This window comes from Poecilia reticulata, chromosome 11, assembly GCF_904066995.2.
Source record: "Poecilia reticulata chromosome 11, P_reticulata-male-v2, whole genome shotgun sequence".
Taxonomy (NCBI): Eukaryota; Metazoa; Chordata; class Actinopteri; order Cyprinodontiformes; family Poeciliidae; genus Poecilia; species Poecilia reticulata.
The window spans coordinates 11962212-12081000 of record NC_088840.1 but is presented as its reverse complement, the minus strand read 5'-3'; the positions used below and the strand labels follow the sequence as shown (position 1 = coordinate 12081000).

Sequence of the window (118789 nt, the reverse complement as noted above, 5' to 3'; positions counted from 1 at the left end):
CGTACGAGGCTTGCATTGAAAACTATGTACACACACTGAGAGTTGTATGAACATGGGCCTGTGTCTGACAGCGACAGCTAAACACGCACATGTCTCACTCAGTCAGAGGTTGTATTTGGTGACGAATCCATTGTGTCCCTTAAACACAAACTTTCAGCTAAGTAACTCCCATATCTCAATAAATCATGACGCATAAAATAATAAAGTCGCATTGCTGATATTATGATGATGATAATAATGTCACACTGGATTTGTTTAATTCCACATTGTTACATGCCAGTGGAAAGAACAAAACCTGACATTCCCAAGGTCAAACAAAGTAGCAGCTTACTGTCAAAATGACACTCTTGGAGAAGAGGCAAGAACAAACATCATCTCAGTACTGTGCATTGTTAATTCCGTGCAAAAGCAGAGTCTGTGGCTTAGTTTTTGTGTGATCGTTTACTTTCATGTTGTGTGAAGACAGCACTTTTATGCAGAAGGGTGACAGGAGCTCAAAGAATATGATGCAATTCTTTTTTTTTGTTTTTTTGCTGGGCCATTTTCCCCCCCCACACACACACACGTGTTGTGCACAAAAATCAAGTGACACCAGAGAACAAAAAATAAAAAAACAAAAAACGGAAAGCAAGAATATTTTAGGGGCTGTCAGACAATCTTTTCGGATCGCTTCAGTCTCGGTGGTCTACACACAGTATAGCTTACATTCTTCCCCTCAAGATTTTAGAGTGGATGCACACATGTGTGCATGTGTGCGTGTGTGTGTGTGTGTGTGTGTGCGCGCGCGCGCGTGTGTGTGTGTGTGCGTGTGTGTGTGTGTCTGTGTGTGTGTGTTATTAACACATCTCGTCTTTGTCTTCGTTTTCTTCAGGCCTCTCCAGCTGCTTTGGCTAAGAGTGTTTTGGCCGAGGTTCCCAACCAAGTGGTGGATTACTACAACGCGAAAGGGATCAAGCCTAAGTGTATATCGGACTACGAGTCCTCAAGAACCTTCAGCCCCTGACGATGTACAACATGCACATGTGTATACGTAACACTTTCATATACATATATAAGTTACAGGGGTGTAACAAAACATCCATTTAATGACACAAGACCACGCAAAGCAATGCAAAAATAACGGGTTCTTAAAAAGGAAGCTTAATCCTTTTTTAGCAGTAGCTTGGGGAAGTCTAGGAATTTTTTTTGCTTTAACAATCTGCCTTCCACAAGTCAGTAAGTAATTAATTTAAAATAATTCAGTCCGGCTATGACCAGTCCATATAATGAGGTTATTATGCTTATCAAATGACCGCTGGAAATAGGCAGCAGCCTCTCCACAACCCTGCAATGATAAGTGGGGTCCAGACAAAGCATGGATGCTTGTTCATTTTTTCGGAGGGTGGAGGGGGGGTTTTAATTTCACTAAAGCAATAAATTTGTTCCTTTTTGTGCTTTTATAATGAAATAATAGTATAATTAATCCAAATTGAATACTTAAAGTATTTTAGCTTTTAAGCTGGAGATTCTAAACTGAGGTCTGTAATTCCTAAAAACTTTGAATAGTCATGCGGTTTCTTACCTTGCTGTGCATGTTGCCATGCTGGATCGCATGCGGGTCTAAAAGGTGAGGAAATTAAGCTAATTTTGTGGAACATTTGTCTCGTTATGCTTCCGAAGTGTGTTGCTTTTGATCGGCGTCTGTTTTGAATAGAGCGTGTATACTGGGATCAAGACTATGGAATTCACATTGTCCATCTGTAATAACAAGTTCTCTGTTACTTTTGAAATAACATCATTGTATAGCTGAAGCATCCTTCAGCTGATCTGAATGAATTTTCCGGTGCAGAATAAGTGCCCTTAGGTGACCAGAAAAAAACAAATTGCCAAATAAATCAGATAGTAGTGCTGCAGGAGATTTATTAGTATTATTCTTGGGATTTTGCACTGGTTGTCTGGTTAGAATGTCTCCTGGATGCCTCTATGGGGAAATGTTCCAGGTCTGTCTTACCGGGTGGAGACCTAGAGGAAGACCCAGGACACGCTGGAGGTACTATGTTTTCTGGGCTGTCCTGGAAAGCCTTAGGATTCCCACGAAGAAGCTGCCCCAAGTGGCTGTGGAGAGGGAAGTCTGGACCTCTCTGCTTTACCCTGCCCTTGGATTAAGCAGAAGATGAAGGGATGGATGGGTTGCAGCAATATACAGTATGTGTAGCAGTGAAGTGCTGCTTATGTGGCACACTTGGCATGTGGCTCCTGCAGCACCCATGCTGCTGAGTTTTTTGACATCTTTAGAAAAATCTGTGCCTGCCTGGTTTACCTGGAAATCAAATTACGTATTCTACGGAGTAAAATGCAAGAGGGAGTATTATTTACCTTAGGCAGTGCATCTTCAGGGGCCATTGAACTTTAGGGCAGTTAAGCAGTAGTGTGACTGGGGTGTTAACTTTATCTCTATGATGAACCTGTGAAACAAACCCCAACTTTGCCATCAGCTCTGGCACACAGTTAGCCTAATATGCTCACGATGCTTCAGGAAATTGTTCAGATCTCATGTCTCACTGTTCCTGTGTTCTTTTGAGTACCTGAACGCTTTGTGATAAATAATTTAAAAAGCTATAGATGCTTTTTCGTTGGTTTTGTAACCAGTGTCGCCGGCAAGCCTGACAAACGGTCTCCGTGATTGTTCACCGCATCAGTTCATCTCAAAAACGACTTACTTTCCTACTTTAAAGTTGCAGTCTCAAGCATAAATAGCAGCTCTTGGTCAATGTACAGGGCCCATGACAATAGCTCGGTTTTTCTTGACAAGACAAAAGTCACAAAATGATACAAACTGGATAGCACTTTCCATCCCTGGCTTCACTTCTGTGTGAAATATGTCATGTTTCGGTTTTGCTGGGGTCCCAGATGCAAAGACGAGGACAGATGGAGTTTAGTAAATAAAGGATTTTGATAACACAACTCAGGAGACAAGAACAGACTGCCTGCAGCAAGCTGAAGACAGTAGAAGATCTGACAATGGACCAAATTAAACCAAGGAGTATTTGTGGCACAGGGGTGAAACCACTGAACACAAGAACTACAGATATAAACATACGTAAATGACTAAAAACACTCTTGCATCAACCATAATTACTAAGCTAAAGTCAAAGTCTGACTGATTGTGAAAGTAAAGTGTTTTAATCCTGTGGGATTTCATAACCAGATCTTGTTACACCCCTGATAAGTTATATAAAATACATCCAAATATTGTACAATATATACATGTCTGAAAGCACAAGGAGACATAAGCAAATACATATACACATCAATACAACATACAGTAGTCTAGCTGAGAGAATTAGCTTGTTATGGTAAAGCAATTTGAACTACTCCATTGATGACTATTGCATGTTTGGCCACAATGGCATCACTTGGGAAATTATTGCTATATACTGTATATTGAAAATGTATTTGTAGAAATATTAACAGTCTTCGGAACCGGCATGCATAGTCTGACCATATCCCACTGAAATAAATGACACTTCTACCTTATTTAGATAACTAGCAAGTACACAATGCTAAAAGTTCCCCAATATTTGAGGGGGGAAAGCCTGAACATGAGTCTGCAAACTCCCTCCCCTCTCCGCAAATGCCTAGAATTAGCATTGCAAATGTTATTTGTGGGACTGGTGGCATTCGATTTAGTGTACTGCATGAATGCATGCATAATTCAGCTCCTACTAATATCCAATCTCGAGTAGCCGCTTGCTAGTTATGAAATAAAGTATCTCTGTCATTTGTGTGAAGCAGTGGGGTAATCTCGGGCATTTGGGGTTCTTTTTTTTACAGATTTGCTTGTGATTTTGCTAAATGGAAAATGAATAACTAATGGATAATTGTAACAATTTCTTAATAACCTTCTTACATTGTAAAGCGTTTCAGGATGGTAGAAAAGCGTGTGTGGTAGAGTCTAATTTGTAAGCTGGAAATTGTTTCTTTTTTCTGTATCCTGCATGTTGATAATAATAAAGATGATTTGGGTTTCTCACTTTACGTTATCTTTTTTTGTTAGTGTGTCTGTTTGTATAAGATAGAGAGAGAGAAAGGATTTGTTACTATGATAGAAATCTAAATCTTTTTAGAGAGTCGCACATATTTGTTTTCTTGATACCCCTGGAAAATCTAGTGCAACAGACTGACTTCAGAAATTACCAAATTGGTAAATAAATTCAGTCCTTGTCTAATTTATTTTGATTATATTACAGCTGTTCTGTGAAAACCTTCGAAACGTATTCAAGAAATTGTCGAACGTAACAGCACATTAAGGACCAAGACCACAGACAGATCAGGGACAAACGTGTTGTGACATTAGAATGGATTTAGGTTAAAAAACAGTATCCTAATCTTTGATCGTCACTCGAGCAATATTCATCCCAAAATAAAAGTGTGATAGAAGTGTCGCACAACCATAATCATACCGAGACATGACCGTCCACCTAAACTGGCAGGTCGGCCAGGGGGAAAATTGATCAGAGAAACAGTCAAGAGGCTCATGGTTACTCAGAGGCAACAGTGGGAGAATCTGCTGAGAGGCCAAATATTATTTGTGCGTTCCACAAATCTAACTTTTATTGAAGAGTGCTGAGAAAAAAAAAAAACTTCTGTTCAATGCAAGCCATATGAAGTCTAGCTTGCTCCAAATTACGTTGGGTATAAAGTACGTACTCAGATTTCTACTTGTGAAAATGTACTTGTGTAGTTGATTTTGGTTTGTGTTTATTCAATTGCCCAAATCAGTAATTGTATAAGCTCAAGGACAGAGCTGTAGGTTAAACCTCACATCTGAGGTATGTGTGCTTTGTTATAAAAGTAAATGCTGATAAAACCTTTTGCAATAAATTATTAAGCATTTCACTGTAAAAAAAAATAAAAAATCTCAAGGCATTGTGATGTGTCAACACAAAACAAACTGTAAAAAATGCTTGGTTCTAAAAACAATTTATGTACAATGACTTCTTAGTAAATAATCTGGAACTTTGAGAGTGATGTGAGTGTCAATCAACATTGACACTCACATCTACACTTTGTACACATTTCCTTTGCTATAATTAACACTGCCAACACAACTGACACCTTTCCAGACGACATATTCATTCACTAGCTCCCACGCAGATAATACATATGCAAGAATAAATTATTGCACCAATCTCCACACAGATAATTAGGGGGAACTAAACTTAGTCTGTCATTTGGGTACACTCTATGAATGTCTCATTCTGTGAAAAGGCCAATTAGTATTCAACAGAAGACCACTCGACATCTATTTCTTATTCAGAGAATAGCCTGGAAACAGTAATGATGACCTAAGAGCGTATAAGTTAATCTATTTCAAACCAGTTGCAAATGGTCAATTCTATTTTTCAACTTTTATTTGACTTTAACACTAGTGTCAACATAGGATTATTGAAAATAACACAAAAGAAAGAAGAATACCTATATCCAAAGTACAACATAATAACGAGATGTAAAAATAAAATTATGTGAAACTAAAGCTGCATATTGTTAGCATCAATGTTTATTATATTTTTGGATTCAGAAGTAAGCGATAAAGATTTAAACCGCTGTTGTGCATTTCTAATGTGATACGGAACCTTTTGCATTGACCGCAGTGCCGCGGAACTATTTTGCTAACGTACCGGAAATGCTAGGGGTGACATTAGGTTAGTGGACGAAGACGAAAGCATGTGTTTTCATGTTTAAACCGATAGCATAACTTAATTTACTTTTACTGGTGTCAGATTTATGAATGAATGCGAAGAATGAAGATGCTGGCAAAGTTGGGCTGTCGGCTTCTTCTCCAGCGGGGAGCACAGCTAATTTCTCCTCGGGCAGCTGCTGAAAGGTAAAGATGCTAACTGGCTAATTGTGCTAAGAACTCATCCCTGATTGCTTTGAAGGCGAGTCTATTTATGGTGAAAACACAGAAAATTTTTTACATTAACATTTAATATAGTATTGGGATTGTAAGATATGTCAATGTTTGGGGCTGGGATACTGAAATATGTTTTCAGCCATATCGCCAGTTATTGTAACATAAAACTGAACACTTATTCTGTCAGAAATTACTAGCTATAACATACAGCTATAATAGCAGAGCTATAAACACTCATTAGTCCTATGATGCCGTTGATTTAAGAACTATATAATTAAAAATGAAATAAATATTAAATAATTAATCACATAAATATACTCACTCATGAAATAAAAACAAACGAAATTAATGTTTAATTATTTCGTGGGGGTTATTTATTTGATAGGGGAATTTATTAATAACAGTATTTAAGCTGCTGCCCCAGTTTCCAGAAGAATTAATAATGTATTTTGAAATTAATCCCTCTGCTTAATTCCGGACGGATTTGAACCATAAAATATAACCATAATTCAACCAAAAGGAGTGCTGTGAGCAGTTTTTACATTTAAGAATCCAACTTCCAGGGCTATGTTCGGGTTTTACATGCCTTGATTTAGTTCCCAAGCACATTAAAAGCCTCAAACAGCACATCTCTGTAATCAGATTGAAGGACTTGCCTCCAGATTTTTAGACGGATAATCTAAAAAGTCTTTATATTATGGAAAGCCTTTGCTTGAAAAATGTTTCTGATGTCAATGTTTGCACAGTTGTTTTATTACTGAATATAAACAATTTTTCCCCAACAACATTGTTGTTGGGGAAAAATATCTGTGTGCACAGTTATTGGGCAAGCACTATTATGTAGACTTATTCTGAATTAGATAATAATGAACATACAACTCAAACTGTACAAATAAACATTTCTGCTATTTCAAAAAGAGTCAGTGACCAATTTTGATGCTTTTCTTTTCAACACCCAACCTGAGCTGTTCATTCCCGGAGTCTGTTAGTTTTCTGATTAGCTTATGATCAGCTTGTAGAGTAACTATGGCCACCAGTTTGCACAGCAAACTGTTTTCCTTCACTGTAAATATCATGTTTAAGAAAAATCTCAGGTTCTCAATGGGGTTAGGAGACAACGAAGTGGTATAAAATGACAAAAAACTAACTTCAGAGGAAGTCAGGTTGGCATTTGGAAAGATAAAACTAACCCGTTTAATACAGTAAAAATTGAAAAAAGGCAGGTGATTTTGAAAAAGAAAAAAAGTACAATCATTTTTACTATTAATTTTTATATAAATTTTACTAAAAAGGAAAGGAGTAACATAGTACCAGTTTTGGACTTAAATATATGTATAAAGTGCCAAAAATAAAGCTCTTACTTAAAAAAAAATGGCAATAGACAAAAGCAATCTGTTAAAATATAGGTGTGTGTTTTGTATAAATCTGACTCCGGCCACACAGTTAGCGGAGAGGACTCAAATAGCTCAGCAGTAATGACTCATGTCATTAATGTCATTAAAGTTCATCTTTTTGGTGACAAACTGTGCTGACACACTTACTCACACTAAACTCTGAAAAGCTAAACCTGTTTTGCAATCCATCTTGGATGCTTGTATTTGTGTAATGAGCTCAGAAAGACTGCATATACATTTTTTTTTGTGCCCATGACTTATTCATACGGTTTAGTGAGATAAAATTGCTTCTAATGCAGCTTTCTGATCAGCATTTTTAAAAGCCTTCTTATAGAAAACCAGCCCGAAAAAGCTGTGAAAGACTTCTATAATGCTACTCTCCTCCCACCTCCCCACTATTTGTTGCTAATCAGCGGATAAATGGCAACAGAAATTGTGTTTACATAATTCTCCCCTAATGAAGTCAAAGAAAATGTGAATAGCGAGATACAAAAACAAATCAACACTGTAATCAGTTATAAACTTATTATTCAGTAGAAATCTTTCTCTACTCACCTCCTCTGCATATTGAATGTTGCACCTAAGGGCTTTCTGATTCTTTGTCTTTTTTTTGGGGGGGGGGTGTTTCTTTTCTTTTCAAGACTTGCTTTAAGACACCCTCGGGTTGAATTACCTCGCTGAAATCACTGCGCATGTAAAAGCAGGTTAAAAGCAAATGTGGTCCTGGAGGACCGGTGTTTCAGATACTTTAGAAGTTTCTCTCCAAATTGAAATGAATGGGCCATTATCAGGCTCCTGCAGAAGTTTATGACAAAAATGAGGAGATAATTCAGCCAGTTCAATTAGTTGTGCCGCAGAAGGGACACCTACCCAGCCCAGAGCCCTGGAACTGTCCACCTCCAGTCGTCTAATGAGATTTGTTGCTTTAAATGTTTTTTTTTTTTCCAAGCGTCTCGAAAATGCTCAGACACTAAAGACGTGTTGGGATGAGAAAACCGTCCTAAGACTTAATGAGTTAGGGCTGTACTCAGAAGATATCAGTTGTTTTTTGTTTTCATTTACTGGCTTTACTTGAGCAAAGAATGTTTTCGATCTGAAGCAATGTAAGTTGTATGTTTAAATATGAGGGAAGTTTGGATGGTACTTGTGTAACTTAATGGCATAATCTATAGTTTTCTGGATAATCAATTTGTCTGTGATATTAGGTCATCCTCACAAGCTTTTAATAGATATTTTAACTGGTCTCTCCACCAATTAAATCACAATGACAGCTGGAAATTAGTTGCTAGAAGTTAGTCTCCCGGTGGTGGTTATCTTCTATGATGTGTTCCTGTTTCTATGGCAGCAAAATTCCAGGAATCTTCTAAGTTAGAAAATGAACAGGCATTTACAGGGATAAACCTGGAGTTTGAAATGTTGAACATTGGCTCAACTTTAAATTGGTTACAAATAGTACAGCGTTTTTTTGGCAGAACTACCAGATTTCATGGAAGTATGCACATAGCACACCGCTTCCCACAGGGGTACTGAGGCCACACCCTCCAGATGCACTGTGTATCCTTCCATTACATGCACAGATGATTTCTAGTACCTTGGGGTATTGAGGCTGCTTTTATTACGGAGGATGTTGATGAGGCCCAGGAAGAGGTTGGTGTCTGAAAGTGTCTGGCAAAAATGTAGAAAGCAATCTTGAGAGGTCTGAAGAATGATTGTTGTTTGGTTTGTGTGTCAAATTGAACGTTTTTTTTTTTTTTTTTAAAGGGAGCAGCGAGATTTTTTTCATTTCAAACCCTGATTTAAATGTATGAGTCTGGTTTGGAATATTTTACTCAATATCTACGTTTCTGTTCTTGGGGCAAATTTTAATATTCAATTAAATTTTTAAAGTTCTGTCATTTCAAATCTGTTTTTTTTTATTTCATTAATTTTGCTTGGATGTCTACCAGTGATCATTTTGTATTTTAAAAATAAAATGGTATAATCTTCATTAGGGATGCTTTAGGACAGTGTTTCCCAGTGGTACACTGCCTTGTATGTTTTAGATTCGCTCATGCTTCAGCACGCCTGATTTTAGTCAATGACTGATTTGTTGAGCTGTAATAATCTGAAATGGAAGCAGTGATTTATTATTATTTATTTCAGTATATTGCAACTTGCCTCTTGTTAGGGGCAGCTTAAATCCCTACAGACCCCACACATCCTGGACACTAACTGTTTAGACTACTTCTCCCCACAGTCTCTCTCTGATGGACACAACAAACACCAGGAAGCCACTTTAATCATCTACTCAGCTCTAAAACAAGAAAAGTGTATTTGCACTATTTTTCACAAGATATTTGGCGTGCATATTGATGTATATTCGTTTTTATCTTCCAACTCCTCGAAAGTTCATATATTTATGTTCATTGTCAGGTATCATGTGAAATTCCTTGTTTATGCACAAAATCTTGTGAATTAAAGCAGATTCAGAATCTTTCTTTTCTTTCCTTCAGCCCCGTCCAGCTGTTGGGTTGCGTCAGGACTTTAAAGAAAACGACGTGGTTTGAAGAGCACCTCACAGAGGACAACCAGACGTACTTGAGAAACCTCATGGCAGAGGAATACAGAAAACAGACAGCCGCAAAGCTCAACCCTCTCAGAGACGAGCCCTGGCCGCGACAGGACTGGACAGAAGGTAGGAGCCGTGATCGGTCAGCGCTCCGTTTATCAGGACCGCCGTTCCCATCGGCTGTCCTCACCAGCTTTTCATCTGTCCTCTCCGCAGGAAGTCGCCGAGTTGGGTTAGTCGCTGTCAAGTTGGGGATGGCTCCTATCTGGACTACTACAGGAGAAAGACATGTAGTCACGCTGTTGCAGGTAGTTAAAAAACACCCCACTTTTTATGTCTGCTTTGCATCAAAATAAGCGTGAATTCTTGTCATCTAAAGGGAAATGAGCAACGGTGGGAAAAAAAAAAGAAACAAAACCAATTTTCTTTGAAAGAATGACTGGCTTTACTGACACTAAAAACGGAAAATATAACAATGAAAGCATCTCTTCATGCTCTGTTTGATTGTTCCACAGTCTGCCTTTGTGAAAGGTGTTTCTGATAATGTTTAAACGGCAGCGCAGGCAGCCTGCTCATTGGGCACACCGTGTTCCACCAGCACTTATTAAAGTAGATTGGAAAGATCGTATCAGGATCGTCCTGCTCAACTTTAAAAGCATTGAAATGTTAGAGTTTACAAAGCGGCTTAAACATGTACAGCATGTTAGGTTGCAGTGGGTAGTAACATATAGAATATGTGCATGTATAGGCTTACCGTACAGTAAGTACATATGTATTTTATATAAGGCGTACGTACAGTACACTTCAAGTATAATACTGAGAAAATACCTTAAAATATGATTGCAAAGTGGACAAATTAAATAAGCAAGATATGAATATTTTATCTTGGTGAATTCAAAATCTACCTATTTTTTCGTCTTTTGTTCCAGTTGAAAGAAAATGCCCATTCAGTTTGTACAAGTAATTCACTTTCCCGCTGCAACATTTGGGGTTTATGTAAAATACGTTACAATTTTTAGTTTGTGTTCGTGATTTGAAAGTATCGCCACATGTTTTTTTTATCAGGGCGTTAAAAAAATGCCTCTCTTTAAATCTGTTTATTGAAGCGCTTCAAGATTTTTCTTGAAAGATGCTATATAATTAGCTGTACCTACATACTCGCTTTGCTTACTTAATTACATATTTTGGATTAGAGGCTCATTTTAACTTGTTAAAAAAAAAAAAATCTGTTTTTATTGCATCATGTAACGCATTGCATACGGAGGCACATGTGTGTCGTGATTTGATGTCGTCCGTTTAGATTAAACCAATTGCTGGGAGAGCAAATTAACCCTGTGGATGAATATTAACGCTTTACAACAGGGACTTCTGTCTAATTGCTCAGCTATTTATGTCCACTGCTCACAAGGACCAGGCTGAGCAGCAGTGCAAACTGCAATCAGGCAGGTGTTTAATCAGACGCTTTGCTGACATTGTCTTCCTGAGTTTTCTTGCAATATTGTCTCCCAGGTGCAAGATTGCCACGTAATAAAGTGTCTCCCCAAAGAAGAGTTTGATGGACACAGTGCTGCTCTTGTAGTAGGAGGGAAGAACGTGTCACCGTTCCATGTAAGTGTTGAAATTGTCAGAATCGCAGCATTTTATGTGCTGCTTAGAGAATTGTGTGCAAAATGGAATGGAGTACTTTTATTGAGGCTTTCTTTTGGTTCTGTTCATAAGACATTTGTTGTTGCTCTTGTTCTTGGCAACACACTGATGTGATATATTTGTTTATTTTTTCTCTTCAAAAAGACACAACAGCACGTTTTTGAAATCCAGCAGCTTATTCATCTGTCTCCTGAAATTCTCTAAAGGACTCGGTTTGCAACGCGATAACGAATGCGACTCCTGGAATTCCTGAATTACCATACTTTTGTTTAAGGCTTCTTCTCGTCGCTTCTGTTTAATCCCCGCTTTACGCATCTTTATTAGTCTTTCCCCACAGAGCTGATTTGGCGCCATCCCAAAATAAAAGACGAGCTTCTGCTTCGCAATCTGCCCGTTTTAGTTTCCCTCCGGAGTCGCTGCTCCTTCGTGAAGGCATCTCAGCAACACCAGATATTCTGCTGGTGACTGCAAAACCACAGAATTCCTGAGGCGCTCCTGGCCTCTGAGCGAATGAAGACGCAGGAAATTATTGTTGCATTCGACCTTAGCGTAGTGTACATCTATCGACCGTTTTATGAGGTATATTGGTGTAATTGCTTGTTACCACAAAGTTAATCTGTCAGTCACATGGACGGAGCGCAATAGCTTTAGGCATCTGGACCTGATGAAGATGACAAGTTGAAGTATTAGTAAGGTGTACCTAATAAAGTGGCCAGTGAGTGGATCTTAACTTTCATTCTCTTAACTATGTCAAGCTTCAATTTTCATTTAAGCCTGTTTAAAGTCAATCTAGTCGCTGATTATAACTAACTTCATGTTAAACTTGTTGGAGTCCAATTACTTCTGTCCCAGTTAAAATAAAAAAGTTGCTTTAGTACTGAAATATTTTTAATTTCAATTCCAAGAATTCCTTAAAAAAAGCATTTCAAAACCAGATAACCTGAATGACTGAATACTGTTTTTTGGTACCATTTTTCTCACATTGCAAACATACACAGCATATCCATCCTCTGTCCCGTGCACGAATGGAGGACGTGTTAAAAAATTAGTTTTTCATAGCCAATGTGTGTGTACGGTAAGAAATTAATTGTTGGGAGATGGAAATACAGCGGTACAAGTTTGAATAAACGAAGGTGCAATTTATTCATTGCGGCTCGACGGATGCCTGATGGATCAGTGTCAGGGCTTCAGTGGGGAGGCTTTCAAACCCTCCTCACAGCAGAAATCACTCCTCAGTCAGCGTCAGCTGGAGGGAGCAGCTTTGGCAGACTGATTTCCAGTTAACAGAAGGGAAGAGGGAGAGTTCTGGAGTGATTGGAGGCGCTGAGTTTGAGAGCGAGGGGAGCGAAAGCAAATGTCAGAGAGACTCTCGCTGCCAAGACTGCTTGCGTCTGCATGCAAGCGTGTCTCTTTGGCTCCCATACAGACGTAACAGGATGATGGTATATTTTAAAAGTCCAACTGTTGCTGCTCACTGCTTCCTACTTCTCCTGCCGCTTTCCATCAATCTCGATTTTTTTTTCTTCTTCCCATCACAATGATCGGCAGAGGTCAGAGGAACAAATGGAGATGTTCAGGAATGCAGGAGTTCCCCCTAAGCAGAAAGTCACCATCTTTAAAGTGTCTGACAATGCGATCATTAAACCAGGTATGGGTAGGAATTTGCTCCTGCTTTTATACACTCAGCTGGAATTCTGGATATTAACTCCTTTATTTTGTCTCGTTCGTGTAAAGGCACTCCTCTGTATGCAGCACATTTCCGTCCGGGCCAATATGTAGACGTCACAGCTAAATCGTGAGTTTGGTTTTTGTTTTTTGTTGGGGGTTTTTGTTGCTCTCTTTCCCAGTTCTTGCCAATTAATTTGTTTAAGCAAATTTCACTTTACATACAAATTTAAATCTGTTGTCTAATTAGCGTTCTTCACTGAACCAACTAATCTACTTAAATCCTTTGGAATGCCTTGAAAGAGTATGCATACCTAACAAGATGTGTGTGTAATTTGGAGAGAAAAGAGAATAATGAAAATCTGAAGGGTGCGGTGTGCATTTATATCCAACCCCTGTGATTTAGTTGTTTTTAGAAAACCTCTCTGTTGCAATTACAGCTATCAGTTTTTTGTCTATTCTTTGAGGAGTTGCTGAAGCTCAGTCAGACTGGATGGAGAGTTTTAATTTTCTATTTGGATTTAGGTCTGGACTTTGACTAGGCCATTCTAACATGGATAGGCTTTCCTAAGGCACTGTAACTGCGGTTCCATATTGTGTGTGTATTGGTTAATTTCTTGTGTATTTTGGTAGCATCGGTAAAGGTTTCCAAGGTGTGATGAAGCGATGGGGATTCAAAGGTCAGCCAGCCAGCCACGGTCAAACCAAAACTCACCGCAGACCAGGAGCTTCCGGACCAGGAGGGGTAAGATATGAACTCACACGCACACAGACACACACACACACACAAAGGCACAAGCGGTTTGCTTCTCTTTATCTGTTACTTTAAGCATTTGTGTTATTCATCTGCGTCTAGGATCCAGCCAAAGTTTTCAAAGGGAAGAAGATGCCTGGCAGGATGGGCAACACGTACATCACGGCGCACGGACTGAAGGTGAGCGCCAATCCAAGCGCGGGAGATTTCTGCCTTCAGCCTGTTTGTTCTTCACTCCTTAATTAATCCAATCTTGTCCAATCTGCTTTTTTTCACATTCCCACCTTCCAGGTTTGGAGGGTGAATACCAAGTATAACGTGCTGTACGTTCACGGCACCGTCCCCGGTCACCGGAACTGCGTCCTGAAGGTAAAACAAAACAATATCTCACACACACACCCACACACGCATGCACACAAAGTGGAGTGTGAAGTCAGCGGTCAGCTCCAGCATGTTTAGAAATTTGACTGCGACGGGTGACCTTGCACCTGTGAAACACCGTCACATCTGCAAGATGGTGCGATTTATCTTCATTGACAGTGTGCCGGGTCAGCAGCATGCATGCGTGTGTGTGCATGTGTGTGTGTTGGTGCACGCGTATTTATTTCTCATGGGACAGGAAATGGAAGCGTGTAGCCTAACGATGTTAGTAATACCCTCAGCATCCATCTCCCTACCCTGCGTGTTGTGCTCGCCTCATCAGTGTGGGAGTGTTGCATTTACCTGGACTCTTGTTTGATCTGGAGACAAGTAATAATGAATACAAATGCTCTTTGAATTTTACACACACACACAGTTGTGTTTTCATCACTTGTGGGGACTTCACATTGACTTCCATTAATTTCTGCAGCCTAACCCTTACCGTAATCCTAACTATCACATACATGAACCTTACCTTAACCTTTACCCTAAACCTAACCATCACAGACCTAACCACTAACACAAAAACAACAATTTCCCTCATGGGGACCAAGACAATGTCCCCACAAGGAGCAATGGTCCCCGAAATCCCACATTGTAGACAGAAATAGGTTCCCGTAAAGACATGAAAACCTGGTATACACACACACACACACCCACCCTTTAGATTGCAACACCCCAAAGGCTACAGGTTAATAATAAATACATGTTAGTTGTTTTTGTGTTGTTCTTATGAACCTTAATGCCCAAATGCAAATGAGGATTATGTCTGAGTTATTGATTGCGTTTAGCACTACAGCTAACTGCTAAGATTTTTTTTTCTGCATCCTTATTATTTGAACATCTAATTAGCAACTCACTTAAGCCGGTAGTTTCTACACTTTGTCAGGGTCTCTTTGATGTGTAGCCAAGGGAAAATTAAAGTGATTTATGTGGGAAAACTAAAGGTTTATCCATCACATCTGGATATGATGGATGAGCATTTAGGCACTTTAAAGGAAGGTTTTCCATTGCAGTCCCCCTCCTGCACTACCCCCTTTCCCCCACCCCACACACACTTGTTTCCTAGTTTATCATGCAGATCACCATCTAATGGTTATTTGCATTGTTATTGCATGAATTTAAAGCAGTGTGCAGACACTGCAATGTGATCCCGGGTCCTTGAGCTGCTTCGTGTGTTTGGAATACAATAAATTGCACAGAATATCCAGTGGAAGCTTTAAAATTAGCCTCAATCGGTGGCAGTTTCTCCATCATTGTCATTAACTAAGGTTTCATTCATGGCCTCGCGCGTTACGTGACTGGGCACTATCTCCCCACTCGAACAGAACGGCTTCAAGCGCAGGTCCTCCTCCTTCCTCTGTGCTCATTCATTTTCCACGTCCCCTCGCTGGCAGGCGGAGTGTTTGTCATTGTTAGAATCCACTAAACAATGTAGCCTGAGGAGCAGCAGCCGCAGAAATTCACAATAATGCCCCTCCTTTCTGTTATTGTCACATTCAGCTATTTTTTTTTTCTTTCTTCAATTTAAAACTTGACAGATTACATAAGAAAAAAAAACTACTTTTGTTGCTTGAAAAATGCAGAGGATTTCTAATTGAATCAAGAAACGGGACTGTGTTTCACTTAGCTCTCGACGTGCAGAGAATAAAAGTTAAAGTAAGAGAGACGAAAATATATAATTGCAAAAGTAAAATTGTTTTTTTCTAAATCGCATTTTCCAAGTAACAAGTTGCTGCTCCTTCGTTCGCTCGTCTCACATCCCGATCCGTATAAAATCGGAGTTATCTGATCTGCTGGGAGCATTTTGCTGAGTGTTAGTCGGTAGCTCCGACTTCTCTGTGTTTTTGTTTTTTAATGGTATTTAGTCATTGAGTTGTGGAGCATCTACAGTTCATGTCATGCTTAGGGCAGAAAGCTTCCCTTCTTAGATACAAATTTCATTTACACCAAACTTTGAGATTCAGCTCAAGATAAACACCAGTGTGTGTGTGGCTGTGACTCTTGCTGCACTTCTCAGCACTGATTTTGTCAGTTTGTCAGTGCATCTTTAAATATCGACTTGTGATGCTGAATCTCTTTGGCTTGTTAAAACTGAAATTTTCTGTTGCATTTTAACCTCTTATGCCAAGCTATGGTGAGTTTATATGGAGTAGATGAATAATACAATAAGATTGACGCTATTAGTTTGTATACCTGGGACTACAGGAACATTTCAGTCATTTTGGTGTTGTTTTTTTTTTTTTTTAAATCTTTCTAACTTTGTCCACACACTTACATTAAACTCCAAATGGAAGCACAAAGAGCTGCTTAAGTGGAAAGGAAAACAAGAGCTGCCACTGTTTAGTCCAGCCTTTTGGATTTGGATGTCGTTAACGTCAATCATATCACCCCCTACTGTTACACCATATGTATTACAGTCCGTTTTTGACTGGAAGCAAACAGACTGGTTGCAGAATGTTTCCTCTCCAAAAAAAACTGATGGAAAAAATTTTGATTTATAAAATAAATATATGACATAGTAGCCAGTGCTTTAAAAGCTGAGATGTGTGTCGGCGCATCTCAGCTTTACAAGCCTTTCACTTGATAACAAGCAATTATTTTGAAGACATTTACAATTCAAAGCACGTTTTGCATTTCCACGGCTTCCATTATGGATACAGCAGATGGTACATCAGCAGTCGTGCGAAGTTGAGTTTTTGTCTAAGACTCTTAATACTAATCATTTAAAAATGCCCGAGTGGAATCTTGAGATTGGTTTGGGACTTCCCCAGTTTATTTATTGTGAACAGAAAAAAAAGAATAGCTTGTCATCTTTTCTTACTTCAGCACTTCTTAGCGAGCCTTTCGGCAAATTTTTAATGAATTTGTTTGAGTATGATGCCTGCCTCGACCTTTTTATGCCATTATGATGCAAATGTGCTTCTCTGAGTAATAAACTCCTGTTAATTTGAAATTTTATTTTCTGCCGCTCAGTATGTTTCCATTAGATTTTTGTTCTTCTAGTTAAGTGTGTGCGTTTGCGTTGCAGGTGAGAGACACTGTACTCCCAACTAGACGCTCTACTCTGCTCAACCCGCCTTTCCCTACCTACTTTGCCGAAGAGGAAGTCGACCTGGACGAAGATCTGTACGATGACAACCTGTTCGTTCACACGGAGCCGTCCGTAACACTGACCTGACCTGTTTGTAACTGTGTGTTTTAATGCTTTAATAAAGAATCACCCCTGGATCTGCCTCGTTGTTTCTGGGCGAGCGTAAAAAAAAAAAACAAAAGAAAACAAAAGAAGAAAGTAACGGCGGCAAAGCCGGTGTGTTTGATCAAAAAATGATTTTTAGTGTCCCTCTCCACCCTGAAACCATGGTAACTGTAGGAGTGATGATGTCACTAGAGGATCCCCAAGCAGAGAGAGAGAGAAAGAAGGGAAAGACAATGAAGCAAAACAAAGAGGGAGCCGGATGTGTTGGAGAAATGTGTAATATCTATGCGCGGTGGAGAGGAGAGGAGAGGGCAGGGGAGCAGCTGAGCCGAACACAATAAGAGGAAAAAGTGAGTGGAGTGCAGACAAGAAGAAGGACGAGCTGTCATGGAAGAGGAGGGCAGTGGACGGGGTGTAAGGGATGGGAAGCAAACACAAAGGAAGAGGGGAGAGCTGGAGAAGGTGTGGAGGGCAGCAGAGGGAGAGGCAGAGTTGAGGGCTGACAAAGGTTGACATTTGTGCATAAGAGGATAAATGAGAACATTAAAGTTGCAGGAGAAACCGCTGTGCGCTTAAGTGTGCGTTTGTGTGTTCATGTTCAGCAGTTTACAGATGAGGGAGATTAATTTTGGGATATATATATATATCACTACCACACACACACCATATGTGTGTGTGGTAGTGATGAAAGTTTTTCTGTGGTGGGTTGGATAAATAATCACATAATCGCCTCCTCTGAACTGTTTAGTGCCGTTTAGCAGCTCTATCCTCAGCCGCCTGCATATAAACCAGCTGCCCCTCTGCTCTGGATATCTGCCGTGTAATTGACAGCCGCAGTAACAAGGCCCCCCTTTTGTTTGAAACCGCTGTCGAGCGGCAGCGACGCCTCACAGGAAACCCCTGCAACGTCGGCAGACGGCCTCTGCATCCACGCCTGCTCCCTAATTGAAACGGCACACAGCAGCTCGCTCTTTGAAACCGGGGGGGGGGGGACAACCACGGGGTTAACTATCATTTAGGCAACAAAGGAGCGCGAGTGACGAGGCGGTTTGTGGCATCCTGCTCTGTGTAACATGCCACAGCTTGTAGGTATGCGAGGAAGCAGCGGGCGCTTTGAAATGGAAATAATATCGTTTGAAAGTCCTGCTCTGCAGAGCCTGCACATCGTCAGGCTCCTGGTTGGAGGGTGGGTTGGGAAGGTCGGCGTCTTTTAAAGCAGCAGAGCAGAAAACCAAACTCGTCCTTGATTTGGGACCTGAGAGTTGAGTTCATATAGCTGAACAACTTTGACAAAAACAAAGTACGCCAATGAATGCCTCACCTTCTGGTTATTGTGCTTTGGTTGGTTGTTGTGGAAACGGCATCAACTAACGGATCAAAACTCATTTAAGCTTTGAGCACTTTCAAGGTTGGAAATGAGATGTGTATGGCACTATTTATTTATGTTTAACAGGAAAAAAACCTAGGTTGGTATATTGGCACTAGTTGAAGAAATGTGTCACAATTCTTCAACTGCAGTGTTCTTTTTTCTTCTTTGTTTATGCAGAATAACACGTAGAAAGTCAAAAATTCATTGTTTACAAGTAATTCCTTATTCATCAAAGCTTGTGGGCACCCCTAAAAGTCTTTAGATCTAAATGTCTCCAAACCTTTCATCAACAATCAATATGTTTCTGTTTCCCTCTTCTGACAAGTCTGGAGGAAGTCTCATAATTATCTTTCCCCACGAATGGTAACAACAGTTGTAAGGAAAGTCATAATAAATCTTCAAACCTCGGTGTTAAAAACTGCAGCAAAGAGTGGCGACTTGAAATGGACAAGTCTTCCTAACAACAATTAGACCCCGTCTCCATGACCACCATATCCAACATCAATAAAATTGATTTTAAGGTGTTTTTTTTAAATACATCTTTACCAGGATAAATCAATTTTAACCAAAAATTGCAGAATTGTATTATATTTAGCATAGCTTCTGAGTGAATATTTTACTAAAGCAGCAAAAACATAACGTATAAACGGCCTATTCTTACACAATTGTACACACACGCACACATAATGTGATAATGTCACAGATTGACCTACTCCTCAAGAGTCACATACAAAGCAAAAAACACTTCTCAGTCCCTCCTCCAGCTTCATCTTCCACTTGTCATTCTTCTTCTCATTCTCTCCTGCTTCTTCTCCTTTTGCCATTGTTTTCCTTTTCACCTGCAGCACTAAACCCCCTGCTCCCCCAGCTCTCCTCCACCTCTTTCTTTACCCCCACCCACCCTCACTCAGCCCTTCTCCCTCTGCTTCCATATTGATTTACTCGACATCCCGCGGTCACATTCTTGTGGCGAAGGTTTCCGGCTGAACCCCCCCCCTGACATTTACCTCGCAGTCACAACATGGCTCATTTAAACTTCGCAAAACGGGATGATTTTACATGTCAGCTGCCCCCCTCTCCGCCCCACAAGAAGTAATGGGCAACTGCAAATATTTCTAACAAGGTAATGGAGCGATTTAATGTTTTTTGGGGTTTTTTTTCCGTAGGGTAAATCAAGGACTGGAGTGTCTTTAATAAGCATCAACATTCGTGTGCTCCTCGTTCATGGATTTTCCCTCCTTCTTGACTCCTCTTATGCCTCAGATCTTAAGTGGGGTTCAACTGAGTGGGAATTAGTGAGACAGGGCTTTTGTAAGGTCATGTAAGACACACATGCAGATTAATAGACCAAACATCTGAAGGCAGGATGGGGACGCCTACCGAGAGGAAAGTGGGGACCCAAAGGCTGCACCCTGCTCTCACCCAGCGGTGCTGCAAGGAAGGAACCCAAATTTACCAACGTGGGTGGGAGGCAAACACACACACACACACACACACACACACACACACACACACACACACACACACACACACACGGGAGACGCAGGTGTGAGCAAGTGGGAAGGGCTTGCCACAGCAGGATCTCCGGCAGCTCAGCTTAAAGGGAAACGTGGTGCCGGCTGTGAACAAGAGGCTATACTTTCTGTCCTCGATCTGGATTTAGTGCCGCTGGCTACAGGTTCGTCTCAGCAAACGAGATTATTATTGAAAACTTATTTATTTCAGCCGTCGTTTAAATGAACTGAATTTCAGATTCCTTAGTGCTGTGTTGCATGTCTATGTGTTTCTGTTCATTTTACAGCCAACAGAAACACAAAATCCGGTTTCACTAAAAAAATGCGTATTACAAAAATGTTAAGCTCTAGTAAGTGCACGCCATATGCATTCAATACTCGCCGTGTGCCATGTGGTTCTGCTGAGGTGTTGAGGAATCCCAGGTTGCTTCAATAGTGGCCTTCAGGTTGTGCATTGCATCATTGTCTCTGACGTGTTTCTTCTTTGCTTAGGTCAGGACAGTTTGCAGGCTAATCAATAAGAATGACATCTCCGCGTGAAAAGCAGATATCTGCACTTTTATTTGTACTTTTGGTAGAGCAGGCAGGTGGCAAGTCCAGCTGACAAATCAACCAGCATCTCTGAAAAGATTGACAACAGAGGGAAGTATGAAGTGATTCAAATAAATAAATAAATAAATAAAAATGAAAAATTCTCATCAGTTTTTTCTTCCTCTCAACTTTCCATCAGTGTGCTCCAGCACGGCACTCCAATCAACCAACATCTTTGGCAATAAAGTACATTTTCTGGGCCCCCCCTATGGATTAGAAATGGCGGGAAGGGGGGGTGGATAGACTTTTTTGGGGGCAAAATGAATGTACGTAGCTGAGCATAAACAACAACATCAGTAGCCAACAGGCTACTTGTTAAGTTTAAGGTTGTTGTATTGATATTAGCTAGCTAGTCATCTTTTATCTAACTTTACCTGCATCCAACAGCTTTACTCAACTCAGTGGGTTAGTTTGGGGGGGAAACTGAAAAGTTCTTTGCGTTTTGCTGGTTTGCTGCCATGATTCTAACACACTTGCGTAGCAGCAGCAGGTCTCCTTCACTGGGTCTAAACCCAGTGCGAACGCCGTAGCCACTATTAATGTCTATGGTCGTAGCGCTCATGTTGCGTTTAAAGGCGGCTCGGAAAAACAGGTCACCACATGTTAACAACGGATTAAATAGTTTTAACTGCTGATAAAAGTGACAGAGGACACAGATATGGGAAGTGTGGAAGCCCCTACTGTATCAAATTGACATAGGAATAACAGAGAGTTGATCATTCTAAGGTAAAAACCCAGCGTTCATGGTTTGTTTTTGTTTTTTTCATCCGTCCCCACAGTTTGGAAACTTCTGGTGTAGTGTCGCTTACTTTTTACGAGGCAGCTTTCAAGTCAGAAGTCTTCCCCATAATTGTTTAGGCCATAAAATAGCAATACTGTCAAACAACAATCTATTTTTAATGCTCTAAATCCAAACCCTCCGAGAAACATGTTTCGTGTTTTCACAGGCTGTAGTAACGTATCTGCTTCATGAAGCACCAAAACAGACACAATTTTCACGATGTTGCACTTGATTTGAGGAAAAATAGCCCTTCTGGATTACATTTGTCTCAACAGTCCAATAATTTCGGCAACTCTCTATCATGGAACAAGAAAATTGTGCCATGATGAAGAGGAGTCATGGTGCTACGCATGAAGCAGAGCTTTCGTAGCGGGTAATCAATTCACAATCGACTCCACTCTATTTACGGACAGCAAATAAAGACGGGCTCATACAACGAATTTCATCGTCGGTTGCTGCTGCAAAAAAAAAAAGAAAAAAAAAAGAATTTATCTCAGTTTCTCGGATTAATTGACTCGAGTGCTTACACAAATACTTTGTGGCGCAATTGCTTAATGATACAAGTCTGAGTGAAATTAGCTCGGCGTCTTCTTCTTTTTCGCCGTCACTGTATGACCGGCTGCATGACTGAGGCAGTTCATGTGCTCAAGAGCCAGCTGTCCCTCAAATAACACACTCAATAATTCATGCTGCAAGACACACGCGTACACTAATGTTTGTGTGCGCAATGTGTGTGTAGATGCGGGTCGTTCTCATCAGCTCACCGACTCTTGTATAAACCCAGAAGGAAGGTTGCAACCGTCAAGTGTAAGTGCTGACAAGCCCCTGGACAAGAGAATCTGGAGGTAAATAAATGAATAATTAATTAAATCTCTGATTTAGAGATAGTCACAATTAAGATAGAGTGCGACAGTAAGATAGAGAGTGTGCGCGCGCTGCAATTGGAGGGGGGGGGATGAGATGTGTGCGTCCTCTTTACTAATTGAAATCAGATCTCTCATGTGTTGAGCCAGCAGAAGTGGAGCAGTAGATCCATCATGTCGGAACAGGGCCGAAATCTCAGGCCGACCTTCTCTCTCAAACACTCCCAAGTAATTTCCCCGCCCCGAGAACGCTTAGAATCAGCTGAAACTTGGAGAGCACTTCAATTAGGGAGAAGAGACCGCGTGACGAGTTAAGGCCTCAGACAAAACTAAAAGACAAGAACTGAGGAGATGAGAGAGTCAGACATGTTTGCTTATTCTTTGGCGGAAGAATAACAAAAGGGGGGGAAAACGGATTTAATAAAACGGGAGAAAAAAAAAACCCCGAGGTAGTTTTGAATTCGGTTTTTCACAGCGACTCAAACAAACTGATTCAGGCAGCACTTGGATAGCAATTTTGGTTTGCTGTGAGGTTAAATGACTGTTTTTGTCGAGGGGGAGTCATGGTGGCTTTGAAGAGGGAAATGGCAGCCCCGTCGGAAAAGGTCGGAGCAGAAATGTTTTACTCAGACCGATGTTGTTTCTTTGACCCGATCACAGGGGCAGCACGACTGTCAGTTCCTCAGTCTGCTTCTGTCATCCTAAAGTATCTTAGTTACTGTGTCCACATCCAGTTCGCTGGAAACATTGAAAGAGCTGGATAGCAGTCAGTGTTTGGAGTGATATTAATAGAAACTTTTGAAATGATAAAAACAGTAGAAATGTGTCTCTTAAATGTCCTTATAGCTCCACTCAACAGCCCAAAAGCATCTTAAACTCAGTTACAGGTGTCACTGGTGATCCTTTGGTTGCCGTTAGTAACACTCTGTATAAAATCTAATATTAATTGTTTGCAGGATGGCCAATGTAGATCTACAAAGCATCTATAGACAAGCTTATTGACCAAAGGAGAAATGGCAGAGGAGAAAATGTTCAGAAATTCCCAAAATGAATTGCATGTTGGAAAACTAGTGGGATTTGCTCATTTTAGTGTTCAATCACTAGGGAGACCATGTTTTAGCTGTGTTGCATAACATCTATTGCTCTATATTTTGAAGCATTTGATGAAATAAAAATGAAGTGCCTACCGCTGACTTCCATATGCAAGGCAGCCATATTGGATTTTGAGATCAACGTTGGTGACAAACTTTTGACTTTTCCCATTCAGAACTCCAACTTTAAGGCTCCTTTCATTCAACTTTTCCAACAACAAACTTGGAAAGTAACAGTTAAAAAAAAAAATAAAATAAATAAATAAAAGTACATTCTTCAAGCAGTCGAGTGGTGCAAATGCATTAAGCTTGGATTTTTTTTGTTTTGTTTTGTTTTATTGCTTGATATAGAACAGAGCAACCTGAAAAAGTCCTCATCCACATCAGTTTTTTTTTAGTTTTTTTTAATTGACTGTATGTTTTGGATCATTATCCTCCCGAAAGACCCAACAAATGCCAATTCTCAGAGTAAGGTATTCCCAGGGAGGAATGAGAAAAATATGGATTTATCGCAAGCGATACCGTCATTGTAATATTTAATAATACTGACATTGAAAAAAAAAATCCAATATCATATATGTAGCTCTGCTGCTATGATTTTAAAAAAATATTTATATTTTTATCTATAAAATTTACATAATGAGACAAATATACATACTAAACCACAATGCATTCTGTATATTTAACTAGAAATGTAAAAAGTTGCATGACCATGCATGCAAGCATTTTGTATTCTGACTCTCATAACCCTGCTGTTCTCTTTTATATCGAACCTTCCTGCGTCATCATGTCAAAATCCAGACTTTTTTAAAGCCTTTGACGTAAAAAAAAAAAAAAAAAAAAAAAAAAAGGTTCTGTATGCCCACGAGTCTGGCATGAAATTAAAAAAATATATATATCTTCAACATGAAATGAGTCACTACTGTAAAGAAACTCGGCTACAACTGACACTTGTTTTAGTTCTGCCCGCTTCTGTAGAAATTCAGCCCTGGAGGACAGCGTTTGATTTAAAACCGAATAGCAAAAACCACAATTAATTGCAAATGTAATATAAAAGTCTGGGCATTTCTAGAAGCTGTCAGAGTTTGGTGTTTGCAGTCAGATAGAGATAGTAACCCTTTAACCTGCATCAGGAATGCACCGTGAAAAAGTCTTTGCTGTCCAAAAAAAAAAAAAAGAAAAGAAAAAAAAAAACACCTCTTAGAGAAAACCTAGATTTTTTTTCTCCAGTGATTTCACAGGTAAAAAGAACGCCTGAAGAAATATTGTGCTCCAGTCAGAAAAATCAAAGACAGACCTGTCCTTGGCATTTTAGAAAATCCTACATATAGGGTCTCAGTAAGACAAAAACAATAAAATCAAGCAAGTTTGTGAAAGAAAACCCTAAAATAAACTTCATTTTTGCATGTAATACTATAAGAAACATGGACAATTTTTTGCACGTCTCCAAAGATTTCAGCCACTTTTTTTCTGTTGAGGAATAATACAAACAAAAAGTCCATTTCAAAATCATACATTGTTTCTCAAACAACTGTAGTCTGTTCAGCCATCTGTCTGTCACCTACCTGATCCAAGCAAAATGGAAGCTTTTCTTACTTCTCAACATTCAGGCATTGAATTAGTACATTCAGAAAGTTAACAGTAGATAGTGTGTGTGTGTGTTTAAATGAAATGATATGATACTTTGTACGCCCACTAATGAAGCCGAAGTGACAGCTCCTGAACAGCAAGCCATTCAACCTGATTCAGAGAAACTGGAGGGCACAAAGGAGACAACATCAAAAGAGAAGAAGAAGAAAGACTGAGGAGGAGGTCTGGTATTATGTTGGAGGCTAAAAAGAATTGTTTTACAACTTGAAAATAGTTGTTAAAACATTACAACCACAAATTTTTATGTGTTTTGTTGGGATTTTATATGATAGACAAACAAAGTGGTGTCATTGTGAAGTGAAGCAACATAAAGATCTGAAAAGTGTGGCATGCACCAACAGTTACTCCCCTTTTCTCTTATGTGCAATGGTAGTTTTGTAATTGGGTCATATGGGCAGTTACCCACGGCGACATTAGAAAGGGAGTGAATGCGAACCAGATGAAAACAAAATAACTTTTGCCTTTGCCCATTCGTGCAAGAACATCCACTTTTGACACCCCTAAATAAAACTTTAAATACTACATAAAATTTGCCGTCAGTAATCCTCATATATCAAAAGTTTATTTGTACTAGAAGTGTTATTTATGCGGTTGAAAGTCGCACTACAAAACACCCTGAAGACATCATAACCAAGGCGAAAGATGGTAATGGCAGCATCATGCTGTGGGGGACACTTCTATTAGGCAGGAAGAGGGAAAGTGTAAGATTCAGAGGATGAATGGAGCTTAATACAAGGCACTTTAGAGAAAAAAAAAGCATGTAAAGGGGTGAAAAGGACTTGAAAAAGGGGAAGGAAAAACAACTTTAAACACAGCCAGAGCTAAATCAAACTGAGGCTCTTTGAAAGCATCTTAAAAGCTGTCATTCACGGAAGCCCTCTATCCATTTTGACTTAATTTCAGATAGTTTGCACAGAAAAATGCGTAAACGTCTGAGTCTCAAGATGTGCAAAGCTTGTGAAGACAATATGCCAACAACACGGAGCTGTTATTGCAGCAAATGGTTGGTGGAAAGTATTGACTCATGGGGGCCGAATACAAATTATACACCGCTCTGCTCTGTTACATAAAATCATTGAAGTTTTTTTTTTTGGTGAGAAAGTGACAAAAGGCTAAAAAGTTCAAAGGGGTATGAGATTAGACACACAAAAAAAGCTTCATGAAAAAAACCCCCAAACAAACAAAGGCTTAAAATGTTTGAGAAACACAGTCAGTCCTCCGCTCTGTGTGTTTTCCACTAATTATAAGAATATTCATCTGCCATGAAGGCGTCTCAGGGGACGGGAGCGTGCCTCTGTTTGCGTGTGTGTGTGTGTGTGTGTGTGCGTGCATTGGATGAGCTACAGACAGAAGGGTGGGCGGAGTGGGCGCAAAGCTGAAAAAAAAATTACATCTGTTTTGGGTCAGGAAAAATACTTTACAGCCTGTCAGAAGGCGGTGACGACGTCTCTAAAAGGCAGCACGCTTGAGCGGATCACACGTAGGAAAATACACAATCATCTGTTCAGCTTGCAGACATATCATCTGTTCAGCCCTGCTTGGATTGGAGTATGCACGCACGCACACGCACGCACACACACACACACACACACACACACACACACAATCACAGATCTTTAAACACACCGGGGGATCATCAGAGATCGCCCAGATATCTATATGATAACGAAATCTATTATCACTGCATCATGTTGAATCAGCACACGTTGCCTCAGTCCGCACAGAGGGAATGCTAATGAGGATGCAGATCAGTGGTTTCAAAGTGCCTGAGGGTTATGTTATATTCTTCCACCGAAAGGAGCGCGAGCTCAGGCTGTGGAGCAACACCGCCGCTGAGAGGATCCTGCAAAAGCTGCACAGGCGGAGCGGGAGGGGGCCGGGGGGGTCGAGCGAGGTAAAATCACACAGGACTAAAGGCTGTATGGAAACGGTGTGAGGTCCTGTATTCGTTAAGCTAATGATTCATTTGGAGGTAATCTTTAGAATAACTAAACTCTTGAGTGATTTCGCTACAAAAATCAACCGATGGATCTGCGAACTGAGAGGATCTATTTCATCAGACGTTTTATTTAGGGGTTTTTTTTGTAAACAGTCATGGTCCAAGCATGCTGTAACGCAGTGGATGGTAACAGCTGATTTAAAACTCACTAAAGAGTGCTCAAGATCTCTCCTTAGCTGCACTGTAATGAGGCTCTGCAGAGAAACACCGGACTGACCTCCAAATGCACATCAGGCAGATTGGACACTTGAAATGGGGCATTCCTCTGAGGAGTTGGCTGCAAAATTTCTCAAAGTGTTTACATTTGCATGAAATAATTTTATTTTTTTTGCTTTGCTTTCCTTGCATCTTTTTTTTTTCTTTACTTGAACATGTCCTCTTGTATTTTCACCTCTGTTGTCTAATTCTGAGTGGGAAAATTGCAAAGCCTCTTGAGATCAACAAAACAAGCCATGAGTCCCCCCCCCCCTCAACTTGTTGTTTTGTATGAAAGATTATGTGCACTATCAGAAGGCCCTACTCAGACTTTAACTCAAATCACTTGTTTCAAAGGTCAGAGTGCAAATCATTACACCGTAGAACCCATTCAGGCCAGTAATAACTTACCCTTCACCATTAGATCTGCAAATAGTCTTGAACACTTTACAGAAGCCCTGACATTGTAATCCACTTGTACTGTCTGTTTAATCTATTGTGTTTCATTTTTATGTGTTCTTATCTGTGGTTTTAAGGATACCGTGCAGCACTTTGGTGCACTTAATAGCTGGTTTTGAAGTGCTTTATAAATAATTTGACATTGACATTGACATGACAAAGTGATTGAAGATTTGAAGCAGCCTTGATTTAAAAATAGCTTTCAAGCATAATTATAGCAATGGTAAAGACATGCAAAACGCTCTGCCGGTGTGTTTTGACATCTAATTAATTAGCTTCTAATGTGGCCTTGCATTGCCAGACTAAATGCACAGAGCTGCATTCTGAAAGAGTGTAGCTTTGACCACCAGGGGGAGGTCAAAGCCTACTTTATAGAGAGTTTGTGAACTTCAGAGTATTTTATATGACTGTCCTTCTGTCAGGCCAATAAAGACCAACTTTTATATGGCTTCTGGAAGATTAAAAGAAAAAAAGAAGTTCAGAATGTTTTACCAGTGACTGTCACTGCAAACATTTTGTTGTTGTTGATAAAATACTGCAGTTAATTGTTAGGTCATAGCCAGTGGTGGAGAAAGTACTCAAAAAATTTACTTAAGTAAAAGTACAAATACACAGTCAAAAATGTACTTAAGTAAAAGTCAAAGTACCACATTAACATTTTACTTAAGTAAAAGTAAAAAAGTACTGGCTTTTAAAAATACTTAAGTATTAAAAGTAAAAGTACTTGCTGAATGCATTGCCTAATCACTAATATCATTAAGTGTACCAATCATATTTAATTTTAATACATCAGTAATGTGCCATTTTAATGAACAATGCCACAGATAAAGCATGTTTTTATTGAGTTTACTCTGTAACATAGTTTAGACTTAGATATGTGATTCTATGCATCATAATTTCAGAGATGGAAACATCTCCTGTCCTAACAGTATGAACTTCACTTTTTTTCCCACACATTTATTTTGAAAGAAATCCAACTGGCAGAGGAGGACCTGGAACCAAGGAGCCACATAGCAGAGTTGTAGTCTAGACCACTGAACCCAAGACCAAATCAAAACCAGCACCCCATGCTACATGACAATAAAATTAAGTGCACCTATCAAAATTGCTTCTCAAATTGATCTGAAAGATTCACTTTCCCATAAAAACACCTAGATATTAAACACTTAGAGCTGAAATAAATTATCCAGTGACAATTCAAACTCTTCTTCATTCTGTTTTGCTTTCATCTCTGTGCCACAATACACAGATCTCCTGCCATCCCTAAAAAAAATAACACCCTGGGTGGTTGCCCATATTGCCAATGTCAGAAATAATAATTGTCTGCACCATTAAACATAGCAATTAACAACGCTCAACTATGAACACTGTCCAAGGCCCAATAAGCAACAAGTAACCAAGCAGGAGGAGCACCGTGACTGTTCTCATCCTCCCTCCTGCTGCAACGTCTGCCACCATGACAGGTGACGAAAACAAAGAGCAATGAGCATGCTCTGTGTTCTTACGTTCTTGTTTTATTTATTCGCCAATTAAATATAAAGATATTTTAATGAAATAAAATAGCTACTGCAGTGTACGCAGAGCATTACAAGAACAAAGAACGGCTCTCAGTGAGGCTTCAGCACTATAGGACTTGGTCAAGATCCGTCCAGAAGAATCGGATCGTCCATGAATGTCATATTACTATATTGCACTTTGGTCACAGTGTTGTCCCATATATGCAACACCTCAGCCAACACCTCCACACAATAATTTAGCGCATGAGTGACAACTTTTTTTCATGCAGATGCAACATGTGTCTCAGTCAATACAGCTAGCTTTGCTAGCATCACGTCCACGGAGCTTACCTTTCTTTAAGCTTTCCTTCCAAGTGATGTTAAAAATTGGACGAAGTCCAACCATCTGTGAAAGCGAAGCGCTGCTGATTGTACATGTCGCCATATCTTATGATTTATGCAGCGCTATTATATTACTGACGCTCAGAGGAAACCACTGCGCATGTCTGGAGCTCCGCGTGCGAGTCAAGGTGGAGCCGATGGGTGACAACAGACACTAAGTCACGTTATTGCTCGGATTTTACGGCGCCACCTTAAATCCCTGAACTTCACATTTTAACGGAAAAAAAGCTCAACGCGACTTGGATGTAACGAGTAACGCGACACTTTGTAGAAATGTAGTGAAGTAGAAAGTACAGATACTTACTGTAAAATGTAGTGGAGTAAAAGTAGAAAGTACCCATTATTAAATCTACTTAAGTAAAGTACAGATACACGAAAATTGTACTTAAGTACAGTAACGAAGTACTTGTACTTCGTTACTTCCCACCACTGGTCATAGCGCATAAAAAGTGATAGCTGCTGTAATTCCTCCAGTATTGTGTGAGGAAAATGGCACAATTAACATTGTTTGTCCTTGCAAATGTTGTTTACCACCATCTGGTAGGCTGGCACATCAGCTGATAGAATAGAAGATTTTAAATCATTTTTGTGCTATTGCCCTTTTGTGGTCTTTTAATCTCTATGTTTTCTGACCCCTCTTCTCAATATGTTTGTTTGTCTCGTCTTGTTTAACCGTCTCAGTGTCGATGTGATCTTTATTCATGTCAGATGTGGTCAAGTCCAGTTTGCTTCCGGATCTCTAATTATGCTGACTTTAGCAAAGTGTCCAATTCACTCTGTCCATCCTGCTTCCAGGGATCCAGTCCTTATGCAATAAAACATCCTCGTCTGTTCTACTCAGTCTTTTTTTGTCACTGAAAGTGCTTTTTGAATTGTGAATGTGCGTGAATATGTCAGAAATAGAGTTTCACCTCTTTCATTAAATTACTGAAATGTAACATTTTCAACGAGATTCTAATGCAGCAAAATCAAACCGTCTTTGTGTTTTTAAAATAAACGCTAACAAAAGATTTACCTGATGGAAAGGCACTAAGGCACAACAGAATTACTAAGCCTTTTGTCGCAATGCCTACATTGTCCACAAGGTGGAAGCAGAGGTCTTCATACTGTCAGCTCTGACCTTTCTCTTGCCTGAACAAAACAACACAACGGGCCGTTGTTCTCTCTTTATTATTTATTTAGGATTAGAAACATGAAAACAAAAAAATTTTTTAGCAAAAGATTCATATAAAACAATGATAACAGTATTACGTTTTTCTGAGCTACGTCCTCCTCAGTTTCTGCTGACGTTGGCACCGCGCTATGGGGGTTGTGTCTGAGGTGTCTTGAACCTGAGTTTAGAAAGCTTGTTATTCACATCAAAGATAATATCTGAGGCTGCAGCGACAACAGAATGATTTGCCTTTTGTAGTTTTGTGCATCCATGTTGAATTCTAGCACTTCCAGCTCCAGTCCGTTGAACCTTGTGCGGTCCGTTTTCCTCTGAGTAATAAATGTGTGGGTTGAGAGCGCACAGATGGGTAGTTTGGTCAAATATCTACAAAAACTGGTACAAAACTGGACCACACAGATGGGACAAAGACATATTTTTGTGTGTTTGAATGTGCAAGTTGTTGGGGGATAGACAGGAAACATTTGGTCAGGAGAGAGGCGGCAGAGAGCGGGTGCTGACCGCGCTGCACTTTGCTCTGGATGGCGATGGAGGCAGCTGGGTGAGATGAGGCGAAGAGGGAGATGAGTGAATGGGTCCGCTCTGGTGGTCTCTCCACCTCGCAGAACTGGGAGCTCCGCCTCGGGGGCTTCGCTGCTGAGGAGGGGTGGAGGAGAGGCCGGGAAGACATTTCTGTTGGGAGGAAGCGTGGGGGGAATTAGGGTGACACCCAGGTGCTGGGTGACGACTGGGTGATGGGTGGCGACCAGATAAGGAGTGACGGCTGGGTGAGGAGTGCCTCCCAGACGCGGCACCCATGGTGAGTTTAGGTGATTTGGGCGATTTGGGAACGGGTTGAGAGACGGAGTTAGAGGGAGCTCCTTGGCTGTGAGAGGTGGAGTCTCCATTGTTGGCAACTTTGTAGAGGAAGACATCGTACTGAAGTGGTGGACTGACCTCCTGGTGCAGCTTGGCCTCTTTGGGCAGTAGCACTTCCAGGCCAATGGTGACTCCATCCTGATGAGGAAATATGGTAAGGAAAAAAAAAATGGGATGCAACAATGTAGGGAAAGTAAAACAAAATGATAAAATAAGGACTAAAACAGAAAAAAAACAGGGGTGGGTTGATCATGTGATAACAGTTTCTTGGTGCAGAAAAGGTGAAAGAATGATTGTGATTGTGTAATTTTAAATTAATAAAGTTTGGCTGAGAAGAACCAGAACTCCATAAAGTGCAGGAGTGATGCCAGGGAAAAGCTAAGTTTTATTTCTAAAAACTTTGTGAGGTGAACGGCGACAGCCTCCTGGCACACCATCAGCTTTAAGTGATGTTTCCCTTCAAAATTTCATTGGCGAAATTTTGCAAGCAACACTTAATATTTCTTTAGGCAAAACATTTAGTAAATGGGAATTTGGAAGGTGTGTATCTCCATAAATAAATCCAGGAGTTCGAACTGCAAACATTACTTAAGCACACCACCAGAAGGCAACGTGGATGAATCGAGGGGATTATTACCTGGAAACAAACACCATCTCCTAGGCTGGGAAGTACATACACAGAATGATTCAAGAATAGAATTAACATTATTTCTGTCACTAATACCATGCTTTGAAATATGGCAAAATAAAATATGGTAATTTGAAGTTTATTCCTTTATTTCCTTGGGCTTTTATAAAATAAAGAAAACCTTCTTACCAATGCTAGAAAATAATGTTTACAATCACATTTTATAATGTTTCCAACATTAGATGGGTTTTTGCACCTTCCAGTAAATTCTATTAATCCAGAACGGACTTATCAAAATGAGGTGGAAATGCTGCTGCAGATAAATAGCCTGGATTTCACAGAGGAGGTTGTTTTGTGCTTAAGCAGGACACCCATTATGTAATATTGGAAGTTTACTAAAGAACAAGACAAACCATTAGACCTTCTGGTGACTCAAATCAAGCTCTCTCTATTTAGCATTAAGAAAGCAGACAAAGGAGCACACATTCGCACATTTTGTAGCACATTTTGATTGAAATGTGCTTACAGTGGGTTAAATAAACATATGCAGTTCTGGTCAGAAGTTTACATGAAAGCCATTTTAAATCTTTTTTTTTAGGAAGTAATTATACAACAAACAGCTTCAATGATTCTTAAGATCAACAATTGTTGTCCAGAGTGTTATCTCTTCTGCCATCACCTGTTGGGGCAGCAGCATCGGCGCTAAAAAGGTCCAGTAATCTGATGAAGAAGGCTGGTTCTGTTCTGAGGACGACTGTGGAACCTCTGGAGATGATGATGAGGATGATGATGCAAAGAAGGCTTTTATATAAATTCAAGAAAATGATTGGCAACCTTGGCCATCCTCTTTATGACACTGTCATACAAAGACAGTGTCTTTAATCAGAGACTTTGCTGTAACACAGACCGCTACAGGAGATCATTCCTGTCCACGGAATCGGCAACGCCTCTTCAAATAACCTTGAATAATCTGAGCTACAACTTTTATTGTCCTTTGGGATTGGCAAAGTATTTTCGCATTTGAATGTGTGTTTGGTATCGGCTATTTTTTGGCTTAAATACCCAACTGAGTCCATGTCTCTGCTATCTAACCATTCATTTCAGATGAAGTTGAATAGTTTGGATTTGGTCTTTAATTATTACACTCACTTTGTGCAATGTGTGAATAACACCATCCCACCCATACCATAATACTGCACCGCCACACATTACTGTACTGTGTTTTATGCTATAAAAGCTTTACATTGGCCCAAATATCTCACTCTTTGTCTTTGTGCTTTCTCAAAAAAATAAAGTTTCAGTCAAACCTGAAAGTGCAGATTTTTGGAAAAAGGGGTTCTTACTTGGTTTGCTCTCTGATTGTTACTTTGCTGTGGACTAATATAGAACACCTGGAATAGTTAATTGGGCAGGCTTTACTTAAAAACCCAACCTGCTGCCAATTCTGCAAATGGAACATCTGGAGCTTATCGTGCAAAGAGAAAATATTGATAAAATTACAGACGACCCCTAGAAATCTCCTTCATTAAGCCGTTATACAAAAACACGTTGTCTTCAGTCAGAGTCTTCAGTCAGAACCGCTGTAACGTGGACCTCTGCAGGTCAAAACAAAACACCGAAGCTGTTTGTTGTGGGATCATTCAGCTTTTGGAAAAAGTATTCAGATGCATCACTACCGGCCCCGAATTGACTAAACATTTATGCCCATTATGAAAGCATGCAAACCTCTGACTGAAACTGCAGTTTATAGTTAGGAATGCATAGAAAGAAGAGGAAAGGTTTTCATGGGAGTTCCTAATGCAGTCACACTCTAGGAGCTGTCCGCGGTTCTGAATAGGTTCACACTCACTATTGTGTTTCTGCTGCGTAATCTGTGAGGAGCAGCCCTACTGCAGCACAAAAGTAGGGTCAGCCATGCATTCAGTTATTATTTGGTTGGGCAGTACTAAGCTTCATTGTGTGCAGACAAGCAGAAAAAGAAAAAAAGAGAAAAGAGCAAAAGAGGAAGGCGGCGTCTGGGGGTATGGGGGCAGGGGAGGTGGAGCTCATAGCAACACACGGGTACAAGCTGGGTAAAATGAAAAAGATTTATTCCAACAACTGTGAACTGTAACCCTCCATGAATAGCCAAAAAGGTAGAAAAGAATATCAAGTACATTAAAGATAGCAAAACACATTGAAAACCAAGACACAGCGCTTGTAATATATGCATATAGACTCAAATATCAACTCTAAGCAATTACTTTATCCTCAGGTAATCTAGACATATCAACGTATTTTAGCAATGCTGCACATTAATAGTTTGCAAATACAGATTCACTTTATTTCCACATATTTTCTTCTTCTTTTTTTTTTCAAATTGTACGCTTTTTTCAGACACATTTTCGCTGATAACACCAATGCATGCGGGCAGAGAGACACGGTTAGGTTGGGGGGAAAGGCTGAGAGAGAGAGAGAGAGAGAGAGAGAGAGGGGAAGCTCAGGGAAACAGGAGAAAAGACAATGCAGAAGTTCATTGGTCAAAAGACCAAGGCAGAGCATCAGTAGAGAGAACAGTCAGTCAGTAGTTGGTCCGAGCCAGAGATTTTAGTCCAGCATTAAAGGCAGATAGAAGGAGAAAAAGGAGGCAGCGGCGCCACTGGGTGATCTACGTGAGCAGCATGGCAGCCTCGTAAACAGAACTATTGTGCTTCTCGCGTTGGAACTATAAATATGTGTTGTGCTCACTTTTAACTTTAGATGTTGTTAGTTCCTTTTAGAAAATCTTACTTAGCAAGGTGTAAACTTGTATTTTTTATCTTTTTTTTTCTTCCTAAAACCTCTGTGTGTGTGTGCGCGCGCACCGTAAAATATTTTGGTCTGATTCAACCGCCGCACACTCAATCGTGTGCCGACGTTACACCAGGTTGTTCTGGAGCATGTTTACCTCTGCGTTTTCCTCCGTGTTGTTGGGGGTGTGGCCATGGACGACGGAGGCAGGGCGGTTGTTCTCGTGCTTGGGAGAGTGGGAGTTCAGGATGTTCATGGACCCCTCCTCTTTAGGCAGGGGGGATTTGGCTTGGTTCTCCTTCTTCTGTGGCTCGTCCTGCGGAGAGAGAGAGTCAGTTCCCATTCAGCTGCGGATGAGACGTGGCAAGTGAAACGACGCTTAATTCAACAGACAAATGCTTTCTCAGGTGAAACAAGAGACGTCCGTGTGTAACGAAACACGCACGTCTCACCGAGACCAAAAGGAGCAATTTGCAGGGGTATAGCCTGGGTCTTGTTTACTTTGCAGAATGAGTTTATCTACTAGAAATTAATGAAAAGTGACTGCTTCTAACTAAACTAAAAGTAAAAGTTGACAAAAACAGTCTAGTAATGTCTATAGAAATGGAAATGGAGACTAGAAAACTAGTGGCGCAGTTGGTAGAGCTGTCGCCTTGCAGCAAGAAGGTTCTGGGTTCGATTCCCGGCCCCGGTCTTTCTGCATGGAGTTTACATGTTCTCCCTGTGTATGCATGGGTTCTCTCCGGGTACTCCGGTTTCCTCCCACAGTCCAAAAACATGACTGTCAGGTTAATTGGTCTGTCTAAATTGTCCCTAGGTGTGAGTGTGTGTGTGCATGATTGTTTGTCCTGTGTGTCTCTGTGTTGCCCTGCGACAGACTGGCGACCTGTCCAGGGTGTATCTCGCCTGGAACGTTAGCTGGAGATGGGCACCAGCAACCCTCCCAACCCCACCAAGGGACAAGGGTGTCAAGAAAATGGATGGATGGACTAGAAAACAAGTTCCCATAACATGTGCAGATTTTAATGTCTCCACAATCTGGTGATTTCAGAATCAATGTTAAATTGCTTTTATTGGTCTTTAAAACTATTGATATTTTCATTTTAAACAGTTTTTCTTTTATTCTATACCACACAGGTGCTCAATACCAATACTTTCTGGAAATGACCAGGAAGTGAAAACCATTGGGGTTATGCAGCAGAACAACACCAGCTCAAGAGACAGAATTGATTAGGTCTGGCCTAATCAAAGAATGGACTTAAATCTAAGATGCTGCAGCTTGACTATATGACAATTCGGAGAAAAAAAAAAAGAGTGTGTCAAAATTCCCCCAGAATGATGTAAAAGACTGGAACTTATTGCAAATGCCTCATTTCAGCTTTTCATTATGTGAAAACAGTTTTTTTGCATTTTCTCTCTGATTTTATTTTGTGTGTGTGTGACAGAAGATATGTTTGATGATCTGAAACATTTAAGTGTGGCTTTAAAAACTTGTTTTTATGGTAGGCTTTCAGCAAGCGCCAGTATTTGGATAGGAGAATGTGTTGATTTTTAGGTTCAAGATAAGTTTCATGACCATGTCAACAAGCGACGGAGGAGAGGCTTGAGGAAAGGAACAGTCGCAAGCAATTATGAAGAGTTGTTGGACTGAGTAAATATAATTACTGGCAACTTATCTTCTGCATTTACATCGGATGAAAAAAAATGTTTCATGAAGAGTGAGAGATCAAAAGAGGTTCCTATGTTATCTTGAAAAGTTATCATGTAGGCTGACATGGTACCTTCTTATGTAATGCCCCTGGCTTATAAAAACTACCTATTAGTTTTATGACATTTCCGAAAATGCAGTCCAGGCTATGAGCTCGCTGTGGCTTTTTAGCCTCTAGCCCTGACATTTGGAGCATCCGGTAGCCACGGAAACTCATCTATAATCGCCGTAGGGAAGCGTTAACAGAGCTGAAAGCACTGACTAAGATTGGAAAAAAAGAAAACCCACAATTGTTTGCTTAGGTTTTTTCACTGCAGGTGCAGGACTTATTGGAAAAAAAATAAAACAAATAAATTCATCAGTGTTTAAATTCCAACATTTGAATTAAACAGACTTTATAATCAGTCAAAGAGACGTGTCTGTGTTGTTTGGGTGTTTATGCATTTGTTTATGTGTCCGTGTGTAAATGTTCAAGCATGTCATTTATCGGAGTGTCATGGACGTTTGAAGGTCAACGTCACAGCAGGCAGTAAATAGGGCACCATTGATCGGGTCACGCTTAGCTGCTACTGGACACAACTCACCAAGTACGCCTCAGCATGACAGATGAAAGGTTTTAAAAGTTGAAAGCTACATTTCTACTCTACTCAATGGTCTTTGCTGGTATCTGTAGACTGAGTGAAACCATCTTAATCAAACCCAACTCCACTGTTTTGCAGGAACAACAAATGCCTATTAAGACAGTAATTAATGGGCTGTCATTTGCACTTATTTATGTGCTGCTACTGAGCAGTTTGGTACATAACATAATAGCAAGCCCTAAATGCGTTTCAGAAAAGATATAGAGAAGAGCTGCACAAGGAGCTAAAATGGCTGCATGCGCTGTGCTGAGGGAAATGGAGGCGCTCTTGCCTCGCCGAGCACCTCGGGAAGCTGCAGGGACGCGGGTGAGAAAGGAAACAAATGAGGCAGCCTAGTGTTTAATCATACTGCAGAGGCTACCGCAGAACACATGTGAACAAGTGCCTGACTCGCAAGAGCTCGGCCATTTGTCATTTCACCCGGAGCGTGCATCGGACTGGGTTCAGGAGAGAAAATGTTGGAAGTAAGGTTTCCAGCAAAATTGACAGCTAGTAGTAATTGCACAGTAGGTGGGCTTCCAACAAAGACAGGGAGGGGAGAGGAGGCAACGCAGACTTCTCCACTGGGCTTACCTGGAGGTGGTTATAAGGCTTTCTGTGGCTATACTCCCAGGGATTGCTGGTTGCTGATGACCTCTGAGAGGTGGGTGGTGAGTGTGAAAATGGTTAAACACAAGCATGCTGCACAAACTATCTGCAAGTGAACATCCTAATGACAGTCTTCTGATTTAGCTGATGGTTTGGAGTCAAACTGACAGATGGCAAAGTTTCTCTCTCTCTCACACACACACGGCAGCAGAACAAGACAGATTCATAGAATACAGCAGATCACTGTTTAAGCTGGCTTTGGGGGGCATAGGAGAGAACATAATAAGGAAGAAGCGAGAACAAAAGGTAAAGCTGAAGAGAGACAGACTGAAAATACTGAAAACAGAGGGACAGGAGCAAAACAGGAGGAGAGTGGAGGCATACCTGACAGATAATGTTGTCATAGTACGCCAGGTTGTGAGTATGAGCTTGGGGGGCAGGCGGAGGGGTGTCACACAGTTTCCTTACATTTGGCTGCGACCCGTCAGCTGTCGTCGAAACCGAGAGGCCATCCGTCTGCGGCTCGCTGCTCTGGGGGCGGTACTTACTGCGGGAACGCAATGAGGAACACAAGGCGCGATATAAATATTTACAGAAGCGTCTTTTTGTTTCTCCCTTCGCTGCAATATGAGTCACAGTAAAAAAAAATAACAATAAAAAATTGAACAACACTGTGGAATGCAAAGGGGGATCGAGCACACACACACACACACACACACACACACACACACGCACACACCTGCGTTTGCGAAGGCGCATGTTCTCGTTTTTGAGGCGGTACAGGCTCTTGGCGAAGAACACGATGATCATGAAGAGCAGGAGGAAGACGAAGCAGGCCACGGCCACCACAACGCACAACACCTGGAACTCTGTGACGGCCCATTCACAGCGCAGGCCTTTATTCCAGATGTAGTCCTGTACGTTACACCTGGACACAAAGGAATGGAGGGAAGAACAAATATGATACACAAAGCAGACGATAAGCTTACGGTGTTTCTGTCAACATTTTTTTCACCAAAACTGTGAATCTCTGCAGCTCCTCTGGAGTCACCAAGAGCGACTATACGCTACATGTCAAATTAACTTTGCATTTGTACTTGAATTTTTGTTAACATTCAGAGCTTCTTCACAACTTTACTCCTAACTTGTTTGCCATTTGGCACTGGTGTTTGACCTTTCTTAGGTCTCCAACAGACCTCTGAGGCCTTCGCTCATCTGCTAGATTCATAATGGAATAGAAGTGGACCAAAATCAAGAGGTTGCACTGATCAAGAGGATCAACAGATCCTAAAGAAACAGATCCCAAAGAGTGAAGAGCGTCTGACATATCAAATGAAATCCTCATAAAATACATTCAATTTTGACGCTGCAATGTGATAAAATCTGGAAGAACTCAAGTGGTACAGATACTTCTGCAAGGTAGACTGCAAGATGCGCAACATTTTTCAAACAGGAGTGCAATAGTACTTGCATGTTATGTGGTGCAACCTGGAGGCTGTCCAACAAGCAGCCTTGCTTCTAATAAGATCAAAGGATCAGAGCATTTGCATGCATACATGCTTGTATTTTAGCCTTGACCTGTTCTACCTGTGCAACTGACAGCACATATCTTAATATGGTCCAAGTGTATGTATGTATGTATTTGTGCATATGCTTCAGATCGTGCATAGGACAGGATGAGCAACAGTTTGTCACCAAGCTGACGGTCAAACTGCAGATGGGGCAGATGGTTGCAACATGATGCGTCCAGTCTTCGTTGTGTGTTGGTATTGTGCATGCGAGGATACTGTGTGTGTGTGTGTGTGTGTGTGTGTGCGTGTGTGTGTGTGTGTGCGTGCGTGTGCGTGCGTGTGTGTGTGTGTGTGTGTGTGTGTGCGTGTGTGCGTGCGTGCGTGCGCGCGTGCTCGCTCGCGTGTGTGTGCATTTCTCTGTTGTCATTTTCCTCACACTTCTTTGAGCAGGCGACTGCCATGTGCTCTCTACATCTCTTACCTCAAAAAACAGAGCTAATCCATTGGGGACCCTGCTGTGATCTTGACAAACCCACATGACACATTAAGCCAGCCTTCTGTCTTTGTCCATGCGCGCGCGTGTGTGTGTGTGCGTGCTTGCATGTATTTCCCTTAATCTTTCCTTTTGTGTCAGAGGACAAAACATTTGGGAATGATTGCAATAAACCAAATTAATAAGGAGAATGTTTTTGATCCAAATCAGAGCGGTTAGTTATCAGCCTCGTGACAATGCTGTGTTTGCAATACGCTAAACACGCATAAAAGCGACAAAATGAAGTTGACCTGAAGCCTTATCACGACTCTCACCTGCAGAAGGCACCCATTCCTGCCACCACAGTGCACATCCCTCCGTTGAAGCAAAAGTTTGGCTCAATGTCACACTGAGAAACACAAACTCCTGGTCCGGACAGCACAAAGCCCAGCCTGCAGCCATCTGCACCCACAGCCCCACCTACACCCATTCCGTTGTTGTTGTCTGGTCCCTGCATAGGAGGAGCTGGCAAAGATGACCCACCACTGGTGTTTGGCCTTGAGTTTTTGCGGATCACCGGAGAACCTGCCAGGAGCGGATTCTCATCCTCCATGTCTGGTGGAGGCGAAGGGGTCGGATCAGGTTCTGGGGTCGTGTCTACTGCTGAGACGTCGTTGTCAGAGGACAGGTAGTCGTAGTACTCAGTCAGAGAGTATTTATTAGGTTCTCCACCTCTCTGCTTTTGAGCTTTGGGAGTTTTTGCCCAATCCAGAGTGACGTCGGCGGGCACAACATCTGGCGCTGGACTGTGAAACGCCACCGTGATGACGTCATCGGATAACGGGTTCCCAGGATGGTCTGGCCCCGCCCCTCCGGCTGTAAGCTCCTCCCCGTGTTGGTCCTCCTCTACAAAATCCAAGTAGTGGCGTTTGTGAGAGTGGTGATGCCTGTTGGAGCTGAGTGGGAGCCTGGCACCGACTCCTGCTCCAATCAGGTGCTCTCTCTCTGCTGAGTCGTCACTGAGAACCATCCTGGTGTCCAAGGCCTCCTTGTGGACGGACGAGTGGTTGTGGTGAGGATGACGTCTGGCCAGCGAATGTCGCCCTGTCAATCAGAAACAGCAAGAAATATTTTTTAACCGCAAAGATCATTTGTATTGTGATTCCTTATTCTTGCACAAGCAAAACAAAACTCTGAGCTCTTGGTAAGTCATGATAGTTTATATCTGCCTTAGGCTTGACAATGCAAGAAGGTTGTATTGTCAAGGGTGACCCGATGAAGGCTGTTATCTTGCAGAAACTCCCAAAGACAAAACATTTTGTGTTTTGGTCAGGAGCCGCTGAATTTGTATTGGAATTCTTCTGGTATTTCAAAGACTTTATGAAATTTTCCACATAGGGGATAGATTCTACACCATTTGTAACAATGGTGATGAAGAGCTTTTTCACATCTTGTTTCTTTCTTTCACGTTATACCTACCTGAAGTGGTTGTTGCTTCAAAGGTCAATTCTTGCCTGGCCAGATATCAAAGCCTCAAGCACACATGTCCAGTTAAAACCCCAGTAGCATTTTGAAAACTTAGCCAACTCGCCTCATTCACATTAGTGAGAGTAGGGCAAGTCATAGCTTCTACTAGTTGCCATGGAGACTTAGTCTCCTCAAAATCTTATTCTGGTGGTAAGACAAGCCCAGTTCTTTCCTAGTCTTATTTATCACAGTTGCCACAGTTTTTTTTCTTGATCAAAAATAATGGGGTGTATAAAAAGTAGCTATTTTTAACATAGACCACAAATCTACTAGAATTGAATGCTTCCTTGTCTCTTATATTTTTTATTATTGGCTTAGAGATCAAGCATATTAATACCTAATGATAGCTGGGCAGAAACCACTCCCTTGTTCTACGCTTTGCAAGAGAATTGAATGGAATTATGCAGGAAGGCAATGGCCAGGCAAATCCGATGGTAACAGTGAAAGTCCATCATGAATCAAAAATGTTGTATGAAATAACACATATTTATTTTCAAGGAATTGTTTGGGTGTGCTAATAAGAGTTATTCTTACATTTATGCTTAAAAACTCTAACTTATTAGCTTCTGAACTTGGCATTTCTAAAAGGTGGATTATTTTTCAGCGTCGACTCTTTGTGCTACTCCTTTTAACTCACTTTACGCCAGGGGTGGCAGGTACTGCGTCCGCATTATGACAAGATCACGTACACAACCCGACACGCAAGCTGACAATTCAGAATAAAATCAGTTGTGACTGAGTTTAACAGCCGCTGTCAGCATGACTGTGAGAGGGAATGCTTGAGTTATGCAGTCGTTATCTTGCATCTTACCTAAAGGCAAGGCTGAGAATTCCCAAGTTTCCGACTCTGCTTTGTGCATAAGTAACATTAGTGTCTCTTTACAGCACTCAGAGGAAATGTCAGAAAGTTTTCCCGGGCTCGTTTCCCAGCAGGATACACCACTATCACACCGTCACCTTTGTTAAACGTGTTGTTTTCTTAATGAGAGATGCGTACTAAAAAAAACTGGAAATATCTCATAGGAATCAAATAAGATTTTTCTAGAAATAAAAGCAAAAGTTGAAGATGGAAGTGTGCAGTCTGCATGTCCTACGCAGGATTTGTTACAGTAAGTGACTAACCAATGTTCTCGGGTGACTGAGACTTGTTGAGGATTAAATCAGGATTTAGAGCTGTGGGTTAAGAGACTGACTGGTCAGGCTCGTCTGCACTTTGCAATCTGGGGAGAAGGACTCAGACAACAAGGGTGGAAATACACAACGAAGTAAAAGTTCTTGATATTACACGGTAACTGCACTCAAATTACATTTAAGTGTAAAAAATCTACAAAACATTTCTAAGAGACATCTACTGATGTAGTAGAATATTTTCAAATGTTGTCTCATCACCTCTTGGCTAGGTCTTCCTCAAGGGGTTATAATTTCTGGTATAAGTAAACCAGAAACTTTAGTCAAGTTGTGTATAATTGTGACGTTTTGAATGTTTTATCAATACTGTATAGAATCACCTTTCACTGGGATCACAGCTATCACAGCTAGTCTTTTGTATATGTCCATACACCTACAGATTGGATTTTATTTTTATTTTTTTAATTTTGAAGTATTTTTTTAGGGGGAAAAAAAGTCAACTCCTAGTTTAATTGGTTGGAAAGATTCAAAACATCAGCTTCCAATTTTGCTACACATTCTCCATGCATTTTAACACATACATATAATTTGACATAAACCACCCCACAGTAGCTCTGGCTATTTGTTTAAGGTTATGATCCAGGTTAAAAATTAAACTCCATACCTCTATCAAGTCTTCGGCACCCTTTATAACACCCTCCTATCCTAGCATGATGCTACCTTAAGTGCAGGGGTATGAGTTCTTAGTGGATCTGCATGTGAAAGGATAGTTTGGTTAATATTCTAACTCCTTCCATCCAACATCAGGATAGTGCAATCATTAAAATGAAGAACTTTCAGTTCCATATTATGGGTTACTTAATATGTAACCCAGTATTCCTTTCCTGGGTTACTTGGTACCCAGTAAGGGAATACAATAGTATAATATTATTAAACACTAATGCTGACTCTTATCCTATTGAAATTCCTGCTTGAAGCTAGATGAAAAGACAGAGGGCAGCTATGACTTGGGTAGATGTGTAGTATTCTCCCAATAGGCAGATTGTCCATAGCTTCATGTCACACTATACTTAGACAGTATAGTGTCAATCTGCAAATTGGTGTGTACAAGCGTGTGTAGATAGGTGAAAGTGGCTTGTTGTGTAAAGAAAAAGCCATATAAGTGGCCTTCAAAGCTAGAAAAGTGGTTTTTAAGTACCAGCCATTAAGGTCTTTATCTTCTGGGAATACTTTTGTATGTTCCCACAGTTGTCTGTCATTTCTTTCCACTTTTCTTTTGGCCTATAGCTACAGATACAGCTAAGCCTAGCCAAAAGGTTTGCTGGATGGCTGGTCTTCCATTGCCACCCTCAAATTCCTCGGTTCAAAAAGAGGTGCCACCTTTCAATACACGGCTCTTCATTCAGACCTCAAACAAAAACCGTCCGAACGTGCCTCGAGTCACGAAGACCAGTGGCGGCTGAGAAGCCATGAGATTCACCTCACTCGCACACACTCGTGGAGCGCAGTTGCCATGGTGAGATGTAAAGAGGTGCTGTGTTGAAAGGAGGAGCAGGGCAAGGGAATTGCAGTGGAAACAGAGCATCTAGTGTTAGTACTCTTTCTCTTCCCTGATTTTCAATCAACTGCCCGGCCAGTCGGTAGGTGCTGGATGCCAGCTCCATCTCTGGGAAAAGAAGGATTTGAAATGAATCTGAAGGCCTATGGTTTTTTTTTCTCTTCTCTTTTGTAGGAAGAGACATTCCCCGCCGACTCAAACCGACTGCAGCTGATTCAGCTCTCACTTAAGGGCTCAATCTGCCAATTTGCTCTGTTGAGACTTAGGCGAAGCTGCATCCTGTTAGCAGCTGGAAGTCTTTGTAGAGAGTCCAAGAGTAAAAGGGGAACATGAGGAGATTACAAGATGCTCAAACTGAACGCACAACTCTCTGCTTTTGCTGTGTGACATCCGTCTTTTGCAGGCTGTGATTTGTGCTTTTAACTGACAGTTGGCTTGCAAACCTCTGGCACTGCATTGAGCGAGTCACCATGGTAACAAGTTCTACCTGAGGTCATTTTAATTGTTTCGGGGGAGAGACTTGAAGGAGTTGCACCAATTTTAAACAAGGGGGGTGGGGGCGTGGTGGGAAAGAGACAGCTGCAAAGTTGCAAACTAAAAACGGCAAAAATATTCAAGGAGGGCTAAAAGACTAAAATTAAAAATTGAGAATGCAATCATAATTTATTCATAATTTTTGTTTCAGGCATTTTAAAATGACTCTATCCATCATATCTTGTGGATCTCTTGCTGCTTGTTAAGCTATAAATACCATCCTGACATCACCTCCTTCAGTGTGTTTTGGTGTGAAAGTTGGAGACAAGCTGATCTATTCTGACATATCATGAGCTTTCTTAGGCTGCAGGGCAGATGGACCTCACAGTATGTAGTCTCTGAGTTAGTACACACACGTTCGCATGACAGTGCACCCAAGAGTCTGGAATCAGTCCATGTCATTTTCCATGACTGCATCAAGAAAAACCAATTGCTATGCACTTAAGGATTTATTAGCCTTTTACCCGATTAGTTCTTTGAAAAAATGTTGATTAATTCCTCACAGAAAAATTTCCAGAGGTGCAATTGCAATCATAGAAGCTTAAGCAGTTAATTAATTAGGTAAATAGTTCATAGATAGATAGATAGATAGATAGATAGATAGATAGATAGATAGATAGATAGATAGATAGATAGACAGACAGACAGACAGACAGACAGACAGACAGACAGACAGACAGACAGAGAGAGAGAGAGAGAGATAGATAGATAGATAGATAGATAGATAGATAGATAGATAGATAGATAGATAGATAGATAGATAGATAGATAGATAGATAGATAGATAGATAGATAGATAGATAGATAGATAGATAGATAGATAGATAGATAGATAGATAGATAGATAGATAGATAGATAGATAGATTGATTGATTGATTGATTGATTTATATTATAGGAATTTTACCAATAGATAAAACTGTTCCACCAGGCCAATTTGTAGCTCATGGTCCTAATTGATCACATTCCCCTTCCCTCGTGGTCGCTGTAGTCTAAATCACAAGAGGGAGGTTGCCAGACCTGCGTGCCTATTTCCTGGTCAATATGTCACAGCATTAACGCCTGGTTACACATTGAGGCCGAGGGATGCGACGAGGAATGGGAGGCGCGGGGTTCAGTCTGCGCGCCCCCGCGTGAACCCCAGCGACCCCACGTATGTGCACGAGCCGCACTGTTGCTGGGCAGCGGCGGCGCTCGTTTTTCTTTCTTTTTTCTTTTTCTTTTTTTACACCCGAAAGATTTTTCTTCCTTTATTTCCGATAGTCTACTGGGATTTTTCTTTTACATGTTGGAAACGAAAAAACGAAATTAAAAGAAGGAGGGGGGTGGGGGGGCGATTGGGTTTGTCCTGTAACCCCCACCCGTCCACCCCCTCTAATGTCTGGAGGAATTTACTGCATTTTGTGGCACAATGGGCTTCATGTAGACCGACCACAGAGCACCTAATCCGGCCTTTGTCTGGGGATGAACCGCGTCAACTCTTACCATCTATAAGCATATCTCACTTATAAAGATAGAATGCATTAATTTAATCTATTGCTATTTAAACGAGGATTTTGGATCAGAAAAAGAATATAATGGCATATATATTATACTACAATGTATGTTTTCCTTGTTACATACTCGAACAGTGACAATTGTATATATAGCAATGTAGCTAAAACCTATCATTAAGAACCTATAGTATTCCTAACCTATAATTAAGAATACTATAGGGTAAAAAAATAGCCAATGAAATAGATATGTTTCATTGTATATAATTAGGAGGAGGACACCTGCATGTCCTCCTCCTAATTATACACATCCCTCTTACTACCTTTACCGAATTAATGAAATATAATACCGGTACTGCACTATTACAACATGTTGGCAATAGTAAATCAATGCAAAGCCTGTGTCCATGTGGTTGACGAGAAATAAATATTTAGCTGAACGTTGCATCTCTATCTGGACATTTTCCACGTTTTATTAAATCCTCGTCCAAGTGCAGGTGTGATTTGATCCACGCACGTGCGCGCTGTCTTGCACAAATGACCGAACTACATTGCCGCGCACACGCGCAGGGTGGGTCTCCGGTGGAGCGGTGGTCTTACCGTTATGTGCACACAGAGGGATGATGAACATGGAGATGGTCAGCAGCACCTGCCAGGTCCCCAGTCGAATGTCTCCACGAGCCATAGTGTGGGTTAGCTATTCCCTTGACACGCTAATAATAATAATAATAATAATAATCTGATCTGATCTGATCTGATCTGATCTTGTCCCCTTCTTCACACCGGTCAGATGCGGCCGCAATTAATCCAGATCAAAGCGGATCCTGTCAAAGTTCAGATCTGCTCCGTTTTGGTCATGCCGCCTTCTGCTTGGCTTAACAGCGAGGGGACGGTCCCATTGTCCCCAAGCGGCTGGCCTGTCCCTCTCGCACCTTTTTGCGCGCGCGTTTCTCGTGCTTCTCGGTGCGCCGTTGGGGTTCTGTCGACAGACAGCAGCAGCGCCGCCAGGAGTTGTAGTTGTAGCGTAATGACGCGCGCAGCCAACGGAGGGGTCCGTAGACGAGATTTTAATGGCACGAGTCTCTCGCGCTTGCTTGCTCGCCTGTCTGCCTGTCTGAACGGAGCAGCGCGCGCAGAGGGCGTTCGGGTGTCAAAGTGCCGGCACACACGTCGACACACACCCACACGGTAAAGGCTCCTCTCTGAGTCCAGCTTCAGCATGTGCGGTTCGTGTGGAATGGGAGTGAACGTGGGGATTTACGCGACGTCTGTTGTCAATTGCACGTCAATATGCTCCATTTTACACCCCAGCTCGGATGCATGAGAGCGCATTATGTGGCCCCCCACTTTGGGTGGCGTTTATGTGTCAGTAGGTTATTGGGTGCATGCTGCCTATAACTGCCAGCAGAAATTGGTGTGTACACGCACAGGACTGGATAATCCTCTTTATGTTATGCTATCGACTAGAGACAATGGCATCTGCTCCATAATCACTTTGTCATGCAGGACAAGGGCTGAGGTAAAAGCGAACTTGACGTCTGCTTAGGGCTCCCTGAATAGCAGGACTCTACTGCACACAGCATAATGACCAATATACCAGTCATTGGCTGTTTTTGATTTTGGGAATACGGCTCTCTTCCCAGAGTGTTAAAGGAAAATAAGAAAATGTTGTCAATTGCACACCAAAATAATATGCATTGTGTATGCACATGTCAATCAGTGGGATATCCACCTCTGTGCACTGTTAGTGCAAGAAAATATTGCACCGCCACTGGTGGCTGACAATACTGAATCTGGTGACTGATTCCCAGTTTATGATTGGGCGAGTTGGAGGCTTTACTAAGCATGATATTTGAACAGCACATGACCATTTCCAGTACAAAATCAGTTGTATTTAGACTGGTCAAAGCTAAACTGGCTTATTTTTTACACTGAAAAGAGATCCTCTTGTGTGTGCTCAAAAAAATGAAAAGTTTTGTCTGTCGGTTTGTATGTGGGAGTGTGTGTGTGTGTGTCTATGGGTATGTGTGGGGCAACAGAACGAAGAAAGAGGGGCATCATGCATGCAAGAACTACTAATTTACAAATACCAAGTAAAACAGCGAAGGACAAAAAAAAAAGCATGTGTCTTTTTATGTATGCAACCTTTTGCTCTATATCGATGACAGCTTATATATATTTTACTCAATCACATTTCCTTATCTGTTCCTTTTATCACCCTAATGATCACAGTTCGCTGGCACTAATCCAGCAAACAGGAATAGCCTGTAGAGGGCTGTCATCCCATTCCCCTCCTAAATTGGATTATGTAAGAGACATTATGAAATAATTAGGATTGAATGCATTGATTTCAGTGAATTAGTTGCTCTACCATTTTCATCGGTAATTGAATCTGGAATTGAATTGAGACAAACCGCTGCTATACAGAGATTTTTGTGTGTGTCCTTGGTAAAGATGTGTAACAAAGCCTACAGATAGATATGTTATTTCTGCTGTATAATCTCACTTAATATATTTTTTTAGAGGAAGCATGCTTTCAGTTTAATACATTCTTCTAGAAGAAAGGAAATTTCATGTTAAGAAATAATTGCATTTTATAGACTCCCCGGAAGCACAATTATTAGGTCACGCAACGTCTGCTTTAGTTTAGATCTAGTTTTAGCAGTTTTATTTTAGTGTTGTGTGCCTCGGCCAGACAAGACTGTCATGTTTGGCAAAAGTTTATGAGTCAATTATATAAAACACTTAGAGACTCTAATGGCAATTTAAACGGTTTACTGCCACAAGACGGAAATAACGAGTCATGATTTTTCACAAGCAAAAGAGGTCAATTCTTGTTTGGAAGCGGGAAGGAAGTATTAGTGGCACTCAAGTGGTAAATGAAAAGAATAATTTAATTGTTTGCCTTATTTTCTTGTTGTCGGTGCTCAGGCGGCAGAGGGCGGCTGGAAATGTCAAAATGGCTGAAGGAGGAAGTAGTAAGAAGTAAGAGTCGTTTTGTTTCTTTTTAGTTGTTGGTTGGTGGTTCGACTTACAATGTGAGGATTGTGGGTGGACAGGCAGATAGGTGTTGGTAAAATATTGGTTTGTTTTCTCCCTAACCTGTGACAGCAGGTACTTCAAGTGAGTAGGTTCAGCATATCCTCCTATGTTGTCTTTGTATGTACGGTGGCTTGAGATTCCATGGCATAACCAGGACGTGGCAAACAAACCAATGAGTGGTCCCAGACTTCAAAGACACACGGAAACACAAGGAACTAAACACAATTTGGGTTGTTTGGACTGAAGCAAATGACTGGATTTTATGGGAGAAAAAAAAGCACATTTTGGTAATTAAAAAGCATTACCGGATGCTTTTCAATTGGTGGAAGATCTACTGTGTGGATCCGTTTATCCTCTGCAGGGGCGGAGAGCGTTAAGGTGCATTTTAGCACTCCTATGGGACTTCCCAGTCATCAAAACAAAAGCCCACACAAACCCTGTGAGGTGATCTGTAGAGAAAGGTAAAGGTAAAGATAATTGTATGTATATATTTTCAGCAACAAGGCAATATAAAGTGCTTTACAGGAATTAAAAGGAAATACAAACAAAACAACAAACCAAAGGAAAGAGCAAAAGAAAAAAAAGCTAATGATGTTGATTCAAAGTAAATAAACTGGATACTATTCAGGGCATAAGTAAGTATGTCCTCTGGTCTAATTCCTTTGTGAGAGGAACCAGGACTCTGGATGAAGGAGACAAAAATGTGCAAAGATGAATGATTTAAATCTGCTTCAAACCTTGTGAAACAGTGTTTAAAAAATGTGATGCTATTCTGCTGGCAGAAGATTGCTGTACAAATATAAATATGAGTGGTATGAATAACTTTGATCCTACATAATAATTAAAAGGTTTTAAAATGGTGTCAGTGACAGATACTACTGGGGGGAAAAAAGATGAATTAATTTTAAAACCTTTTTATGTGGTATACCTGCTCTTTCTCCTCATCCATTTTCATGCTCTGCAACATCAAGAATTTGTCTCTTTACTTCATATTCCCATATTTTAAACAAACCAGAGAGCATTTTCTTTTTCCAGCCGCGAGTGCTGTGACGAGAGCGAGCAGGCACTGTCACAAAACAGGGGAGACGGAGAGTTTTGGAGGATGAAAATAGATGGGTGAGTGTTGAAGAGGGGGAGCAGAAGAATGGTGCAGTCTGACAAAACACGAAGAAAAAAAAATCACACTGATGTACTGCCAAACAGAGCAGAACAAAATTGTTCCCGCTTCCACCTACCGTCCCTGCACACTCACACACACATACACACTCACACTCACACACACATACACATACACATACACATACACATACACATACACATACACACGTATACAGTATGTCATTTGGATATACATATTCAATGTTTTTCACATTTCTTACAATAAAGTCAATATTCGTCTCTGGTTATTTTACTGTATTTTATTTTTTTTGCTGGGCAAAACATAATAATAATAATAATAATAATAATAATAATAATAATAATAATAATAATAATAATAATAATAATAATAATAATAACCAGACATACACATGAAGAACAAGAAGGGCTCTTTTCACGGGGATGAGCAGATGGATGGGACCCAGAGGGGAAGAAAAACACACCTTAGGTGACGTCAAGCTTTATGTGTGTGTCTCTCCCTTTGCATGTGGCGTTCGGGCCGCATGAGTTGCTTTCTGTTCCCATGTTGAACAGTAAGAGGTGGACAGGACGTCCAAAATTCCTCCAAACGGCTGTAATCTTCTCTCTACATAACAAGACTACGTTCACACATAGATCTTGCAACACATCAAGGAATAGTGAATTGTTTCCTTGCTGAGGTTAGATTTTTGATCATTTAAAAAGAAAAAAACTGAAAATGATAAACTATATACTTTCTACATTTTTTTTACCTGTCACAGCAGATCTAATTTACTCTGATATGACTGTATGACTATTTTAAGGAATTTCCCAGAGTCTGAAAAAAATCATCACCTTGGTATTTTATTTTAGGTCACTTTTTTTACTGATTCAGTTGTTGGTACACGGAGGAATCCTTAAAAGCGTATGAAAAAATTTTTTTCCCAGTGACCTCCAGCTTTTTACAGGTTTTCATGACGCTTATCTCTCGGACACAGATGGCTTTGTAACTCTACAGCGCTGATAATGCCTGAGACCTGCTGAGGAAAGGATCTGGGAGCTCTGGATGTCATATCTATAAATATATTTTCACTGGGATTTTCCTGCTGCGTTCTATTATGTTCCTTCCTACAGCTACTGTTTGCTTCTGTTGCATTTTTCATTTGCAAATCTCTCCTTGCTTTCCATTTACTTTACAACCTGACTCACGTCAGATGCTACATGGGTATTACTTTGTGAATAAAAATGACATCTGTGCTTCCCATTTTTTTTGCCAAACGAGGAAGGTGGTGTGTAGAATCTGTGCTTTTATGCTGTCAGATGATGAAATTGTAAAAAAAAAACAACAAAAAGAAATACTTTGGAAAAGTATTTTTAACAATTTCATATATTTCAAAATTATTATTTTGCTTTGACAGGAAGACCAAATCACATCACACCAGTGTGGGATTTTAATATTGTACAGGTTATTCTCAATACATTTGAACCTACATTTTGTGTATTCATAATCAACACTTACGGAAATGAATGCTTGGATAGACTGCTTGGCATGTTGATCTGAACCCACGCACAATATCCTTTGTTCTAATTATTAATAACTATTTTGGCTCTCAAATTAACCCTGGAAGTATATCACATAGTTTCAAGACAACCCAATCTTAACGCACCAATCTAATCATTCCAATCCAATTCACGGCTTTTTAATGACTTACAGTGTTGATATGTATTTATTAATTTATTTGTTTATTTTCTGTCAGAATGTTTTGATAATACGGTTTTTAAGAAGTTGAATTCTAAGCTTTTTTATGCATCTCAAGCAGACATGAGCAAACACCCAGAAATCTGGTGTTTGCCAATTTGGCAACGATGTTTATTTCTAAGAAGCATCGATCATACTTCATTATCGTGATTTGATTAGATTAGATTTTTTTCTCCCAGCTGCTCCCTCTGCTGGCAGACTTACCTGTGTTGCCTCCCTCTCATCAAATCTCCAAGACTGAAAGGGAATAAGTCCTGTTGCGTTCTGTTATGTTCAACGACATATACCTTGCAGTGATAAGTTTGTTCTGTGCAATAAAACAATAAATAAGTAAAAAATCCTAAATGTTAAGCAGCAAAAACCTTGATAAACTATATAGTCTAGGAAAAAGGAAACCAGGATCTTTAATTTAACTGAAAGTGAACAACTGAATCAGAAGTACTACAAAGCTTTGGGATTTATCTAATATTTGAACAAGATTTGTTCATTCCTGTGAATGATCTTAATTGCTAAAGAGAAGGTAGTTCTAAAGTGAACTACCACCATTTCAAAATGATTTCAATTTCAAAAGGTTTGGTGTGATATGAAGCCATTTTGAATTTAAACCCAATTCCAAAGTTTTTGTCTAAGACCAGGAATGTGCTACTGATCTTCCATGTAATACTTACTGAAGATAAGATTATTTTAATCATATCTGATCAGAGTAATTGACAAAATCTAAAAAGCCATCAATTTTTATACCTTAGTGTAACAGCAGTTTTTACTGATGGATAATTGAAAGTCTTGTTAATTTCTTGTTAGCATTTGTAAGGAAACTAAATTTGTCAGAATTAGAGTTCTGACAAATTGTGGCTATGGAAACCTTTGTTGTCTTTTCTTGCAAGGTGAAGCTGAAGATCAAAAATCTTTTTCAAATCAGAAGACGTAAAGATAGATCCTTGAGAACGTGCCTACATACTCAGGATGCAATTAGGCTACTTGACTGAAGAGTGTTGAACCAAGAACCCTCCAGGTCCAGATCTGAGGACCCCCGTCTCATCCAGCTCCCTTCCAGCCAATGATGCCTCCAATTACCAGGGTCAGAGTGATGGCGAGCAGCTAATGATTGGGAACACCTGAGCAGGAACATGATCGGCTCACACTTATCTAATCACACCCTGACATCATGTCACTACTGCATAGCAATTACATGTAAGCCAAATAGTTTATTTTGGCCTCACCTGACCAGAATATGTTAGTCCACGTTGGGGCTTTTTTGTACCCTACAAACTGCAACCAGGACTTTTCATGGTTTTCATCTGTCCATTCCTCCATAAAAAATAAATAAATCTAATTTGCAGAGATAGTCCTGTCCACAGATCCCCTTCCACCTGAGCTGTGGATCTGTGTAGGAATTTTTTTAAATGATGGGTTGCAGTGCCACATGTATCATAACCTAACTTTCTGTCCCCACAATATTTTACAATTTCTGAAATGGTAGCTTATTGAGTCACTAAATTTTTTACTTGCGTTTTCTTTAACAGCAGTGAAACATGTCACCCTTTGATTTATTAAACATTTCTTAAGCATGAATATAAATTAAGTAGTCAAGACAGGCTTTAGTGCTACTGACTGAAAACAAAAGCAAGCTCTTATATGCTTTCCGAAACATTTTTAAATTAGCAACTGATGTTTCAAGCACAGGTACTTCAGTTTGTAAAGAATTAACGGAGTTGCTAAAGTTTAGGCTATCATTATGCAGAGATAGAATAGATTTCTAGACTCTCCAAATTCAAGTGATTTTCTTGTAAACACACAGATGCACACACAAAGATTCTTAAAAAAAAAAAAAAGCAACTTTAATGAGTTGAGTTTCTCAACTCTTGATGCCAGAGAACAATTATTTCACAAATATAAGACAAACTCAACTGATGACCAAACACACATCAGCTGGGTTTATGTGCTCACAAAGTTTTCAGTCTAGAAACGATGGACTACCAAACAATTGACTTGAACACTTAATCTAGTCGTCCTTCCGTATTAAAGCACACTTCTTTCATGTGTGTCTTGTCTGGTGGTCAGTTCAGCTGTGACTGGATGACGGAGGAGTGGGCTGAGCGGACGCTATCCCATCAGGCTGTGACGACGGGTCTGGGACAGATCGGACAGTTTCAGTTAGTTCTCTAAAAGCTTTAAGTAAATAAAAATAACAGCAGCACGTGAAAACCCCACGGCAACGTCGGAAAATACTCACACATCCCATTTGGAGCTCCGGGGTGTCGAGGGGCCATCGTCTGACCGTTTCCTCCAGGTACCATCCTGTTGGCCGCAGACTGGCCTGAAGAATGTAACACCAAAGTATCAATACTGAACACAGGACCAAAAAGCAATAACACAGCAAAGAGAAGTAGGGATATTAGCGTGAGGATAAGTGTAGAAAAAAAGAAGTGTCATCTTTCAGTTGATAGTTGTGCATTTGGTTCAGACCTGAATGTTGCATTGTGTAACCCGGCTGGCCCTGCTGCTCCCTCTGCTGGCGAACCTTCATCTCTGCCTGTTGCAGCTGCTCAGTATGGAAAGTCTGCCTCTCTGTCAGCAGCTGTTGGCGCTGCTGCTCCAGCTGCACCACACACACACAAAGACATGTAAAAGTTTGATTACCGAGTGCTTCACTTGAATAAAACTTCCTCAAAATTTGGGATTAATTCATATCTCCACAAATAAGTTAACAATATAGGATCTGGGCGACATTATCAAGATATTAAAGCACTTGGATCAAATTCAATTGCCTTTTATACACTACAAAAAAAGTCACAGATGTAAACCTTATCTCACTTTACAGAAGTTAAACGTGCAAGAGGCTTAGTTTCAAATTTGGGCAACAGTGAAGCATATATATACACTCACAGCCTCCTTTTCTCTGTCCATGATGGTTTCCAGCTCTTCAAAATGTCTCAGTTTGATCTCCAGCTTCTTCATCTGCGTCTCCACCAGTAGAGCCACCAGAGACTTGATCTTCCTCTCTTCTACTGCTGCTAAGTGCTACAAGAAACAAAATCAAGAGGGAAAAAAACACAACCTTTAAGACACAAACAACAATTTATAGTTGACAAATAATAAAGAGAACAAAGGGAAGAACTCGGTAAGTGGCTGAGGCAGTTTCCAGTTTTCCTCTGCTTTATATTTTTTCTTAGATTCATACAAGGTGAGTGCATGCAGTCTCAATGACTGTAGTTCTAAGAGAATGGAACTGCCATTTCCTCTTTAAATATTCATGTGATTGGAGAGGGTGAGCTTCACCTTGGCCTTTGAGGCAGCAGATGACAGAGCTGCTGCTGCTGCCGTGGGAACGCTTCCCTCCACCAGGTCCAGCTCCATCCCTCTCCTCCCATCGTCCCCTTCTCCCCTGTTCTCACCATCCTCCCCCCTGACTAGAACACAAATGAATTACAGTTAATCTTACACAGATACTCGAGAGTATTTTTGAAAAGTTCTCATTATACACACACGCACGCACGCGCACACACACACACACACACACACACACACACACACACACACACACACACACACACACACACACACACACACACACACACACACACACACACACACACACACACACACACACACACACACACACACACACACACACTAACATACCATCGCCCTCCTCCGTCAGAATACTTTCACTATGTTCTATTTTAACTTGATCTCCGTCCAATTTTGGCACGCCAGGCTCCATCTTGACTCCGTCCAGCCTCACAGGAACCTGCAACACGTGCAAATTGAAACAAGAAGAAACACCCAACGTGATCGGTGAATGTTCTCACTAATTTTCCCTCTCTCTACCTGAATGGAGCTGGAGTCAAGTCTTTCCGCTTCCATTGGATCTATTTGATAAAGAAATTGATCAATAACACACAGCAGGATTCAGACAGACGTTCTGGAGTAATTTATGTGTTTGTTTGTTTGTTTTTTTTTTACCCGTTTGTTCTGGCTGGTTGGATGGATCAGAGGTTTTATACAGCAAGTCTTCCTGTGCTCTGGAAAACTCCTCTGAAAAAAACAAACAAAAAAGTCAAAACACCTTACCCGAAGCTTAACACCTCACATCGACTCAAACGATTCTCACCCAGCGCCGCCTTCGCTGCGGCCGACGCCACACGCGGATCTACCACAGACGCCAGGAAGGCCACGGTGCTCATGACGGGGTTTTCCGACTGGCTAAAAGGCACGGGCTGATACGCCAGCGGCCCCAGAGAGGCCGACGAGTCCTCCAGGTAAGGGTCCTCGATGGGCAAACGTAGAAAGTGTAGGATGCATTCGTCCTGCGTTCTGGAGCCTACGTGCTCCGATACTTTGTTCCAGTCGTCCCTGTACACTTCTAAGGCCTGACAGATTGAAAGATAAAACACATTTCTGTGTTAGATGGCATGTACCGAACAGGGGAAAAAAAGGTGAAAAAGCAGTAAAAATTAAATAAATATTTGAAATATAGAGCCAAATCATTTATCAAGTATGGATCCACAATGGCGTATAAAGAAATACAACTTTTCAGTCTCACCTCCAACAGTAACAGTGTCTCCTGCTCTGTCCATTCTCGTCCTGCGTTTGCTCCTTTAGTCTATAAAAAAAAGACGAGGCAAAAAGTTTCAGACTTAAAATTATCGCGTTTGATAATATATAGTTAGTTACAGTTATATATAGACCTTTGGGTGTTTCCTGGCATAGATGTCGGTGCGCAGACCAAAGTTCTGGTAGTCTGAAGGTTTCTCTCTGCTCTTCTCTGGGAAATTCAACATGTGCTGCGAGGCAGACACCTGCGAGAACAACAGTCGTTACGACGAAATCTCCAAAAGAAAATCTGGAGACGCGAGTCCTGCGTAAGAGCAACGGAGCCGACCTGAAGGGGTTTGTGCTGCAAGGGAGCCAGCCCGGTCGGCGTGTCGGCCAGGACGTTGAAATGAGGGGTTGGAGGAGGTCCCATGGGGAGGGGCCGGCTCTCTGCATCCACTTGGTAGTTGATCAAACCCCACTGTTCTAAAAAGGCATGAACCCTGGACACAGATAACATCTTACTGAAGCACAGACGCCACCGCGGGACTTCACGCTCGTACGAAACCCTACCTTATAAGGGCACAGACGTCTCCAGTGAGGTTGCGCCTGCAGGACGTTGAGCTGAGGTAGTCCTGGGGGTTGAGCCGGTACGTGTCGATCATGAAGTTGCGATACGCCAGGAAGCTAAAATGCACAAGGGACAATCAGACCTGAAATAAGCTTCGCCATCATTGTAGCGTCGTACGAAGACGGCGGAGAGTCAGAGGCACTCACATTTCAGGAGTTTTTGATTTGTTCTTTCCGCTGAAGAATTCAGGAAGAGCGCGTTTCTCTATCGAGTGAATGCTGGAGGAGAACGTTTACACGGATATCTTTTAGAAACCGTGAATTTATGATGACAACGTAATTGAAAGCTAAACATTTAAAAGTCGGTGAAATGTTTACCTGTTGTAATTGAACCACGATGTGTAGCTTGGTATTATGATATGATGAGTTTGTTCAGTGATATTGTCCTCTCCCTCTGATAAGCGGGGGATCTCACTTCTTCCCTCATCTTCTTCCTAGACACATTATTTCACATAAATATATTAATTTGACTTTTCAACAATATTCCATCCTCTTCTCTATTATAAAAGTTTTCTATCACACACACAGGATACTATTAACACTGAAAGAAAAAGAAAAGAAAAAAATTTACCCTTCCTGGAAAGTCATCTTCTTGATCATCTGAAATAAAATCAAGAATGAACATTAAATGTGTGCACATAATGGTAAGTCAATGTTTACATTTTTTTTGTGTTTAAAGCAACCTTACCGAGGTCAGCCATGATGCCTCCCTTCACTGGCGTATTCTCACTATCTTTCTTTAGGTTCACTACACAAGTTGAGTAGAAGTTGAAGACAAAATTAGATTAAATATCTAAAATAATAGTTTTAGATATTTTTTCACTAGATATGGATGTTGTTTTAGGAGTTTTACCATTCTTGGGTAGAGTGACTACTTCCATGTTTGGCACAGGTGTTGGGTCCTCCATGTCTTTGGTCAGGTCTTCTTCTGGCTCCTCTTCCTGTTGGCCGCGCCTTCTCCTGTGTCAGCACACGCACACACACATATTAAATCTTACAACTTAGTTTGTGGTTGCAAACCAAAAACATATGCGTGTTTAAATGATACAGTCAACAATTACCCTTTCTTCCCTTTTTTTCTGCCATCAGTGGAAGGTGAGGGCGAGCGTCTTCTCTTTTTCAACGGAGTGGACTTGGAGTCCTGAGGGAAAACAGTCAGGTAGACGCAGAAAAACTTAAATCAGGAGCGCAACCTAATTTGACAAAAGCATTAACAATTTCATAGGATGAATAGAATTGGAATCAAAACAAAACACCAAGAATGTACAAAAATATATATTTTTAATTGCCATAATTGATTTATAACACTCGTAATTGTGTTTTTTTTTTATGTTGTCTTCACAACGTTTTGGATCTAACTAAAAACACAACATTAAATGCGAACAAATTCACACAAACCTGATCTTCTTGTAGGTGGATTCGCTGTCGAAGGATGAGCGGCAGATTCCTCTCATTTACACAATAGTCCTCCTCATTCATCCACTCATTAAACACGTCTGTGTCCAGAACCCAACCGGCATGAACCTGAGCACACAGACACACACAAATCTTTAAAAAAAATCCTCATGAAAGGAGGAATGCATAAAATAAAAGGTAGATCACAAGTTATTAGCTCATTTAGAAAGTCATTTATGCTACCATCTAGGACGTGTTACTATTAATTATCCTCTCTGCTGCCTAGAAGTTGAGCTGTTAGCATTTTAGCAACTACAGACATCCAGGCAGAGGTCTCTATAGATTTGTTGCGAGATTGCTGCTACAACCTTAGCTTCTTCAGCTGTTCTGTGTTTTCCACTTAAAAGTTTTAATGTGAAGGCTGACATTCTGCAAAGCTCAAAACTAATCTTTAAACACACATAGTGACAAAGCTTTGTCAACATTTTTTCATTTCTGTGCATAGTGTCCAACTAACCCTCCACGGCCTCTCTACGTGCGGCACGTCTTCGACGTCTCCTTCCACGTCACTTGAGGACAGCCAGCTGTCATAACTGTTAAATAGAGTCACATTCTTTAAGAGTCAAGTGAATATGGCAGTGGGTCCACAAAACCTGCTGTGTGTATTTTGTTTGCGCACATTTTTTATAAATAATGCCTCCTGAAGTCATTTATGCTTAGAGATGTATTCTCTTCCATTACCTGTCAGGGTGCATGCCCCAGTGGACCAAAACGTGTTTGTCCTTTCGCATAACAGGACGCATCCACTCGTCTAGAAATAAATGTGAATGGAAAATTGAGTAAAAAAAAAAAAAAAGTTTAGAAAATGGTCATATTTCACATATCACAGATATGTGGAAGAAGATTCTCTCACTGACCCTCCTCTGTGGAAGCAAGTGAGCCGTATACGTGATGAGTGGCCATTATACTGTCCTCGGTAATTGCACCCTGTGGAGAACAAAGTCACTCATATCAGAGCTAAACAGTGCTGATATATCCTGACAAGAAATATAATCTCTGTTCAAAATGTAAGGAAATATTTCCTCCATTACTTTACAGTTGGGATCGCTTTACCTTGTGTTTGATGATGATGCCAGTGAGTCTGCTGGACAGCTCCAGGTCAACAGTAGGGTCAATAAATACCACAGGGATGGAGACACAGTTGTTCTGATGACACAAAATGTCCACAGCCGTTTAATATAAAATCATTTGTATAAATGTCTGTGAGTTTTCTTACACGTCTGCAGATTTGATACCTGGATTAAAGCTTTTTCAATCACACCAAACATCTCAACGTTTCTCTCAGTTCTCGACGGATTCTGCAGGTCAAACCTTCTCCTGTGTGAAGATAAGCAGGTGACAACATCAAACATCTCTGTCTGGGAAAGAGATGGATATGAAGGAGCAAAAGCGTAGGATGCTTGTTACCCACCAGCCCTGTTCAACCTTGAATTTGTAAGCAGTGCCTAGGATGTGACCGAGTCCGCCGCCTGGTTGCAAGTCCAGGAAACAATGTGCCTGCAGAGAACAGATCAATTTAGCTACCCAAGTTTCAGTAAATGTTCATCATTTACTCTGATGATGAAATCTTTAAGGTTTATGTTAGAAAAAAACGAACAGAAGTTTCCTTTAGAAATGAAAATTTCCAATGGGAACGGCAAATATTTCCTCCTAACCATCAAGGAAACAAGAGCAGATTAGTTTGCCATTCTGTACCCATTTTGGATACAAAATGGAGCTGTCTGCAACAGCTCCATTTTGACTGTGTGCCAATTAGTACCAGCTTTGACAACCAACAATTTGAAGAAATCTTATACCTATATTCTGTTATCAGACTAATGCGGTCTGATAGGTGGCTCTGATATTGAACATCTAACAACAGGGGGTCACTTAGAGTTATTTTAGTTTGATCAGGCTGCATAATATTCCTCTTTTATAACAGTTGGCTTTTTGAGGTTGAACCAGAACCTAAATAAATAAAAAATAGGAATGAAAAGACATCAGAAAATAATATAACTTAATATACAAAGGATAAACCAGCATGTTTTAACATCTCATCTTTTTGCCTGTAGGTGCTTATTACTTTCACATCACCGCTAATTCGTTGATATTTACATAGCAACTAGCAATACCAGCATAAATTTTAGGTAGCAAGAAAAGCAGCAAAAGTACCACTGAGGTGGGAGGTTCGTTTGTTAGACAACAGTCAGAAGAAACAGTACTGGGATACTCACTGGAAGCTTTGTAAGAGCAGGGTTGGGAGCTTGTCTGCCAAAGGCTTCCTCCTGGAACTGGAGAAGCTGCAAGGTGACTGCAGCCAGGACCTGACAAGATGGAGCGTCCACCAGCACATACTAACACAAAAACACAGATTTCGAGAGGAGAAGAAGGCATTGTTCCATTAATGGTTTTGTTAAATAGAAAAAAAAACAACGTTAATTTCTTACACTTTACAAGCAATATTCCCAACTTATCGGAAGAAATTAAACAACGAATATAATCTTAAATTTAGTTACACATCTGGTCGCTACTTTTTCCTATTTTTTTGCTAAACGTTAAAGCGGTGCAGCTCTGTAATCTTTAAAAGAAAAACTGAGCATCCCCATGTGGAGTTATTCAGCAGAAGAGATTTGTTTACAGTGTGTCTACAGGGTTACTACTAGCAGGGGGCGGCTAGCTTTCCTCCTAGCTACCTTTTTGTAGTGCTTCCCGATCCACTGTCGCACCACCTCCAGCTGGGTTAAAGTGTCCGGACTCTCCCAGAACCGAGCAGAGGGACTGCTGTCTTTTTTGCGATGCGCCAACGCTTGGTTTGTCCCCGGAAAGCCGAGGTTTGTTCCTCCGGACATTGTAGCCACTGCAGTACGGTATAAATTTTCAAACACGAAAAACACGAAACTGGCTAGCGCGGTTGCTAGCGGTTTGAGTTCTCGTCTTCTATCGCGAGATTGCAGCTCTACCGTAGTGAAATAATGGGTAATTTTTTTTGTAAAGGATTAGTCTTCCATAGACGGTCTGTTTTTCAAATTTGTTTGTTTGTTTTTTATAGTGGTGTGTTATTTTTCTTTTAAACTTTGTTTGGAGAATGAATAATGAAAATTTCAACAGATTTATGTCAGACCACACCTTTATTTTGAAATGTAACCAATAAGGAAGTAAGTTCGCGTTTCAAGAAAACAAGTTAAGTGGCACATGTACTGCTTCTAACTTCCTACCTGCAGTTTGTATAACGTAGTAAGTATAAATTACTTGCTTGGCCTTTGTGCATTATGTTGCTGTAGTTAATATTATTGTGTCATAATTCGCGAAAACAACCAGAAATGTAACAAGAGAAAATAATCTTAGTACTTAACATTCTGCAAAGCGCACTAACTAGTTGTTATTATCCTGTATTGATCTTTGCCCATGCATCATTGTTCCCACTGTCGTTCACACGTTTTTGCTTTAATCTTCATTTTGCAGGCACTGTGATGTCATGGGTGTTCAGGGGTTGACAACATATGTGGAGTCCAACAGAAACTTCCTTCAAGATGTGAGGTTCAGGGATAGTCGGCTGGTTATTGACGGCTGCAGTCTATATTTCCGCTTGTACTTCAACTACGGATTTGATCAGCAGCATGGAGGAGACTACGATGCGTTCGCCTCCTTTCTCAACGAGTTCCTATCTGCTTTGGAAACTTGTAACATCAAGCCCTATGTGGTGCTGGATGGGGGTAAGGATACAGTTGCTGTCAGTTCTTTCAGCTCATGACTGGCATGTTTAATTGACAAGTTATACTATCAAGCAATACAAAACGCAGCTTAGTTGATCACCCTTTCAATGTAATGTTGTGGCATATGCCTATTACTTGTCTCTTTTTCTGATAACTGGTGAAAAGACTTTAAATCACTGAAATGGTATGAGCTCAAATAATCATCCCTCCAGAGTGCAGCATGATAAATATGTGGCTTAACATGTTTGAGCTGATGTGATGTGTTTGGTTTTCTGTAATTTTTCATTTTTCCTTTTAGAGGGAAAGTCCTGTCTTTTGGTAACATTTATAATAAGCTATATATGGGTATGACTGAATAATAAAATTGACTTTGCACCAACAGACTTTATTAATGCAATTTTTTTAAATCATATTAAGGGATGGACCCAAGTGACAAGAAGTTTGCTACTCTGCGTCAGCGTCTGCAGTCCAGGATAAAGGAGGCAGACAGCATTTGTCATGGTCGCAATGGCTCTGTCCTCCCAATCCTCGTAAGGAAAGTCTTCATTCAGGTCCTAAATCAAAGAGGAATCCCGCTGGTGCAGTGTCCAGCAGAGGCAGACTGGGAGATTGCCTGCTTGGCGCGCCAGTGGAACTGTCCAGTACTGACAAATGACAGCGACTTTTACATATTTGACCTTCCAGGTGTGTGGCTGAAGAGAAAGTGTTCCTACATTGTTGATGATTCAAATAACCCTTTCTAATAACTTGCACTTTGTTGTTTACCCTGCGATTGATGTCCCCTTGTTTTCTCATCTTTTTTTTAATTTATTTTTTTATCTCAGCTGGTTATCTGCCACTTCATTTTTTCCAGTGGACCAATCTTAACGGAAAAGCTTCTCAGCGCTACATCTCATCCCGATGTTACACCACTAACAATCTGTGCCGCTGTTTTGGGGGCATGAATCGCGAGTTGCTGCCTTTGTGTGCAGTCCTAACTGGTAATGACTACGGTGCTCCAAAAGAGACCGAGACCCTCCTCGCTCTCGTAGACGTGAGTGCATTAGGAAGAGGCGGTGGCCGAGGCAGGGGGAAGGCACCTGCTTCTCGTGTCGAGGGCATCCTCATTTGGCTGTCATCGTTTCCAAATGTGACGGAGGCACTGAAGGAGGTTAGCAGGTTAATGGATGGAGCGGCTGGGGCAGGCAGGAGAGGACAAGGAGGTGGGCTCAGCTCCAAGCTGTTGGCTGCTATGCAAGAGTACAACATCAAGGCTCAAAGCCCTCTTGCTCCATGGTTCTCCAAAGGTACGTTAGCTCCGAAGGGGAAGACATCTGGTCTGGCACAGCTGCCAGAGTGCTTGTCTCTGGCTGCAGCACGGGGACAGCTGTCTCCTTTGGCTCTTGACGCTTTTGTCATGCAGAGGGTCCTTCTCATCCCGCAGGTGGAGAATAGCAAACTAGCCAGCAGCCACTGTAGTTCTAGACCAATACGTCAGGCTGTGTATGGGATTTTACTGCAAAAAGCTGAAAACACTGCTAGCCCAGCGAGTGGCGCACTGCTGGCAAAGGCAGGACAAGTCCAAATGCAGGGAAGAGGAAGAGGTGGTGGAGGCAGGGGCCTGCAGGGACCAGAACACGTGTTCAATGCAGCTCCAGTACAAACACAGTCACATGGCTCTGGTTCTCCAATTTTCGTGGAAGAGTACGACCGTTTGGACCTGAAACTAAGCAAAAACCAAGTGGAATCAGTCATCCTCTGGAACCACATACATCTGGATGGGCTCAGTCAGGTAAACACATTTTGTATTAATTAACTGTATTGCAGGTTGTTCATCAACTAGTTGGTGCAAAATGTCACAGTGGGAGGAAATTGTACAAGATCTCTTTAATATTTTTACAAAATTGCGCATTGCTTGCATAAAAAGGCAAACTGTTCCATGCTTTTGCTAATGCAAAAGCTCAGTCATCTTTATATTCCCATCTGGAACTTGGGATATCTTAGACAAACCAGCTGGCTGACTCCAGTCCCTTTAGTTGTGGTGTGAAGGTTCAGGAGAACCATTAAATAAGGCAGGGTAAGATTATTTAAAAAGTTAATAATTAACATTTTTAGGTCAGTCCATTGTTGATGGCAGGTTAAGTTCAAATGCAGGGAACAAAACTGAATAGAAGTGTGTGGTTGTATTGTGAAAAAGTTTGAGGGTGCTTTTGCAAATCTTTTGGATTTTGAAGAGTTTAAACTCTTTAAAATATTGATTTCAATTGTAAAATAATTCATTATAAAGTAAGTAAAAAAAAAAAAACAGCCATTTTTTAAATCTTCAATACATACAGATTTGAGTACAGGTCTGTTCCAGTTTGAATGACTTGACTTTGTTGAAAATGTTTGCTCTGCTCGACTCATTAGCAGCCTGAAAAATCTTAACTTTTGACTAATGGAATGAAAAAAATCCCCATTGATATGACTTTGGGTTCATCTGTTGGGCTGTTTCTTGTTTGACTATGGTTATTTTTCATATCCAGGCTCCTGCTGCGGTGCGCCTTGGTGTCCTGTTCGAAGTCTTAGGTGTGACGCAGTCGGCCCTGGCTCCAGTTCCTCTCAATCTGCAGCTTGCCGTTGCTGTGACTGGATTCTGGTTGCGTGAGGCCACACCAGCGCCTTCGCAGCCCCTGCTGCAGGCTTTAGTGATAGGCATGATTTACGGAGAGTTGACGTCAAACAATCAGCCTGGAGCGCCCCGCACAGTACCTGTTGGTTAGTTGATTTGAAAATATGCAGTTCGTCAAGTCAAGAGATCTGCCTCTTAACGGGTGAAACGTTCTAGCCCCACAGCTAAACTGGGCCGCTGAGCGAGGTTTTCTGTCAGCGCTAGATCGCCAGCGGGTGAGATCTGGTGAAAGACGAGGAGTGGACGTCGGGGCGGCCCACTGCCTCAGCCAATGGCAGTCCTGCCTCTGGAGTGCCCTGTGCCTGAATCAGCTGCTGCTGGTGCCACTGCCCGAGCCCAACGTGTCTTTGTAAGAGGATTAAAACATTTTTCTACATATTCAACCACCTGTTGAGGTACGAGCTAGATTTCCTGTAATGAAAAAAATAAAATCCTTCTTGCTTAGGTTGTTCAGCGGTACCTTGGTACACGGCCTCTTCAGGTACCTGAAAGGAGGCTGGCCTGTGGAGTCTTTACTGCCTGGTGGATCTTTATCTGGACAGCTCTGTTTCTGCCTGCTGGATGCTGTGAAGGACTGCAGCCTCAAGACAAACCCCTCCAGCTTCGGATCAGGCAAGAAGAAGAGAGGCAGAGGCAGAGGGAGGCGAGGGAGAGGCAGAAGAGGAGGAAGAGGACGGTCTCAGGGTGGAGGGAGGGGTTCAGAGGAGATAAACAACAGGTTTGCTCTCCTTATGAGTGAGGAAGAAGAGGAGGAGGATTGATAGAGAGGCAGTGAGAAATGCACAGATCTAGAACACCATGATCAAAGGTTATTCTTTGGAGAAGAATAATATTTTTAATCTTTGCCGTCATGCTTTGCACTATTTTAACCTCTTCCAGTGATACGCAGGTGCTTGTGTTTTAAGTTTGAAGCAGCCATCTAAAATGTGGTGTATAAACTTCTCTGATCAGCTGTTTCAAACCACGTGCATCATTTTACAAGCATTTTTTAATACATAGACTAATTATATTTACCCAGTCATGTTTGCTTAAGGACTGAACACTGAATGCAAAATAATAGTGTTTTTATTATAAAGGTAATAAGAGCAATGCCAGTAGGAGTGAACTAGAAACGGGCCAATCAGGCTTTGTCTGGCAGATGAGGATTTTCAGTTTTATTTGAGGTCTAAGCTGCTGATTTGGGTTATTTATTCAAAGAACACCTAAGAAGAGAAAAATGTGCTTAATGTTCTGAATGAGTCCATTCAGAACCACTGATTTTTACTCAACAAGATCGAAGCATGTCCGATGCATTTAGAAACTAAAAAATGTGGGAGTTATGGGAATTGTCAAACAGAGCTGACGATTGGATAACGGGGAAATTTTAATTGTACATCTCTTGTATTGAAAAAAAAAATCTACTGCTGAACTTACATTTTTTTACACCAAATGTGGTGCTGTAAAAAGTGACAAACTACCAAACAGTTTTGGCAATGATGGGATTTCTGAATTGTTTTTTTTGTTTGTTTGTTTGTTTGTATTTTTACACAATGTTATTGGTCAAAATTTAGAGAAAAAAAAACCTGTTAAAAAAAGTACATTTTTTGTGCTCTAACTCTTGAAAATATCAACAAGCAAGCGTGGCAGCTAAAGGGAACAACTCCAGATCAATTTTCCGTTTTAAACCCATTGACTTGTATAAAAAGCTCACACCTCAACCAGGATTTTACATTTTGCAGAAATTTTACAACATAGTCCAATTATGATTTGACTCTGTTTCTGGTGCTCCTACTTTGGGAGAGTCGTCTTATTATGAAATATGGCAAATAAAAATAAGTATTACTGACCTGCTGTAGGCTGAGCAGATTATAGTGAATTACTTTAAAGTCATCAGTGGCCACAGTGGGTATGATTTGACACATGACTTCCATGAAAACTGCAAAAGTAAAAATAAAAAAATAAAAAATGGCAAAGGGGCAAGATGACCACCACTATTATGACTTCTGCGATTTATGAATACACAAGAATATTTTACACATTTTTAAGACATTATTTCTTCAACGTTAATTCATGTGGTGCTGTCTACAATTATGTGTTAAAAATGTACATGAGAGCAGTACAGAATTTACATTCCTATTTTTATTCCCATTGTTTTACTTGTAACTACAGCTGAAAATAAAATGTTTACACATTTTCTTCAAAGGCCTGTGTGTGGTATTATTTATAAAGCATTAAGATGGCACTAAAGCTTTTGCTTGAAATAAAAGAAAAGCGCAACACGTAACATAAACAAAACTGCATTTTTAGAGTGAATATAAATTGACAATTAAATAATATAGTAAAAACATGTCTGTAAGAGGACATTCATACAATAGTGTGAGCCATCAAACCACGACTGGATCTTTCTGGGTGGGGGAAAGAAACAACAAAAAAAAATAAATACCCTGCCTTTTGTGAGTTAAATCGGTTTCTTTCAAAACTGTAAACATACGTTCAAAAATTTAAATACACTAGATAAGATTCTTTCACTACGAGGGGGATGTGGAAGGGGCTGAGGAAGAGGACGCGGCATGCGGCTGGGAGTCTATGAGGTCCATATCTTCATCTTCGTTCACTCCACACGTGTCGATCACGCAGATCAGGCAGCTGGTGACGGGGAACGCTCGCACCTTGCTGCACGTCACCCACCTGACAGCAGGAAAAGATGAGGACGATGTGAATCAGTTAAGGGTCTAAAAAATGCAACGCAGAAATGCGCATATGCGCGAAATGAAGACAATCGAGTCGTGCTTCCACACAAAAATCTCAGAGCAAAAAAACAAAGAAACAGCAGTTAGAATTTCCTGGAAAGCAAGCTAAAATACCAACCTGTCTGTTTCGGTGTGGTACTCCAGGACGTGCCCGAGCCGTCCCACCCCCTGGAAGCCTGCCAGCACATAGACTGCATCGCCGACAGCTGCACACTTTACCGTCACGCCCCGCCATGGCATTGGTGAGGCAGCTCGCCACTCGTTGCTGGCAATGTCGTAGTACTCCACTGAATCCAGTCCACCTACAAGAACACAAAAACATCCTTGTATAGCAGCTGCCCTGACGTACAGTTTACCAATCCTTACTGGTCTCCCCGTGGTGGTCGCAGTTACCCAAAGGCCCCTGTCCTCCCACAGCATAGATCCTGTTGTTGACAACCACCAGTCCATGGTTCTTCCTGGCCTCTCTCATGCCACACAGCTCTCGCCATCTGAAATGTGCAATTAGGGTTTAGGAGAAAATAGTTGCCAGCTGGACAACTGCTGCTTGTTCTATTTTAATAGTTACTGGTTTGAGAAATCCTTTCTGAAATTTACTAGATAAATAAAAATAAAAAAAAAATCCTCAAGTCTACTCTGCATCAAGTTAAATTGTAGTTATTCTTGGACTTCTGGTTGAATGTGCTATTTGAATGTGATTCAAATGTAATTTTCAAAAACTTGAAGCTTCTTCTCTGATGCAGGGCTGTAAGAACAAAATGGTTGTCACTCTGGTTCTTGGAGCTCGTTCTTGACACATGGTTTGGGGAGACTTTTTTTTGTGGTGCAATGTTTGGCAGCTATTATATACAGATGCTGCGGTAAAAGTGACTTTTAAGGACTTCACAGGAGTTTTTGTGACATAACAAATGACCTGGCCAGAGAGAACTTTGTTCTTGCCGCCTCTAATAAAAACAATTATCTGTGTTCAGAGTCTGTATTGCCTTTGAACCTAACTGAGGTCTAATTTGCTGCCATATCAAACTCTACTGACTAACTGCTCTTTCTGCTGCCAAGATACATAGATATGAGGAAGCAGTAATTGTTACTGATTAGTAAACTAATGGAATTTGACCCACTAATTATTTAGTGGGTGATACTATTGATACTATACGAATAAAATAAATAAAGCAAATATCTAAAATTTACATGAGTTAAGGGAAATATGTGCATATTTGTAGGAATATGCCAAAATGTCATTCTTTTGTGTCTGTGGGCAAACCATCACATCCGATTTAACTAATCCATGTTAAACAGATAAACATGAATGTGTAAATCATCCACCCTGTTAACCTCAAAATAAACATAGAGTAAGGAGGAATGAACTAATTTTGAGCCACATTGTCGGGAGAAAGCAGTCCGAGGTCCTGAAGCTTCTAATTTTACATGTAAGATGAGTTAATCAAGCACATTTGGATACTTTCCATCTCAGCGCCTCTGAGAGCAGCCAAGCTGTACTTAGTTTTTCCACCGACTACAAAGACATGGAAAGTCATGGAAATTTCCCTCCCCCTCTGAAAGAAATTTAGCAATCTTTTTTTTTTTACTACACAAAGTGGGTTTATTATAGCCTTTCACAATCTTTGGAATGAGAATTGTTTGCGTCAAACACACAAAGGTTTAGCAGACACAGGGAAGAGCTGAAAGAGGAACGGGGTGGAGGCTGACTGCAATTGAAAACTAAGAAACAGTTTGTCTCTGAGGGATGTCCTGAAGAGAACGAATGGACTGAGCACGTTGGACTCTGAAGGAAGTCTTGATTACACTCTCCGTGTTGTGGGGCGATCCTCTCCTTTTACCAGCAATTAATTAAACCTCACGAAACTCTCAGCGCTTCACCGTCACTGATTAATTAAACATTTTTGCCACTCTCTCTATCCTTTCTCCGCCACATCGTACTCACTGCTGTGTGCCAGGGTCGTACACCTCGCAGTTGTTGAGGATCCTCCCGGAGACGTTGTTGCCCACCGTTCCTCCACAAACGTAAATGAGTCCGTTGGCTTCGACGGAGCCGTGGCTGCAGCGGGCCAACAGCATGCTGGTCTTCACCTGCCATGACTCTGTCCTCGTGTCGTAACATTCAAAAAGGTCCAAAACCGAGCTGCCTGCAGACGCACACGCAGACAACGCCGGAGTCCAATGACCACAAGCCTCACACATGCAACAACTTCAACTAAACCACTGCATTTCACTGTCTGCATCCCCATAAGTAGAAATAAAAATAACTCAGTCTAACGTCTGAAAGGTTTTTATCCTGCATCTTGACCCTTACCCACTTCCGATCCACCTGATGTGTAGATCTTGCCCTGAGAAGCGCAAGCGGCCAGGCTGTCGCGAGGAGTGGGCGGACCTAGCTTGGAATACCAGCTGTCTTTCAGGACATTGTAGCAGTCCATCCGCTTGATGGGGAACAGCTGCGAGCCCCCCAGGATGTACACCACGTTGTCCCAGAAGACGGCGGTGGCATCGCGGCGTTTCTCAAAGGGGCAGCGGATGTCTGTCCAGGTGGAGTCCTGCATGGAGAACACCGACGCCTCACCAATACAATTCGAAGAGACGTGATTTTATGGAGATTACTCAAATGATTTTGAAGGATATACCTAGCAAATGCTTCTGCACCAACATCATAGCACTCGTGCTCAGATGTGTTTTCATATATATCCCTAATACCTTGGGGTTGAAGTAGCGGCAGGATTGAGGCTGCGAGCCTCCGAACAAGGCGATGCGATAGTCGTGCTTCTTGCGCCGTGGCCGGCTGCTCTCTCCCAGGTCTTCCCGGTCCTCCAGAGACAATAGATGGTAACGCATCCCGCCTTGGAGAACAGAAGTGGGACGCTGACGTCAACCAACGTTATTCTTCTGAATAAAATGCTTATCTATAATGCACGATTTCGTTTAACAAATAAACCCCTGCTCTCTTCCTACTCACTAATGACCATCTTGAGGCACTGTGGGTTGTCCTGGATGAGCGGCTCTGCCTGCACGGTCTTCGACAGGAAGGTTTTGGAGACCAGAGGGAAGCGAACGCACCCCAGCACCTCCACCATGTACTGCTCTCTGTTGCACACGTCATATTTCAGCCAACGCACCGCCGCGTCATAAATCTAAAACACAAACGTAAAAGCACATCAGAAAAACAAAGTCACCACGATCAATCTATAAATTGAAATTGTGCGTACCTGAGCCTCTGCACGAACAGTGAGCTTGTCTTGGTGGAGCAAATGTGTGAGCTGTGTAACGTCCAGCTGCAAGAACTCATCCAGCTTATAGACTTCTGTAAAATGGAGCTCGAAAAAGTCCTCTGCTGCGGCCTTCAGCTCAGGACAGTCCATGCAGTCTGCTAAGGCAGAGATGCCTGCACAAGGACAGAAAGACAAACCAGTAAATACAACTCATCGCCGTAATTTGTTGGAACTGGGTTTGTATTTCAAGCATGTACCCAGGCAGTTTGTGGCGTCGATCTGTCCTTTAAGGAACTCCACACACATCTTCTTCACTGGTTCAATCTGGTACTGGTTGGCTGCGTCCAGCAACGACTGAACGTTGCTGCTGTTCACAGAGATTCTGACACACAAAGACGTATCGGGGGGGGGAAACAAAAACACACAGAACATAAGCCTCATTTAGAAACATTTGGACTTTCTTTAATAAAATGCTATGAATATAACCACTGTTCCCTAAAGAAGAGGAACAAGGTACAACACATAGCTCCAGGAAGGGAGGTGAGTGAGTGCCCCCGTTTGTTTATGTAGGTCCTTCAAGCAATGTTATGCCATTTCTTTCGAGATATCAAATCCCTTTTAGAACCATTATTTATATCCAGGTGGGGCCTGCCGCCCATTATTACCCGTCATTGTCCAACAGGTGTGATTCAAGGTGTCTTCAGTCAGGCCATGTGGGGGCGTTATATGAGTGTTGTACTGAGTGGATCGACTGAAAGGGAACCACAAACTACATATTTATGACAAAGCATGAGAAGACATCTTATGGCAGAATCTTACCTTGCTGTGTAAATGAATTCAATCAACAGTTCAATGATCTCGGGCTCAGCACTCCTCAGTTCCACCTCATGAGACATTGATTCCATCATTCTGGCTGGACACGAGAAAATAAGTAATGCAAAAGAAAGCCAAACCAAACATTGTGGGATTTTTTTTATACAAACTCTTTGTACTAAGCATAGACTTTCATTGGACGGTTTAAAAATGCAAAGTTTTTAAACTTTGCAATATTAAGAAACAATATTTCCCAGTATGCACAGGAATCAGGCTAATCATGAGAATATATTTAAAGTAAATTTGAGTGATCTTACGGAAAAAATCCTGTTTGTAGCTTTAAACATAATTTGCAATGATGTGGTGCAGAATCTGAGATTTATTTCAGTCTTTGTAAAACATCCATCTCAACATGAACTTTTTTTTTTGTATGTGTCCGTGTGTGATGTTTACTGGTGAACATGAGGCTGAAGAAGTGGCTGGCAGCAGCGAGGACCACTCTGTGGGCAGGAAAGTGTTTCCCCTGAACCACCAGGGTCACATCACAGAGTGTACCCTTGAGGTAAACACCAAACACAATTGGGTGGTAATATATTAAAACAGACACATCTCCCATGCAAAGCCAGTTTAAAACAAATCTTTGCACCTGCTTTCTCAGAATGTTCATGCCTGCCATGATGCCGGACAGCTGCCTGTATTCTTCTTTGGAGGCACACTTCCTCTCGCTTTTCTTCTTGGAGCTTGCTGCCTTCTCCGGAGACGCTACGCCCGTCATGTCAGATAGGTATTTTTCTGACTAGTTCACGTAAAGCAACAGCAGGCTCACTGCCAGCGGTGTGTAGCTTTTGTTGTCGCTCAGCAACCAGCCAGCGTTGTTCGTGCTAACAAAGACAACAACTTGCTTTCAATTTCTAAATTTAAAAACGAATGTTAGATGTCACTTTTCTTAATGGGGTGACTAGGACAGAACCTAGACACTTATGGGAGATTGAGCATTAATTTAGTAAGATAGTGCTCAGCTTAGCGTTGTATCTCCCTTCTCTTGAAGTCTTCTTCTCCATCGTCGAGGCTGCATAGAAGTTCCAGAGAAGGCATTATGCTGCCCCCTTCGGTTGAGTTTAATAAGAACAACAAATATTTGTGTGATAATTTAAATAGATTTATATACATACGTATAAATAAATAAATAAATAAATAAATAAATAAATAAATAAATAAAAAAGAGTTGGAGATTACTGCTCTGAGAGACACTTACATGGATTTACATAATCCTCCTAAATTGTTGACGTGAAAAAAAAAATTGTGCAACTTTTAAGGAAGCTTTGGAAAACATTTTTTCACAAAGTAATCAAATAAACGTGAGTCTTCATCCAATTCTGATTTTCACAGATGCAGTTTTTTTTAACAACTTTAATTATTGATAACTGATAGGGGCAAGTATATGTTGTATGTAACAGTTTCCGTATTGGACAAAGCAGTTGTTTAAAGAAATTCTTACATTTTCTTAACCTTTTGGGACCTAATTGTTTGTATGATGATTAATTTTGTCTGTTGTGGCTGTGTCTGTGTATTATTTTTTTTCCCAAGTTTATTAATTTTTACAAATTTAGCAACATTTACCAATAAAATCCATGAAATGCAATAACAGTTTGGACTGTCATCTTGGTGGTCATATCCGTCGTCGGTGCAAATGCAAGCATCAGGCCTTCAGCGTTTTCACATTGCGTGTGTGTGTGTGCGTGCGTCACCTGACGCTCACCTGTAGTTACAACGTTCAAGCATAGCGCGGAAGATTTTTTTTTTTTTCATGGCCCGCGTGACACTGACGTCATATGGAATGTGGACGACAAAAACTTCATGAACACAATAAGTGACCTAAAAACAAGCTAAAGGACACAAACGCTGGTGAAAATGCTCCGTCTCCTCTGCTGTTGCTTTGTCTCCAGCGACAGTCTCGGCGAGGTATGCTGTCGATACATCGCACCGAAGTTTCTATAACTTCTCGCGAGTAAAATGAAACAAATGGAGAGATCTGTCTAGCTTCAGTAGTTTTCTCTCGAACGTTTTATTTGTACAAGAAGAACTATATATCACGTCCATGTATGTTTATAGGAGATTATTTTTTATTTTTTTTGCTTGAGAGGCTGTAAACAAAACTCACTTTAGATCTAAATTTCATAATAGGTTTTGCTGTTCTTGTTGTTTTGCTACAGTACAAGGCATATTTATTGACATCCTTGGTAAAGATTAGCAGAATATGACACTAATATTTTTGAGAGTTGAAATTTTAACTTCAGCAATTAAATTTTTTTATTTTTTACTTTTTGCAGTGGGGGAAAACTCAGCAACTCTGACATCAAAACTTGGTTGTCTTTTTGCCATTAGGACAGCATTAGTTTCTCCTGTAAAATTATGGACATTAGGTTGACCTTTTTTCTATCAAAAATCTATGAATTGTAGATCTAGGGAGTGAGATGGCCAGAAAGGAGGCTGATTTTTACTCTTCTGATCTACTTCTGTGTATATTTAACCATATTTTTTTAATGTTCTGCATAAGATTATGCTACAGCAATAAAATATATTTTTTAAATCTCTCAACACATCTTTACAGGGGATTAATTAAATGAGACCAACACTGTGTTTTTATAAATATGAGAGAACCATCTCTGCTGTTTCAGAGGCAGCCTTTGTTGCAGCCTGGATCTCCATCTGAAGTGACTGAAGCTGAATCAGCCAGACAGGCCCCCTCAGCTCACAATGGTAAACCAGGTCTGCGTTTCACATCTGCGCTGAAATGTTGTATGAATTCCAGAATCTTCTATTTCACGCTTTTCTTCTTGCCTGCTGTCTTTGTGTGTCTTTTGTGCGACGTCCAGATGCGCCGACAGTGAAAAGGAGTGGAAAGCTGGTGATGAGACGGGTGAATGTGCCAGAGTTGGATCAGAGGTTTACTGACATGGCAGAGATCTTCAATGAGCAGCAGGAACACTATGAAGCCATGGTTGGACACATCAGAAAGTTGAAACAGAGCTGCGACAGTACGGATGTTGATAACCTGGCTTTTGCTGAGTGCATAGGGGCGATAAGGAAGGAGCAGGGTGAGCAGCAAACAATTTTTGTTTAAAGCAGCATGATAAGCAGGTGGTTCTTTTTTTCTGTTGGTTGATTTAATTTCTATCCACCTTTCTGTCGTCAGAGACCACATACAGGGTGTCTTTGAAGATGAAGGGCTATGACTTCTCCCTCATATTGGATCCTGTGGGCCCACAGGGAGAAACTGAGGAGGGACCAGTGCCTCTCGCTCTGCAGAGAGCCCAGAATGAGTTCAGGGGTATTTCAGACAGCGCCAAAGCCACCGTCTCAAAGGGTGCCAAACTCTTTCAGCTTTTGGACTGGCTGCTCCGCAGCAACAGTCAAATGGTTGAGCAAGTGAAGGGAGCAGCAGAAACCTACCAAGAACAAGGAAGACTGAATGACAACCTGGAAGAGAATATCAAGGAAGTGAGAAGGGCTAAAGAGTTATCACAGAGATACAGGAAACAGGCAGATGAAGTTTATACTGAAGCTGCACAGATAGCAGGGATTGATGTATAATTTCCACAGTTTTTAAATAGTTCATTTAAATAAATTAAAAAAATCACTTATCTTTGTGATATTTGTTATTATCTGGAACAGCTGAATTACAAGCTTAGTTTTTATTATTTCACTTGTGTAATTTTTTTACACCGCTGTCTTATTTCTTTTTTGTTCTATATTTGCTTTATTTCGGTTTTGTTTTTGTTTCAGTTTTAGGCCCTGGGAAATCTTCAAATGTCCAGATATTTAATAGATTCGAAGATGCTTTTAGTCACATTATATTTTTAAATGTTTATTTTTTTATTCCCTCCTCTTTACATGATTCATGTTGAAATAATAAATAATGATGGCCCTAAATAGTCTTAGAAATTAACTTACTGCAACTAATAAAAGCGGGCTGCACAGTGGCGCAGTTGGTAGAGCTGTTGCCTTGCAGCAAGAAGGTTCTGGGTTCAATTCCCAGCCCCAGTCTTTCTGCATGGAGCTTGCATATTCTCCCTGGGTATGCATGGGTTCTCTCCGGGTACTCCAGTTTCCTCCCACAGTCCAAAAACATGACTGTCATGACTGTTAATTGGTTTGTCTAAATTGCCCCTAGGTGTGAGTGTGAGTGTGTGTGTGCATGGTTGTGTGTCCTGTCTGTGTTGCCCTGCAACAGACTGGCGACCTGTCCAGGGTGTACCCCGCCCAAAACGTTAGCTGGAGATGGGCACCAGCAACACTCCCAACCCCACCAAGGGACAAGGGTGCAAGAAAATGGATAGAACTGATAAAAGCACTGACTGTTCAGTGTCTCATTTTGATTTTAATTGCACCTGTTGTATTTCTTGCAGACCTTTTACACATCTTATGCGCTTTTTTTGCCCCTCAATGCACAAATATATTCTGATTGTACAGCAGCAAAAGTGATTGTCAAATATATGCATACAGATAAACACAGAACAACAACAATATTAATAGCACAGTGTTATAACAATGAAAATAGTAAAAGCAACACAGTAAACTGGAAATGTAAATCTTGGTGTAAAAATGCAATTGTATATATGGTGCTTTTTCTATTTGACCAAGAATAAGTTAATACAAGAATAAAGAAATTCATGAATCCATCCATTGCCTATACGTGAATATTCTTTGAGGGTCACAGTGAGGACATCCTGAAGAGGGCAAATACAGAAATATACTAACTTATATATTTGTTATTTTCTTTTTTCTATCACTTATTGCTTTATGTGTTTTTGACGTAATTTTATTTTCAATATTTGTGGTATAGTATAATTATGATAAAATCCGAGGCCCACGTGTTTTTTAGACCACATATTTTCAGTTTATCTACATGCCTATCAGTAACCTAACTGTGAACAATTTTTCTGAGCATATAACTATAAAACACAGAAGGGGGCAGCAGAGAGTCACCTTAATGCTTGGTCTTTGTCAAATTTTTAGACTGTACTGTCTGGATTGATAAATCCAGTTTTATAATAAATATACTGAATATTCTGGTTTCATTTATTTAAAAAGAACTGCTACACGTGTGCTTGCACAACTGATGAAATGAGAAATGTTTTCTGTGACTACAATATTTTACTGCTGGTTTGTGCGAAATGTGTTTTTTATGATGAAACATTCAGTGGGAGTAGATTTGCAGCTTACCCCGTATTAACTGATTAAAAATCGTAGATTTGCCATTGTTATTAACATGAAAGCAAACAAACACATGGTCATCACGATGATTAATTCTTGAAAATCCATGGTGTTATAAATTCGTGTCAAAATGCCCTTCCATTGTTTGCTATAAATACACAGAAATGTCGTTTTGCATTTAGATTTCATGAATCTCCCATCAAATGTCCAATAATTATAGTAAATAATGACGAGGCAGAGAATGCGTTTAAATGAAAATACATAAAGTTATGCAAGTAATGTCAGTTTATTGTACAGCAGAGATTTTCAGATAAAGCGGCTTTACAGTTTGCTCACTAAGTATAAAGTCGCAACATATGCGACTTTATATTTTGCATAAAATATTTTATCTCTGATTAATATTGTTCATATTCGGTGGATCACTTGGCTGTCAAAGACCACAGAATGACATCGACAACCTAGCTTGACCATGGAAATTATCACTTTGCTCCTCATAGACTAATTTGATTGAACGCCATATTTGAAGGCGTGGTTACAATTGACCTACTGCTCTCTGATTGGCTAACACATCTGCCACTCAGCGGAGCTCGCGTCTTCGCCGTTGGTGATAGTCTGACCGGAGAAAGTAACGAAGATGGAAGGAGCTGATGGTGTTGAATTATTAAGGATATTTATGGACTAGCAACCGGTTAGCCTTTTACTGAAATCTTTGGGCCGACGAAGGACAATAATATCGGGAACCTGACGGGTAGCATGCCAGTAAGTGTGGAGTAACTTTCTGAATTTCACTCGGTGCGGCGCCGTATCAGAGCTAGCTGAGTTGCTAATGTGGATGCAGCAGCTGACAGCTCGAAGTCATTCAGTAAGCTGTGACAGAGAGGCGGCGGGGGATTAATTTACACTCTCTGGGAGTCACCGCCTAAGAAATACGATATAAACAACTATAAGCGTTGGTCTTATTTAGTACCAGTCGACAAATGTATTTTTTGGAGAAAAAAAACGTAGTTTAGTACAAGCTGTATGGAACATAATAACGAACGAGACAGTAGTGAACTAAACCGAACAGTTAGCATTGTTAAACATTAAAAGTAATGGGTAAGCTACAGGATTCGTCTCTTTCAGTTGTAAATTTTCTGCCACAGAAATGGAAAGTATCTGTCTGTTTAAAGAGTGAGACTTTGTACTTGGCTGATTAGTTATAGCCGTGTGTATCAGGGTGTGGACCTATTAAGATTCTTCAGGTGTTTTTTCTTATTGTTTGACAGGGAAGCAAAAAAAAAACCCCTCAGCAGATTGGGATGTTGGATAATGCGTTGTTAGAATATTTCTAATAATCTGTCATGTGACGTAGCTTTTCCCTACTCTGACTGTTGGGTTTCCTGTATATCACCTCTTATGACTTGGTATTCATTTCCTTGGAAGGCAAAATTGGTTTCTTTTACAATTAGATCATATGATCACATTCAGGTCCTCCTACATACAGTTTTCCCAGTTATAATACATTTCAGTCAAATCAGTTTGTCATTTTCTATCTAAGGAAGGGCAGACAGCTGACTGCATTGAGTCAAAGTCTTTGCAGAAATCTGTCCTTGTGAACAAGCCTGGGGTCAAAAGTGGAGGGGAGCAACTCCTTTTTAACAAGAAGAAACCTTTATGCGAGCAAGTCTCGCTTTAAGAGCCCGTCTGCTTCAAGCAATTTGGGGTTAACACACAGGAAGACATTTGATGATATCATTAGCTGTGTTAATGGCTTTGTCTGAAAGCGAGTTAACCAGAAGAGCGCCCAGATAGCAGACATAACCACAGTTGGTTTCACAGGGGGGAAAAAAAGAGCCCTTAGATTTCCATCCCAATCGTTTGTAGATATACTATACACCAATAAACCTGCTGTCAGACAGCAAAGAGCTCTGTTGGGAACATTTTAGAACAATCCGATCTCTAATATAGGTTTGGAGCTTGACTATTGAGGGGATTATTCTTGATAATAAAATTTAAAGTTCAAATTTGGATTGGATAGGGACAAATGTGATATCTCCTTTGATTCTCAACAGAACTGTTGCTGCAACTGTTGCTTGTACTGCTTTAATTTGAGTCTGACCTAATATAAATAATTACAATAGTTAAAATGCATGAACTATATTGTTAGATTCCCTTTGTAACTTTAATCAGAGGTTATTGCTTTCTGTCATGTGAGCATCGTTGAGGTTAACATTTCTTTTGCCTTTAGTTAAGGAGGTGACTGCCCACTGTTGGCTTGCTGAAGGAATGTGTGCATTTAAAGTGGTATCCATGTGCCAGGCCTCTTAATGTTTTGTGACAACAAAGCCCTAAGGTTATGGAGCTGGAAGACGGTGCAGGCTTTTCTGTCATCTAGCATCACTAATATGCGCTAGAGCCAGAAGGTTAGTGTAATATTGTCTCACACTGAGCAGTTCTCCTTGTATTTGCACAATAACAGCACAGGTGGCACAGAGAGACTCATTTTTTTCAGTAAAAGTAAAAGTTTTGTGTGTGTGCAGGGCTGGGAGACATAAAATATTGTTTAATATTGCCGTAACAGTATTGTCAATGCTGAGCAAAGGATAGCGAAAGTTCATCCGATATCAAGTGGCCAATTATGTTACCAACAAGCAGAGTTTTAATGCTTGTCCCCAAAGATATTACATCCAAGCAATCCCTTGCAGTTTCCATAATACATAGTGTTGTGACGATGTAAACTGTGCAGCCGTATTTTGAGCGCTATGATCCAGCAGACATCTTAAGAGCATTTCAATTTAGGTCCGCGTTTTCACATTGGGCAAGTTATGAAACTGTGACGAGCCAAGCTGGGACACACGGAGGGGAAACGAGCAGAGGAACGCTTGTAGGAGCGCGGTATTCTCCAGCGCTCTTGCCGCAGGGAGACGGAGAATTGATGGGATGAAGACGCATCGCTGGCTTGGAGGCAAAGTAGAAGAAAGTGTGGGCTGCTATAAGAGGATTCCTCTCTGTCGGATTGCTCAGTGTCCCTCAGCGCTGAAGCAGACACAAGCCAGAGACCGTTGTCATGTTTGCTGCAGGCGGTTTTCTGTCGTGCATTATTGTTTGAAGAAGAGAATAAAAACAGAAGTATCATCCCGGCTCTCGCCAGTTCCTCTCAGCGTAAAGCTACCTACTGTTGTGAAAGACCTTGGGGGCGTGGGGGGAGCATGGTGGGAGGCAGTGATGCAACAAGACTGTCCGCAGGCTGCGATAGTCCAAATAAACAAGACTGGAGTAGACAGAAGCAAAAGAGGGATGTCAAAATAACGCTCTTTTGTGTGCTGTTAGGAGCTCCTGGCAGAGCTGGAAGGGTGAGCAGGTGAGGTTGGGGCATGCATGAACAGAGTCATGTAATCACTGTCACACCCCAACTTTGTACCTTTTTAGGTTAAAACATTTCCATCGAGTTGCTGAGACGTCCGATTGAATCATATTTAATTATAGTAACAGATCTGATATTGGAGCTCAATTAAAGAATGCAAGTCATGTATAATTTATTCTAAGCCGGGTTTCACATTGGAGGAGCCTTTGTGATTATCTCACACTAACCAGTCGCTCAATGCAGCTGCAAGCCTGTACCACAGGAAAAGCAGCCTGGGCGGCTTGGTGGCTCACTAAAACCACCCAGTTCGTCATTCTTTCTGTCTGTCTTCCCTCTTTTCGAGCCTCCATTCTTAATGGTCAAGTCTCTTCCTCAAACCAAACAAAGCAAAACAAAAACAAAAAAAAAGAAGGAACATATGTGTGCAATAGGAAATGAGGTAATCAGTTGGGAGGGGAGGGGGATGTAAATGAGGGGGAATATCCTTCTACATCATTCTCGCTGGGACTCACTGCAGTTCACTGGCAGGTATGTTTGTTGTTACTGTAGAGTTTTTTTTTCCATCTCTTCTTAAGCATCTGTAATTTTCCATATGAGCTTAATACAGGAGGATGGTGTGTCAGCTTGTGGGTGTGTTTGCCAGAACGTTGAACCGCAACAACAGGGATTAGGAATGTAAACTTACAGGAGACTTGTGTCGAAAGAGGTCTTCAAGAAGGAGTTAAAAATAAGCTCATTTGGACTGGGCAGCACACAGAGCCGTCTGCTGTGTCAGAGTTTAAGTCTGTGGTGTAGGTGGAAGTTCAGAGGGAGTGAGTTGTCAACTTCAGCGAGCTTCACAGGAACAGGTTTCGTCACACACACTTCTGCAATGCATAAAACATTCTCCATCACCCCATGGCATGTGGCTGATTTCAGCAGAACTTTACCCGGCTGAAGCAGAACTTCCTTTGTTTGAGGTGTTCTGGGTTTTAGGGAGGTGTGTGCGTCGAAAGATTCTTCTGGTTTCTTTTTTTGTATCTCGGAGGCTGAAAGGCTGCCAGCCGGCCAGCACAGATCGAAACCTAATGAACTCTCTGATTTATTTACTCCAGTGTCTCACTCCTGTTGAGTTATCCACCTCTTGAGTTGTTCCACACAACAACTTGCTCTTTTGCAGGCAACAGCAGAAAAAATTTGATTCAACAACAGAGCTGGGAGATTGGGTTTTGTGGTAGCTTCTCCATTTACATATTTACCACAGCTGCGTGAAAAGGGAAACAAGTGCAGTTTTCTTTTTTCATCTTTACATCACAGTGCAAAAGAGTCAAATCTGTATTTTAATTAAAAGCGTTCCTATAGAGATGCACCAATCAGATTTCTGTGCAGTCTGATCTGCTGATTCAAATTTTGATACATTGAAATCTATCAGAATCACTTGAAACTATTAAAAAAGTTTAGCTCTGTATATCTCCAACTTTGTCTATCTAATAGGTGTTTGTTTTATTCATCATCCTGAACCGGGTGTTCAGCTCTGGTCCTCAAGGGTCCGTGGTGTCCTGCCACTTTTAGATCCGTCTCTGCTTCAAAACAGCTGATTCAAAAGGTCCAACTTCCTCCTCAGCATACCATAAAGTTCTGCAGAAGTCTGCTAATAAACTCTCACTTGAATCAGATCTGATAAAGCAGGAAAAATAACAGAACATTCCAGATACCAGCCTTTGAGAACCGACTTTAGACACTCCTGCTGTACTGTCTGCCACCTCGTTCTTTCAACTGTTTCCTATTCTACTTATTCACGACTTGGACATGCTCTTGCTCCTGCATCATCTGTGAACTGTGTGTGTGTTATCTGGTTGCTCTGCATGAGCGCAGAATTACCTCACCACCTGTTGTCTGAGTTGTTCAGGGATGCTCTCCCAATAAATATCGACTTCTGACATAATCAGTTCAGCAGACAAAGACGAGCGATGAAGATGCCCCTATAAACATAATTACATGCTGCGGAGCTCTTCCAGCATGAGTAGTTTTCTGTTTTCCTCCACAAGATCGTTTTGCATCAATCTGTGCAGAGACTCCCAAGAGCTCAGACATCTTAGCGTTGTTTTTCTTTTCATTAAAATAGATTTTCATTCCTAGAGATGAATTTATTTTTGTCTAGTCAAAATAGATCACTCTTAGAGTCAGGGGCAGGTTATTTAGTCAAGTGTGAAAGATTAAATGTACAATTCAACTTTTACTTTAGAGAGCTAACATGTATTTAATGTTTCATAATGAAGTGAATGTTTTTATATTGCTTTCATTCAGGGATCCTAGTAAAACCCAAAGCTGACGTTTTGACTTTTCACAGCATGAAACATTGTTGTATTCCGAATAATTCTTTGGTGTTAACAGCACATTGCCCATTAACATTATATACCGAGTAGACCAAAAGAGAATGACCAATGGCCTAATAGGGTATTGGTTCCCTTGTTGCCAAAACAGCCCTGACAATTGAGGCGTAGACTCCTGGAGGTATACTGTGATGTCTCACGCCAAGCTGTAGCTCCTGTAAGATGTGAGGTGTGGGATCAAGTTTGAGCTCAACACCTCAAGCTCAAATTATTTGTTGTGGTCTTTTAACCGTTCCTGAACAAGTTTGGCTTTGTGGCACCTCTTCATTATCCAGTTTGTAAGATGCCACACCCATCAAAGAACATAGTTTCACTTCAGCAATGTTTTGGTGACGTAAAAGAAAACACGATTTATCAAAACAGACTTAGTTTTTCCATTGTGCCCTGATGCTCGTGTGTTCATTGCTGAAGTTCTCACCGACTGAGAAGGGCCAACATTCCTACCCTGACTGGTGTTGACTGAGAAGACTCATGCTTAAACTACAGTGCAATGTGCATTCTGACTTCTCTTTATCAGAACCAGAATGGACTTCTCTACCAACTTCAGCTACTTTACTTGTTAGATGGGCTAGATTTCACTCCCCAATGAGGCATCAATGAGTTCGCTTGACTAGTAGTTAACTGGGAATGTCCCACAAGAGCTGCATTTTTAATGATCTGACTCTTGATGATCTGAACACTCTTTAAAATACAAATGCTTTCTATTTTTCTTGCTTGTAAAAAAACAACTCTGAAGTCAAAATATATCCCAACAACTAGCAGGTACTTTTAAGAGTTTTTCTTTTTTCTTTTTTTTTTCCTAATGTCCATTCTTATTGACGTTGAGTAATAAATGCATCCTTTGTTTTGTTGAACCCGTTATCTTATGTTGGACAATTGATTTGTCAGATTTTTTTTGCTTTGTGCTTCCTCTTTGTCCTTATCACTGACTTTGCATCAGTTTCTTCCTGTAGCTTCAGCAGGAAGTAAATCTCACCTATTGGCAGCACGATGGGCAGCTGCTGTATGTAGCCTTTTTCTGGGTACAGTTGATTGAAATTACATGCCCCAGACGTCACCCCGGACAAAGTTAATGAGTTAGACGTCACTTTGGAGGAGGAAAATTCTCCCTCTTACAAGACTGACTCATCCACAATTTAATCACAGCCTTTATTAAAACGCATATGCTGGCCTTAGAAAACGACATTCTCTTTGTCGTCTGTGTGAAAGAACGGAACAACAGGCTGCCACAAAGGACTTAATTTCTCTAAAAGGAGGCTATTCTGATTTTTAATTCTTCCTCTTTTCATGAGTCACTGACTACCCTCCTCCCTTGTCATTCCTGTCATTGGTACAGTCCATAAATAGACAGCTGGCTGCAGTGGAGGAATCCATGCGGCAGAAAAAGCGTGAACCAAGATGGATTTATAAAAAAAATAAATAAATAAAAAATCTACATCCAGAGGCAGGGAAGATGTAGAAGGAGAAATTGTGTTTTGAAGGATGCACCAAAGGACAGTAGGAGTCAAGGAAAGGTGAAGAGTTGGAGGATAACGGGATTTTTCATCGTTTCTGTTTTGTAAACTTCTAAATCTGTACTGTTCTTTCATTTTTCTGGATTCACTTCTTCAGTATGAAAGATTATTGTTCCACAGTTTGATTATAGGTGAGCTGAAATGTGAAAAATCTGTAAGAAGTTCAACTTTGTCAATGTCTGAATATGTTTGACTACTGTGAATAAAAGAGAGGGAGTTAAAGACCTGTCCCCAACAATTATCCCATCTCTCGTCTCAGTCTGAGAGCGTTTCCTTTTCTCCATGTTTTTACATCGAAGGACTTTTTCCTCCCACTTGCTTTCTCTGTGACTGCATCACCAGACACACCAAACATGGACTTGGTTGCTGCATTCAGCTGCTAATTTAGCCTTGTGCTTGTTATTGCGTAGCTCAGACAAGACACAGGCAAGATACAGCCTTCAATGAAAACGGATAATTCATCTGAGGCACCGAGTTGTCCCTGTACTTAAAATAAGTTTCCTTTTCTTCAGCTCACACTTTAAAAAAAATATTGGACATCTTTTTCATGTTTTGTTATGCTATCAGCATTTGGATTTAACCAATACTTTTCATCTGAATAAGACTATTTTCTGTTTAAATTTAACACGATGCAACAGATGCAACCTATCTTTACATTGACGTTCATAAATTTCTCTTATTCAGATCACCTTGAGTAAAAGCACTTTGAATTGCCTTGTTGCTGAAAATGTGCTATATAAATAAAATTACCTTGCCTAAAAATACTACAATTTTGTGGTATGTTGATGTTTACACGAAAATTTGAATATTAAACACTGAGTGACCCACTTATCACAACATTAAAAATGTTTTTACTCAAAATATCTAATATTTGCTATCTAATAATTCCTCACATTTAAAGTGCTATAAATGAGACATCAGAAAAAGTTAACAAGCCGCCAGAATTTTTATTTTTTAAAGTTTTTGTAACAGAATCTCTCCAGTCCAGCCCTACCTGACCTCTTTTGGCAGTAATGGGCACTCCTCCACATTCCTCTCATGTACAAGAAGGATAACTGGCTTTTTTTTGTTTTAAAGTCATAGCATGGAATCTAGGAGATTGGTTACAATTACTAGCATTAAACGTAATGCTTTCATAGTACAGTTAGCATGCTAAGAGGCTGGTTCAGCGTGTAGTTTTAGAAACGAACTACATGGTAGCAACATGAGCAGATAGCCTTGCTAATTAACTAACGTAGACTCTCTCTGTTACTCTAGAACAACTAGAGTGTTGACGTCCTGTGCAGTAATTATCTTCAGTTAGAAACTTGGACTAAAATGCTAATCTTTTAAAACAAGCTACTTTTTTGAGTGGCAACTTTTTTGATTCTTATCTAATTTAATTTAAAGTCCCTTAAATTAAGCTAAACTGGCAAACCAAAGGGGCAGCTTTGATTTTAAACAAACTGACAAACTCACTCCCCTATAATCTTTTTCTCTCATTTACGTCTGTGTATTGTAAATGTGATGGATAATGTTATAATTGTAATATTAGTGTGTTGTGTAAGCGGCATTAAGAATTGATGTTCTGTTTTGACTGAAAGGAATAGATCACGTCATGGGTTTTGGGTTTATATCTTTGTATTCTGAAACTGTGAATTTGTGGTAGTTTCAGGTAAGAAGACTCTTCTACCAGCCCACACTGGTATGTTTGTAGAATTTCGGTATGCTTTGGTTTGTAGTATTTTCAATTGCTTATTATGTAAATACTGTACATTTATGTAAATTACTCTGTAAAACAGCACTATCTTTTTAAAAGTGATGGGTGGATTTGCTTTATATTTTTAGGCTCCGCTGTTGCAGCTGTTTTATGCTTTTCTTTATTTTATAGCCTAAAATAAAATGACAAATATTCCATATTCCAGTGGAAACTTATCAGAAATAATCAATTGCACCACAAAAAGTGAAGCTGCAGACTTTTGTTTTGTTCCTCTGTAAACAACGTCTACAGATTACTTCATTTGGAAATCTGCCAGTGCACTGAGTTGATTAATAAATTATTTTCGCCAGAGGAACACCTCATGCATTATGAATAGCCTCTATCAATCTTAATTCTGTTCCATCATTGAGCTTTAAGCAACCAAACTGAACAGCTGTTTACCTGTAAAGAAGTTCTGGTTTGTCATCAGCTTCTTAGTTTCTTCTTTTATTTTTCTTCCAGTGCTGGCTGTGACAAGTTTGACTGAAACACTACAAAGCTTCATTACTCATCTTGAAAATTACATTTAGGGTGGGGAAACTCACTTATGTAGAGAGTCGTGCAGAGGAAGAGTGCCTAATGGTGTTTCTTTTAAAACCAAGCCTGATGCACACACCATAAAAGCATAAATGGGGGGGAGGGGATGTTTTGTGCAGAAACTCTTTAAGTGCCTTTTTCAATGTAACAGAAAACAATGATGAGGCTTTAAGTAGAGATGAAAAGAGCGTGATTTGTTCCAGATAAAAATACATAAATTGACATGGATAGGATCCACTTTTTCTCTCTTCATAGACATCAAATCTGTACAGCTTGTTCAGCAAGATCTTTTTTTTTTTTTTATATATATATGTATATTTCTCTCAGCGGTGCTTCAGCGGTGGTGTCAGCCAGGGTTTTTTCTGTGTGGGTGATGTTAGATTTACAAGCCTAAGTTGAGAAGGTGCTCGATGCAGAGGTGTTTGTCTGGAGAGGGATGAGAGGCAGGCAAGAGAAAAAAGCAAAAGGATGGAGAGACTTGTACTTCTTTGAAGTGCTGCAGCCCCGAAGCATGTACATTCACTGTTTTACTATTTTTATTTGAGTATTTTTATCAGGAGAATATTGAATAATAGAAGGTTCCTCCGTGTGTGTGTGTGTGTGTGTGTGTGTGTGTGTGTGTGTGTGTGTGTGTGTGTGTGTGTGTGTGGGTCGATACGAACCACATCTACATATAAATAGCTTGCGCGTTTAATCTGTATTTTTGTCTTTCTTAGGTAGAAGCAACTCCACTGCAGATGAGGGAACATGTTGGCAATGGACCAAGGAGTGGTGGAGGAATGGCTGTCCGAATTTAAGGTAGGACTTTATTCTGAGTACAAAGTCTGAAACGTCCTTCACCCATCATCTGTATGCGAGACGTTTCTGCTGCTCCTTCTTACTGGCAGAATGTATTTCACTCACAGAAACGAACGCGCTCCGGGAAGTGCTTTGTTCCCAGAGAATTGCAGCGCTCCCACTCAAAACACGAGGACTCACCTGGTACACGAAGCAAAAGATAAATTTTAGTGTAAATATATAAAGACAAAACTATTGTCCTCCGAAAGCAAATAACCAGTGTTATTGATGAACTACATCTAATGCAAAATATGTTGGAGCAAGTTGTAAAAAGGTGTCAAAATGCCACTTATTGGCCATCAGTTACAATTTCTTGTTGCCCATGATGTAACTTTTTACACTCATTAAGACCCAACAGTTCATGAGAACAAAAGGAAACTCCATTAATTTAATTAGCATGAATACTATAAGAAAATGTAATTGAGTTTACTTCAAACGGTTGTGATGATGGCACAGAAAAGTACTTCTTTTTTTTTTCTTTTTTTTTTTCTCTCACATCACTCTCAAATTACTGGTTATTATGTATATAGCATCCAGACGTGGTTACAGAGACTTTGTCACATTAACATCTGTGAATTGTTTTACCATCTTATTTAATATATGTGGTACCAAAATGTAATAAAACTTGGCCTTGTTTGTCAGAGAATCCACCTTGTAAAAACCAACTTCTTGCAGACATTGTTGACCTATTCTGTCCTCTTTACCCACATCTGGTTCACCAATCAGGCATCCGGGATCTTATGTTGCTTTGAATGGTCGCACACATTTAGATTTTTTTTTTTTAACTTTCTGAACACAGTAAAAATGGTGCACACCAAACAGGAAGAGCAGCAGGGTAGAGTCGGAAACCATGTTTGTTTAGAAACCTAACCACTGACGGTACTTTTAATGCAAGATGTTGCTTAAAGTTTAATAATTGATGAGCAGGGCTGCAGTTAATTATACCATATTAAATAGTAAAATTGGAGTATTATTGTTTGTTAGAGTGATATCCCAAAAGACTATAAGGGATGCAATATTTCTTAACTGTTAAGTTCCAAATGTGAGAACTTGTATACAAATCTTTGCTCTAATGGAATCTCATTGCTGTAGACTTTTGCAGGTGTTTTTTTAGGAGCTGTCTGTCACTGGACATTTTGCACTAACTGTGTCAGTTGTTACTTCCTACTAGTCTACACATAAACTATGGTGAGGAAATGTGGTTTTCTGGCAATAAGAAATGGCATCTACAGGCACATTCTGTCGATAGTTATAGGATGAGAATTAAAAACAATTGAAGTAGGGTATAATTTTAAGTTTTTAGGAAAGACGATAAAATGCTGTATGAAATTGGAAAAAAATAATACAATTCTACACTAGCATTTTAATGCCAAACTACCGATAGAAAATGGTTTATCAAATCGGATTAAAGGTACCTTTTAAAAAAAAATCCTTAAGCAGCATATTTAGCTTGCTGTTCATTAAGCCCACATTGGAGCCCACTATTGTTTATTCTCATCTTAAATGTTTTTTTTTTTAATAGATGTTAACAGGAAATCATAATTAAAACAAATAAAGGCCTCAGCGTGTCAGTCTCTGTGTAATTAAACTACATAAAGTGTTTCAAGAGACTAACTGAGTTACTGAAATGCTTAAACTTTCCACTATTCTAATTTATTAAAACAGTGTTGCAAACTTCTCTGTATTTGCATTATTTCAGACCCTCCCAGACAGTGCCATCGCCTCCTATGCCGCCTCACTTAAAGAGAAAGGCTCTCTGATACCGGCACTCTACAAGGTCATACGAGAAAACTACAGCGACGTACGTACACATACCTCTTAACAAATTTAATCTGTTTGGAATAAAAACTTTTAATTTGGCAACATACAAGTTTTATTTCTAGACTTGAATCACAAAAACATTCATTACCGTTGTATATTTTTACCATTTCCACAACTTTTAGTCTTTTTTTTTCTCTGGTCCTTCTTCAGCTGCTGGAGCCAGTTTGTCACCAGTTGTTTGAGTTTTACCGGAGCGGCGTGCCACAGCTGCAGCGTTTCACACTGCAGTTCCTGCCAGAGCTCCTGTGGAGCCTCCTGTCTGTCAGCGCTGCCAGAGACCCCCACACATCCGGCTGCATCGAGGCACTGCTGCTGGGCATTTACAACCTGGTAGGAGAAAGAATGAGCCCCGGAGAGGAGCTTGTCTTGATTAATGTTGATAAAGTGTTTCCATTGTGATGAGAGCAAACAAACCATGTCTTTTGATTTCCCAAATCTTTATTGCGGTTCAGGTTAAATATATGCTGAAATACTCGGGTTATTGTAGAAGCATAAGTTTTAAAAGTTACTTTTTTTCCCCTGTATTATTAGAAAGTTGAGCATTAGGAGTGACAGGAAGTTAGGGTGAGAAATAGAGGAACTGAAACACAGTCAGTTCGCAACTTATAAACGCCCTTAATCATTTCACAGATATTGCAGCACTTTTATTATTAAAATTATTCCACTTTGGCTCTAAGTGCTCTATCAACAAAGTGCAGCTTCTCCTCATTTCCTCTCTGAATACCAGAATAGGTCAGCTGTCACTCAGTCAGCACGTTGACTGGCTTCTAATAATCTGTTTGACATTCAGAGACACACAGGGGACATTAAAGCCCTGGGGTTTTTGATTGTGTGTGTGTTCACACAAATAAGTATTCACACTCCAACAGAGCTTGTGGGGAAATAACACCCTGTGGTCTACGTGCAAACGCCCACACATAGCAAATGGGTGGGCCTTAAGTGATCAAAAGCTTCACTTCAGTGAAAATCGTGCTTTTTTTTTTTTTTACCCACAGAACTATTCATCCCTTTTCCTATTTTTTTTTCTTCACAGGAAATAGTTGACAAAGATGGACAAAGTAAAATATTGTCTTTCACCGTCCCTTCCCTCTCCAAACCCTCAGTATATCACGAGGTGCTTCTCACACTCAAACTTGCAAAAAAGAAAAGAAAAAAAATCCTAAATGTATTTAAATTTTCTCGCATTTTAAACTTCTTCATTTTGCTTCTAGCCATCAGCCATTGGCTCCATAGCTCTCACAGAAGGAGCTTTAGCCAATCACGGGCTGAGCAGGGTGGTGTATAGTGGGCCACACCTCCAGAGAGAGACTTTTACAGCACAAAACAGGTAGGAGGAATATTTTAGTTAACATTTTACTTTCCTGGTGGGCAGATTATTGAGAAATGCTGAACAGCGGTAATTTTAAATGCAACTTTCCTGGTGGGACAAAGACTGTAACAAACTGTAGCTTACTTCAACACGTAACTGAAATACTAGCAAAGGATGTTCAGGGTCTGAATAAAAACAGTTCAGTGTCGTAAGTTATGAATTTCAGCTTGAATATTAGACTCTCAAGTATATTGTTGAAGATTCATCATGGTGTGGTGGTGGCGCATTGAGCTGCTGCCATAACAGATTATTTTATTCATGATGCACTTGACTCAGTGATTGCCTTTGGCAGTTGTCTTTGCTTCATTTTATCTGAAGTTATGTTGCCTTAAGGATTTCCTAAATTAATGCAACTTTAAATAATCTAAATCGGTCATGTTTGCCTTAAGGAAAGTTTTCCCAGCTTCTTTCTGTCTTTTTTTTTTTCCTCTTTAGTTGGGCTGTTTAATCTCACGCTTTTAATTAAATGCGACAAAACTTGTCCTTGGAGTGCCTTGCAAAATTGTCCATTGCAGATGAAAATTTAATAAAAAAATGCACCGCTGAGATGAGATTCTGCGGTGGTCCATAGAGCTAACCTTTTCTGTTTTTGACATTGTCACTTTGTTATGGTGGCGTTGAGTTTACTTGAAATCTGCTGTAGGTTGCATCTTTATATTAAAGTGGAGCTCCATAGAGCAAATTCTCAGTAAGTCTGAATGGTCGCAGATCCTCAGTGGTAAAAGTTGCTCTGATCTTTGCGATTAGCTTCGACTACACTGAGTTACGGGTGAGCTTTCACATTGCCGTCTCCGCTCTTACTGTTTAAAGTGACAAATAACAAAATGTAGAGGTGTGCCGATCGATCGGCCACCGATCATAATCGGCCGATTTCCGTGAAAAAGTGTATGATCGGCGATCGCCGATCACTGTCTCTTGTTGCCGATCACACAAAGCGATCACCTGCATCTCATTTCGCAGCCTGCCTGTGCAGCTGGTCTCCTCTTTCCTTCACACTGTGCAAACGCACAGCAACAAATCTTAAGCAATGTGGAACTATAACGCACTGAGTGAATGGGGAAGTTTACTTGTTGCGGCAGAAAATTGAAGCACGTCAAAATGCATCAACACAACGAATCTAATATGGCATAAAAACAATGCCATACTTGACGGAGTTTGGCTACATCGAGGCTCACTGCAGTTAAAAAGACATACGGAGTGATCAGATGGCAGGTAAAGTAGCGCACAGCTACAAACACTCACCTGGATTAGCATGACGGTCAGAAAGCTAAACAAATAACCTGCAAAATTATTTAAGCCTTTGAGCTGCGATGTAAGACGCTGGTTCTGCTCTCGCTGTTGAACTGCTGCTACACGCTACAGGTAGTAATATTTGACAAACGGAGCGCCGGTTCTGCTCCCCCTGGTAGTGAATTCTTACACCGAACCTCTGCTTAAGCCTGCAGCATCTAACTTAAAAAAATACATTTTACATGCGTATTAAAACTTTCGCTGTCCTAACATGAGACGGATAATCTCTGAAAAAATAATCGATCTCCTCCCTGTTCTGCATAATTACTCCGCTCAGTCAGAAACAGCCAATCAGAACTAGCAGTAATCAGCTAGCCGCCATGCTATCAGGAAGTTTTCATTCAGTAACACTGGATTGTTTATTGTAATGGAACCTGTATTTGCCTTTGAATGTTAAGTTTTATACTTGAATTTTTTTGGCAATGTTGAAAGGTTTTATTTTGGCTCTTTGCATTATTTAGCCTCTTCAGAGCCTTCATATGTTATCATTCTGTTAAAGATAGTATTACCGATAGCAGTACAATTTGCACAAGGCCTGCTTTGTTTAGTTTTCTTCTTGGAAAAAGTTATTAAAAACAAGTTTTTGTCTAAATTAAGCTGAATTCATGGTTCCTTTTTCCACATAATGTAACCGGTAGTGTTAATGATAAAAAAAATAAAAATAATTATGTGATCGGTATCGGTGATCGGCCCTCATGGGTGATTGGAATCGGTATCGGCAGAAAAAAACCTGATCGGCACATCTCTAGCAAAATCCATATAAAATGAGTTGTTTTTTTTTGTGTGTGTGTCTTGTTTCAAAATATTGCCTTTAAGTTTTCACCTGTGCTGAATTTGGTGCATGTGACCTTATGTGTTTACTATAAAGGTACTTTGAAGTTCCACCTTTTGCATTACCCAAAATTAGGTCACAAATTAAACATCAAGATAACTGAGTGTTGACGCTTGACAGTCGAGTTTTCAATTGCTGCATCTCAATGCATTGCAATACAGACTTTATTTTTTGCCCCTCCTCCAGGCTCCAAATTGGATGTGGTGTAATAGAGGCAAGATTAAACTCTTTAATGAAAGCGCATGATTAGAAGTTCTGTGTGCAGTTGGACAAAAGCTCTGTAAGGCACCACAGAAAACCTGTGGAGAACGCTGTGGGAAGAGAAAAACAAAATGTATCCAAGCACTGTTAAAGGTGAAAAGCGCTCACTTAGGTTTATTATGAATATTCCACAAGATGAGAGCGAACAACTCTTAACCCAGGTGTCCAGGTCAAAGCAAAAAAGCTTTGTCTGTGTCATCTTTGACTTGCAGAGTTCAAAATGTCTTTTTATACCCAAGGACAGAATAAGTCTAAAAATATTTACAAGACAGGCTTTAAAGAGAACTAGACTCTGTTTATCTGTTCCTATGCAGCTACAAAGCAACATCTCCTCAGCGTGATGACTCAGACAAGCTTGTTCTGCTAAAGTTCAAAAAGCATTATTTCATAGCATTGTAAGACATAACCTAACAATAAGTTTACACAGTCACGAGACATTAACATGTAAAAAAAACCCAAAACAACTTTCCGTCACAAGTTGCTCTGGTCAGATGAGACCATAGTGAAACATTTTGGTCGACATAAAAAAAATGCTGTGTGGCAGAAACTTAACTCTACCTCATCTAATTCAGCATCTTTAGGAAGAGCAGAAAAGAGCTGATCACAGCTGATATCCAGCCAATTTTACTGTCCTTTTTTTTTTCCTTCTTTTTTTTTGGAAAAACAGAGTCTTGGTAGAGGAATTATTCAAAAGACTTGCAGCTGTAATTGCAAAACCAAGTGTTTTGGAAAAAGTATTACTCAGGAGAGCTGCATATATTTTCATCTGTAGAAACTATGTCCCCTCTTCCTCTCACTGCTGAAAGTACACGCTATGTTCTGTTACATTTAATCCCAAAAGAGTCCATTAAAAGGCTTAAGGGACATGATCAGTTTTGCAAGGCCATTTGTGTTGTTTTGTTAATTAGCAAACGGGTGGAAGTACAGTCAAGAGTCTGCAGTAATGTTTAATATTTTGGTGAGTCACCTCACGACGCACTTTGACTGTAATGTTCTGTTTTGTTTTCTGATAATGAGATTTGAGGTGCTGACCTTCCTGTTGCTGTGCTACAATGCGGCTCTCAACTACATGACCCCCGCCTCCCTGCAGTCCCTCTGTCAGCTCAGCTCCAGGTAAGAGAAACAGACACTCCAAAGCTCTTAATGTAATGTAGTGTTTGCTTCTCTTAGCAAATGTTGCAAACACAGGCCATTTGTAATCTTAGATTCATCGTCGTTAATGTCAACACGTCCGCGCTAGTTTGCAAGCAGCCGCTGATCTGATCCTCTTATGGCCTTTGCTGCCAGCGAGATCCAAGATACCACTATTTGGCTTCGAGCTGCCATGAGCACTCATCCAGGCACAGTGATTTATTTATTTTTTTGGTAAGCTCCCAGCTGCAGCTGACGAGGAGTCATCAGCTTGGATTTCCCCTTTGCTATTTGATAGTTGTGTACAAGAAGTTTAAGCCTACCTAAGTTTTGGTTCTGGCGTGTGTAAAACCCCATGTGCAACCAATTAATTATTTATTGTAAAATTTTAATAAGTTCATTCTTGCTGTCGTATTTGTGACTGTTTATGTTCAGCTGGCATTTAGTTTCATATTAGCTCACGGTGGGGAAGTAAGCTGTCATAAAGTACCTGTAATCAAGTGGCCCCTGTGGAGTCATTGTTTGGCTTCCCATGTTGCAAGCTGCTCCATTGTGTTTAATAATAATTGCTTTTCCGCTCCAGGGTGAGTATATGTGGCTACCCGCGGCAACAGATGAGACGGTATAAAGGCATCAGCACACGACTCACGGTCACGTCAGAGTTTTTGGTTCAGCTCATAACAGGGATCTACTATGCCTTGTGAGTATTTGACGCACATAATTTAACCGCAGCTATGCAGTGAGATTTGAGGGTTTCAGTTCCTAGTTTTTCCACAGCTTGCTCAATATTGAACGAAGGCAATATTGGTACTTTATGATTTGTGTGCATTTTGCAAACACGAAGCAAGACTGTAAATCTATTAAAGTAGCTTTACTTGGAGCAACATTTCCCCCCGCCCCCATTTTTAATCCATTCCATTAACTTATAACTAATTTAAACAGACATGTTAGTTGAATATCCATGATACTACTAAAACAACAAAGTGTGGCTTCTTTAAAGCAAAAATAAAGTAATAACTTCAGACTTTTGCACAAGACTACACTGCAACATGTCCTCAATTTCCTTTGTGATTTATCTTTTTTTTTTTTTTCCTTTTGAACAAAATATGTCTTTATCAAACATCTATGCGAGAATCAATGTCTTCTGCGTTACTTTGTATTGCCTTAAAATTCAGAATGTTGGTGGTGAAATTCAGTTCATCTCCAGTTAAGGTTTTACATTTCCTAGCTGCTCTTGGTTCCTGATTGTATTTTCTGATCTAATGACACTCTTGTTTATTTGAGAACTCGCTTGTTTCTCCTGTTGAACAGGTCCAACGGTGAACTTGAGCTGGGATCCAAAGCGCTGGATGACGTCCTGTATCGAGCCCAGCTGGAGTTATTTCCTGAGGCTCTCTTGGTGGGTGCATCGCTTTATTCATTTCTCCTTCCTCTGCGCTTGTCCTCAGAAATTTGTGCGCGCGTGAGAGAAACCCTGATTAAGACGCACGTGCTGGCCTCAGTCTTGCTTCGTGTCCGGTATTGTGTGCTGCTTCCTGTTTGGTCTCTGTGTGTCTGCAACTGTGAGCACAGTGTAATCCCACTAGATTATTTACATGCTTTCCCTTCTGCTCAGTTAAGCTGTAATCCTTGAGGCCCAGGGAGTAGAGGATTGAATCTAGTAAGCTCACAATATTACTACACGAGTCAAGGTGCACGACTTTGGCGCAATCAAAGCACAACATCTCGATGCACATTTATAGAAAGAGTGTTTTACATCAAAAGAAAAGTCTGAGACTTTGAGTACAGTCTTTGGACATTTATCACAAATGCACACACGTGCTTGTTGTGTTTGGAACATACACAGTGGCCCCCAAGCTCGGCATAAAACTTTGACGTGTTCTTCACGGGACCAATTTGCCGCAGCGCTGCACACAAAAGACATGTTGTTCCAATCCTAATGCTTTCTACCCCATGATACGCTCTTAGTTGTTACATGATCACTTTGCAATTGCCACATAAGAATTTTTAAGTGTGAGCAGATTTTTGTTATGTAAGGAGTTGTGACACCCAAAATCCTTTTTTTTTTTTTTTTTTTTTTTTTTTTTGTGCATCTAATGTCCCTGCTAGCAACTCTGGTAGTCTGCTTTGTCCTTTAATTGTTTTACTTCAGCAGGTTGCGTAGTCTTGACTCGATTAAATGAAAAAGAACTCCTCTGCTGTTGTCTACCTCATTTACTGAAAGCATATTTAAAATTCACTGATATCTGTTGTTTAAATTAGAACAATTGTGGGTGTAATGAGTGTGAATATTTGTCTAAGGCAATGCTCTGTTTTACTTCAGCAATCATTGATTTGGGGATTATAGCAGCTGATCAATAGAGCTACACAAGGACAAAACAAGCGTTAATAATTCCTAGAAAACAAACAGAAGGACTCTTTGTAAACTGTCCAGAGCTGATTTCAAACTGTCGTCAAATTATTTGTATGAACATGTCTTTTTTTTTTTTTTTTTTAATCTGCAGGTGGGTAATGCCATCAAGTCTTCACTACACAGCGCAGCATTGAAAAGCAAAGAGGGCGGTCGGAGTATCCAAGTGGAGATTACGCCCACCGCCTCCAGGATCTCCCGCAATGCTGTCACCTCCCTCTCTATAAGAGGACACCGCTGGAAGAGAAACGGTGAGATGCACACACACTCACACACGCACACGCACACAGAGGAAAAAGAAGGGGCGGGGGGGAAAGGGAAAACTGAGGTGAAGGAGAGAAGTTCTCGTCTAGACTTTTTTTTTTCTTTTTTCTCAGCATTTTGTAAGAAACGTATCATTTTGGACTTCCACACCAAAGCAGAGGGCAAAATATCATTATTCAACCACCCATTTCATTTATGCTCACTATTATAAACAATATAATAGTGACCAACCTTTAAACTGTAGATCATTATCAGTTTGATAGGATCTACTTCATTAAAATTTTTTTTTTTTTTATCTTCTAATTTAGAAACATGCATGGCCATGTTTGCAGTGTGAAGCAAGTCACGTGTTTGTCCTGTATGTTCAAAGTTTCAGCTCTCTTGGGGGCAAAATGTGTTTTTAGCTTTAGGAGAGATTTCCTCTCTTTTCCCAGAACACGCATCCATCAGGTAAATTACAGCCTTCTGCTGTTTTAATGAGCGGGTTTTATCTTGTGCGGTCTGCGCTTCTGACAGGAACATGCAAGCAGCTTATGTATGTTCAGATGACGGAGGAAAGGATGATTGAATGTTTGGGAAACACTGCAGACTGCAAATCCATTCAGTTAGTGTGGTCCTCTTCATCTCCACACAGCATGTACTTTATGTTATGTTTTGATCAGTAACGTTTTTTTTATTTATGTCTGTTAAATTTATTACCTTTTTGTTTGTTTTGTGTTTCTGTGGTTGTGTGTGTCTGTGCACATGACTGTCTTTTTGTTTGTTTGTTTTTATCTATGTGCATGAAATGCATCTTTCCATCTGTGTTTGCATGTGTGTGTGTGTGTGGTTTGTTTATGTACTGTCCTGCCCCCCAACCCCTCCATGCTCCCCGCCATCAGAGACCCAGGAGGTGAGTGTAGACGGTGACCCAACACTGGGGGGTGTGGCCGTCCCCGAGATCAGTGTGACTGGCGTGAGCGGCGAGCGAATGGCCAATGGAGAGTCCCTGCGGCCGCGCTCCGACGGACGCAACCACCTCGACGACTCGTTGGGGGCCTCTTCCGAGGTCAGCACGGACTCCCGAGGTCACGACTCCGGAAGTAGGAGTCAGGAGGTCAGGAGGCAGAAGTCTGTGAGGCGAATGGTGGAGAATGAGGGTTCTGGGTCGGCCTCCGCAGGGAGGAGCCAGTACTGAGACCCAACCTTCCCTCTCCCTAGCCCCACTCCAGGGGTAACCTAGGTAACCATGTGTGGGGGAGTGGTCTGAAAAAGCTGCATGATGACTTTCCCCTTTACCTTTCGCGCTGCGCTCCACCACCCTCTCTTCACCTAAATGCACTTATTTCTCTCACCTGTCAATCGGTATCGATCATCATTTCATTTATTCACGCTCTCCCGTGTGGGTTTAGCTTCATTATTAAGACCAGCCTCCATGATTCCCCTCAAGTCCAGTCGGTTATTTCTAACCTCTCTGAATAATTTTAATAACCTCCTAAAAATGTCTTTTGGTGTCTTTTCAGATCATACTTTTTAAAAAAGTACATAAATTAAAGGTGATTTTTATTGGAGGAGATTGACAACGCCTTGTAAAAGTATTTATACAATTAAACCTGTTTGTCACAACCACAACTAAAGTATTTTATTCAACACAAAGTGGTACATAATTGAAAAGTTGAAATGTATAGTGTTCAACTTTTTTTTTTTTTAAACAAATAAAGTCGGGAAGTGTAGCATGTAATTGTGTTTAGCCTCATAAATTGTCCAGAAGTGCTTTGGACGTGTCAGATTTTTGTTTGGGAAGAATAATGATGGCCAAGAAACTCACTAGACAAGTCCGGACAACATTTCCCAGGTTTTGTGCATTTCACAAAGAATCCATCACCTGCAGATAAACACATTTTGGTATTAATGGAAACTGACAGGTTTGGCAAGTAAAAAGCATAAAAACAGACAATCTAAGTACTCTTGAAGTAACATCCTCATTGTGAACAGGGTTTTTTTTTTTTTTTTTAGCATAGAGAGAAACTGAATAGATTTCATGCATGGCTACATCTTCCTCTTCCCAGTTGTATTCTGCTTTATGTTTATCTCAGAAAATACATTGTGTCATGTGGTCGTTGCACTACACAATGTCAATATATACAAGGACTATGAATACTTTTACAAGGTACTGTAAGGTAGGCTTATCAATGAGTATGTTTTTCTTTCCATATCGTATCAGAAAAATGAGAGTAATCCCGATGACCTTGAAGCAGTGAGCTTGGAGGATCTCTAGAAGGCTCCAGAAAAGTTTTTGTTTTTTTTACCAGGAAAAAAGGCAAAGGTACTCGGAAGGTCGAAACACCTCAACACATTAATCCTGGGTTGCAACTGGAAGCAGATTGTTTGCTTCTGACTTGTAGTTAGGAGCCAAGGAAGGATATGCAGGTCTTGAACTTAAATTTAATTAAGTCTCCTGACCTGCTCTGAGCGGGCTGAATCTGGAGAACTTCAGCAGGACCTTCCTATCTGTCTGTTTTATCTGCTCTGTACTCGTGTTGTTGTCACGATAGCGACGGCTCTGATCTGTAGTTGTGAACATGCTGCCCTTCACACGGGTCTGGTTTCATGTTTTACAGAAAGCAGAAAATAGTGTTAGTTTTTAGCTAATCAAAGGAAGGGACGAAGTCTTTTTTTTTAAATGATCCTTTTTATTTGCTTTCATCAACTTTCCCTTTGTGATTTTTTTTCCAAGGCTTGTGCTTTTAAACACTATTCCTGCTTTCCTTTGGGACAAAACATGCACTCCTTTAAAACTAGATTACTAGCTATTATCTCACACCTCTGCTCCTTATTCTAATGTGTGTTGGACTTTTAACTAATAATCTTTTGCTTGGTGGCCAGATGTTCTTTTTAAGATGACGTTGCAGTGTAAAGGCGCCACCTGCTGGTTGGTAGTAAACCTCATCTGACGTCCAGCCAATTTAGTGTTTTAAAAACAATTATTCTGTTTATTTCGAATCCATTTAGTCACCATTGGATTAAATAAACTGGACAACAGATGAGGTTGATAATCCTGCACCTGTTTGGTAACATGAGTGCCTGTTTGTTTTTCTTTTCTTTTCCTCCGTCTGCCTCACAGACGCAGTGGATCTGGGTTCCCCGGACGAGTTGATGGACATAGCCGAGCTAGACGAAGGGGTCTGGCCGGGAGCGGCGGTGGTTCCCGACATGAACCCTCCTGCCATCACCATCAGCAGCAGCACCACCACACTGAACCTGGGAGCTAAAGCGCTGAAGATGGTTCGACTCAACGGGCGCAGCAGCAAGGACAAGGACAAGGAGTGCAACGCCCTGACAACGGGGCGGGCCGCCAGCGAGAACGCGGACCTGTCCAACAAGCGGCTGACGCTCACTTCCAGCCAGTCGGTGCCCAGGGCGGGCGCCCTCACAAGCCTGACTCGCACTGCCAGCGCCGTCTTCTCTCGTTCCTTCGAGGTCGTTACCAGCAGCAGCCCCACTCCCAACCACCCGGCCTCCGAGGTGGGCTGCTTCTCCTGCAGCCTGCAGGAGGACAGTATGGGGTACCTGAGCCCTACGGCGAGCCACACCACACGCTCCACTAGCATTAGCGTTCACTTCAGCCCCGACCTTTGAACCCTTTAAGACTCTTTTACTCAAACGAACCCTCATCTTTGATCCTGTGATCTTGTGACCCTGTACCTGTGATCTGGAACTCCAAGCCATGCCAACTGCATTCGACCACAAAAGTGTGAAGAAAAACTCCCCACCTCCCAGCGTGTTTTCCTCCATCACTTTGTTTTAGTCGTTTCTGACTCCGCGTGCCGTAAACCGGCTTGTTGTCTCGCTTCAGTCTGACATTCAGAGCAGCTCGGCGAATGATGGAGGGAGGACATCGGGTATACCATTTTCAGGTTTCTTGTTTTTATTTTTGTTTTGTTATTTTTGAGTTGAAGTCAAGGCAGGTCATAAGTCTGCTCTCATAAATAAATGCACTTAAAATGATCACTAAAAAAAACCTGTTTAAAAAGTTATTAAACCTGCATTTGTTGCCCAGTTTTCCACCCATGCTCTTTGTGTCTGTGGGCAAGTGTACTATATGTGCGAGCATGTGTGTGTGTATGTTTTTTTTTTTTTTTGAAAACGGCTGCTGATTGGTACAGTGAGTAAAGTGTGATTATCTTAGTCGAAATATGTGTTTCTACTACTTTTATATTACTAGTAATTCCCTTCCCATAGCAATACAGAACACTTCTATTCAGTATTTTTAAAATGTTTTTGGGCTGATCACTCCGACCTCATTGGACAGCAGTTTTAAACGTGCTTCTTCTCGATTCTTCCTGAACCGCATTGAAAAGAAAGCCACTGAATAATCAACCAGTCTGAATAGAATCAGCTCTTCTGTTTACAATCACACAGTATTCTCACCGTGACGGAGAAGCAATACTTTCCTTCCTCTTTGCTCCTTTTAGGGCACCTTCTTTACATGCCGCGTCATAAATGGCAACATTTTGGATCCGACTTCTTAAAAATGACGAAGATGATTTGCATCTTTGAGGGCGATGAATATGAATGATTGAGTACTGAATTTTGCACAAAGAAGAGCTAATCGGTTGTAATGAACTTTGGTATTTTTCATACGAACAAGAGTTTTTGACTCTGAAATTGTATTTTTTTCCCAAGGGGACATGCTTTTTTTTTTTTTTTTTTTGCTCCTTTCAGACTCCTTCCCAACTTTTGTGTGATGCAACAACCGCATACGGCAGCAGGTTGGTTAGATTCAACAAAGTTATTTCTAATTATCCCTAAACTGTAAGTGTCCAAGCAATATGGGGGCACATGTTCTAACCCAGCCATGTCAGATGTTTGTAGCACTAAGGTGACGTAATTTCTGCCTCTCCTCTGGTTCGTTACTTCATCCACATGTCAAAAGACATGTTAATACCAAGAAGTGAATAAAACTCCAACCATCTGCTACAAATGATGTTCTAAATGAAGCCGTCATGCTGCTCCACCCTCGGTCTGTTTACTTTAGCTGTTAAGTGTCTACGGCTTGGTGGGACAATACCAATCATGTTTCTTTGTATGTGGGTTTACAGTAAAATGGTTGAGCTATCCTTGTACATCATACTGTTATACTAAAGTTGGTTATATTTGCCTTTCTATGTCTGAAAATAACTCATTGCTACAAGTTCTGGAAATAAAGTGTTTCTATATTTCACTGGTGTGCTCTGAGAGGTTTCTCTTCTTCCACTAGGGGGCATTCGTATTATTCAGACCAATTTGTCAAAGCTTCATTATAATAACTCGGCAGAAATCTGGTTTATTAATGTAGCCTTCAAATCTGGAAGAAATCATTTCATTTTTAAGTGTAGACACTCTCAATTTGGAGTGAGATTTATCTGGGGAGTGTGAGGCAATAAAAATAAAGTCTTAAGTCTCTCTCCAGAGTAGTGAGAGTCGGCATCACTAGATCTCAAAACCAGCTGCTGAGTGCCAGAAGTCTGTTCTGCCCTTCTGCACCACTTTGATAAAATCTGAAAAATTCTGTAAGATACTTAATGAATCCTGAAAAGTTGGCTAAAAAGTTTTTGGTGAATCTATGCTGCATATTTGACTTGGAAAGTAGAACATGTAAATCTTATCAGGATGCAGATGCAAACACTATATATGCACATTTCAATGTATTTCATACACATGGCACTGCTGACTTCAGGGGCTCCAATCGATTTTTTTTTTCAACTTGAAATTCACTACTTCAGAATAAAAATCAAGATGTTTTCAGGACAAGTATTAAGTCACTTTTCTAATTTAGATTTCTTGAAAGTAAACAGCCAATTGGGTGAATATTGAGTGTCTGGTGAATTATTTTTTCTATTGTGAATGCACTACATACATGGTTTTCATACATTGAACAAAACAAATGTTTATTAGTAAAAATATTACTGTTTATATTAAACATTTTATGTGCAATTAAATTTACAAAACCTCTGTCAGAAACATTTAATACTCTTGATTAATAAAAAAAATGGGTAAAAAGCAAGTATGTGACAAACAAGGGTACTTGAATAAATAAGAAACCAATACTATCACAAACAGTGCAAATGCTGTCCCAATACTGTTTACGTTTAGCACATTTATTAGTCATGAGCAAATGTTGACCTCCGTCCGATACGTGCTTTATTTTAGCAGGGGTTGCAGCAACGTCTCTCTCCACCAGGTGGCGGCAGCTGGAAGTCGGAGGCCGTCAGCTAGTTTCTTTATCCTCGACGTCTCTTCCTTTTTCCTGTCCTTGGTAGAAGCGTCGGGATCTTCGCTGTCGTAACAAACACATGGCTAAACTCAGCAAGGAGACCAAACAGCGGCTGCAGCAGCTGTTCCAGTGCAGCCAGTTCGTCATCCGATGGGGCTTCATTCCCACCGTGCTTTACCTCGGTTAGTATTAAAACAAATGAAGGCGGAGGAGGGGAGAAATGAGACATGCATGGCTAATGTCGGCTAATTAGCCTTGCATGCTAGCTTTTGACTGAGAGGTATTGTTGATTTCCCTGTTTCTTTCTTTATTTTAAATGTGACGTATTTATAGTTTTGTTGTGACTTTACAGTATGCTCACCGATGCAGTTTTATGAACAAACCACCTTTTTTTTATGACCCGAAAAGTGTAAAGGACCCCATGAGAACACCCCCCGTGGCTTAAACACTTTAGTTCCTGAATGAGGCCTGAGGGGAAGGGGGGAACAGAAAATTACCTGATTTTAGATCAGCAGCAACGATGGGAAACTTGAGAACTTTGCATAGATGTGCTGTGGAGACTACTAATGGGGAACTTGAATCTTTTACATGAGTGACCACACACATCCTCTAGCCATCTGTCTCAGGATCTTCTCTGACTTCAGCATATCGGAATCACCAGTGCTGATGTCACACTTTCTTTTTTTTTAAATCACACGGGTCTCTTCTCTGGTTTAGGTTTCCCTCCCCCGCCGCCCCTCTATTAATTTGTTTATAGAGGGGGACTGTGGAGACTACTAATGGGGAACTTGAATCTTTTACATGAGTGACCACACACATCCTCTAGCCATCTGTCTCAGGATCTTCTCTGACTTCAGCATATCGGAATCACCAGTGCTGATGTCACACTTTCTTTTTTTAAATCACACGGGTCTCTTCTCTGGTTTAGGTTTCCCTCCCCCCGCCCCTCTATTAATTTGTTACAAGCATACTTGTGACGTGGTTCTGTATTTTGTTGGGGTTTTATGCGATAGGCCAACACAAAGTGATGCATAATTGTAAAGTGGAAGCAAAACGTGGCTTTATATTTAAGTATATGAGAAGTGAAGCAAGTGCATATATTTTGAATGGGTATAAACGTCGCTGTTCTGTGAATGGAAGCGAGCCGTGCAGCTGTGATTGCAATGAAAGTTTGGGGTTGGCTCTGGAAAATATTAACTCATGCCACACTTTTCAGATCTTTATCTGAAACAAATTGTCAGCCTTGTGTTTTTTCCCCCCTTTCACTAGTAAACAACTTTTTACTGGTTTACACAAGCTACCAATAAAACACAATGAAGTTTAAAGTTGTAAGAAAATATGCACAAAAAAAAAAGATATGAAAATGTATGCAGGAGTATAATTAAATAGCTTAAACCACTTTACTTTAAATGGTATTTCAAGCTTATCGTTTTCACACTGTCACAGTACGGATTAATAGAAACAACTTGCTATAGTTTAGTGTATCAGTGAAAGCAGTTTCGATTGCTCATCAGTCAGCCAAATATAAAAAAGCCAGTCGCTGAAACTCCAGTGAGAATAGTTATTTCCCTAAAAGTAAAATTTAGCCGTTTTTGGTCTTCCGTTTCCAAAGAATCCGTTGCACCGAGGTTGACTCTTTGGAACAAATGACGGAGATGAGAAGTATTTAGGAATGATGATGGAGATACTACTGTTGCTTCCCCCCCCCATTTGTAATAACTTCTGCTGATGATTTATACAATGTAGAAATCTAGTAATGGCTCTGGTTGATCTTCAGACTTTCTGTTTATTACAACATTGAAGTAAGTGTCTTAAAATCTTCTGTGTGGCAGGTTTCAAACGAGGAGCAGATCCAGGCATGCCTGAACCTACGCTGTTGAGGTACAAATATTTTATTTTATTTAAGAGGTTTGATGCTCACATGTTTTTACTGAAATGAAACCATCTGGACTCTGAGAAGATGTAACTGTTGCAAGATTTTTTTGCCTCGTTAAAAAAAAAAGGAACAGAATGTGATCCGACGGGCTTCACTTTCTTCTAAAAACATTATGCTGGCGTTTATTTTCACTTTCGGACATTCTGGAACTTCCACTTCTGCAAGGGTCAGTTTGGAGATTTCACATGTAACCTTGAGTAAAATAAAAATGTTTAATGTAACTTAAATTTATATTAATTGCAACTTCTTGCCTTTTTTACAGTCAACCTCTTAACCTTGTATTCATGGCTTCTCAAAGGTTTATATCTCTTTAAAACTTTTAATTTCCCCAAAGTGGCTCCTCATGTTTTTTTTATGCAAGTAAATATTCTAAAACAATTATCCCCGTTTTAAACAACGGAGAGAGAGAAAAAAAGATGCATTTCTTTGTAGTTGGCTTCATGACCAATGTTTCTCTATCCAAATAGTCGATTGTCTTCTAATTTGATAACTCAGAATAAATAAGAACCGGTTGTCATGCGCTTAGCCCAGTTTTAAATTCTGCCATCTGCTCCACTCATACGTGGGCTGAAACCACAAAAACAAAATCCTCAAACTAAGTCAGACAGAGTTCACTGGTGTGATTTGCCCAAAAGTTATTCATTTAAATGGAAACTCATTTCTATTAAGAAATCGTATTGCGGACTGAGTCATCGATACCAGTTGTATTTCCCTGAGTGAAGTGTGATTTCACACTGGTTGACTTTTCCTACGCAGCAACTGGTGCATTAAACCTCGAGTTGAAACTGTAGTGTCCTATAAAGTGTCTGCTGTTATTTTTGTGGAAGCAAACTGACAAATGTGGATTTCTGTAACCTAGTAAAATGTTTTTTTTTTGGGGTTTTTTGCTGACTAAGTGATGACTTGGCTTAGGAAAGTGAGCCAGATTAAGCTAATGCTACAATTTTTCTTCAGGGTAAAAAAAAACAAATCTCAGCTGAGACTCTTTAATGTTTGCTTTGGTTGAAAGAGAGAACTATTGTTTGGTTTCTCCAGAAATATTTTCTCGCTGCAAACACTGCTAAGGGAATCTCTTGTACAACAAATGAGGAATACTTAAAAAAAAAAAATCTTAACTTTTAGCTAGCGTTAAAAGCATGATGGAGGATCTGGGATGCTGCGGGCTAGAAACCCAGGTTACTAACCTGAATTTTGGGAGGGAAAGCCAGATATTAGATATTTTTCTAACATTTATTTTTCTGATTTGCTCTAGTTTGCTCTGGGGTTGAGGAACACCTTCACTCGGACAGACCCCGCCTCTCATCGAGACCATGTGACGCGTTTTTAGAAGACCAAGAAACAGACTTCTATCACTCTCCTTGCTCCCTGTAAACCCCAATGTCTGACAGCTCTGGGGCAAAATGTTCAAAGCTCAGAAATATATTGTACAGAGTCATATGTCTCTGGACTCCCTTGTTTCTAAATTAGATTGTCTCAGTGTATTCCAAATGTTTTATGTTTTGATTTGGGTGTACAGAAGAAACCCAGTTTACTTTTTTTATTAGTAATTTAAAAGACAGTAAAACGTGAAAGGAATCCGATTCTCGTGGCGTTTAAATCGAGGAATCAATTATATAGTTGTCACATGCTTAATAAGACAAGTACTCTGTTTAAGCAACGATTTTAATTTCTTCGGTCTGAATGCGACTCGAGTTTTAAAATCAAGAATTAGCTTCTCCGACTCACACAAGACCAGCGTGTGGCACACAATCTCAAAACATGCACACACTGCGCCAATATTTTTGACTAAATGTCTCAAATTTAAAAAGCTGCACAAACTCCAGAGTTGCCATCCAAATTAAGGTGAGTTTAACATCAGCCTTAACGGAGAGGCTGCGGACCAAAACCCCAAAATCAACACTTTTGACATTCGACTGAAAGTGGCAGTCAGTGAGGAAGCAGAATATGTTTCAGAAAGACGTTTAATAATTAGATGAGGTCAAGATTGGCTGTTGTGACGTACATGTTTGAAGTAGTTAAAATGAGAGTTTTGCACCTCAGAGCACTCAACTTGTAGTTAGCTCAACACGATGGTGGCAGCGTTATGCTGAGGGGCCGGTGTACGGCCAGTCGCACTGATATATTATTCATATTGAACTACATCCATGTTTTTCGGCTCAAATCAACAGACTAGAATTCGTGATAAAATATCAACCCAGAATAATCCAGAAAGCTTGTTAAAAAGTTTGTGATTTATCTGCAACCTTATCTGTGGGTGTATGTATATATTTGTGCCTGTATGTTTAATTTTCTCCTTTTTCATATTGCTCTGCTTCTGCTGAGTAAGCATGACTGCCAAATTTTGGACAGTCTCATGTAATATGTGAAATAAGAAAATATTCTGGGGGGTTAATATGAAGAAACATGATTCTTATGTATTAATAACATTCTTTATTTATGAATGTAAAAAAATAAAATAAAAATCCAACATGAATTCAAATAGTATTTCTTACATAGAAATTCTGTTAGCAAAAATACATAAGTGTAAAAAAATTGCTGTAAACTGAAAACAGGAATTTAACAAGAAGTCACAATAAAATACAAAATGTATTCAATAAATATGGCTTCTCCAATAAATACAGTGTTTAATATAAATAGATGAAATATTCTCTGAATAAATGTTTGACCCCCTGTGGGCTGCATAATTATTTTACTTAGGGATCCAGTAAACTACTGTGACTTTCACACTCTTGCGAAGAGCAGGGATCACCTGATGTACCTGAGCGGTTCCTTCCTAAAAGACGCTAGTCTGCTTCCGTCTCGCTGAGATTACTGTTCTGCGCTTTTCGCACCTGCCTTTTAGTCAGCTCCCTTTTCCACTCGACAAGGAAATCGCGGATGGAGCTAAGGACGCTGTGCGCCATCATCTTCCTGTGGTACGAGTCGAGGCTTTCGAGGTCCTTGAGCAGCTGCAGCTCCTGGCTGCCGGTCAGAGCCACGACACGGTCAGCATTTCTCATCTGCGGGAACAGAAACGCCAAGATGTTTATAGAGGTGTCTGCAAGCGCAGGGGCCAAATACAGAAGAAAACATGACTGTCCTTCCACTTTCCGTTAACACGCGCGGCTGTTAACGTTTTATGAACAATAAGAGTATTCTGTACAGATTTACTTTTTGAACTAAACTACTGTAATAAATCAACACTCTCACTAACACCATAGTTTGCTGGGATGCAGCTGTGCTCCCAGCAGCACCTGACACAAACAGAAGCATAATCAGACAAATTTCAAGTCAATAAATTTTTGGACGCGTTAAACATTTGCTTTTAAACCAGCAAAACAAAATGGAAAATTTCACATTTAGACCTTTTACTATTTTTTTTCTAGGGCTGCATATTGCCTTAAAACCAACTGCTTTACAGCTTATAGAAGAAGATACTAAGAACTTGTTCATCTAAACCACCCAGTGTAATGTGATTTACTATGTAGGTGCTGAATATGTCGATTTTTATCATTTTCTTTCCACTTATTGCAACTCCACATGACCACCTTACAAGCAGGTCATGTGTAAGCCTTTATTTATCATGATTTATTCGTGGCGATTTATTGTTGCTTTATCAGAGCAACAAGGCCTTAATAGAATTGACTGAGATGGACAGCTCTGCACCTTTAGCCGAGGACTCACCGTTCGCTTGATCTTTGTGATCAGCCGAGGAAGGTTCGTTTTCAGTTCGGTCACAATGAGTTTGCCGGGGTATTCCTTGTCGACGTGTTTCAGGAGAACCAAGTACTGGGTCAGATCCTGAGCCAGCTGCTGGAGGCCAGCCTCCTAGAAAGTCACAGGAAGCGCCGTCAGATATCCGCTTCATGAGAAGCATCGGGGTGAAAAGAGGAGCTCTGACTCACCTTGGACTTTGGGAATTTGACCGGGATCAAGGTCCTGTTCAACGAGTTGTAATCAACATGTCCACGAAATTCATTCTTAAACTGACAAAAGCAAACGACGACACACAATGATCATTAAAACAGAAGGATTTAGATGTTTTAAAATGAGCTAAATAAATTCAAAAAACTAAAGGAAGCGAGATCTCACCTCTTCTTTGTGGCCCTTGGTGACTTTAAGGATCTGCGCCAAAGTCTCCGTGATGTTAGAAGGATCGGTCGGGCTCGGCTTCGTCTGGACCACCTCCTCTCCGTCACCCGAGCTCTCCTCCGGAGGGAGGTCGGTGACGGCTCCTTCCAGAGGAGCTCCTGGGACGCAGAGAGGCAGGGCTGCTGCCAGCATCAGGGCGGCGAGCAGACGGAGATCTGAGAACCAGACAGTTAAACCATGAATGAATGAATGAATGAAAAGAGGAAGCGAGCATACAGGAAGCTGCTCGCAGCAGCAGCAGCTCCGGCTGCAAGCGACTTACTGAATTTAGAGTGCATGACGCGCTGCTGGGAAGCTCTTGAGAGGGTTTCCTCGTTGCTGTCGGACCCTGAATGAGATGCCCCGTCCTGGAGACGGGCCCTCGTTTTATATCCTGCAGAGGCGAGGGATTTTCCAACAGGACTGCCTCCGTACGACAAGTTTGCATGATTGCGACTATTCATAATGAGATGTTTTAATGTGGCTTGTTGTCAAAGTGAGTGTGAGGTGGAAACCCAGAAACTACTCTATGTATTTTTACTATAGCAGTTTTTTTTTAATTATTGTTGCTTGACCCATTAAGAAAAAACTACACAAAATAAATACATATAAGTTATTGTTATTAAGATTAATCATAATTATTAATCTAATCGTTGGAAAACCCTGGGTCAGACTTTAGAAAGCTTACAGAGCTAAATTCTAAAAATTTTTATGAATTTGTGTTTTTTCCAAACATACTAGGTCAGATCAGAATCATAGGCTGTATCAGGTGAGTTGTAAGCATATTTTGGTATTTTTATGACTATAAACAATTCTGAAATATTTCAAAATTATAAACTTAGTGCAATGTCTGTTTTTATTTTTTGGAACAAAATTGAGCTTTGGGATATGCTGTTGTACTACGACTGCATGTCGTCAGGTATAGAATTTCACCAATGTTACTATCAGTTTATTTCACGTACCATAAGATTTCCATTACATGTATTTATCTATTTTCATCCACAGTTTATTTTAATTGTAAAGAATCTTTTTAGAATCATTATTATTATTTTTATTATCAATTTTGCTTTGCCGTTTTACTGCACTTTAAGAAGAAACCTTTACTTTTTTCCCCTCCGTAACATAAACATTTACATGATGCAGAATTAAAGATTAAATAAATGTTTCCAGAATAAGGCCTGTGAGGTAAGTTATATTCCAGAGCTCACTAAAGTGCTGTTTCATCTCAAAATTAGTGAATGAATTTTATGTAGATTGCAGCAAGTTCCAAACGGTTCTGCATATTAGTAAGCCCACAGTAAAAAAAACTAAAAAAAACAGGAAACATTTAGACTAATCAAAATTAGCTTAATGAATTTAAACACATCTGAGGTTTTGACGTCAAGCAACTCGAATGACACAATCTAGATCTTATTCGTCACTTTCAGAAACTAAGATCTACATTTTAAACTCTGTGGCGTATAAGCACTTTTATAAGTTTCTATAGAGTTTATTTAAAAACACTTCCTTCCCACATTGGGATGTTAGAAAAAGTTCACTTTTAATTATTGTAGAATATGAACAAATTCCCAACACAATTTTATTTAAGTAGTCTAACAGGATTTCTGAGTATAGCTGGTAGTTTAAAAAAAAATGTTAATATTAATCCAGTATCCAGCAACTTTTAAAAAGTTGATTGTTTCATTTTTTTTAAAAAAAGCCAAAAACAATACGGTCGGTAATAAACACAAAAACATCAACATTTTTAATCAAACTTTATGTGATTGCGCAACACAAAGTACAGTGTAATTATGGAAATGTAAAGAAACTATAACTGTTTCTGTTTCTGTCTTTGCATTTTTTAACAAAAACAAAACAAAAAGAAAATCCAAAAACATGAGATGAACATATATTGAGTTCTCTGGGTCAACAGCTTTCCCTTGTACTTTCAGCTGCAGCTCTTCTTTGGTGAGTTTCTTCCAGTTTTGCACATTTAAACCCAGCATCACTGTGGCTTCTGAGGGAAACATCCCATGTTGCTTTCACCACAGTGTTTCCTGTGGGGATGCCGTGTTTTCTTTTACAAATCATGTCTTGCATGTAGGCCAAAATATTCATTTTTGGTTCCATCTCAACAGCCATTAAAAAAAAAAATCCTGCTGCTCTTCCATAAATTCCCCAGTTTTGCATTGCGCAACTAGTAGTTTTCTCGACTCTCCCAGCTGAGCTGTGGATCTTCGCAGCTCCCCCAAAGTTAATGTGGGCTTCTTGGCTCTGATTTCTGGGACCTTTATCTCTCATCGCTAAGCATGCATTATTTCCCTCCCAGATTACAGCTGGCGGCAGTTGTGTCATGTCATACACTTGTTGCACACAACACAAGAACAGGAATAAATCTGACTCACCATTTTCCCACACGTAAAAGTATCACACAGGTCCGACAAACTCGCCCTGAAGCAACTTAAATTTAGCTTTCAAATCCCGTCCCAACAGACTGTCCACATAAAAACTGATCTTTGAGTGGAAGGAAATAGTGTGGAAGAAAAAAAAAGAACACAAGCAACAGTCATGTAGTATATTAACTATTCAATTATTTGTCAGTTTATTAAGATACACTTGCAATGCCTCAGTTTTTATTCTGGATCTCTAAACTCTTTTACATATGCTTTTTTCTCTTTCCCCACTGATGAGACTATTCACAGAGAATTTACTCTCTGCATAGAGTCCAAAAAAGATAGAATTCTCAATATCCCATTGAGTTATATAGTAAAAGTGGCTTTGCATGTTGAACAGGGAAGTATTCTGGTATTTTTCGCTGTGATGTTTGAGACCTCAGAATAAGTTGGTGGTTATAGGGCAGTGGGGGCAATTACTGGGAAGTGCCCGATCTTCAACATTCTCGTCCTCAAACCACCAAGTTTGTAAGGGTTGACTGAATTTTGGCAAAAAAAAAAAAAATCCCATTTATAATGCAAGCAATGATGTTTCTGCTTATTTTATTCCTTTTTTCTGGAAATAAACTAAAGTGTGGTGAAACAGAAGCAGCTGTTTCCTTTTGAATCCTGAGTTTGGGTTTCAGCAATCAAACAGCGATATGGTCCAACATGTAGACGTTTGTTCTGAACTAAATGTACATTTGTTTAGTGTTTTAACTTTTAGGCCAGTGTTATGTAACTCTGTTTTGTCTTACTCATTTCTGAATTGCTCCTTACTTGTTTTCTAGGTTTTGGTTTAGGTACCTGGTGGTTTTTTGGAAATGTTTGGGTGCCGTTTCAGGGAAATATTAGAGGTCGTCTTTTAATTGTTTTCAATATGCAATTAGTGTATAGGAATATGGATGATAGTTTTCAACAGGCCTTGTAAAAATGTAAAAGTAGCTCCTTGTTCTGATAGAAAACAAGTGAAAGCATCTAAATATTCTGTGTAACTTAAAATAATTTACAGGGACTTCCAATTTCTTCATGCTTTGTTTGATGCTGTGGTGAGCACAAAAGCATTTTAGCTGAATATTGCTCTTTTTAGCTGTATATGAAAATTATTGAATGAGCCTAATTGGGTTGAATTTTGTTTTTTTGTATGAATTCTGGTTAAAATCCAAGAACCAACAAACACAGAACGACCTTGTTTGTTAAAATGCGAATGCGGGTTTGCATTCACATTTTAGCTTTAGGTTTTATATAATCAAAAGCTCATCAAAGGACAGGTATTGGAAATAACAGACAAAAAGTGTTGAAATCTATTGTATTTCTTAATACTTGTGATTTGTTCCTATAAAAGTAAAGTAAAAATAATAACAGATGGGCCAACTGGACTGAACCCTAGATGAGCTTAAGAAACTAAAAGCAGTCAAAGAGCTACAGAGACACATCACATAGACATAGCAGTGTTACAGCAAACAAAGACACAAACTTTTTAAATTGAGGCAAAACCGACAATCAAAGACGCACATTACCTCCATTTCTACATATGTGATACATAACACTAACCTGTTAATTTTTCATTCATGAACCGCAGTGGTGACTCTTTCGAAAGTGAAGTCCAAAGGTTTTACCGCCACTTCCAGACAGACTTAAGAGAGCAGCTTGTGCATGCAGGGAATTACTCTTCCCAGGCATTTAATGCATGGGTGTGTAACAATAATACCTGTGTGTCGCTGCCTCTTATCACAAAATAAATGATTGTGTGATTCCCATGACATACTTTCTCCATAAACCTTGCTTCCTCTTTGCCGTCCACAGGTGCTATATTCAAAATACTCAAGATATAAGAATGCTTCCCAGGGAAACAACCTGTGTCGGTTGCGTTGTTGCATCCTGGATCTGACCGGAGTCACAGAAGATGATAAAGGTCATCTTAATCGAGGGAACGTCATTCAGCGCATTAGAGCCAGTCCATCATCTGCAAGCGAATCAGTGAGGTTCCACTTGTCCTGCTGTCATTTTTTCTTCCTTCAGTCATCCGTCTGCTGTACACGGACACTTAAATTTGCTGATTAAAAAAAAGGAAAAAAAGAACATTCCCTGTGGCAACTGATGATAAAGTGGGGGGGATATGTTTTTTTTTTTTAATTACTGCCTCAATGTAATGCAATCAATATAAGAAAATACTCAGTAGTATTTAACTTTAAGAAGTACTTGTCAGTTGCAGATATAGCTATTTGTTCATATTGTAACAGTTTAGTGGGCAGTTTTATCGATATTTTCTCACAGAATTGGCCCTTTGAGAACATTCGTGATTTTAATGTGGCCCAAAACGAAAATGAGTTCAACACTCCTGATTTAAGGAATCTCTCCAAAATGCTGTTTTTTTTTTTCTTCCATCGTGCAAACATACTTTTTTTTTTACCAATTTGTAACACCTGTGCAGCTGTGCTAATGAACTGCAGTTTGTGGGGGGTAGGGGGGATACACTGCAGATAGAAATTTTTGAATATATATTTTTTCAACCCTTAATATATTTAGATTTTGTCCAGCTGTAACATGTGTGCTAAATGTGTTGAGGTTTTGGGTATGTTTAAGCCTCCAAAAAAAGCCCACTTTAAAATTTGAAATGATAATAAAGCTGTGCATTTCAGCATGCTCACACACACACACACACACACACACACACACACACACACACACACACACACACACACACACACACACACACACCACATTTACATCGGCAATCCCTGTCACTCACTTCCCTTTATGCATTTTTAGTTCAAGAAGCTGCATATTTGAGGAAGAACTTAGCTCGGCGTGTCATAAATATCACAAATTGTGACATCATGGTTCTGCGTTTTAAATACATTTCAACAGGATCGCTGACTTTGTGAGAATTTAGACAGTTATTTGGCACAAGTAGAAAAATTCTAACAAAAAATTTGCTAATTTTTTAAGGGAAATTACTTCCAGCAGAAATCACCACCACCACAGGGGGAAAAAAAAGTTACAGCTTTCTAACTTATGAACTTGTCCAGAAAAGCGCTGAGTCTTAAGGACAACCCTGGAAAACCAAATTTAGGGACTAAATTGGTAAAATCCTCTTTTACGAGTTTTGCATAAATGAAACTAAGGGAAGTTTAGCATCTTGTTAAATCACACATTGCACAACAGAGTAAAGAATGATCAGTTTATGTAGATGTCTACTTCTACAAGTGTGATTAAGCTATCTCTATTTTTTCATAAAAAACAAATATAGAAAAAAGAAAAAAACGGGGAAAAACAATACATAGCTACTTACATTTGCGTCACATACCGGGACTTCATTCATTTAACCAACTGTACCAAGAGCTCTTTTATGAACCAAATAACTAAGGTTTTGAGGTTTAGTTTAAAACAATGCTATCTGTGGCTTATTAAACTGGAAAAGAGACGTTGATCGTTAGGTTCTCAGTCTGCAGTTCTTGGAAGTTGCAGCTAGGTGGCAGTCATGCTTAAATTCTGACAAGAGGGACTCTGATTCCTGTCTGCGAGGCGATGTCCTCAGGCAAGAAAATGCAAATGTCTTCTTGCACACACTTCAATGATTTATAACTTTCACATTGATCAGAGCCAGCTTGTGGAACATGTCACTGCAGTGTAGCGATTTGCATTTGAATGGGTTTTGCAATTCGTTATTGAGAAACCCGGCTTTCATGAAACCATTTGCTCATCTTACCCATGCTTAAAAATATGTTCTAACATTTAGGCTGATTATATCATTGAGCTGAAGGTGTCACTTACATACAAAAAGTGATATTAATCTACTGAGTCCAATCTAACTCTCTATATTATATTACAAACGGGTAGACTCAGTTATTAAATCTGAAAGCAATTGGCTACACTATATTTTATCTAGGGGTATCAAAGTAAGGGGGTTAAATACAATTGCATCCCACGCTTGGTCAGATTTGTGTTTATAAAAATCTTTGAAAACCATTTGTGTCTGTAATATAAAGCGTAAAAATGTTTAAGAGAAATAACCACTTTTACTAGGCCTTTTATGTGCACACCTTGCACTTTAAAAAGCAGCATATTGCCAGCTGAGTTTTAAAATAGCATGAAGTAAGAATTGCTACTGTATTTAGAAGTACAAATTCCAAGCAGCTGTGTAGGGTAAAAAAAAAACCCGCTTTAGAGTGGAGGCTCTTTTTATTATCTGGGATAAAATGTGTGAGAGAGTTTGAAAAGGAGGATCCGAATCTGTCTGTGTGCAATACGTGGCCTCACATTTCACTCTAACATGATAGTTGCTCATCTCTTTCCTTTTTTCCTGATTCTGCCTCATCTTCTTTTTCTCCTGTCGGTCATTATAGTGCAGTTCCTCATCCCTGTCTCCCATCTCATCGTTCTCCTCCTCTCCCATCCTCTTCTTCATCCACCGCCACCGTCTTGTGCCTTTTTGTTCCTCGGGTCAGTGTGTTCTTCTCTTCCATCTTCCTCTTCCTTTCTTTTTTTTTTTTTTTAACCCCACTGCACGCGCCGTTCCATAAGTGCCGAGAGGAATCGTATCTCGGCTCAGTTCGCTGTGGGCTCTCTTCAATATTTAATCAAGTCTGCATTTGTTTGAAGAGAGCCCAGAACGTGAGTGAGAGTGAAAGATAAAGAGGGACGTCTGGCCAACGTGTGCTCGTCTGCTGCATTTCAATGCAGGGCAGGCAGAAAAACCGAGAGCAGAGCGTGCACTGTATATTTGTGCATGTGGTGACAGTTGATGAAAGGCTGTCCCCACACGGTAAATAGTTTATTGTCTCTCTTTTGCTTTCTTTTCCTACCTCCTCCTTTATCCCCGCCCCTCCCCTATAATCTCATTCTTCTCTCGCTGCCTCATCTTATAACCATCATGTGCCGTATAGCCCTGCACTTCATGCGAACAATGCTTTTTTCTTTCTTTCTTTCTTTCTCTTGTCGTGTGTATTTGAATTTGCTGCGTGTGCATGTGTGACTTGTGTGTGCTTGTGTCGTGGGCTGGTTTCAGGGTGCTCCCCGGGGACACCCCCAGCAGCATATTTCATCATCGTCCAGACACACACACACACACAAAAAAAAAGAAAGTTCCCTGCTCTTCTTTTGCATCTACAGCAATTTTCCTACTTTAAGACAGTGCTTTCTTCGCTTCCTTCTTTCACTTTTAGGTTGATTCTGGTCTTCAGAGGAGGAATTTGCAACTCTCTTTGGGTTTATACAAGAGCTCTTGAAGTTTTGTTCCATATTCCTTTGAAAACTGGCTTCTCATTAGCATGCGTCTCCTTTAACTTGGTGGGAGAAAAAAGGAAGGTTGTTTTACATGAGTAAAAGTAGCAAAAATCACTGTGTGAAACCTCTCACTTCCTCTTGTCAAATCGTAGCTGATTTGAAAAGGAACTTAATGAGACAGAGTGAGATGTTTTTTTTTTATACAGCTGGAGGATGAAGGTTTAGACTTAGTATCAGGGTCGTTAAATTAGGCTTGCTGAACCGCAAATGAGGAAAAACCCAGATCAGACGTTTTGAGGTAGTAAAAACATTTTTTTTGGCGTAGACATAGGTTTAGGACTCTCCCCATGTTACACAAACAATCTAAATAAGAGGGAATACCTCTTCTTCCCCCAAAAAAGGATTTTACACATGCAAACTCCTCCCCCGTAGTAATTTTGTCCACATGGAGATGTCCATAATACGCAGCTTCTGCTTTGATGTCATCTGAAAATCTCAGGGCACACTCTGAAACAAACTGAGTGACCAGATTACTGTGATTTTACACCCAGGCACATGGTGACCTTTTAAAAGCCTCTTGATAAGAGCATTTTTTTCTTAATTGCATCTTTTTGGAAAGTCATTTCTATGCAATTAATTTGGGAGCAACTAACGTGATCTTATTGATGGGTTTCATATCTTAAAAGTCTTAAAGACAAAGAAAACCTGTTTATTAAATTAAACAGGTTTATTGTGACAGATGGTTTAGGTTCTGAGAAAAAAAATTTGGATACACTTTTACATTAGAGCTTTGTTGTTTTAATATTTTTCCACATGTCATCTAAAAAAAAAAAGTGAAATGCAATTCTACTAAGAAGTTTGGGTTTCTAATGCTTTATTTGATCAAAAATGACTGAAAATTGCGTCTGACAAATATCGTCTGCAGAAAGGTTTTATGGTCAGATGAAGGAAAGGTCAGGGCATCTATATGTGCACAGTGACAGCAACTGAGTTTGGAGGAGTCAAACCCAGGAACATTGTACTCGCTCTGAAGCACGGTGGTAGTAGCATCATGGAGTTTTAAAGGAGGAGGCTCACGTCCTGATTCTGCAACTCGAACTTAAGTCGACAGAGATGGTTGAAATGTGGAAACCAGTGGCTGTATCAGTACCAGACATGCATCAAAATTATGTGAAATGGCTAAAACATGTCAGCGTAAAACTTCGTAATCTCCTTTCTAAAGCCCTGATTTCAACTATACTGAAAAGTCGAGGACTGGTCATATAAAATATCTATCTATCTGCTTCCAATTCTTAGCGTAATGTCCAAATCCAGCATGCCAACATGGCATTAATCTTGAGTGCTAGTAAACTCTTGATCTAAACAATGGTTATAATTAACGCAAACCACAGATATAACATGGGTTTGTGTAAAATGTTCACTTTGATTAGATTCATTTAACTTTGACACCAATTAGTTTTAACTGTAAGTAGTGACTTCTGCAATACAATCCATCCCATTTTTTAACCTTGGTTAGACACTTTTACTTTGAAATAACACTTGATTTACATCCCTACAGAGCTTATGACCACATTGCCAGAAAACGACATTTGATTAACAAATAAAGTCTAAGCAATGTATATAAATTGCCGTAGAGAATGTAAAAATAGTATCTCAAATATAGGCAAGACTTTTACTGTTTCACTTCTCAGTCTTGAATATGAAACTTTCATTTTACTTGTGTTGTGTTAAGATTGTGTTTCTTTCTGTTCATGCTTTATTCATTTGACAG

The 118789-nt window shown here is 40.3% G+C and overlaps 10 protein-coding genes across 18 annotated transcripts in view; 6 read left to right on the top strand and 4 right to left on the bottom strand.

The window, feature by feature from the left end:
* The window catches only part of cpne4b (copine IVb), a 37251-nt gene extending 33239 nt beyond the window's left edge, over positions 1–4012 (top strand). For both annotated transcript variants that reach the window (XM_008421793.3, XM_081612443.1), the window contains one exon: positions 872–4012. In XM_008421793.3, the coding sequence (XP_008420015.1) occupies positions 872–1003 (132 nt within the window). In that variant the 3' untranslated portion in view covers positions 1004–4012. The remainder of the gene's footprint in view (positions 1–871) is intronic.
* A 1625-nt stretch (positions 4013–5637) lies between these two features.
* On the top strand, positions 5638–17555 carry mrpl3 (mitochondrial ribosomal protein L3). The gene is made up of 10 exons (XM_008421790.3): positions 5638–5866; positions 9783–9964; positions 10055–10146; positions 11348–11446; positions 13034–13133; positions 13220–13280; positions 13784–13895; positions 14007–14084; positions 14196–14273; positions 17356–17555. Exons 1-10 carry the CDS (start codon positions 5775–5777, stop codon positions 17503–17505), a joined length of 1044 nt encoding a protein of 347 aa, XP_008420012.1. The 5' UTR covers positions 5638–5774; the 3' UTR covers positions 17506–17555.
* A 13532-nt stretch (positions 17556–31087) lies between these two features.
* On the bottom strand, positions 31088–47739 carry LOC103472278 (uncharacterized). 2 transcript variants are annotated; one of them, XM_008421787.3, is made up of 6 exons: positions 47119–47739; positions 40615–41383; positions 39036–39224; positions 38765–38843; positions 35517–35675; positions 31088–32100 (listed from the first exon to the last, which is right to left on the bottom strand). In XM_008421787.3, exons 1-6 carry the CDS (start codon positions 47201–47203, stop codon positions 31573–31575), a joined length of 1809 nt encoding a protein of 602 aa, XP_008420009.1. In that variant the 5' UTR covers positions 47204–47739; the 3' UTR covers positions 31088–31572. The 2 variants fall into 2 exon arrangements, with proteins under 2 accessions (XP_008420009.1, XP_008420006.1); XM_008421784.3 differs by having other exon boundaries at positions 38681–38843; positions 47119–47738.
* A 6516-nt stretch (positions 47740–54255) lies between these two features.
* Positions 54256–62007, bottom strand: smarcc1b (SWI/SNF related BAF chromatin remodeling complex subunit C1b). The gene is made up of 28 exons (XM_008421774.2): positions 61729–62007; positions 61270–61389; positions 60468–60553; positions 60292–60373; positions 60110–60202; positions 59914–59983; positions 59738–59807; positions 59514–59589; positions 59000–59125; positions 58663–58742; positions 58455–58561; positions 58290–58349; positions 58173–58201; positions 57920–58035; positions 57749–57820; positions 57545–57658; positions 57321–57474; positions 57127–57237; positions 56982–57041; positions 56550–56808; positions 56402–56473; positions 56267–56307; positions 56078–56186; positions 55715–55845; positions 55322–55456; positions 54902–55034; positions 54669–54752; positions 54256–54565 (listed from the first exon to the last, which is right to left on the bottom strand). The coding sequence occupies exons 1-28, from the start codon at positions 61882–61884 to the stop codon at positions 54498–54500; spliced, it is 2814 nt and encodes a 937-aa protein (XP_008419996.1). The 5' UTR covers positions 61885–62007; the 3' UTR covers positions 54256–54497.
* On the top strand, positions 61750–67663 carry aste1b (asteroid structure-specific endonuclease 1b). Of its 2 annotated transcripts, none has more exons than XM_008421776.3 (7): positions 61750–61866; positions 62498–62748; positions 63166–63432; positions 63573–64519; positions 65253–65484; positions 65555–65747; positions 65844–67663. In XM_008421776.3, the coding sequence occupies exons 2-7, from the start codon at positions 62511–62513 to the stop codon at positions 66157–66159; spliced, it is 2193 nt and encodes a 730-aa protein (XP_008419998.2). In that variant the 5' UTR covers positions 61750–61866; positions 62498–62510; the 3' UTR covers positions 66160–67663. The 2 variants fall into 2 exon arrangements, with proteins under 2 accessions (XP_008419998.2, XP_008419997.2); XM_008421775.3 differs by lacking the exon at positions 61750–61866 and adding an exon at positions 62048–62269.
* On the bottom strand, positions 67497–73214 carry klhl7 (kelch-like family member 7). 4 transcript variants are annotated; one of them, XM_008421779.3, is made up of 12 exons: positions 72808–73213; positions 72615–72717; positions 72168–72261; positions 71606–71730; positions 71346–71521; positions 71096–71270; positions 70837–70979; positions 70439–70700; positions 70070–70271; positions 68521–68618; positions 68246–68429; positions 67497–68065 (listed from the first exon to the last, which is right to left on the bottom strand). In XM_008421779.3, exons 1-12 carry the CDS (start codon positions 72934–72936, stop codon positions 67906–67908), a joined length of 1851 nt encoding a protein of 616 aa, XP_008420001.1. In that variant the 5' UTR covers positions 72937–73213; the 3' UTR covers positions 67497–67905. The 4 variants fall into 4 exon arrangements, with proteins under 4 accessions (XP_008420001.1, XP_008420002.1, XP_008419999.1 ...); XM_008421780.3 differs by having other exon boundaries at positions 70439–70679; positions 72808–73210; XM_008421777.2 differs by having other exon boundaries at positions 72615–73214.
* Positions 73215–73353: 139 nt separating this feature from the next.
* Positions 73354–76843, top strand: LOC103472276 (uncharacterized). 2 transcript variants are annotated; one of them, XM_008421782.3, is made up of 4 exons: positions 73354–74123; positions 74840–74921; positions 75038–75259; positions 75358–76843. In XM_008421782.3, the coding sequence occupies exons 1-4, from the start codon at positions 74073–74075 to the stop codon at positions 75753–75755; spliced, it is 753 nt and encodes a 250-aa protein (XP_008420004.1). In that variant the 5' UTR covers positions 73354–74072; the 3' UTR covers positions 75756–76843. The 2 variants fall into 2 exon arrangements, with proteins under 2 accessions (XP_008420004.1, XP_008420003.1); XM_008421781.3 differs by having other exon boundaries at positions 74840–74930.
* Positions 76844–77958: 1115 nt separating this feature from the next.
* On the top strand, positions 77959–102300 carry hycc1 (hyccin PI4KA lipid kinase complex subunit 1). Of its 2 annotated transcripts, XM_008421773.3 has the most exons (12): positions 77959–78137; positions 87599–87680; positions 89419–89520; positions 89691–89870; positions 90574–90654; positions 90752–90867; positions 94310–94405; positions 95007–95123; positions 95735–95822; positions 96928–97084; positions 97979–98319; positions 100201–100339. In XM_008421773.3, exons 2-11 carry the CDS (start codon positions 87630–87632, stop codon positions 98272–98274), a joined length of 1284 nt encoding a protein of 427 aa, XP_008419995.1. In that variant the 5' UTR covers positions 77959–78137; positions 87599–87629; the 3' UTR covers positions 98275–98319; positions 100201–100339. The 2 variants fall into 2 exon arrangements, with proteins under 2 accessions (XP_008419995.1, XP_008419994.2); XM_008421772.3 differs by lacking the exon at positions 97979–98319 and having other exon boundaries at positions 77961–78137; positions 100201–102300.
* A 1050-nt stretch (positions 102301–103350) lies between these two features.
* tomm7 (translocase of outer mitochondrial membrane 7 homolog (yeast)) lies at positions 103351–106703 on the top strand. Its single transcript, XM_017307299.2, has 3 exons — positions 103351–103514; positions 105165–105213; positions 106521–106703. The coding sequence occupies exons 1-3, from the start codon at positions 103412–103414 to the stop codon at positions 106534–106536; spliced, it is 168 nt and encodes a 55-aa protein (XP_017162788.1). The 5' UTR covers positions 103351–103411; the 3' UTR covers positions 106537–106703.
* Positions 106704–108051: 1348 nt separating this feature from the next.
* LOC103472518 (interleukin-6-like) lies at positions 108052–109842 on the bottom strand. The gene is made up of 5 exons (XM_081612828.1): positions 109662–109842; positions 109340–109554; positions 109153–109233; positions 108932–109075; positions 108052–108267 (listed from the first exon to the last, which is right to left on the bottom strand). The coding sequence occupies exons 1-5, from the start codon at positions 109840–109842 to the stop codon at positions 108052–108054; spliced, it is 837 nt and encodes a 278-aa protein (XP_081468954.1).
* Between the last annotated feature and the right edge of the window lie 8947 nt (positions 109843–118789).

Coding starts and splice junctions, on each gene's coding strand:
- mrpl3 (XM_008421790.3), top strand. CDS start 5,775: ATGCGAAGAATGAAGATGCTGGCAAAGTTGGGCTGTCGGCTTCTTCTC. Junction 13,896..14,006: donor GAGCTTCCGGACCAGGAGGG/GTAAGATATGAA, acceptor ATCTGCGTCTAG/GATCCAGCCAAAGTTTTCAA. Junction 14,274..17,355: donor ACCGGAACTGCGTCCTGAAG/GTAAAACAAAAC, acceptor TTTGCGTTGCAG/GTGAGAGACACTGTACTCCC.
- LOC103472278 (XM_008421784.3), bottom strand. CDS start 47,203: ATGGCTCGTGGAGACATTCGACTGGGGACCTGGCAGGTGCTGCTGACC. Junction 35,676..38,680: donor ATGACAACATTATCTGTCAG/GTATGCCTCCAC, acceptor CTCTCTCCGCAG/GACGAGCCACAGAAGAAGGA. Junction 32,101..35,516: donor ACACGGAGGAAAACGCAGAG/GTAAACATGCTC, acceptor TTTCCTCATCAG/GATGGAGTCACCATTGGCCT.
- smarcc1b (XM_008421774.2), bottom strand. CDS start 61,884: ATGTCCGGAGGAACAAACCTCGGCTTTCCGGGGACAAACCAAGCGTTG. Junction 59,808..59,913: donor ACTTGCTTCCACAGAGGAGG/GTCAGTGAGAGA, acceptor ATTTATTTCTAG/ACGAGTGGATGCGTCCTGTT. Junction 54,566..54,668: donor CGGAGCTCCAAATGGGATGT/GTGAGTATTTTC, acceptor GATCTGTCCCAG/ACCCGTCGTCACAGCCTGAT.
- aste1b (XM_008421776.3), top strand. CDS start 62,511: ATGGGTGTTCAGGGGTTGACAACATATGTGGAGTCCAACAGAAACTTC. Junction 63,433..63,572: donor TTACATATTTGACCTTCCAG/GTGTGTGGCTGA, acceptor TTTTTATCTCAG/CTGGTTATCTGCCACTTCAT. Junction 64,520..65,252: donor ATCTGGATGGGCTCAGTCAG/GTAAACACATTT, acceptor TTTCATATCCAG/GCTCCTGCTGCGGTGCGCCT.
- klhl7 (XM_008421777.2), bottom strand. CDS start 72,936: ATGACGGGCGTAGCGTCTCCGGAGAAGGCAGCAAGCTCCAAGAAGAAA. Junction 72,262..72,614: donor CTTCAGCCTCATGTTCACCA/GTAAACATCACA, acceptor TCTCGTGTCCAG/CCAGAATGATGGAATCAATG. Junction 68,430..68,520: donor GGGAGGACAGGGGCCTTTGG/GTAACTGCGACC, acceptor GTGTTCTTGTAG/GTGGACTGGATTCAGTGGAG.
- LOC103472276 (XM_008421781.3), top strand. CDS start 74,073: ATGCTCCGTCTCCTCTGCTGTTGCTTTGTCTCCAGCGACAGTCTCGGC. Junction 74,931..75,037: donor AGCTCACAATGGTAAACCAG/GTCTGCGTTTCA, acceptor TGCGACGTCCAG/ATGCGCCGACAGTGAAAAGG. Junction 75,260..75,357: donor GGCGATAAGGAAGGAGCAGG/GTGAGCAGCAAA, acceptor TTCTGTCGTCAG/AGACCACATACAGGGTGTCT.
- hycc1 (XM_008421772.3), top strand. CDS start 87,630: ATGTTGGCAATGGACCAAGGAGTGGTGGAGGAATGGCTGTCCGAATTT. Junction 89,521..89,690: donor TACGAGAAAACTACAGCGAC/GTACGTACACAT, acceptor GTCCTTCTTCAG/CTGCTGGAGCCAGTTTGTCA. Junction 89,871..90,573: donor TGCTGGGCATTTACAACCTG/GTAGGAGAAAGA, acceptor TTTTCTTCACAG/GAAATAGTTGACAAAGATGG.
- tomm7 (XM_017307299.2), top strand. CDS start 103,412: ATGGCTAAACTCAGCAAGGAGACCAAACAGCGGCTGCAGCAGCTGTTC. Junction 103,515..105,164: donor TCCCACCGTGCTTTACCTCG/GTTAGTATTAAA, acceptor TCTGTGTGGCAG/GTTTCAAACGAGGAGCAGAT.
- LOC103472518 (XM_081612828.1), bottom strand. CDS start 109,842: ATGAATAGTCGCAATCATGCAAACTTGTCGTACGGAGGCAGTCCTGTT. Junction 109,234..109,339: donor CCAAGGGCCACAAAGAAGAG/GTGAGATCTCGC, acceptor TGCTTTTGTCAG/TTTAAGAATGAATTTCGTGG. Junction 108,268..108,931: donor TCACAAAGATCAAGCGAACG/GTGAGTCCTCGG, acceptor CTGTTCCCGCAG/ATGAGAAATGCTGACCGTGT.